This window comes from Myripristis murdjan, chromosome 3 (assembly GCF_902150065.1).
Source record: "Myripristis murdjan chromosome 3, fMyrMur1.1, whole genome shotgun sequence".
Taxonomy (NCBI): domain Eukaryota; kingdom Metazoa; phylum Chordata; class Actinopteri; order Holocentriformes; family Holocentridae; genus Myripristis; species Myripristis murdjan.
In genome coordinates, this window is record NC_043982.1 from 43,902,745 (window position 1) to 44,046,923 (window position 144,179).

The following is a 144,179-nucleotide window of genomic DNA, read 5'->3' on the forward strand; positions in this document are numbered from 1 at the left end:
CAGGATTGTAAAGACACACACACACTGGGAGAACAAGTAGTCTAAAAGTAAATTCATGTTATTTGATTACAAAGGCAAATGAATCTGATAAACACAATTAGTCTGTCACAGATCACAGTCTGAATGTGACTATGTATTGAGCCTCAACTCCATATAAACTCTTTTCACCCTCATTTCACCAAACTGGAAACAAAACCAAACCAGCGCCAAATCATCACAGAGCCGCTGTGCTGACCTTTCATTACTGACTTTGGATATCTGAACATTATCCAGACTATTAAGGCTGCATTTGTTCTTTTGATCAAAACCTTTACAGCATAAAACAATGAGCTGCAAATACATAACCTGATGAGCGCCGCATTTTATATCTGTCATACACCTGCGTTCTAGCTGCACTTTGACTTATGTTGTTTCATTTATGACTGTCTTGTACACTGGCTGACCCCTGGTGTTTGAAAAAGCACGGCTAAAGTGCCCCTCAAGTGCCAAAAATGAGAGGATGTGCCCCACGGTCTGCCGTTCACATGGGAAAAAAAAATCTAATGACCTCTAGGGTGAAATAAATAAGTAATAATACTAATAAATAATAATAAATGAGGCGCTCCTCTAATGGAGTGGTGCCCCTCCAGTGGATAAAATGTGCTGCAGCGCTGTGAAGGCCCTGCATGTGTTGGACTGTGGGAAGTTTCTTCAAGGAATAATCCCTCATTAATCGTAATCGAGGTAAAATGTTCAATTAATAGTGATTCCAATTTTTGCCATAATTGCCCAGTGAACTACTTGGAGATAATTGCAGATAAAGACAATTGCAGATGCTGATTATCAGCTGATCCGGGTTGTAAATACAGATCGCTGTAGCTTTGGTGTGTTTTTATGTTTACGTTGCAGAGCTGCCAACTCTCACGCAATGGCCGTGAGACTCACGCATTTGATTGGCTTCACACGCTCTCACGCCACACCTCCGATTTCTCACGCTGAAGTGCTCATCAAGAGCCTTTTTTCCCTTTTGACTAAAAACGGTTCTGTTTATCTGTGATCTATCTGTTGAGCCTGAGATCCATCTGAGATCTATCTGTTGAGCTCCAGCACGGTACGGGCGTTCATGCACGAGCACATGCACGGTCACGCACGCAGCGCGAACGTGGATACAACGTAAATCATGCCAACTTTCCTCCTGCATCTGCAAAATCGCTTAATGTGCGCAGCGCGATTACCGGCGAATGGCCGCGTTGCGCAATCAATAATCAACCATGTTGTCTGTGTCGCTGTCCATGGTGCTGCTGCAACCGTATAAACAAAAGTCGGTTTATAATGTAGCCTACAGCAGTCTGTGTGCGCGGCGCACCTGTTAGGTTAATTATTATTATCAGTTGATTATTGATTGTGCAATGTCGCGATTGCCGTCGTATCCACATTCCGTGCATGTGCTCGTGCATGAGCGCCCGTACCGTACTGGAGCACCCCCCCCCAACCGTGCCAGAGTAATTTTAAGTTGATTTAATTAAACAGTCAAACGTTACTTTGGTGGTCCGTGGATTAATTTTTATCATGTGGCTTGAAGTTTTTGTAGCCCATATAAATGCTGGGGAAATCTGTTGTTCAAATGAAATTAACCTGATCCATCGGGGCGTTTCATGTAAATATCCTACATTAAGATATTAATGGTATCACCCGTGTGCAACGTATTGTCTCTTTATAATAATCTTATGCAGGGGCGCCCCATATGGGGGAAAAGTTAGGACAATTCCAACATGAATGGAGAGTCTGCCCCCCCCCCCCCGCGCCATCTCACTCCAAGGTTTTTTGAAAAGTTGGCAGCTCTGCGTTGGTATTAGTTGGTATTAGTTGGTATTAAGTATTAGCAGCTGTTAGCAACAGTTAGCATTAGTGGACATTGCTGGCCGTTTGTATTGGTGCTAACTGAAATAGAATTTAGTGTTGTGCCATTCTAAAGCATTAGCAGCTGTTAGCAACAGTTAGCATTAGTGGACATTGCTGGCCGTTTGTATTGGTGCTAACTGAAATAGAATTTAGTGTTGTGCCATTCTAAAGCATTAGCAGCTGTTAGCAACAGTTAACATTGGTGGCCATTGCTGGCCGTTTGTATTGACGCTAACTGAAATGGAATTTAGTGCTGTTTTTAACCGGCTTTATGCCGGTGCTGTGGATCAGCTGATTATCAGCTGATCCGGGTTGTAAATATAGATCAGTGTAGCTTTGGTACGTTTTTATGTTTCATATGGTGAAAGATAAAGATAATTGATGATAAGAATATAAGATTTATGAAGTTTGTGTGGGTTTAAAAAAAATGTTTTTAACTGAAAATATGAATGACGAATGTAATAGTATAGTGTATACACACATATATATATATATATATTATTTTTTTTTCTGTCTTGTTTATTGAAATACTAATAATATAAATAATATTAATCGAAAGATAATAAGATAATTTAGAGAATTTAGAAACAGTGTTTAGGGTTATTTATTCATCTTTTATATTTATTTATTTTGGGTTAAATGTGGTTTTGTTGTTATATGTCAGTTTGATAGAAAGAAATCAGAGAAAGAAGAAGCTGAGAAAAATAAATTTCATTATTTTTTTACTTTTAACATAACAGTGATCTCTTGTTTATTTTTTTTTTCTTCTACTCGCACCCATTTGTCCCGAGCGAACTTAATCTTCTGCTTAACTGGTCCACACTTAGATTTTAATTTTATAAACTTTACTTTAATAACTGGTTCTGTTATAGCAACCAGTTGTTACATTTGCCTTAGTTAAGATTATCACAGGGAGTCTGGTGCATGCTCATTAAAAAGTGCCTTATGCATGTAAAGGCAGCTACTTGAACTCAATGCACTTTAACTTAAGCACTTTATAAATTATTTTCATGTGTTTTTATCTACCTTTCTGTGAATGCTGCCTGTTGCAATGTGTGCTGTTTGTGTTTGTTGTTTGTGTTTTTTGTCTTGTTTTTAAACTACTGTCTTGCACTTTTAAATTGCCTCTCTGGGACAACTAAAGTGATTTGAAATTGAAATTGAATTGCCTAGTTTTTATATTTGGTTTTTATAACTGGAAGTATCCTTTAGTTTGAAGAACAATATATCTTGTTTGCATGATGTTGCAGTGGGTTAATTCCATTCAAAGCGAGAGGGCTGCTGGTAGTGCTGTGTTCTTTTGTAATGCAGCTATAACAACATTATGTACAGTACAGTATACAGTAATTATTGTAGTGACTTTCAATTAAACAATCTACCTAAATAAACCAAAGTCCAGTTTATGTCTTTGGATTCACGATCCATTTATTTACCATGATGAATGCTCATCATGGTCAACATAGGTATCACACAATTGTCCGTATTCAGTCCAAACAATAAAGCTTCCATTCATGAACTTAAACATCTGAGCAAACAAAAAACTTCTACGCTGCCCACAGAGACAGTCAAAAAACTGTTTGCCTGCTGTCTCACACACCTGACTGTCATCATCACCAGCTGAACTATATGCACTTCCTTAAGTTAATTATCCCCCCGTGTGTTCAATGTTAGAACTGCATGTATACACATATAGTCAGTGTTTCAGATGGATAAAGTAATATAAGACAAACATGAAACTACATTATGGCTCCAACAATTATATTCAGTTATTATAATACGAATATTGTTGTTTGTCCCTGATGAATGATGCATCGTAAACACTGTTTCTAAATTCTCTAAATTATCACCACAACCACCACCACCATATCCATAACTAAATATAACTAGCTAGCTCAGCATCAATTATTTGTAACATAGCACTTAAGTCTGAACATGGCTAGTGGGAACTAACGTTACAAAGTTCGTTGACGGTAGTATTACCTGGCATGAGCATAGCCATGCATACTAGGGCTAAATGTTACAAAATTAACAATTTTTATTTAAAACATTCTTACCTGCAAGTGATGCTTTTTTTTTTTTTTTTAGATGCTTTCTAACAAAGCAGCAGTTGCCAAGCATAGACAGAAGATAAATGCAGACCCAGTAGCTCACACAAAGATGCTAAAAAAAGAGACGAGAAAGGTATTTAGAATTTCAGTATCAAGATCTGCATTATAATGTGTATTACTGAAAGTGTGTTCATATCAGTAACTATATCAAATCTGCAGTTCAGCTATAAGAGAAGAAACTAGCGGCCTTGGGTGCAAATCCTGACCACCCACCAATCAGCTCCATGTCATATGCTGAAGCTTCAAAAAAGAAAGAGCAATGGTGGGAGAACCAAAGGAAGCACAGGGCAGCAGGAAAACGAGTGAGAGCGGTCCTGGATTTGACGCCAGAGTCCTTTAAGGAGCTTCCTGGTGAAGAGCCCATCGCATCTGGCTCCACCATCAGAGCCTGTGTCATCACCTCAATGTTCACTTGCAGATGAGCCGCTGGCCTGCTCCACCCCAGAACAAGAAAGGAAAAAGCAAAGGAGCAATGATTGGCTCAAGAACAAGAATGTGGCACTGAGCAAAGAGCTTTTCCAACTAAAAAAAAAAACAACTGGCTCAAGCACAACAAATAAATGAATGCCTAAGGAAGGAGTTGCAAAGGGAAAAGAAAAAGGGCCAACCAAAAAAGAAAAAGGAGAAGAAAAAGGGTTTGAAGAGAAGGCCCTCACATCGAGAACAGGTCTCTGCTTTTCTTAGCCGAGACGAGAACAGCAGACAACTCCCAGGTAAAAAAAAGATACCATTGCTAAAAACAAAGTGAAACTTCAAAGGCGTGTTCTGACAAAGACACATAAGGAACTTCACGGTTTGTACAACTCAGAGGTGACCAAGGAGGACTCCATATCCTACAGACAGTTTTTACGTCTCAGACCATTTCACATCACTGAGACTAAAGCATCTGATCGAAATACATGCACTTGCATTTATCATGAAAACACAGGCCTCCTGGGGCCGGATTCTCCAAAGGTTCTTAAGATTAAATTTCTCCTTAAGTTCCACTTTTTTTCTTAAGTTTGGGTTTAAGAAGAATCTTAAGATATTTTCGAATTCACAAACAAAATATCTTAAGAATCCAAACAAAAGATCGTAAGAATGTTCTCAACTTTATTCTTAAGATTTTTCTTAAGAATAAATGGGATTCCTGAAAGAAATGATCTTACTCTTTTTCTTGAATAGTATCATAACTTTAAGACAGGTAAAGGTCGTCTTAAGTAACCACATGCTGTGTGAAGGTAAGCTATTTTTCATGTTTTCAACATCTTTGATTAATTTAGAGCCAAATTTGGTTATATAACATAGATTAATGTAGTAGGCTAATACCTTAATAATTTTACATTGTATATGTTAACATAGTGATAATCCTTATCTAAACTGTAATTCAGCCTAATATCTAAACCAGTATTTAGACACACATTGTTTCTGAGTCCATATGAGGACATTTTGCTTAGCCACCAGTCACCACTCATGTGTCAATTATATTTAGATTCCATTAACTAATAGGTTAGTAATATCGTCGCTGTCCAATACAAAGTATGTATCTCAATTTTTGAGAAAACACTTTTATAACATCAAATCAAAGTTGAGACTATAATGGATATTGTTTTGTATTTTAGATGGAACTGCTGTGGGTTGCAGCTAGAGGCTGTTTGTTTACATAAAGGTAGATAGTTGAGAAGTTCGTAAGTGGAAAAAATTAAGAAGTTCTTAAGATAATGTGCAGTTCTTAAGAAAATAATGGGGAATAGCACTTGAGAACATTCTTATGAACTTCTCATTTTTTCCTCTTACGAAACGTCTTAAGATTATTAGTAAGAACTTTTTGGAGAATCTGGCCCCTGGTTGAAAGACTCAAGCAAAGAGGATTACTCAAAACAGCGAGCATATCACAACTCTTAGCAACAATTGTTTGTGATCCACACCAAAAAAAGTGCATGTACCATCTGTGTCCAAAGTGTTGCTACTATGAGATCGAAATTGAGTTGCCTGAAGAACCAGAGGAGATTGTGTGGGAACAGTTTGTGAAGGTGAGCAAGACCCAGAAAATGGTAAGCAGGTGGCAAAATCTGAGATCAACATGATTGTGTGTGACAGCTCACATCGTGTCTCTCTTCAGTAGCAGTCAGGTTTTTTCCAGCTTGCTCTGCCCTCAGTCTGTAATCACTGATAGTCAGTAGAGTTTCTGCTAAACTTGACTGGTAGCAGACGCGCTGCTTTTGAGCAGAGTTAGGGTTAGGGGTTAGGGGTTGGGGCTGAATGTGACTTGTGTCACGTCTCTCAATGCCAACACAACGCTTTCTTTCTTTCTTTCTTTCTTTCTTTCTTTTTTTTTTCTTTTCTTTTCTTTTTTTTACCATCTGCTCACTCTTACCGGCCGGTTTTTGATATAAAGTCAGTTGGAAAACTTTGCTCATACCGGACGCGGTGCAGAGTCACAGTCTTAACACAGACACACACACACCACTTACATACACACATTAGCTGAACACACAAAGGACTTTATTATTTGTATTTTATTTTGGCTGCATGCACTGAAAGTCTGACACTTTCTCACTGTTGTTCATAAAAAATAAATATAGTAGTAGTAAAAATATTACAAATTATGCTATATATATATATATATGTATAGCATAATTTGTAATATTTTTTATATATATATATATATACACATACAGTACAGGCCAAAAGTTTGGACACACCTTCTCATTCAATGCGTTTTCTTTATTTTCATGACTAACCCTAACCCTAACCCTAACCCTAGTACAGCAGCTTCGGATGCACCATGTACCTGTCACCAAGTCAAAGATCAGCTCTGGCAGCAGTTCTTCTGAGGAGGACGAGGTGGAGGAGAAGACAAGCAGCAGCAAGAAGAGTGTGGGTACATGAAATTCTTACGGCAAGGCAGCAGCAGGGGGAGTTTAATCTCGTTCAGGAGCTTCAGTTCCACGACGACCGCTTCCAGGTGTATTTCAGGCTGAGCAGGGAGCAGTTTGACACTGCTAATATAAGGAGAGTTGGTCCAAGCCTGGAGAGAGTGACCACCAATTTCAGGCAGTCCATCTCTCCCTCGGAGCGTCTGGCCAATTAGCTGAACTAATGTTTAATGAATTGTTACATGAATGAAGGCTGTACTTTGTCATTTAATCTTATTTCACCTGTTACCTGTTGTGTGTGTGACTTCACATGGGATTTTGTAATAAATATATGACTATACTGCATTGTCTTTGCAAGAGTAGTGCATATCCCATGATGTCATCTAGATTTCTAAATACATACACTTCCTGTCCGTTTAGAAAATAATTTGCTTCAGTTTACAACAGTATTGGTGTTTAATTGCAGAAAAAAAGAAAAAAAAAATCGGCTATTGTGGAAAGGAAAAACATCATATCACTGACAATTTTTAAACACACCTGGTACTCCTAAACGGTGGGATATTTCTCTCCATGCCTGGGCTTTTTTGACAATATCACGGTATGCCTGCAGTCTATTGTCCCACAGCTCTGGACGCAGAGAGACAGCCACGATGATGCTCTTCTCCATTTTTCTTGTGCCTTTCTGCCAAAATCTGCCATTTTTTTTCCGATTCCACTATTCTCTCCTATTGGGCGCGCCGAGGTGATGTCACAGGGCGCAGCGCCCAAGTTGAAATTTTTCAACTTGCCCTCCTCGGCGCAGAGCAGAGCGCCGTGGCGCCCAGCGACCACATACACAATGAATGGCTACGCTGCCGAGGTCGGCGCTGAGCGCCCGCTATGTGAAAGCCCCTTTAGAGTGCAGTTAGGTTGCTAGGCAACGTTCACAGAAATGCCGGTCACAGAGCAGATTTTGTGCTTGGCGAAGCACCTACTCTGGGCCAATTTGTGCCAAAATGGTAACTCCTATCAGAAAACCGAGCAGACCCTGAGTGCCACAAGGGGTTCCTGAAGCACCATGTGTTTTTTTGTGCTCCTGGGGTCTAAAATGTGGACAGGAGAGCGATGTAAAATACAGTGAAAAACAGAAACGGCTCTGTTCTTCTGAAAAATAACATTGAAGCCTATTGGGGAAAACCAAGGGGCATGTTGTCTTTAGAGGCTCGCCATTCAAATTCTGGTGACAGTTATTTTGTCCATCATTGTGTCCTGTATGATAAACTTGGCTGGATTTCCCTGTCTGTCAGAAGGAATAGGCATTGGCTTGTTTTCATTTTTAAAGCCCTCATTGGAAGGCTTCCTCATTATTTGAGCTCTCTATAGCTGGGTTTCAGTCACGTGGTTATGATGATGCGCGAAGGCGGCGCGATTTCAGATGGAGGGCAGGAAGTAAAAATGGAGAGAACATCTATGGAGGAAACCGTTGCAGAGAGTCTGTATTGTACGGATTTAGATCCAGTTTCAAGACAAAGATACAATCAATTAATTAACAAATATGTTGGACGTGACCCGAATCTCATGAAGATGAGTGAGTTTTCGACAGAACTTAAAGATTTGCCGACAATCAAGGCTGTTGATATCACAAACTATCTGGTCCTTCAGACATCATACTACACCAGACAGCAGATGAAAGCCTATAAAAGTCTGGAGGCATATAACTTTTTTTGTCAGCGGGTGGGTCCACAACCTCGGTACCAAACGGCTCCACGATGATTATTGTTTGGTCTTTGCCAGGGTGAGTGTTTGTTCTTATATTGTTTTATGTGTTAAGATGCTAGCAGCTAGCAGTAGCGGCTATAATGCCAATGAACATGCAACACATTTTAACGGCGACGTTAGCCTGACCGTCGTTTTAGTTTTTTGGTAACCGAGGTTGAGCGTCGGAGCCCAGTCTACCGACTCAACGTCACCCAAAGCGCTAGGGCAGCCTAAAAAGACCCAATGAAGTCCATATTAGACTACCGGTAACTTATTAATCATTACTAAGTAAATGAGCATTTAACGACAACATAGTGCCATATAAACACAGCCACAAAAAACGAGTTAGCTGGCTAACATACCTCTGATGAAGTGGTCGCTGCAGACACGGGCATTAGCAGACTCTGCTCCTCCCGACCGCAGACGTAGATTTAAAATCCACTTTTTACGGCATTGTTCTGTGAGCTTTTTACATTTTTCACCTTTGTGAACGACAGTCTTTGGTACTCTATAAAACCCCTTTTCCTTTTCTCGGTTAGAACGTTTGGAGCAGCCGTAAACTACACAAAACATGGGCATTTTTTCAGACAGCAGATCCTCAGTAATTAAGCTACTTCAGTTCCTGCCCTCCATCTGAATTTCGCGCTCTCACGATGCAGCAATGTGACGTCATGTGAAAGCAACCTATTGAGGTGGTCCAGTAGGACTTACTCCACACACTCTTCCAATTTTTTGTTGTTCCAAGTACCGCGCCCACTTGGAAAAACTGCTTTTAGCTGCTGTGCAGCTCACAGCTGGAACACGTTGCAATGTGACTTGAAGCTTGAATCACTTGTACACCTCAACCAGTTCAAATCTTTGATTGCTGATTATTTTACTCATGATTGTAACTGCTTTTAATTTTGTTCCTGTTTTATTCTGTTTTATTCCGTTTTTTCTGTTTTAATCCCTGTTTTATTTTGTTTTAATCCCTGTTTTATTCTGTTTTTGTTACTGTATTGTAATTCCATATTGTTTTTATGGTTGTTGTACATTCGGCATCATTGTAAATGAGGGCTTGCTCTCAATGATTCTCCGAATCCAAATAAAGGTTGAATGAATGAATGAATGAATTTGCGCAGTTTTTTGGGATCCCAACTGAGACGCACGTTTTCATAATAATAATGTCATAGGTTTTTTTGAAACTGGGGGAGGAGTTAGTAGCAAACTGAAATTTGACAGAAGAGCAGTGTGAAGTGCACTTCTGTTGCTAGGCAACGTAACAGAAATGCCGGTCACAGAGCAGATTTTGTGCTTGGCGAAGCACTTACTCTGGGCCAATTTGTGCCAAAATGGTAACTCCTATCAGAAAACCGAGCAGACCCTGAGTGCCACAAGGGGTTCCTGAAGCACTGTGTGTATTTTTGTGCTCCTGGGGTCTAAAATGTGGACAGGAGAGCGATGTAAAAAACACTGAAAAAAAGAAACGGCTCTGTTCTTCTCCTGAAAAATAACATTGAAGCCTATTGGGGAAAACCAAGGGACATGTTGTCTTAGTAGGCTCACCATTCAAATTCTGTTGGTCTCACAGTAAAAGTAGATGCATCGTGTGAGAGAGGACATGAATCTCTACCACTTTGGGAAAAATGGCATGCATACCTCAAACTATGTGCCTATGATGGTGATTTACGTTTTATTTTTTTGGATAATCCTCACCCCGGCTCCCCACTTTGTCAGTTAGAGCCCACGCTAGCTGCTCAACGACTTCCACATACACACACATTGAAAACTGAAAAAAAGGCAGGAAAATGTGTCAAACTTTAAACTGTTAACGCTAAGGTGTTTGAAAATACCCCTAACACCAAAAATAGTCCTGGTCAGTGTCACCTTTTTAAAGTTTGATTCACATTTCTGCGTGACCTTATGACCGAGATATGTGGCTTCAAAGTCCCCATTCATTTCCTATGGGAAAATTAAATCGCAATTTATGTTGCCATGGTAACTGCAATCACAACCAAAAATTGCAGGCTAGGAGATCTGACCAAGTCGCACATTTCGAAGCATGAGGAGCAAATATAAGGATAAGATAAGAGGAACTTTATTTATTCCAAACGGAAATTCAATTACGTCAGTGAACTCATCTATTTATCAAAGAGTTATACAGTCTGATGGAGCTACATTTACACAATTTCACTCACATGTGCAGTCAATTTCACTTACAATTTCAACTGATTAATAATCAGAGTACAATTACGTTTTCGGAGATGTTAATTAACTATTTGGATTGTAATTGTGATGGTTCCAGCGGAGCAGCGAGTGTGTATATGTGCACTACTTACGCATTCAGGCGGTCCGCAATACTTTGCCACGCTTTCTCTCGTTGTTTATAGCAGTGGCCGTGTTGCCCTTCTTGTTGATTTGATCCTTCACCTCCTTGTATGCCTCCATGAGGATTTCTGCCTCCGACGGGGAAAAGTACGCCGCTCTGGTTGCCATGGTGAATCGGTGAATCTGTGATCAATGGCGGGGTCTATATGAGGAAGCTGCATGCGCGCACTGATACAAGATTGGTTTCAGCTGGCTTGATGAATCCGTGTCTGCTCATCCTGGCTTGGTCTTTGTGCAACCAGTTAAGTCTGGACGCTCTTGTTTTGGAGTCGTTGAACTCAGCTCAGTCATTTATCCTGGATGTCTGAATCCTACTTTTGTGCAATGGGCCCCTGGTCTAGAGGATACTGAACACTTTGTTGGACTTGATAATGTCATATTTCTTAAAGGGAGTAGGGCATAATATTTCCTGAGAGTGTAAGGTGTTTCGTTTTAATTCAAGCTGTTAATGTGTTTAAACATTTTATCAGCACTACAGAAACACTATGTAACTGCTACAGTATGGTTGTCTGACATTGACTGCTGTCAGTTATTGGTTCGATAAATGGTTTACAGTCTGTGTTTTTGTTTATAATTGCCGATGTTGCCCTTAGTGTGAATGTTTTTGAACTACTTTACTAATTGAATGATTTGCTTCATGGTTTTATCAAAGCAACATTATGTAACAATTTTGCCTTAAAATAATGGCTTCAGAATCGTTGTAATGATACACCAACATGTAAAATGGAGAACAGTGACTTTGAAGAAGACTTTAGTCAAAAGGATTCCAATCAATTCATTTATTAAATACAAACACATTACACTGAATGAAAAATGTTCTACTCTGCACATTACAGCCTTATTCATTTAAGACAGGGTTGTCAAACTGGTGCCATGGAGGGCCAAGAGGCTGCAGGTTTTCATTCCAACCGAAACCTCCACCAGGTGATTTCACTGATTGGTTCCTCCTTTCTGATACAAGGTGAGGTAATCAGTGAAATCACCTGGTGATCTATTGATATCTATTGTTCGTGACCCCCTAACTCTTCCTACTAAACATGGTCAACGGAACATGAGAGGAACTGCAGTCAAAATTCAAATATGAATGATTCAAATTCAGTTACTAGTGGCACATTTTTCAGCCCATACTTCAAACAAAGAAAAAGCAAAAACTCTGACCTGATGCTGAAAATATTCTTGTGTGCTGCTAACATGTCCATATTTCAATTGAGGTGATGTATTGATTGGCAAAGCTCACTCTTCCCCCAAAGTCTCTTGGGTAGTCAGCCGACGATGGTGGCGCTCCATTCGTCCACCCGCTGTCTCTTGAATTCCGTAGCCACACCTTCATCTCATCCTCAACTTCAGACTCCTGAGGACTTGGCTGGAGGGAGCATTTTCTTACAGCCTCTGAAACATAAAAGTAAAGGGGCCTATATAAAATACTGTGTGTAGTGAGCAGTATCTATATGCTATTTCTAATACCAGTGTTGTCAAACAGTCATTTATTTTTGGCGGGCCGCCACAATATCAACACTGTCCTCCACATATTAATTTTCTATTTCCAGAGTTGCGCACCATGTTCAATCACTTAGACAGCGTAGCAGTGAATAATATCATGTTAAATATGCCGACAGAGTGCATGTATTCCTTCTTTGTGTGTGTGTGTGTGCGTGTGTGTGTGTGTGTGTGTGCTTGAGTGAGAGAGAGATATACCTTAATCTCTCTACTCTGTGTCACGAACCAGGAAGTCAAGATCAACTCCTCTTCTGTCTATACTTCTTGGTTTTCTGTCTCTGTTCTGGAAGAGAGAGTAGGGTGGGAACAAAGAGGGAGAGAAACAGAGGGATGGAGTGAGAGAGAAGGAGAGTAGAGAAAGAAGGCCAAGACGTGGGTAATTTTCCTTGTGAAAGACAATAAAAGCACGTTACAGTATCTGTTTATTCTAGAATTCACACTGTTTGTTTGAAGATAACATTTGACATTATGAGCATATTTGGGTTTATTTAGTTTATTATTAAGGATCCCCATTAGCTGGTACCGTAGTATCCAACTAGTCTTCCTGGGGTCCACAAAGAACAACAACAAAAAATACAAAAAAGTCAATCACATCATCAACAATACATTTACAAATACAATTCTAATATACCTGGTATTAAAACAATTAAAACAAACATGTTTCATGTGTCATTTGTTGTCATTTGTTGTCATTTGTTGTACAGGGCTCCAGACTGCGACCAAATGGTCACTTTTTGCAGCGACCCTTGAGACAGCGCAAGCATATTTGGCAACCACTTGCACGTGTGCAACTTGTAAATTTGCCGACATTTTTTTTATGTCTAAAAATGTCCAGGAACTAGCGGTTATGAAGGGAAGGAGTTTTAGGGAGGTGTCGTTCGGACCTGATCACATCTGGATCAGCTGTCAGTCAGTTCAATAGCTGTTTGTGTCTGAGCACATCAGTGCTGTAATATTAGGCTCACAGCCATATGAGTTTCTCTCTCTGTACTGTTACCTGATCAACAAACATCTGCACTGAATAAAAACCTGCATGCAGTATTTAAACTGTGCACTGTGTCAGGCAGAGGCACACAAATAAGTTTTACTGAAAAGAAACGTTAATATTTTTGATTATTAGTATTGTCTGTTTTCACTGATGTCCTGATTTTAAAGTCACGGTTTAATAACCCAGAATTTTATAAAAGTGTCTTTTGTTCATCACACTGAGGCTAAATGCTTCAGGAAAAATTTTCTTTTATCACTTTTATCAGCGCTCAATGGTCAGCCTGAGAAGTGTTTTTTTCCCCCTAGCAAACAGACTCATCTACTCTCTCTGACTTAAGTCCATAAAAATAATCCAAATCCATAACAGTTCACATGGGAAGTAGCTACTGATGAAAAGAAAACTATTTCTGATTAATGCAGTCATTTAAAAACTGACTGGTAGTTCTGGAATAAAAACAGCTGCTTGGTAATATTATCTCTGCTAATACTGACCACCATGCTGCCCATTACAAGTCACTTACACGCATCAGACACCGGCCTCCAAGTACCACTTCATTGTGTACGCTGTGTACGTTAAGCCCTGACTGCTAATAGTCTATTTTAACGTACAGTAGCCGTGAATGAATGAATGAATGAATGTTTATTTCGGTCATTTTCAAGCGGCAGAAATCAAATATACCTATGAATAAACAAATACTTATGCACAAGTATTTAAACAATAAATAGTATTTCATTTCATTTCAGTGGAAAACCAAACCAAATATATAATATATACAAATAGACACTGACCGAAAAGGAATAGGCTGAAGCCTTAGCTTATTTTGCCTATCCTTCTTACATTACTAAGATTTTGCCAGCTCACTTAAATAATGAAATTAAGTAAATGAAAGACACAAAAACAGAAACATGCATAAATATGCAAAGGGCCCCTAGGCAGTCCATAAGTACTCTTGTGTTCATAATTATGTTTTATATTTACTAATAATATTATTTTTAAATAGCTTTTTAAAGCTATTAAGCGTATTACATAGTTTCATTTCTATTTCTAAATTATTCCATAGATTGACACCTTTTACCGATATACATCTTTGTTTTACATTTGTTCTTGCCTTTGTTTTTTTGAACATGCAACTCCCTCTCAGTTGGTATTTGTTCATTCTGATCTGGAACATCTTCTGGATACTTTCTGGAAGCATGTTGTTATTCACTTTATACATGATTTGTGCTGTTTTAAAATCAACCAAATCAATGAAGTTTAGGGCCTGTGAATTTATGAATAATATGTTAGTATGTTCCCAATAAGCAACTCTGTTTATTATTCTTATTGCTCTTTTTTGTAATATAAAAATTGGATTTGTGACTGTTTTGCAAGTGTGTCCCCAGACCTCCACGCTGTAAGTAATGTATGGTTCTATGAGCGAGCGATACAATAGATGTAATGAATTTCTGGGGAGTATGTATTTTGTTTTGTTCAATATTGCAATAGATTTTGATATTTTATGCTTAATATAGTTTATATGTGGTTTCCAGTTTAGTCTGTGGTCTATAATAACGCCTAAAAATTTATTTTCAAAGACTCTCTCTATTTCAGTATTATTTATCATTATGTGTGTTTGATTTTGAATTTTTCGGTATCCAAATATTATGTATTTGGTTTTATTTAAATTTAATGACAGTTTATTTATATCAAACCATCGTTTCAAGGTTGCTAGTTCTTTCTCCACTGTATCCAGAAGGTGCCCCAGATCTAATCCAGAGTACAGTAAATTCGTGTCATCAGCAAACAAAACAAAATGTAACAGCCTGGACACATTACATTTTATTGGCGGTTGGCAAACATTGAATAGTAGCATTACCGCCACCTACTGGTTTGGAGTGTGGATCAGTATGACTACCTCCCCATACAGTTAAATAAAAATAAATAAATAAAATAAAGTAAATAAAGTTATATCCTCCTAATTAAATCACTTCTTCTCAAAAACTCAAACATAAACTCATAACTCTTATTCCCTGACTGTTGTTGTAATATTGTCCTGATGTCAAATGGCATTTTATTGTCTTTAAGCTGTTTAATCCATTTTTGCCTGTTTACTTCATACCCCTGACAATGTATCATTACATGTTCTATGGTTTCTTGTTGCCCACATTTCCCACATTCCCCTGTATTGTGTTTTCCCATTTTTGCTAATGTATTATTAAGTGCAGTATGTCCAAACCTAAGTCTTGATATTATTGTTTCCTCTCTTCGGTTCCGTCTTGTAGCTCTCATTCCTCCCACTTCCCTTTGTATTGTGTAAAACCAACGCCCTGTCCTGTCTTCCTCCCATTGCTTTTGCCATCTACTCCTCAAGACCCTCAGCCTTCCTCACGCACACACTCATATGCCAAACATAGAAGTGAATGAACACCTCTGTTACCGTGACAACAAGAAAACCTGAGCAAGTAAACTTGATGGCAGAACATTTGAATTGGATTTTATTTTATAATGTATTATATTATACCCAGGACAGATCAACCCCAAACCAACAGGATCTCAGTTTGGGAGAGACACAAGTTTATTTGAAGAGCTAGGAGGAAGATTTGTGAAGGTTTTATTGGTTAAAATTCAAATTTGCAGCCACTACAGCAGGATGACATCACTGTTTAAGATGCTCTGTGTTACAGGATGTAGAGGTCGTGTGAGGTCGTTCCATGGGGACTTTAAGGGTGACAATCCCTTCTGGAGCAAATGTTTGAGTCGGTCTCCACCCCGTCATATTTGGGATGACTTGGATAGCCATGATTTTAGTGGGTTAGGATTTGGGTTTCCAGCTTGTTTAGAGTGGCTGGCAGTGAGGTAGTCGGGATTTCCTGTCCTTATTGCGTGTTTATGTTCAGCACGCCTGTGTCTGAGTCTGCGCTCGCTGCCAACACCAGAGAAACAACAACACATTCTAGACTGTGTGCCATGTCCTGCCTCTACTGCAGTTTGCAAAACTTCTAACTTGGTAGATGAAGACATCCAGGAAAGGATTTCTTTGTGCAATCCACCACATTTTAACTTTTTTCAGCAGAACAGTGTGCCTTGGATGTTTTTTTTTCTACATTTGGCAGTCGTATTCTACACATGATGTTTATTTAAAAAAATATATTTTCCATTCAGAATCACTGATTTGGTCCTTTAAGGCTGGTTCTGTGCATCTCAGCTGTGTTGAACTTCCACAGGTCAGCCTGATCACCGATCACATTCACGTCGACCTGTGGCGTTCAACATGTGACCCAAACTCAGTCAGCGAGCGAACTGATGTGTGGGCTCCATCACCCAAGAGATGAAACAGTGAACCTCTTCAGCCCTGACGGTCCCATCGGTGCGTTTGTTGTTACAAATGCATGTTTCTTGGTTCAAACCCACAGAACTTTATTTTGAAAATCTAGGGGAGATCCCGAGGCTTCCAAAGATCCCAAACATGCCCTGCTGACTTCCAGGGAAATGTGTCTAAAATGATGCACCGGACATGAAGGTCTTTTCTATCTGATGTGATTCTGCAGCCATAAAACAGCAGCGTCTTGGCTTTGAATATTTCCCTCAGGATCAGAGTGATGGAGCTTCACCAGAGACACAACATGGATTTGACACTGGTGTACATGTGGACTTTTTTTCTAAGGTTTGCAGATTTAATGTGATGAATTGTGTCACACTGCTTACAGAGGGAAAAAGGAAGGCCAGCTGCTGAAACTTCAAAATGTCTTTCACCTCAGATTGTGCATTCCAAGCCAGTGGTCGATTTTAATAACTAGTAACGAGAACGAAATTATAATAATATGCTTTTATTTGTATAGCAGCTTTAAAAACAAAGTTTACAGAGTGCTTTGACAGACACAGCAAAGCAGAGTAATCAGAAAGCAAAATAACATAGAAAGCCAAACGAGAGCAATACAGCCAAAATTTAAGGTTAAAACAGGAAGGCAGTAGAAAAAATATATCTGTACACTCTGTATGTACATTATACACAAACACACACACACTCACACACACATATTATATAAATATATATAACAAAATAAAATTAAAAAATAGCATAAAAAGATGCCATCACATAAATGAAAGTCTAAAAAAAATGGTATTAAGTTTTTTAATTGGCTCAATTTTTTTTTTTTTTTTTTTTTTTTTTTTTTTTTTTTGTAAATCTCACCACATGTCTCCTTGCAGGTGTCTTGTTTTTCTCCCACCTTTGAGCTTCCTTTATGACGTCATCGGAAAAGGAGGCGCATGGAGGTTTTTGGCTTTTGGCTCCACACTGACGGAAGTTGCGTCAAGCTAGTGGAAATAAGACCGGAAACCAAGCGGTCTTGCCTTCAGTGTAAGAGTGTAAATGTCACTAATCTCACTTAACTCTAACTCTGTGGACCAACTCCTGTTGGTCCCCAGTAAAACGAAACAAACAAACAAAAAACAAAGTACACAGTAAAACAAAACAAACAAACAAACAAACAAACTCCTATTCCTATTGCTGCTGCCTGATACAAATGCTAAATTTCTTTTTATATGCTCATATTTAGACATAATGCACATACTTTATTTTAAACAAATTCTGAGGCACATATTTTTAATATTTCTTGTATATTTTTCTGTTTCTCAGTAGAATTTAATTCTTCTCTTGACAATTTGGACAACTGCTTTTCTGATTATTCCCCTCGGGAGTAATCAGTATTTCTGACTCCCATTCTGAGTATGTTTTTGGAGTCAGCACGGTCAGATAATACATACTGAATGTACAAATGACCTTTCAGTAAGTGCCTGAAGGTTGAACTGTTGTACAGCATATCGTGAAAATAAAATCACAATATAAAATATGACCATTTATTTGCATATTTACTTTTCTATAACAAGCAGTGCTCCCAGTAGACCACACACTCTCCAGGACTGCACTGACTGCACTAGAATGCACATTCTCAGCACCTGTATATACTGTTTATTGTGTAAATTGTGCTTCGTATCTTGCTATCCACTTTGCTGCTGTGATGCGTGAAATTTCCCCACCGTGGGACTAATAAAGGAATATCTTATCTTATCTTATATTATCTTATGTTTATTACTTGAATATTGTTCTCACTGCTGACCTTCTCTTGCTTACAATGTAGTTTGAGGGTAAGGTTTTGAGTATTATTTATTTATTTATTTATTTTAATATATGAAGAGTTCATTTGCAAAAACAGATAAAAGCCATCCTTAAAATGAATACACCTGTTTCACTGATACTGCTTGGAGTACACACACACATATATACACACACACCCAAAACATGATTTAGGATAATACACATTATGCCAGGCTATAATAGAAATAAATATAAAGTAAATTGTAATAAAATTCAAAAAAGTTTGAAAAGGTTTAATAAATTCAAATGGAGATATCTGTTTTTGCAAATGAACTCTTCATATATTACCCAGTTTCCTCTCGGGAATCAATTTCTGATTCTGTGGAAGATGTTGTAACACATGCTCGGCAATCGGGGATTTTATTTTGAAGGTTATAATCGAAAGTCAAAGACACCACAAACAGCTTGATTCTCGTACGGACGGAGAGGTTTCATCCACAAAAACACTCAGGTAACGCACTATTTCAGCAACATTTTTACTCACTTGTCATCGTGTAGTTTTAATTTCGTATGGACTCCCGGCGCTACTGAAGCCGCCGCTGTCCGTTGAGTTTAAAAAGCTCCGCGTGGGATTTGACGAAGTAAAGTTCACCGCTCGTGTTAGCAAGCAGCGACTAGCCAGCCGTTAGCTAGACGCTACGGTTAGCATGGCTAACAGCGGCAGTTAGCTAAGGCTAGCAGTTAGGTGTTACGTTACAACGCGTTGAATAGTTAACTATCTAAGTGAGGCAACACCAAACAAATCTAAGTAGGCCCACTTATTGTAAAATGCAGATGAAATAGTTGAAATACGATCTAAAGCCAATGAGTAGGTGTTGGGTTGAAGTTAAATCAGCAGTAATGTCACGCCGATACGGAGCGAACCTGCCAGTCTCCCGTTTAAATCCCGAAACTTCAATGTCTCCGAGATAATCTCAAAAAATACAACTGGCACAACATCACGGAATGTATTTCAGGAATTAACATGGGCACACCTTCAATTCGGCGTAATCTGTTTCACTCCAAATAACACACATTTCGCTCCTTCACCCCTTTCCTCCAGTTCGTGCCCCTGGTACTTCCTCCTAAGTAACTCCAGTTAAATGTTGACATTTCATGGCTAGGAAAATAACCGGCTACGTGGATGTGACTTATGCCGAGTTTACCAATACACTTACACCTTTTATGAATACAATCGGGCGTGTTTTTTTTTTACCGACAAGCTTGGTAATGACTGTAAAAATTAAATGATTTTGTGCATGGCGCGTCTGCGGGGCTAGCGACGCATCAACAGATGTTTTCCTCGCTAGTTAGCTTAGCTTAGCACAGGTCACACATTCTGTTCCAAGACTGAAAAGCACCAGAATAGCGCTGTGCTATTATCACTATACACTAAAAAAAAAATCAGAATACAACATATATAGCTTCATATATAATCACAGAAGTGTTGGCGGTTGATTGATAACGTTACAGAAGTTTCGTTAGCTCGCCTGTCATTAATTAACTTTGGCTGTGTTGTCTGTCTAACCTCGTCTAACCCTGTTTAGCGGCATCTCGCTCTGGTGTGGTTTAATGTAAAGTGGCTTTTTTCCGTGTACCTGGACGAGCTTTACTGTTGAAATGCTAACTACCTAGCAGGAGCTAAGTCTAGTTAACGAGGCTGGGTGAAGTAGAAGTTCACCTCGGTGTTGGCAGGCCTAACACGAATGACAAGGTAAGGGAGTCAGAATCGCCTCTAGTAAATTTATGTGTTGTGGGTTCTTGATGTGGTTGCAGTTTATTTCTGGTTCTCTTAGAATACGTTTACAGCTAAAATAAACACTTGGAGGTCGCACATCTCCTAACATGTCCCAAAGCTGGACCCTGCGTGTCTCGCCGTGCTGACATGTTGGCTCCCATGTGGCCTGGTGTGTCTGCTGTTGTTGTGAACACGTGGTGGTCTTTTCCCATGTTTGGCCCTGAACTGCTGCAGTCCACATCCCATCCTGGACAAGGCATTCAATAAAAGAGGAGGATAACCTTTGACCTTCAGTCTGGGGTCATCATAAACACCCAGTATGTGATCTCTACCAAAAAGTAGTCTCTGTAAATGTCTTCTCCCCCTCACCACCACCACCACCAATCAGACTGTTCTCATTTAACATTGTGTCATAAGCAGACACCTTTTCCAGAGTACCTTGCAAGTGCATACATTGTACATTCAAACCCTTGAGCTGACTGTACAGAAGAAACCAAGTGGAAAGTTGACAGCTTGGTGTCAAGGATGATTAAAAAAACAAAACTCACAGTATGATATCAATTTGCAACACACATGAAATCAGCACCCAAGTTTTGTGACAGTATCAAACCGGGAGATAAACACATAGGCCCAGTCCTGCTGGGTGGTGTGAAAAAGACTGAACTGATTCCTTGTCAGAGGTTCAGGTGAAAGAGTGATGTCGGCTGCATGCTAACGTGTCAGCATGTCATGGTGCTGCTATATTGTTGATATATGATGGAACACTTTTTTTGGTGTACAAATTAATATTGTTATTATTGTGAATGGTATGATAGCGCACAGCCCAAGGAGGGATGACTGTTGATGCTTTCATAAGATATTTGCACGAGGGACCCAAACGTGTAGCATTTTTTCTAATGGAATACACACTCCAGACCCCCAATGAGTACTTGTTCACTCGTTTTGTAGGCGTTTTTTTTTTTTTTTTAACGTCTCTACAGACCATAGTATTAGCACAGCAGCATGACTGTTCGTTTAGCAGAACGGCAGACCTGGCTTCTGTTTCCTGAGCACTAACAGACGACATCGTACCTTGATTCTATTCAGATGTGGTTTTAAAAAAAAAAAAAAAAAAAAAATTACTGCTGAATGTCACAGGCAGTGTGCGCTCCTTGCCAGGGGCAGTGAAGCCGTGCACAGCAGCGTTTGGCAGCAACAAGTCCCAGATAGCTCATAATGCTGCTGTTCTGGGTTTTTTCAACATTATTTCTGGTTTCCCAGAGGTTGCAGTCACCTCTTTAATCTTTATACCCCGACATATAAATACGCTGTGAAGCCGTGGAGAGTACATACCTATGCCCACAGTTATATGCAGCAACCTGTTCACTGTGTTTCTGTTTGAAGCAAGTTTGACTTTGTTTTTAATTACAGTGCTGCCTTTAGATGTTCACATTTTGATTTGCAAAGTTGTTTTTATACCTTATTATAACTTACATTAAAAAGTTGTAAATGCAGCTTGATATTTGTGGATGGGCATAATGTCACAGCATCTAAACATTGGTGTCCCGGAAACAGACATTCAGTTGTGCAGTTGTTGAGGGACTGTCTCATGTATATTTGACAGCCGCTCTGTTTTTACTTTATGTTGCATGTCCAGCTCGGGATCAGCACTGATGGAGGAGACTGGGGTTTGTGAGATCGACGTGGCGACCAGAAGAATAGTAGGAGGCAGCGATTCACCGCCTGACCTGGACAGCCCTTGTCAGGTAAACAATATCGATGTCTGGCTGATGTTTTTCAGTTTATCACACCATTTATTTAATTGGCTAAGTGTCCTGTTTTTTAATTCCTGATTGGCTTGCACAGAGACTCTAGACGCTGAAACTGTTCACTGGAAGGCAACTACTAAATTCACTGTTTTTATGCACGCATGACCAGCTGGAATAGAGGTCAGAGAAGTAGGCTTGTAGCTGGAGGTTGTTGGTTTTAATTCCCAGACTGGCAGCAAAAATGTGACTGGGGAAAGTGAATGAGTAACACTCTGTCCTCCCTCAACAATAACCACTGCCAAGGTGCCTTTGAGAAAGGCGGTGAACTCACCTGCTGTGGTGGAGCATGTTGATGGCCAGCAGCAGACTACTGTTTTTTTTTAAATCTTCATTTTGTCACTGAATTGATTTAAAGTAGATATATAGTTTAAATAGTAAAGATCCCATGTAAGTAAAGATATTGATATGATATGAGAGTAGATGACCTAATGGAATCTGTTAGCACCATGCATGTCATGCTAGGTTGTTGGCAAGGCGGCTAAATAACACTTCAAAGTTCAGCTAGACATGTTAATATTTTATAATTTTCTTCATTTTATTATATGCATATCTAACCCTTCGTCATACAAGTCTGGAAAACATAATGTTGAAATTATGAGGTGTGATAGGAAGATACACTATATTACCAAAAGTATTCGCTCACCTGCCTTTACTCATACTATGAACTGAAGTGCCATCCCATTCCTAACCCATAGAGTTCAATATGATGTCGGTCCACCTTTTGCAGCTATTACAGCTTCAACTCTTCTGGGAAGACTGTCCACAAGGTTGAGGAGAGTGTTTATAGGAATTTTTGACCATTCTTCCAAAAGCGCATTGGTGAGGTCACACACTGATGTTGGTCGAGAAGGCCTGGCTCTCAGTCTCCGCTCTAATTCATCCCAAAGGTGTTCTATCGGGTTCAGGTCAGGACTCTGTGCAGGCCAGTCAAGTTCATCCACACCAGACTCTGTCATCCATGTCTTTATGGACCTTGCTTTGTGCACTGGTGCACAGTCGTGTTGGAAGAGGAAGGGGCCCGCTCCAAACTGTTCCCACAAGGTTGGGAGCATGGAATTGTCCAAAATGTTTTGGTATCCTGAAGCATTCAAAGTTCCTTTCACTGGAACTAAGGGGCCAAGCCCAGCTCCTGAAAAACAAGCCCACACCATAATTCCTCCTCCACCAAATTTCACAGTCGGCACAATGCAGTCTGAAATGTACCGTTCTCCTGGCAACCTCCAAACCCAGACTCGTCCATCAGATTGCCAGATGGAAAAGCGTGATTCATCACTCCAGAGAACGCGTCTCCACTGCTCTAGAGGCCAGTGGCGGCGTGCTTTACACCATTGCATCCGACGCTTTGCATTGCACTTGGTGATGTGTGGCTTGGCTGCAGCTGCTCGGCCATGGAAACCCATTCCATGAAGCTCTCTGCGTACTGTACTTGGGCTAATCTGAAGGTCACATGAAGTTTGTAGCTCTGTAGCAATTGACTGTGCAGAAAGTCGGCGACCTCTTTGCACTATGCGCTTCAGCATCCGCTGACCCCTCTCCGTCACTTTACGTGGCCTACCACTTCGTGGCTGAGTTGCTGTTGTTCCCAAACGCTTCCATTTTGTTATAATAGAGCTGACAGTTGACTGTGGAATATTTAGGAGCGAGGAAATTTCACGACTGGATTTGTTGCACAGGTGGCATCCTATGACAGTTCCACGCTGGAATTCACTGAGCTCCTGAGAGCGGCCCATTCTTTCACAAATGTCTTGTTTCACAGTCTGCATGCCTGAGTGCTTGATTTTATACACCTGTGGCCAGGCCAAGTGATTAGGACACCTGATTCTGATCATTTGAATGGGTGAGCGAATACTTTTGGTAATATAGTGTAGTTTGGTTTGCAAACTAATGTTGGTTGTTTTCTGGCTTACCAGATGCTAAAGTTAGCAGCTAAAGTAATTGTGGCTAAATCAGGTAAAGGTTCATTTGTACCTCTGTGTCAAAATGCTGCTGTAGTTATGCCATAGGTTTCTGTGCGTAGCCCACATGTGCTGCCACTGTAACTAATGTGCACCTCCATAAATGCAGAGCTGTGTTTCCACTACATGGTACCGGCTTGGCTCGGCTCAGCTTGACCCTGCTCGCTTTTGATTCAAGGTACTTTTCTGAATTTCATTTTCAACTTCAGGTAGTACCCCCTCAGTGTAGCCGTGATGTTATCTTCAGCGAGACACACATAGGATCAGCGTAGGATATTGAACATCTGCACATCCTCAGCTGACCATGGCATGTTTTGCGGGTTGCCATGTAATAGAATAGTCAGTGAATTAAAGACATTGCGGCAGCTACGACTTAGCAGTTTAAAAATTGTGAGTTTGTGCAGGATGTTCCATGTTGCATAATGATGCAGTGATGATTTTGGTGATGATTCTCTCTGACCAATCAGAGGTCTGCAGTGTTTTCACGTCACTTTTTAGTGTAGGCTCAAGATGCTTGGAACCTCGACAGAGATGATACCCCAAAAAAGTACCAGGAGCCAGACACTGTCCACAACTTTTGCCTGATTGATAACCAAAAAAAGCGAGTAGAGTCGGGTTGAGCTGGACCATGTGGAGGACAAGTGGCTTAACTGCACATCGCGTGACACAAGATTGCACGATCTATGTTTAGTCTGTTAGAGCGCTTTGTTCTGCTTCCATGTTTTGTGAGTTGATTTCCACTGAGAATGGAAGCAACATGACAAGAGGGACTGAATCAGGTCCAGGAACCTGATTTAGAAATCCTTCTGTAACACAAAACATTCTTTGTGTAGGTTTTTACATTTGAAAAGGTCCATAAGCCACCAACATGCTCCTGCATCTTATTTAAAAATAAAATAAAATAAATAAGCTTGTCGTATTGCTGGTCTTACTGGAATCACAACCTGTCTGGTTTTGACGTGCAGACGTGGTTACTCATTCACTTTGCTTAGACAAAGAGTAGAGGGATACTGAGTATCTTGTGAAATAAAGTGCACTGGAAAGCAGGTTTTTCTGGAAAAGAGTATGCTGCTCAGTCAACTTGGCTTGAATTTTAAAACACAGTAATAACAGAAGTTCCTTTTTTACACTGGTGCCTTTCACTTAACATCCAGTCTTTAAAAACGAGAGTGGCCTTATAAGTCAGGTTAGGTCTTTTTATGGAAAAGGGTAACTGATGTATAATGAAATTTGCAATGACATTGTTTGTGGTTCACACTGGTGGTGTGTTTTTTGGATATCTGGATTGTATTGTTTAGTTGTTGTTTTTTTTTAGGTTGAAGGTTTTGTTGGGTTTTTTATGTTGAGTGTCTTTTGCTTATTTATGTGTTTTTTGTCTTTTGAACATCTTGGGACCATGTTGGAAACAAGTGTTTTCACTTTTTCTTGTTATCCCTTGGATTTTAGTGTCTGATAGTCCATAAATAAAATCTATCCGTCTATGTTTGACAAAGGCGTCTGTCGAGGGAATAATGTTGCCTCACAAAACTGCATGGCTGAACATGAGGACAGCCGGCCTAAATTCTTCAGCACAGGCAGGTTATCACTTGTCATCAGTTTGCCCCAGGAAAACATTTGATATTTGGTGTGTGTGTGTGTGTGTGTGTGTGTGTTGTCAGGAGGATGTGGGCGAGTTCGGTCTGGGGTTGTGCTGCTCTGAGGAGGTGCGGGGGGAGACCCCGGGCAGGGAGGACAGTCCCAGTGACCTGGGAGAGGCAGAGCTGGACCCTGGAGGAGACAGCAAGTCCGGAGACGACAAGGCCTTCGGTAGGATGCCGACATGGGGGGAAAGAGTTAACTCACCTTGTTGACCATGTCTCTTAATTTACCTACAGAGATGCAGTTTCTCCTCTGGGAAAACTCATCCTCTTCTTTCCACTCATCCAGTATTTTTGTTTTATTTTAGCAATCAGTGAGGAAAAGAAACGCTTGCACACTTTACTCCAAGAAAAGTAATTAATTGATGACAACGTTTTGATTTGACTTGGATCTTTATCAGATCAGGATGTTTTGACGTTTTGACCTGACAAAGATCTGAAAACTGTATCAGCGAAGAAACAAACCACTGGTCTTCACTGATACAGTTTTCTGAAGCCTTGCACCTTCATGATGTGCATATAAGTACTCTGCTTCTGCTTGTCTACTTTAGCAGCCAGCCATATTAATCTAGTTTTTTTTTCTCTTCATTAGAAAACAATCCAACATCAGCCTAAGGTCTTCGTGTAGGTGTGTGTGTCTAATATTATTAAAGTCAGATGTACTGGTCTAAAACACTCACCATAGACTGTGGCTAATACATTTTGGTGAAAACTATCAATGCAAAACAAAAAGAGCCACATAAGCCACAATAATTTCTCTCTGATTCTTTTTATTTATTTTTTTTATTTAAGTACTTTAATTTTGCATGCATACAAGCTACAATACCAAACAAACACTCACTCTGACATATAACAGAGAGCAATGCATGTCACTTCATAATAGGCCATTCAGTCCTTTCATAGATTCCAACACAATCCATTTTTCCAAGTATGTCAGGACAATGTTGGCTCACAGATTTAACACAGGTATTATTTTTCCCATGTTTTGAATATCCTTCATGTTTTTGATCCATCCAGTCTCTGTTGGAGGTTTTTCCTGTAACCATTTTCGTGCTTACTGCTTTCTTGCTGGCGTGATGTGACGTATTTTTAACACCTACTTGTCTTAAATTGGTAAAGGATCTGTAATATTAGCAAGATAAACTGTAAGGAATGAGCAATCAATGTCATCACCACAGATGTTCTGTATCACTTTAGTTACCTCCTGCCAGTGGGTCTGAATTGCTTTGGAACCCCAGAAAATATGAAAATGATCAGCCAGCTGTCCATCATCTTTCCTCCAACATTTTCCTCTGATTCTGGGGTGGAAGGAAGCGCTGCGTTCACTCCAGTTTTGGCTTTGAGACAGTTGCTTTTTTTAGCGTGCTTGATTTCCTCTGAATGGTTAATCTGTTTCCTCAATTTTCTGTTGATGAAGTTTGAGTTTCTGCAGATTGTGGCCTTTTTAGTTAAGTTATATTGCTCATGGTTTAATGTTTATTCCAAAGTGTTGTCGCTGCTTTCTGTAAAGAAAGGAATATATCCTGTGCCCTACCCAACACTTTGTGTTAAGAACAGCATATGTAAAAACTTTTGTGAACTGGTAATTAAGCTGAATCACTTTTATATATCACCTGTTGTCAATAAAGAGCCGTGAAATAGACATTTATTTCCATGAAAAATTCCAAATGATTACTAAATGATTTTTTTTCCTGGCAGAAATGTCTGGCGTTGTAGTGCAGTCACCGATCACAGCTCTTCCCTGCCATTGTCTTTAAGCATCCCTATATGTATACACTCTGTTATGTTTGTTTGAGTCAGTGGATATACGAGGTAACTGGTTTTGTTCTGGTTGTGTTCCAGGGAAAGAGGTTCTCCTGCTGATGCAGGCCCTGAACTCCTTAGCCACACCTGAGGAGAAACTGGCTGCTTTGTGCAAGAAGTATGCAGACCTGGTAAGTCTGGGACTGTCGGTCACTTTGTTTCTGTTGAGCAGGCAGGCTGGGATTCTTGGCCCAGAGACGGACACTCGAACTGATGACCTGCACCGCTATGACACAAAGAATTAAGACTCAAGAATTAATTTGGATAGTGATCCAAATGAGTGTTGACTCTCAGAGTTCATAGGCTGCTGTGTGAATAAGAGAGCATGTTAGGTTTTGTGCTTGGACATGAACCAAAGTGATCTATACTCTCTCTGAGCCTGACCTCAGGTCTGCGGGTAGAGCCATAAAAGATCATTTAATGGACAGATGTGTCTGTCTGCTGCATTAAACCTCTCCTTTCCCCACAATTAGAGATGTTTACATTGGGAATTAGAAGGTTCTGTCATTAATTCTTTATCAGGCAGTATAGTATAACATTACTGAAAACACAAAGCAATGATGTGAACATTTTAAGATTAACAATGTAAAAGTACAATCTAGAAGGATTTCCCCTTTGACATGAGATCTCAGGGTTTCTTTTTCTTTTTTTTTTCCTTCTTCATCTTTTTATTTCACAATGATTCCGCAACAAAAAAATGTCTGCTCTGATACAACATCAGTAACAGTAATTTGTACAATTTCTTTTTTTTTTTTACCCACATTATTTCCTACCCTCTCCATTACTCCCTAGGGATACCAAACAGAAGAGGAAAATAAGTAAATACATAAATAACAAATACAAAATCAAACAAACACATTGAGGGAGAACAAAAATAATAATAATAATAATAATAATTAAAAAAAATATATACATATGTACATATACACACACATACAGATACATATGTATACATATATACATACACATATACATATATACACATATATACATATACATACACACATATGCATACATATAAAATAAAATAAAATAAAAATAACTAAATAAATAAGCAAAAAATGGCAGCAACAGTAATATCCATAAACTCTCTCCAAAAAAAAAAAATATACATACACCCATACACATACATACATATATACATACATACATACACATACATATCCATACGTACATACATACACACAGCACATGCTTATTTTCTCCTACAGTTCATACACGTAGTGTGTATTTTATGTTAAGGTCAATTCATCTGGGTAAGGTGCAAGCTCTAAATTAGAGATAATCATTGGTCCCCCTTGGAAAAGTTCTCCAATTTTGAAAATAATGGAGACCAAAATTCTTGAAAAATATGACCACAGTTGTATTTTTCCAAAGTTAATTTTTCCAGTGGTAAAAACACTGACATTTGATCCAAAAAGAACTTAAAAGTTGGAAGGGAATCATCTTTCCAAAGCAAAAGTATACATTCTCAGGGTCTCAGGGTTTCTAATGGTTTATGGGCTTTTTTATTGTTATGCTTTCATTCAACCAAGAATTGTATCTGTGGGCAGGTAGTTGGTAGCCTTAATGCAATCTTTAAATTTTACATGTGTTTCCAGTTGGAGGAAAGCCGCTGCATGCAGAAGCGTCTGAAAGCGCTGCAGAAGAAGCAGTCCCAGATCGTCAAGGAGAAGATCCACCTGCAGGGCGAGCACAGCAAGGCCATCCTGGCTCGCAGCAAGCTGGAGAGTCTCTGCAGGGAGCTGCAGAGACACAACAAGACACTGAAGGTACGCTTTAACCGGAGGGAGGGGGGTGTCACAACTGATGGTACATACACACTAAAGCCAGGGATATTTGCTTGTTGGACACATTTGGCTCACTAAAGTCTGAAGTCGGGTCAAACTGTGAAACCAGGCGGTGCAGATCAGATCTGAGACCTGAGTCAAGATTCATCAGCAGCATAGTGTGTACAATATTTGAATGTACTGATTAGGAGGTGAACAAGTGACTGCACCCCGCCTCGCCGTGCATCAGTCCAGTAAGCAGCGATCTCCTCGTGGTGTTACCTGTTGCCAAGCAGGAGAACAGAGAAACTTACTGTGATGATGGATGAAGCACCCATCAACTGGACCGTTATGGTTTCTGGAGTGTTTTCACATTTGGTCTCAAGTCTTAATCTTTAAGAAAGTCGAGTCTCTTTTAAAAGTCAAAGAAGACGAGTGAAGTCATTCTTGAGGTCACGCGGTTTACAAGTCCAGCCCACGGTTTCCGCTCTCAGATTTCACATTGACATTTCGCAGTGGGTGTTGAAGTGGAGTGCATGAGTACAAAACTGAGCAAGATGAATAACAAATGAATCAGCACAAAGTGTGAATGTCACGTCTTGGTGTTTTGAATATTCCGTTCCCACCTGTTTTTATCATTTCATCGGGTCATTCAACTGCACTCGACCTGTCATTCCAGTATTTCAGTTTGTGCTTGCTGCTGTGTGGCGGTGTGGAACGACAGACAAACTGACCAGTAAATATTAGTGATGGTGGAGCAGCAGTGGTCATTTTTCCTTCTCTTCTGCCCAAGTAACTTAGCTTTTGTTCCTGTGGTGCAGTTCTCGGTGTAGTTTTTCCTGCCTGGGGCCTCATATAAATTAAACTGTTTCCTTGTCTCCTGTCCCTCCCAAACGTGTTGCTCCCCTCTCCCTCTGTCTGATGGCAGGATGAGAACGCCCAGCGGTCCAGAGAGTACGAGGAGCAGCGGAAGGAGGCCATGCTGCATTTCCAGATGACCCTGAGCGACATCGAGGTGCAGATGGAGCAGCACAGCTCCCACAACACCAAACTGAGGCAGGAGAACATGGAGCTGGCAGAGAAGCTCAAGAAGCTCATCGAACAGTATGAGCTCCGAGAGGAGGTAACATCGTGAACACTCCCCATTTTCCTTGTCATTTTAACCGTGACCTTTTATGGCCTCCTATCCGAGGACAACTGTTTTGTAGGCCATGGGCCAACATATAATCATTAAATTAATAAAATTAAAAATAAACCTAAAAAAGAACCTTACAAATGTACAAAGGACCCCCCGATTATGCCCTTGATTCTTTTTATTCACTAAAATGTTGTAAATTTCCAACAGAAATAGCATTTTTCTTAGTGGGACATGATTTGTCCAAATTCCCAAGAATCAGTGGTGTGTGATTATGCTAGGCTTCTTGTGAAAAGTTCTGTCTTTTATTTAACCGGGGGAGACAGAAGACTGTGCTGACTGTTCCCTCGGGGCTTTGCTTTCAAAGCAGGAGAAGTTTCAGTTTGGCTGTTTTTCAGCGCTACTTTACGGATGTAAATGCTCCATATCGTTCAGTTGGAGCCTGATGTTTAGCATTAAGTTTCTGAGTATTAACACGCTCAGCAAAAGTGTTGTACTGGCAGGAGAGCCTAACTTCAAAAACATCTCCTTTTAGTATTTACCCAAGTCATGCCAAGAAAACTGATTTCACACCATAAGAGCTGCCAAAATCCTTCACCGTGAGAACCAGTTCACACCTTGCGGCTCATCCTGGTGTGTACAATGCCTGTACTTGCCCAGTGGTGTGTGTTTTTGTTCCTGGAGGTAACAGGGCAAACTTTCATAACATGACATCACATCCAGATATTTCCAGCGGCTACAGTGGAGTTTTATAACAGAAAATGTTTCAGTGATTTATGTCTGCCTGCCTGTGAGCAAACTGACTCAGAACATTGTAAACTGATTTACATGAAACTTTGTGGGATGGTAGGTCCTGAGTCAAGGAACAGTTGTTTACATTTTCGTGCCAGTCGACAAAAAGAGACAAAGACAAACAAAAATGTGATTGACCGCGTTGCAATTTGCCCCATTCATTGTCACGTTCAGTGAACTGATGTCATGTAGGGGATTGGACGTGGAAGTGCCTCAGACTCCGGTGTTAAAACTCATGACGTACAGATCACACGCATTACAAGACTTCAGATGTGTTCTGCCTCTCCACTGAGCTCATGTTCCAGTTCTGCCATGTTTTCTGTTGCCTTGTTCCTCACGTCGTCGTCCCGTGTTCCTCTGCAGCACATCGACAAAGTGTTCAAGCACAAGGAGCTGCAGCAGCAGCTCATGGACGCCAAGCTGCAGAGAATTGCCGAGATGATGAGAGAAGTGGAGGAGAAACAGCAGAGAGAGAGAGACTTTGTGAGTCGATGTTTTGTGCTTTTTCTGTACGTCTCAACTGGTTATGATGATGATGAAACCTGCCTTCCACTCATTTTACTGCTCTGAATTTTACTCCATCAAAGTAAGACTTCCTTCCACCTTGTGAGTGGAACAAAGTCCTGAGTGACTGATTTGGACTCAGAGGAAAAGCAAATGCATCTGGATCAGATTCCAGTGATGCAGCTAGCAGTTTAATGTCAGGTGTAAATGTAAATTAGATGTAATCCTGATACAAATCAGATGTTAATAAAAAAATGGAAAGAACTCCTGCATGTACTTAGCATCTAGACAGTTACTGAATAGGAATTATTTATTGTCAAGTAGGTATTAACAAACACCATTGAGATTTTTGATTCAGAATTATTCTTCCTTAAATAAACTTATTTTATGGTTCTTGAACATAATGTGACTAGTCATTATCAACCCAAGAAAAAAGAGACAGTAAACAGTTTTTTATCTGACCAGTACAGCTGATGTTGTGTAAATGAGTGAGTGCACGTCACTGTGAACGTCTGCTCTCTCAGAAGAAAAATCCCCAACAGCTGAGCAGAGGTGGACGTGCGGTCTTTTTGAAAAATGTCATGTCAGTTTGAGCCTCAGCTGCTGTGCCTGTTTCCCAGTTCAGGAAATGTTGTGGATCGTTGTGTTGAAGTGTGTTTGGCCGTCTGTGTTGTTGTGTTTCAGCTGCTGAAAGACGCCACCGAGTCCAGACACAAGTGTGAACTGATGAAGGAACAGGAAACACACCTCAAGCAACAGGTATCTCCCTCGGACAGACACACACACACACACACACACACACACACACACACACACACACACACACAAAGTTTCCTTGGCTGTTAGAGAAATGGTTTACAAAAGAAGACTTAAGTTCTCCTCCAGTCGTTTATTAAGCCTATAAAAATGATCTGTTCATCAGTTTTACATATTTTGGAGTTATTTCTGTGAAAAACATCTCTTTGTGCCTTAAATGCAACTCCAAATCTTGCCCTCGTTAAAAATGGGCTTCTAACCATAAAATAAAATATTTTTTTCAATGAATCTCTCAGTTCCAGCAGTTGGTCTGTTTTTTTTTTTTTTTTTTTTTTGTTATTTTTTAAGAAAACACGAGCAGCCGTCCAGTGGCGGAGCTGCTGTTAATGATATGCAAAGCAGCGCCCCATCAGCTGACGGCTGATTGGCTCTGGGATTTATGATGTAGCAAATTTCACTGGCCTGGGGTTCGTCTGAATCTCAGATTTTCGGGGCGTGCACACACACCTCCACCTTCAGCAGAGGGTGTGAACACACCTCTGTAGTGATGAACTTTGCACAGACAAGTTACACAAACAGAAGAAAAACACATTTTTAGTGGAGGAGGACTTTAATATATATTGAGAAAAGAGATTGGAGCCAAACTTTGATTTTTTTTTTTTTTTTAATCTCAAAGTTTGAATTGGAACAACAAAAATGCCATCTAAAGGTTGCTCCGTGTTTTCTGTCTGACTTGATGTCGGTGCCCCTCAGCTCTCTCTCTACATGGACAAGTTCGAGGAGTTCCAGAGCACTCTGGCCAAGAGCAACGAGGTCTTCACCACCTTCAGACAGGAGATGGAGAAGGTGAGAGAGAAAACACTCGTCCGGCTGTCGCTGAACAGCTCGCTGTCGTCTCGTCGTATCTGGTTCTCTGCTGACTCTGTGGTTTTCCTGCAGATGACCAAGAAGATCAAGAAGCTGGAGAAGGAGACGACCCAGTGGAGGACCAAGTGGGAGAGCAACAACCAGGCTCTGCTGCAGATGGCCGAGGAGGTGACACCAGCCTGTTTCTTACTGCTATTAGGTCGCTCTGCTCTAGATTAGCACCGCAGTTTACAGATTATCCACTCGATCTGCTAGCACGAGTTTATTTTGTGGTGACAACACAGTACAGGTGAGATTTATCTGGCTGAAAATCCCACTCTTCTGTCTGTAAATTGTCTGCCTTCTCATGGCAGAACCCACAGATTCACCCCGTGTGCCCAAACTAAACTCTGGTGGCACTGTTTACTCTGTTTGTAATTGAGCCATGGGGAAGGTCTTTTCTCGCGTTTTCCTTGTTATGCTGCATTGACACCATGTTGCATGTTTGTTTTTATGTTTTCTTTAAAAAAAAAAAAAAAAATGTTAAAATTAATTAATTATTATTTATCTGTATTTAGAAAACTCTGCGTGACGGCCACTTCAAGGCCCTGCAGGGGAAGCTGGAGCTGCTGGAGCGGCTGTGCAGAGCGCTGCAGAAAGAGAGGAACGACCTCAACAACCGGCTCAGCCTCCTCCAGGAGCGAGGAGAGGAGGAGGAGGGCACGGCGCCCCCTGGAGCCCAGCAGCATGAGCGCTCGGAGGGGGAGGCAGAGGGCGAGGAGGAGGAAGACGACGAACAGGACGAAGAGGAGGAGCAAGAAGGTTCGGTGCAGGAGATAGAGGGGGAGAGCATCCACCAGGCCACCAGGCCGCCCGAACTGGAGCCGGAGCCGGAGCCCACGGCTGCTACTGACAAAACCACTACTGCTACGCCAAGCGAGCCTCCAGCAGCCACAGCAGCCACCGCACCGCAGGACTGAAGGGGGCGGAGCCACTGAGCCCCGCCGTGGCCTCTGGGTAGGGAAGAAGGGTCTGACAGCATCGGCCCACAGACCCTCAGCCTAGTTCTTCAACTAGACAGAAAAACCATCTTCAGTGGAGATAGTGATTTCCCCCCTTTTTCTTTGAAGAAGTCTAGGACTTGTTTATCCAGGTCCCGTCATCGGAGGCCAGACCAATATCTTTTTTGTGTGATAGTTTAAGAAGAGTAAAATGATTGTATCAATGATTCTATTCTAGTACTTCGCCCACGTTTACATTCGTTGTAATAATTGGCTTTGTGGCGAGCACTTCGTACTCCCTGTTTTCTACCATAACTGTATTTTCATAGGAGATTTCCATGCAGTCAAACTGAAACATTTTTGAGTCTGACTCAGCTCGGCCTTTAATTTCCCTCTTTACATGTCTCTCTCTCTCTCTCTCTCTCTCTCTGTCTCTCTGCAGCTTCTTATGTCTTACTGGAGAGTATAGTTTATGATTAAGATGAATAGTGGCTCTGTCAGATGCATATTGTTGGAGATCGCCTCTTTATTAATGTAGCTTTGTAATAATAATTTGAAATCTGAAAAGCTGTCGGAAGAAAACAGGACTTGTGTAGGAATTATAAAGGAATTGCAGTTTTCTGTATCTCGGAGCAGAACTGGTTATTTTATATCTGAACTGGCTGCAGGTTGTTTCTTCATTTCCTCTCAGATGCATCGTCTTCTTCTTCAGCTTTTAATTTTCTCGCGACCAAAACCACAGCATACTCTGTACACGATGACAACCCGACCCCCCAAAACCATGTGTGTGTCAGCCAGCGCTCTAACTGGCTGTACAGTTTTCAAAGATTCATCTTTTCCCATTTGAGCGTCAGTGGTTGTGCTGTAAATCTGTGTTTGTGTGTTTCCTCCAGTCCAGTTTAAACACTGAAGTCTTAAAAAGGGCTAAAGCTGCACCTTCAGGCTGCTGGGTCCAGGTTCCTCTGCAGACCTGGATGCTCTGCACGTCTCGGCCAGTCTTCTTTTTTTGTTCAGAGGTTGGGCAGATGATTGATTTTGTAGAAGAGGGAAGTCATTTTTTAAAAAAGGAACCGTTCTAAAGCAGTGAATCGGAGTCGGAGGCTCCGGTGGAGACGAGGTTGATGGTGCATCGCCGGCGCCATCAGAGGCTCGTTGTGTTGAGTTTCCTGTGAAGGTCACACGGCCATCCTTCACTTCTGTTTGACTCGCCTCCCATTTTTAGCCGGTTAGCGTCCCTCCTGCTCAGAAGTTCCTTAAACTTGTCTCGGGAAGCCAAATTGTATGATTTAGAGAAACGCACCATGGCTAAAATGTGAACACTGAAGTCAGAGTAACGGGACACATGAAACCAGGTCTGAGGTATCGCTCGCCTCGCTCGTTGTCCAAGGAAGCAAATAAGACAAGATTTAGATTTCTTTCCTGTCCCTTTTTTTCTAATTGGATTTAAGTTTGTGCTTTAGTTTGTTTTTTCGCCGTCATTTTGAAATTTGATTTGCACACGATCAGCTCAACGGTGTAAAGAGCAAGGAAAAAGTTAGAGAACGTCAAGACCGGGCCTTCACCTCGTAAGATGTCTAGAAAAAACGAAACAAAAAAACTTTCAGTTGCCAGATATTGGGGCCTTGTCATCTTTGATACTTTTCTTGGACGAAAACTGAATGTGATTTGCTTTTCCGTTGCTTTTGAATAAAAAGATGTAGTCATTCCAGTGGTGATGCCTTTTCCTAGGAGCTGCACGCCGTGCGGACGAGAGCATGGGTCAGTATGGAGTCCTGACCCGGCCATCACCACCACCAAAGCACCTTTATTGATCTGGTCCTCCCCCAGTGGGATGATTCCAAATGTGGAACCCCAAATAGAAACATCACACACACACACACACACACCACTGTTTTCTTTAGTGGTGAAAAGAACAAAATCCCCCGAGATAGTTTGGCAAATTAACACAGACACGACCAAAAGAGACAAAAGTCTCCATTTCGTGACTCCATTTCCCAGCAGCGACTCCACGCCATGTCGGTAAATAACAGGGTTTCTGACTCTCAGACGCAGGGACTGCTATGCAAAACGCCCACCATGGCCTGACCGAGTGCTCCGCCAGCTCGGCTGTTTGAATCCCGTGGAGCCGCCCCGTCTCTCTTTTACTACAATTTTTTTTTATTTTATGTTTTTTGGATTTCATGTTAGGGCCGCTGTAGGGGGGAAAATATGGAGCTCACAAACTTATGAGAAAAAAAAACTCATTCTGAGATTATGATTGTTTTCCTCTGAATCGGCCCAAGTCACGGCAACGTCTCTTCAGAGTCCAGATGCTGAGGAGGAGATTGGGATTCTGGACTCAAACCAGCAGGATTTCCTTCTGACTGGATCCCACAGGAGGAGAAACTAGTTTTACCATTTTTTTCTCGTCGAATTGGGATGTAATGATTTTTTTTTTTTTTTTTTGGAAATTTACAAGTTTAATCTCAGAAATCCCAAGTTTTTCCTCAGAATATTAACCTCCTCCCCCGGCTCCATACCTTGTTTTCCCTCCTAACAACGGCCCTGACACGCCGTCGTCCTCGCCTGCTGCCCCTTTCAGTTTGTCTCGTCAAAAACTGAACTCAGATCAGTTTTTGAGTTCGGCGGCTGGGCTCCACCTGGCTCTCCTTGAAGTTGTCATCCATCCATGCATATCACAGGAGAGCAGGGAGTGTGTGTGTGTAGCTGCTGGTGTGTGTTCACTGGAACGTGTCGGTTCTCTCGGGTTCTCGGGAGCCGTTCCTCCTCGGTGTTCTGTGAAGTCGTTAACGATACCGGCTGACCTGGGATTTTCTGTTTTACGAGCATCAGAGAACGTCCCAGTGCTGCTCATCTAGGGGGCGGGACTGAGCCCACCAGCGGAGGACCCTGTTGCCAGGTGACGAGCTGAACAGCCAATCACCGCCTCCACTCCTTCCTGGGTCCTTAGTTTGGTTTGTTTCACTGTTTAATGGATAAAAGGGGAAAAAAAGACAGCAGGAGGCTGCGTGCAGTCTGCTGGGGTCGAAGGTGAAGGGACAGTCGCCCTCTGATGCTCAGATCTGTGTGTGTGTGTGTTTTGTTTTGTTTTTGATGGTTAAAGATTTGGAAGAAGGTAAACTGATGTTAAATCAGTACGTTGGACTGTCAGATTGGGTTCTCATTCTGGGAAGAGTACAAGACGGTGGTTTGATCTCCTGAAATGTCGATTCTTGATGTGTCTCTTGGTCTTTTTCCCTGTAAATGTCATTTCTTTTCTTTTTCCTGAGACATTTGTCCCCCCCCCCACTGCAAGCACATCCTCAGCACCAGTTTTGTTTCGTTTGTAAAAAACCTGCACAGGGTCAAGAGCAGACAGCCGAGGACAAACGTAGGAGATTAGAATCCCCCCGAGGCTTTGAGAGTTTTTGGCGTCTGTTTCCTCTTTGGTTGGCGTTGCCCCTGACTGACTCTCAGGTAATGTCAGAATCTACCTCTGCAGGTGAGACTAACTGTGAAGGAGGAGGCACGAGTCACCACGGCTTCAGAAAGCTTTATTTTTATTAAAAAAAAAAAAAAAGAAACAATGAGCCCACAGCGCCCCCCCTCTCTTTGATTGTACAATGTTCTTATAGTCCTGTCTTGCTTTTCAATAAACATTTTGTAGAATTTGCAGTAGTTGTGGATTTATTTCATCACACTGCACGTTACTGTGTGGTTTTGTTGTGTTTATGTGCAGCTAAAGTGGGAAAATGCATAACCGATAACGGCAAAATGAAAAATCTACAATCCAACATCTGATGAAATCGATCGGGTCTTGGCTGATCAGGTTTGGAAAAAACAACAAGCAAACACCTTCTTTTTCAAAAGTTATAAAAGTTTTATTGCAATTCACACCAGCTCATGGGGTTTTGCAGGAAAAACTATTCCATGAGATCTTCACATGGCGTCTGTCACAACAGAAAACGAGAAAAATATACAGACATGCATTTACCTCAAGTGCACGAGCTGAGTCTGAGCCGAAATGAGCTTTTTCTGAAGCTGTATCACTTATTTTATTTTTTTTGTACCTGAATGTGCCTTGAAGGTGTCACCGGGAGGAGCAAAAACAAAGGGGAGGGGGGGGGGGATGTTTACGCTAAAGGACACTCGGGATGTGTCGGGGATAAATATGAAGATAATACAGTATGAGGACAAAATGACCATGAAAGCCAAGAGTGCTTCAACACTAGAAGACGGGAGGAAAAAAAAAAATCACCAGACATTTCTGCAGAATCTGTCCTTTGATCTTTTAACCCTCGACAGTTTTGGTTTCCCCAAAAGCATTTCAGTGCTCAGATAACGTTTTTGCATATTTCAATCTTAAGGGCAGGCTCACTTTTTTGGCTGTCCAATCACCTAAATCAGTGTGAAATTTACAACGGGGCATTAAGGCAACAGTAGGGGGGAGAAAAACTTTGAGGCGGGGAATAGGTTGTAATATTGAGAGAAAAGTTAAAATTTACAAGATTAAATTATTACATTATGTGGGGAAAAAACTCAGATATTGTCTGTGATTAAAGTGGTAAATTTATGGGAGAAAAACAGAACTAATTGTTCTTTCAGTCAGAAGGAAATCCTGCTGGTTTGAGCCCAGAACCCCAATCTCCTCCTCAGCATGTGGACTCTGAAGAGACGTTGCTGTGACAATCTGCTGATTCTGGGCTCAAATCAGCAGGATCTCCTTGTTCCCGAATCCCATGTCAAAGTAGAATTTGAGTTTTTTTTCTCTGAATATCACGCCCCCTCCCCTGACTCTGTCATTTCCCCCTCTACAATGGCCCTGACACGCCGTGGTACAAATTTACTGTTGAATATTTTAGTTTTCCAATAAGTTGTGGTTTATTTGTGCACATGGACTTCGTGCTCTCTAACCCCGGGGGCGTAACCACATGAAAGCAGGGCTGAAAAGGCCGACCCTGTCCGTTGTAAACCAATGGGAGAAATATTCTAAGTGCTCAAGTGCTTTTGGGTACCTGGGCCGCGGGGCGGGGCGGGGCGGGGCGGGGCGGGGCGGGGCGGGGCGGGGCGGGGTGTGTGTGAGCAGAACGGGGCTGAGTCGTCCTCGAGCGGCCCGGCTCGTCCACAGAGCGGACCGGCGGGTGTTTGATGGCGAGCGGATGAACAGAACGGGAGGAGGGCTGGACTGGGAGACGCCCGGGGAGGAGGTCGAGCCTGGACCGGGACTCTGCGGGGGGGGGGGAGGGGGCGGCGTTACGATCCCTGGGCCTCCAGCTCTGACGCGGGCGTGTCCGGCTCCTCGTCGTTGTAGATATTCTCCGCCTGGAGACACAGGACAGATTCATCCTTTAATCACTAATCCTCAATCCTGTCAAATCACTTTTTTTTTTTTTTTAACCTTGTTTTTGCTTTCTGTTCCTCGTGCTCGTGGTGAACCTGGGAGAAATTTAAATGTGCTGCTTTTTTTTTTTTTTTTTTTTAAAGAATCCCCTTTTTCCAACTTCCCCAGACTGAGACAAGATGTTGGACACCATTTTCTCCTCTGTACGTCCAGTGGTTCAATTCCTAGCAATTCCTATCATTTTGTGTTAGCTTAGCATAAAGACTTGAAGTCTATGGGAGTCGTTAGCCTGGCTCCGTCAAAGTGAAATAATAAACCTTCCAGCAGCTCTGGAGCTGTCTGATTTACACAGCGTATCATGTGGATTTGAAAAAAAAAAAAAAAAACAATTGAGTGGTTTTAGGAGAAGTTAACCTGCTGGATCTTCCTCTCCTCTTCAGCGCTGTGAGGATGACTGTGATAGACGGAGGGATAAACTTGTTCAGAGGTTAAAGCTCCACCATCTGACTTCTGAAACAAATCTTTTTTCATTTAGCGTAAGCAACGCCAAAAACTTTCAAGAATAACCTGAAACTTTATTCTCACCACAGTTCATTTGGAATTTTCAATCAATAAGAGCTATTTTAGAATGATAAAATATTTAGCATAATCCCGTGCTGAGTGGGGATCATCTGAGCGGGATTATCTCCGCCTCCTGCTGCCCGGCCCATAAATATCTAATCAATCAATCAACGGCCTCTCTCTCTTTTGGGGGAAGAATCAGAAAATTACTTGATGATCACAAAGGTGGAAGGAGGACATGGAGGTGCAGGAGTGACCCTTTGACTTCCATGAATGTAACACACACACACACACACAGCAGCTGCACTCACCATCTGCCAGACCTGCATGATGTTGTCCTCAGACACAGAGCAGATTACCCAGGGTTCATTGGGGTTCCAGGAGAAGTCGGAGATCTTGGCTGTGTGTCCGCCGTGGATGAACTGAGGACAGAGCAGACACACGACTCCTCGTGACGCGTCCACAGCTCGGCTTATTTTCATGATTTCTTTAAATAATTTGGTGACTGTGGTTCGGTTCGTGTGCTGAACTCACCAGCAGCTCCGGCGGTCCGTCCTCGGCGTCCTCGGCCGACTGCTCCTCCCCGATTTTACTGGAAAGACAAACCCAGCAGCACGTCAGTTTGAAATGCAGCGAGTCTGATGTTCGTGGTTTTAGATCGGGACCGAGCTCCGGCTGTTTGAAGGGACTTAAACGAGAGTTAATTTCACAGATATTTCTGAAATACAGACGTGTCAGTCCATGAAGATTCATAGTGTCTAAACTTTATATAGATCATCGAGTTTTATCTATATCAGACACGGAGCAGGTTTATTCTTACACTGCAAAAAGTCAAATCTTACCAAGATTATTTGCCTTATTTCAAGTCAAAATATCCCATTACACTTAAAATAAGACATGATCACCTCAGAAAGTACTTGTTTTTAGACAATTTTCACCTGTTTCAAGTGAAAATTCACTTCAAACAAGTTAAAATTCGCTTGAAACAAGAAACAAATTCTGCCAATGGAACAAGCAAATTTTTACTTGTTTCAAGTAAATTTTCACTTGAAACAAGTGAAAATTGTCTAAAAACAAGTTACTTTTGAGGTGATCATGTCTTATTTTAAGTGTAATGAGATATTTTGACTAGAAATAAGACATTTTTGACTTGAAATAAGACAAATACTCCTGGTAAGATTTTGACTTTTTGCAGTGTACCTTACATGTTTCGGCGGAAGCATACCGCCGAAACATGTAAGGTAAGAATAAACCTGCTCCGTGTCTGATATAGATGAAACTCTATGATCTATACAGACGTGTCGTCAAATGTCTGCATTCTTCCTGCAGAAAGTTGGCTACTCATGAAGTTTGCCTGTAGAGGAGACAGATAATTTTCTATTGAGTCATGTCGACCTAACCACTGAACATGTCCTCAGATGGTCGTCTACAGGACACAACATTATCAGCTGGTGGTTGGTGGCGGGCTATCTGACATGGAAAGGTCTGGACAGCCTTGTTTCAGGCTACTGCTCATGTTGAATATTATTCTTTATATTGTTTATGTCTGTTAAGCGACGCTCATCGTCTCTCTATCGCTGCCACGTTTCAACCGCTAATCAGTTTTCCGGATTTTTTTTGTCTTGGTGTCCCGGTCAGTGAACAAACGTCCTCGCTCGACGACCACGGCAGCAGGTTTTAAACATCCCCCCTGCAGCGCTCCGATGTACAGCGGTCCCTCGTTTATCGCGGGAGTTACGTTCTAAAAATAACCCGCAATAGGCGAAATCCGCGAAGTAGTCAGCTTTATTTTTTACAATCATTATAGATGTTTTAAGGCTGTAAAACCCCTCACTACACACTTTATACACTCTTCTCAGACAGGCATTAACATTTTCACACTTTTCTTTCTTGTTTAAACTCTCAAAGTTCAAACCTTCGCAGAAAAAAAAAGTAAAAAAAAAAAAAAAAAAAGAAAAAGAAAAAAAAAGCATGCAAAATTGCACTAAAAAAATCCGCGAAACTACAAGGCCGCGAAAGGTGAACCGCGTTATAGCGAGGGACAGTTGTACCACTAGGGGTACGCGGACCCTCACTTGAGAACCACCTGCTCTGGAGCTCCGCTAAACATTTACAAAGTGAATCTGTTTCACTAAAACTCCTGAGTGAGCGAGAGTCGGCGTGCCGTTCGAGGCGGAGCGGGTCTCACCTGAGGTCCCAGACGTTGAGGCGTCTGTCGGTGCCGCTGGAGGCCAGGATGGTCTCGTTGTGAGGAGACCACTGGACCTGAGGAGGAGGACGACAGTGGAAATGCTGGAGGTCAATAAAAACCTCTGCTCCGACAGACAGAAACCGCTGAACAGAGGAACAAACAGAACCCACAGAGTTCTGCTACAGCGGGACGTTCTCCATTAAAACCCAAAGGAAACAGAACGCAACCCAGCAACTGGAGATTTGTTAGATTTATTTCAGTTTCCTGTTGACTGGATGTGTGTTTGTTGTCTTATTAATTAACTGCACTGATCAGGAGTGGCGCTCCTGATGTCGTTGTACAATGACACTAAAGGTTTTCTATTCTCACTTGTCAGCTTCTCCACAACAAAATACAACACAGCAGAAAGTCTTTCAGCTCATCTCAATGTTACACTTTATTTATTTTTTTTTCAACTCAAAATTTAATATAGAAAATAGGACCAACCCAAAACCAAACAGCTGAAACAAGCCAATGACCACTAACAACGAGCTTGTGTGAATGTAAAAATAAAAACATACATGCAAAAGTGATTTAAAAACCACCTTTGTTTGATCTTCCCTGTTAAATCCGTCAATTTGTTTGGTATAAGCTGCTACTTTGTTCTAAACAAGACCTAAACCAATCCAAACCGTCCTCGTAACCATTTCAGAATAAGATTACATTAATATATTGGACTATATATAAGCATTGTGTTTGCTCACCTATCATCTGTGTTCACTGCAAGATCTTACCTGGAAAATTTCGTCTTTGTGGGACTCGAAGGAGTGTAGCTTCAGTTTGAGGTTCCTGAGATCCCACAATGCAACAGTCTGAGAGAAACAAAGAGACGGACAGGCTTACTATTCGTCTATTCAGTGACTCATTCTTAAAATAATAATAAAATAAACACCATTCTGTACTACAGTTCCCAGAAAGTTCAGTCTATCTGGGCCTCGTTTATCTGATCTATTGAAAGGAAAAGTCTGATTCAGTAGGGCTGGGACTACTTATTGTTACATATCAATAAATCAATAATGTGCATGATTGATAAGTTAAACATTATCCTGTGGATAAATGTGGACTGTGATCGGAGTCCAAACCAGGATAAGCTGCTGTACCGGTCACAATTAAGAATATCTATTTACTGTCTGCAATATCAATTTTACCGTTTTATTCTTTTATTTTGCCATCTTAAGCTTCTATTTTCTTTTTACCCACTGTTTACAGATTTTATTTTTCATGCTACACCTTTTTTTATTACTATTTTAAGTTTTTATCTATTTCTTATTGGACTTAATTCTGCCTGGTGTTTCCTCGGTTCTAATTGTTCAGATGTAATGCAGCGTTTCCTCAGTTCCTATTTACTTGCATGACTGATTACAGGATTGTTTTTTAATGTTCTGTGTTACTTTGTGTTGAATTGTTATGGATGAAAAGTGCCACACAAATGAAGTGTAATTTGATTTGATGATAGAATCACAGAGTTTCCCTAAGAAAGCTGTTAACTTCTATAATGTAATATTATGTTACATACTAATCTGAACCTGTAACACACACAGCACCTGCACTGCAAAGCTGCTTGCTCTTAACATCAGATCTCATACTAATCAATTATTTTTGATTAACAATCTTATTTCTGTGCATAATCCTGATTTCCTGCCATGCCAAGCCAATAAAGGGCACACAAGTATAATAACTGTGGTGTAAAATAATCTGATTATAATCTGATTAATGTGTCAGGTCATCACTGGACAGTAGAAAGTAAAAGTAAAAGAAATTAATAAAGTAAAGTAAAACCAGTTTGCCCATTAAAATCGCTGCGAGCGATTAAGAATTCACTTGTAGCAGAAAAAGTTAATTTGTAAGTTCATTTGATGGATGATTTGGCGCCTCCCTGTGGCAGAAATATAAACTGAAGCTGAACACAGTTGGTCTTCTGACAACTTGGCAGGAATGTAAATACAGGAACATGGATATGGATTTTTAATCCGGCACACCGTCCCAGCCCTGCAGGTCAGCGAGCGGAGTGACGGCCTGTTCAATCTGTCCAGCTCAGGTGTTTTCGGTCTCGTGTACCTTGTCAGCGGAGCCGGTGGCCAGGATGAACTCGCTGTAGGGGTTGAAGCTGAGGCAGTTGACCTCGGCGGTGTGAGCGTCCACCGAGTGGCTGGGCTTGGACGTGTTGTTGGAGCGAGTGTCCCATCTGGTGGAAGACAGACGGCAGGGAGTCAGAGCCAAGAGACATGATGGACGGAGGATAAGACATGAAACGGACGGAGCGATGTTCAGTTTACCTTAGAGCTGATTAGTCGCCAACCATTTAATAAATCAGCAGCTATTTTGATGATTGACTGATCATTTTGAGTCATTTTTAAGAGGAAAATTTCAACATTCTCTGATTCCAGCTTCTCAAATGCAAATGTGCTCTGGTTTCTTTAGTCCTCTATCACAGGAAATTAAATATCTTTGGGTTGTGGACAAAACGAGACATTTGGAAATGTCACCTTGAGCCGCAGGACATTGTGATCAACACATTTCCCCGTTTTCTCACATTTTGTGGACCAAACAACTAATCGAGTAGTCGAGAAAATAACGGACAGATTACACCATAATGAAAATATCCATTAGCTGCTTCCCTCGTTGACGTTATCGTTTCTAGAACAGTTTTCCTACACGGAGAAGTGCTTGGCCACATAACTGGATGATGTTCTGTAAAATCTCATCTCCGGTTTGCAGCAGGGAGTGGACTCTCCAGCACAAGCACATGTAACCAGGCCAAATCAAGTGTTTTCCTGCTCTTGATAATGTCAAGGAGACATCAGCAGTAAAATATTTAAAAAATGTGAAAAGGCAGCACATCCCAAATTTTCATGTCGAGGAGGACAAGTTTTTTTTTTTTTTTTGACAAAACATTCTGATGAAGGCTCTATGCCAAAATGCTTTTTTTTCTAACATGATGTGAGCCAAACAAATAAACAGGTGAAATGTGAGTATTTTGTCCTCCTTGACTTGAAAATTTGGCATGTGCTATGTTTTCACATTTTTCGAACATGCCCAGTGGATTCTGGGTTTAGCTCTCCACTGAGATTCACACTGTTGGAGCACAACTTTCTCTTCCAACATCAGCAGGAAAATATTGGGCCATTAAGCTCCTCCTTTACACCGATGTCGACTGATACCAGGTCTGCTGATATAAGTAAACAATAAAAGGCCTTTCAATTTCTAAAAGACACCCGAGGGGGAAACAAAGCCTGTTCAGGTCCACTTTCCCACGTCTCTGACGTGCAGGCCGGTAGTTTGAATCCGCCACTCACATCATGAGTTTCTGGTCATCGGCCACCGAGCCAAACAGGGACTCGTGCAGCAAATGCCAAGAGACGTCCTCCACCACCGCTGTGTGGCCGGTGAAGATGGTCTTGGCGTCCACGATCTTCCCCTCCTTCGGCCCGGCACCGATGTCCCACAGGCAGATGGTCTGGAGGGGAAGGAGAGGAGGGAGCACACAGTTGGTTTTGGGTTTTTTTTTTTCTCCCTTCAGCTGGATGCACACAGCTCCACTTTGAGGCTGATTGTAAAGCTGTCTGTCATTCCAAGAGAAAGACCACGCTAACCTGGGGCCGTCAGCAGAGATCAACCTCCACTCTGAGCCGGTTAGAGATAAACAGCTGCCCTCACCGATCTCTACCATAACCACCATGTCATACACATTCGACATTCACAAGCTGAACCTGGGTAATGGCTCCTACAGACTGTGAGGTTTCAGCAGTCTGGTTAAGTTCACTGCATTTTGCATAATAACTGGGATGCACAATTTTTCCATGCATCCAAATGTTGAGGATATTTTAAGCTGCTGTTAGAAATGTTGCACCAAACTACCGTATTTTCACCAATTAATCGCCCGGGCGTTTAATACGCCAAATCAACTTGGACCCCGGGCGTTTAAAAGAACCAGGCGGCTATTCGCTGCAGGCCTTTATTTATTTTTGCACAGACCTGCACCAGGCCATTATTGTGATGACAGTTACTGTCCAACATATTTACAGTCGGTCGAATTAAGATTACGGTGCACCCTTTTTTTCTAACGTTAGCCAAAAAGTGCCGCACAGTTATTGTGTGGCTAACGGTTTACTTCTGCAAAAATAAGGTGAACAGCCTTATTTTGGGTTACCTCAATATAATGCAAATAATCGCCCTGGCGGTTATTCAGGTGGGCGTTTAATACGCAAAATGGGTGCAGACCCCAGGCGTTTAAAAGAACCAGGCGGCAATTTGCGGCCGGGCGATTAATTGGGGAAATACAGTATACAAAACAGGTTCGTTTTCATTAGCTGAGCTGAAAAAAAAAAAAAAAAAAGATAAGAAAGTTGTTTTCTGGCTGTATGACATCATTTAAAATGAGACCGATGCTCACAGATCAAAGTATTATGTAAGTTACTATTTAGCTGACTTGAGTTGGGTGGATTTTTTGCTGACAAAGTCTAACAAGGAAAGAGAATTGTCATTGGTCTCTGTGCCAATACTTAATTGCAATAAATGGCTCTTGCTTTTCCTAAGGAACACGTGTCCTATTATAAAGCCAATATGGTGATTATGGCATAAAATGAGCCAAAAATGATGAGTGTAAGAGAAAGGAGAAAACACAGGCGAGTTATGATGGAGTGTGTTTTCATCAGATTTGGGGTGTGTGAGCAGCAGGTTCTCTGTCGGCCCGGCCGTCAAGCACACGCGCGGTCCTGTGACACAAACACATAAATAAAATGTGTCATCGCGTCCAGCCTTTTCACAGCCTGTTCCCCCGATCCTGATCTGTCTTTCTGCTGCTTTCTCGGTAAACAAAGCCCCCGCAAAAAAAAATCCCTGGTGAGGTTTGAGTCACGGGCGCTCACGTGGTCGTCGGAGGCGCTGAGCAGGTTGCCGCTGAGGTTTGGGTTCCAGGAGAGGCCGTAACCTTCCTTCTGGTGGCCGCGGAGCCTCAGGTCGGGGCTACACTCTCCACTGGGATCTGCAAAACAAACAGAACACACTGAACGCACCGCCTTAATGTGTGACTCACTGGGGTGTGTGTATTATTTTGAGTGTATTCTGGGGACGACGTGACAAACACGGATGGAATTGCAGAGTTCGTGTTCTGTGACATAAATGCAAATAAGTGTAAATATATGATGCTGGGAAAATTGCTTCAAGGATATTTAATTTCATCTGGAATAAACTCGGCCTATGCACTGACTCTTAAACCTGTTTCAGCACCTCACGTGTGCCTCATTACTTTACTTGCAGATTTTTTTAAAGCACAATTAGACAGAAAACAAACGAAGAAAGCAGGTTCACTGCAAAAACTCAAAATCTGACCAAGATTATTTGTCTTATTTCAAGTAAAAAAATGTCTTATTACAAGTCAAAATATCTCATTACACTTAAAATAAGACATGATCACCTCAGAAGTAACTTGTTTTTAGACAACTGTCTCTCCATTCAAGTGAAAATTTGCTTGTTTCATTGGCAAAATTTGTTTCTTGTTTCTAGCTAATTTTCACTTATTTCAAGTGAATTTTCACTTTTTCCACTGGCAAATTTTGTCAATGAAACAAGCAAAAAGTGAAAATTCACTTGAAACAAGTGAAAACTGTCTAAAAACAAGTTACTTCTGAGGTGATCATGTCTTATTTTAAGTGTAATGAGATATTTTGACTAGTAATAAGACATTTTTGACTTGAAATAAGACAAATAATCTTGGTAAGATTTTGGGTCCCGGTCTTCACTGTGGTGTGTGTGTGTGTGTGTGTGTCGGTGGTCTGACCTGGCTTGGAGGGGTGCTTGGTGTAGTCGAACACCAGCACGTCGGAGGTGGGCGTCTTGGTGGCGATGATGCAGGGGTTCTGGGGCATGTAGCGCGCTCGGTTCACCTCTCCTTCATGATTGATCTTGATCTCAATCTCTATTTTTCCACTGACTGAACCGAAACCGCCAAACTCTGAGGAGGAAATACAGTCACATCTTACTGCAGGTTACTGAGGCGGCCTGCCAGCCATGTTGGCAGGTAACCACTTATCGTTTTGGGAGGTTCCTCTTCGTCTGGTAAAGTAGCACCGTGGCTGGTAAGCCTGACGCAAACACTGAACAAGCTACTGTGACCATAATAAAGATATGTTTCATGCTCTACACTGAAATAAAGGAATAACAGGCTAAAGAAGATCTATATTTACTGACTGATATATGACTGATACTGGGGACTTTATTTATCAAACAAATAAATAAAACTCAACAGTGGAAACATCATTTGATGGAACACGAGGATGGCTTTCGGGCGGCTCACTGCTGGTCCTTCATCTCTTGCTCCGTGTCGGTCTAACAGCGGTTCAAATAAAACAAATAACCACCTGCAGTTCCAGTGAACCTTCAGCAGCCCTGACCTCAGCCGGGCTCCCGTCAACGTACCTGCTGGAAGACAAAATAAAGACAGTTTCAGCACCCGGGACGCAGAGGCATCACCTGATTCCCTCACCTTCACTACTTCAGAACTGGCCTCATCTATTATACATTTTACATCTGTAGGGAATACGGCTTCTGGGAGACAGGAGGTCCAACCAAACTGAGACAGGTGACGTTTAGTGAATACTCTGAGATGGGATTTAGCGAACCACAGCGGGTCTGTGACGAGTTAGAGCGAAGGCTGCTGAAGAAATACTGCTGCTGGCTGAATTTCAGCCTTTATTTGGATTTGGCCTCATAAAAAACCACTTCCAATAAAACTTAATTTGGATTGAGACTGTGATTTCGGTTTTGGATAGAGCTTGATACTCAGCTCGAGGACAAACTCTTGCACCTTGAAAATGAAGCCGAGGCAGACAACTTTTAAATTTAATATACAAAAGAAATGTTTGTGTCCACTCTTGTCTACTTGTTTAATTTGAGGCCATAGAAAATGAATGGGTAGAACCGGCTTGGACTTTTGGTTCATTGCGAATCATAGTATTTCCAGGTGGTTCACGTTGCCATGGCAACAGCGATAGCGTGCACTGATGTCACCACGAAATATTACAGGCGACAGTGTGAAGGAGCCCACCAAAAAAAAAATAAATAAATAAAAGGCACGGTATAGTTGGCTCTCCAGATGTAAACAAACTCCTCTGCCGACGCCGTGACATCAGCTGAACATTTACAGCTGTTGCCATGGCAACGTGAACCACGCGGAAACACTCAGATTTGCCGTGAACCAGGAGGCCCACGCAGGTTCTTCCCGTTCAGTTTCTCTGTTTGAGGCAGGTAAGTTTACGGGGGAACTATCTGACAAGCTTGCAGGGCCGGTCCTCGGTGTCTTTACCTCCTTTCTCGCTGTCGTAGTGTGAGGCGTCAAACTGGGCGTCGTCGTTGGGCACCTGGACGCTGGCGATGACCAGGTGATTCTGCTCGTCTGACGTGTGGGTGCCCAACACCAGCCTGTGCACGGCGTAGTCCTTCCCCTCGGGCCTGAGGAGCGACACAACACAGAGGTGGGAGTCATCGTCGACTGCTCACGATCAGTGTGATTAAACAGCTTTGAGTAGCGGTGAAAAACCGAACCATAAAAAAACAACAAACCATTCAATGTACAGCACACCCTACAAAGTGCAGTGTCACACACATCCACTGTATGAGAGCACCAACACACACTGAGCTGATGAATTAATGAATATACTGAAAGTGTTTTATGTTTGTTTTAAATTAGTCTATGGAGATTTTTTGCCTTTGAAACAATATTAGTCCAGTCATTTTATGAAAAAACCTAGGACAAATTGCAAGAGAAGCAAACTCAACTGATTTTGTATCCTCAGTTTGTCCTGAGTGAGGGGAAAAAAGTCCCAGGAAATCCCATTGGTGGAAAGTTTTGAAAATCACCTATTTATGACCATATATTACCAAAAAACACTGTTTTTAACACACAGGGGAAAGGGGTTCCAAATTTTACTTTCAGATATCACTATAAAAATTCACAAGATGATTACACACACAAAGACAAGAAAAAAAGTCAATTACAAGTTCTTTGAATTATTCTGTTTACACATGCATATCACACATTATCTGATTTGATATGCGCTAATAAGGAATATAAGGAATAAATGTCAGAAGAGACATTTAAACAGTGAATAAAAAGGTTACTATATATATAGTAACCTTGTAATTCACTGTTATGTAGTAACCTTTTAATTCAAGATTACTATATATATAGTAACCTTTTAATCCACTGTTTAAATATCTGTTCTGGCATTTATTCCTTATATTCCTTATTAGCGCATATCAAATCAGATGATGTGTGATATGCATGTGTAAACAGAATAATTCAAAGAACTTGTAATTGGCTTTTTTCTTGTCTTTGTGTGTGTAATCATCTTGTGAATTTTTATAGTGATATCTGAAAGTAAAATGTTGATCCCTTTCCCCTGTGTGTTAAAAACAGTGTTTTTTGGTAATATGTGGTCATAAATAGGTGATTTTCAAAACTTTCCACCAATGGGATTTCTTGGGACTTTTTTCCCCTCACTCAGGACAAACTGAGGATACACAATCAGTTGAGTTTGCTTCTCTTGCAATTTGTCAAAGGTTGACCCCAATTTTGGCCTAAAATTACTGGACTATATTTGTTGATTTCAAATTTTAGCACAAAGAAGTTATTTTACAGATAACACTGGAAATGGTAGATTTTTCTCTCTGATGTACAAAACAACCTGAATGAAAACTGTGACCCAAAAACAAAACGAACCGTGGCTTTATTGAACTGTTACACCCCTGGATTTGACTGGCTTTTGATTTCACACAAGGCAAAGGGTCTGATGGTACTGTAAGTATTTGTATTTGTGTTGTGTCGCCTTTCAAACCGAGAGAATATTCTAAGATCGTCCACAAGAGGTGACGATGGTGACAGACCAATAACAAAGTTATGAGCTATTACAGAAAATTTTATGTGTTCTGGTCAAAAGATGAAGAATTTTTGTTTCAGTTTTAATGTGTTCTACCTATTTGGCAATACTGTTGATGCTAATGAAACAAAAAGAAGAAAACAAACAAAAACGATTCAAAGAGCACAAATCGCAATAAATTGTATTACTTGTTGGATCAGCACCAAAGTATCATGATAGTATCGTATTGGGAGATAAACATATAGTCTCATCCCTTCTTTATAAGGACTTGTAGACACCCTGGAAAAAACTAGTGCAGCTTGTTCTTCAGTATTGTGTGTTTCTGTGAAGGGTGACTGAGGGAAATTTAAAAAATAAAAAGTGGCACAGTGTGAACGTGGCCCAACACGGCCTCTCCAGCTCCAGAGCTGCTGCGTGAAAACGTCAGGATGGAGGATGCAGGTGTTTCTCTACCTGCTGACATCAGGAAGCCACTGGACAGTGAGGCTGGGCCACTCCAGCGCGTGGGTCATCACCAGGTCGTACAGGAAGGGCGTGTTTTTCTTCCAGATCTTGTACTCCTCGTTGATGACCCTCTCCTCCACGGCGTCATCGTACACTGCAAGCGGGACGAGACGGGACACCGTTTCAACAAAGTGCTACTGACGACACAGATGACGTGCGCTCTGAGCGGGAGAAATAAACCAAAGGACTGCTGGGCCAAGCCTCTGCGCGTGCACATCATTTGATTAATTTTCAAAAATGTCTGTTTCTGCAAGACGCTGAAGAGCATCACATAATGAAATGTTTGTCTCTGTCACTTGAGGCTGAGCATAACTGGCAAACAGAAGCTGTGAATGAACTTGCCTCCATCTGTTTTTTTGTTTTTTGTACAGCTCGGGGTGTCAGAATATCTGCTATGAGCCTTGAATCAGAGGACGGCAACGACAATGATATGGACCAAACCTAATCTCACAATACTTTTTCCAGAATACTTTGATGTTGATGTTGTGACACAATTGTAGGTTTAACTACCGGTGTCTGCACATAATTTTACACACTAGAGATTTTTAGCAAAGATAACAGAGCAAAGATAACAGAACAGCTTAAAAGATCTCATACGTTCAGAAATTTGTATCCCTGTACTGTCATTAGAGGTGAGGGGAAATTTTATTCACTTAAGTATTTTTTTGGTTCCGATTTTTATAATGGATTTTTTCATTATTTGTTCGATTTAAAGTGAAGGCAGGGCGGCGAAACATCGCTCTAAAGTTCGGCTAAATTTTGGCAAGGGAAAATCTGTCATGTCTGTTTCCAGTGGGGTCCCTTGACCTCTGACCTCCAGATGTGCGAATGAAAATGGGTTCTCTGGGCAGCCACGGCTCTCCCCTTTGCAGACACGCCCACCTTCTGCTAAACCCATGCAGTTTGGGCCCCAAAGCCTGCAGTCCACATGTGTTCTTGTGGCCTGTTGTAAAATGGTGTGTGTGTGCAGACTGAGGCCTAAACAGTCTTGGAGCTGCATCCGTTGGCTTTGACTGGAAAGCTGAGACTCTTGTGGATTCAATGAGCCACATTTGATTCCTGTGTGTCAATCATTGCACCATATTCCCATATTATGATATCGTGAATTCCAGGTGGTATCTAGTTTTATACAGTGATGGGAGTAACGGCGTTACAAAGTAACGAGTAATCAAGAAATTACTGTTTCCCCCGTTGTAACGCCGTTAGCGTTACTGACAATAAAATGCGCCGTTACTTGCCGTTACTTATTACGAATACTCATTATTATTATTTTACTATCCTGTTCGAAAAAATGTGCGTCTTGTGGAGAAAAAGCGGTGTGTCGATTTTCAAACCGGTCGCACATTGCAGTTTTTCGTAACTTATCAACATGCATGGAGAATGACTCAGCACAAATTAGACAAATCGTCTGTGTTCTCTGACCGCAGAGCGGGTAGTTTCGCCGCCTGTTGTACAGAAGACCACGGGTTCAATTCCCCATCCTGACCAACTGATATCACTACTTTAAAATATAATGTGTTACTTTTTCAAAGTAACGTGCCCAACACTGACGATGATAGATGAAATCTGACAGCGATGTCCACACTGCAACAGCAACGCAAAAATATGTGCACTAATAAGAGGATTTAAGAAAAAAAAAAAAAAAAGTAATCATAAAAATTACTTTCCCCAGTAATTGAATTACTCTTCTGCAGCAGTAATTGAGTAGTAATCAAAATTACTTTTTTACAGAAGTAATTAGTAATTGTAACTTATTAGTTTTGTGAGTAATTGGTCCCAACACTGGTCTTATATCACGACATTGATTGAATATCGATATATCGCCCGGGACTTTTTTTTTTTTACCGTCACAGATTTTCCCAGCCGCCCTGAAGCCGGCCTCTCTGTCTGGTCCACACGGGGAGCGCGTCACGCCAGAGTCCGTTCAAAAATCTATCAATTTACGGCTGCCTTGCTCACCGGTTCCTATTCAAGCCGAGCTGGTGAAACACGGTTTAATGACTCCTAACAAAGCATTAGCGTGTTCTCTTTTCTTCGGCGTGTATGGTTAACCAGGAAAGGCTTTATTTCAGTAAATATGAACAGTGGGAGGTGGTTAACATCGCCCGCTACCGCGTTAATGAACTCTGGTGGAGGCATGATGTGACGTGCGAACCGATTTTGTGGTTGAATTTGTTGTAATCGGTGCTGCTTGGTGCTTCTGTGTTTATGCCGATTTGACCTGAAGACTGGAAGTTTGATGAGATGCTCCTCTTTAGCGCTTACAGCGGAGCTAACAAGCTAACCGAAATCAATGAGCTCTCCAATGGGCTTCGGCTCGGTGAGTTAGCATGTCATGCTAACATGCTAACAACCATGACAGTGAACGGCGCACACACACAAAGCGGCAACCAGGGAAACGGCCTGCCGTGTGTCTGCGGTCTACTCACCCTCTTTATCGGCCATGTTCCCGACTCGGCGACGTGTTACAATGCCCGAGAGCAAAGCAACGGAAGCAAGAAGATGCTGTTGTGGTTAATACTGTGATTTGCCCGGTTGCTGTTTTGTTGTGTACCCGCTAAAGTCGGCTCCTTCCTTTTCAGCGCGGATTTCCTCGACACGCACTGCGCATGCGTCAGCGAACACACCAGCGGCCAGGCGGCGCTGCGCAGAGGCGTTCACAGGCGCGCCTTTTTCGATCGGAAATTAGGACACTGTCCCTGCGTTCCAATACCCATACTACCATACTATTTAGTAGGGAAAAAAAGAATTAGTATGTCCCAATACATACTAAACTACATACTTTGTAAGGGCAGCTGCAGTACATACTAAAAGTAAAAAGTATAAGTATGCCATTTGGAACGCAGGGTGTGATCCCGAGCAAAAAAACATCCCAGGAAACAGGAATCCTTAGGGCCCACTCACATTGGCAAGTTTGAGCCCGTATCGTGCTAAAGCCAAAATCCCCCCCTCCCCAGTCCCCGGTGGCCTGCACTCACGCGCCCAAGCACGATTGCCCCTGGTGTGCACATCATCACGTTGAAATACGACAACAGGCATGGCCCGACGTCATTATAAATCAATAGTTCAAATACATTCATCATGTCTTCCTTTTAACTAAAAAACGTTTTTGGTCCTTTTAATCAGACATGGGATGTTTATTTACCTTGACAGTTTCGGAGGTAACTTCCTCCTTCTTCAGAAAGGTCCAACTGACAGCCGGAGCGGCACCTGTCAGATCCGGCAGACCGGGTGACCGGGTGGCGGTGCCATCGCGGTGCCGGCCAGCACCAGGTCTGGCGGATCTCCGCACACAGACTGCTGTACTTTCATTATAAACCGACTTTTGTTTATACGCGGTTGCAGCAGCACAACAGACAGTGACACAGACAACATGGTTGATTATTGATTGCGCAACGCGGCCATTCGCCGGTAATCAAGCTGCTCACATTAAACAGTTTTGCAGAGGCAGGAGGAAAGTTGCATGATTTACATCCGCGCACTGCGTGCATGACCGTGCATGTGCTCATGTACGCGCCCGTACCGTGCAGAAGCACACCCCTTCCAACCGTGCCAGAGCGGGGGAAGTGTACTGTATTCAAGCACGATACGGAGCGATCACACTGGTCAAAGAATCCGGATTTTAAGGGCAATCGTGCTTGGGCGCGGATCAAACTTGCCAGTGTGAGTGGCCTCTTAAGGGCAATCGTGCTTGGGCGCGGATCAAACTTGCCAGTGTGAGTGGCCTCTTAATTTCAGTGTGTGGCTTCCGGCTGGTCTTCATCCCGTGTCTGTCTCCTGCTGCTTCTGTAAAGCCCTTTGAAGAATTTTTGAACTAATTCTAGCATGCTACAAAATTTGCCTAAAAAGTTATTAAATTAATATAGTTTTAAAGAGTCCCTTACTTAATTCTTGGGACAGTAAAACAAGTGAAACATGAAGGAAAGCAGTCATTTTCCTTGTCACCCAAGATGCAACGTTCAGGAGACATGGAGTGTGGAAACTCTGAATTTGATCGTTGAAGTGAGTCACACAACAGCCTCTAAGACTTAACATTTTTAACATTTAATTCACGTGTTCTGTGCGTTTCCTCGTCTTCATTCTCCTGCCACAACACAAAGCAGCTCTGCACCATTTGATTACTAGAATACAAGAGCGAAAACTTCTTAAGGTTCACAATCGATTTTGTTGTTGTATGTGAGATTATTTTTATAACTTCTAAATTCATAAGTAGGATCTTAAACATAGCAATAGCAAAAATCCCACTGTTGTTGCTTGTCATATTCACCATTTTGTTGGGTAACTCCTTTGCACTCTATCTACAATTACAGTAATTTTCAACAGCATTTGAAGGCAGCATAACTAAAGATGTGTTCTTGGCCTATTTTCACCTGATTTTCACCCTACAGATGAATTTCTGCTTGCATAATACACTTTTAAAATATTTCAGGGAGACATTTTATGCAGTAACTGTAGGCCACTGACAGTAAAAGACTGAAATGATGAAATTCAGGTATATTTTGTGTGGGCGTTTTTGGCTATTTCCAAGTGAGAAACACACCCATTTTTGTCTGGCGAGTGAAACAATCAACCACAATGACTGCATTCCAATGAGTTTATTTTGTAAAAGTCTTTTCCATAAACAGCAAAAACAGTTTACAGTAAACTACAAACTTTCAAAATGTAAAACATGTTCCAAATACAAGCATAACAAAGATCTGAAGTTAAGGAAACAATAATAATAATAATAATAATAATAAAAGCATGAGTTTACATATAGACAGTGTCTAAATCAACTATCATCAAAAAAATAAATAGGCCTATATTTCATGAAGACAGCTAAGCAAAATAAAGGCAACTGGCACGGAGTCTAAATCAGCAAGTTTGGCAATTTCAAAAGGCATCATCACAGCCACATCGTCTGTTTACAATATCGCAGGTGAAACCCATCTGCATGCCTCTCTGACCCTGTTTCCACCTGGCATCAACATCCGTCCTGAATGATCCAATCAGCAGCTGGCAGCTCTCAGCTCAGGTGTGAACAGCAGCAGTTTGTCCTCAGTGTGTCTCTCAGGACACATTCAGAGTCCTGGGACGCTTTCGTCCACATCGCATTAGAGGTGCAAACAGACAGGTGACCCAGGACGGACTGAGGCTCCGCCCACTCACCTGCAGTCCACTGTCCTCAGCTCTGGTCCAGCCCGATGCCCTGACACAGAGAGCCTCTCCTGTGTGACTCTGGCCAGCAGCTGGACTGTCAGCTGATGGATCAAATCAAAGTGAAGTGCAGCTCGACTGTAAAGCAGCTGCTTCATGAAGAAAAACACAAACTGTCTGCCTGCAGGGGGCGCTACAGGGGAGCAGGAGGAGCTCAGCTGCCCTTAATAAGACATGAGCTCCCCTAAAAACATGAGGCAAGACATTTTGGGGGGTCTCTAAGATACGTACTGACAACATGCAGGTGGTTTTTCTTCCATATTATATATTATATTATATTCTATATTTTGTTCCATATTTGGAGACAGCCGCCTTTCTTAGATTTCATGTCTCGGTGCAATTAAACACATCCTTTCTAACGCTTGACGTGATAGATTTACTACAGGAATATTACAGGAATAATACAGGCGACAGTGTGAATGTGAGCGTTGCCCGACCCTCTCAGACCCGCTGGGATAATTAAATAATCTGAGTGTGCACGTGATCGGGTCGAGCCTGTAACAGATGTGAAATACGTCTTCAGTAACTAACAGCTTCAGTCTCCTTTTGTTAAATACCTGCTGCCTGTTAAATGACATTTTTACTTCTTTGTGGGGTTTTTGCGTGGCGGAGGACTTCACTGTACGGCGTAACCACCTGTTTTACTGTGAATATGACAATAAACTTTCTCAGCTTAAAAAAAAAAAAAAAAAAAAAAAAAAAAAAAAAATCCTGCAAATGGAAATGATATGTGTTTATTTGCATATAGAGCAGGAAAGGGTGATCTGATCACAAACAGACAGGTGAAGACGGTATTTTAACGCCAGGTGTGAACGGACGGACTGACAGCTGTCCACGTGTGATCGAATCACCAAAGACGCATTTTAACATCAGGTGGAGACGGGGCCTTGGTGTCCCTTTACAGGTACCTGGACCAAAGTTCACTTTTAGGTTTGGTTGCTGAACCATGGCAACATAAAACAAACAAACAAGAAAAAAGAACAGAAGGTGCATTTTTCCACCACGTATCAACACGTATCTGATTCAAAACGGAGAGTCGATGGATTATCTTTGTAAAAGAACCGAGTTGGAGTACAACAGCTGAGCATGCCACTATAAAAAGCTTTGAAATATACAGTGACCTATTCCACAGATACACAGAAGAACAGATATATATATCACTTTTTTTTCCCATAAAAAGATGAGCTGTTACCTAGAGCAGTCCCGAGTAGAATAGTGGTCCTATATTCTACAACAAAAGTTAAAATATACAGATAGAGTTAATATTGAGTTACAATGTGTAACCCAGTTGTGCACAACACTTCATACATTTATCTATGTATTTCCATTCGTCTTTTTCTGATTACATAAAAGAGTAACATATAGTGTGACGGGTGGATAATGTTCGACAGTTACTGTATATTCCACAAGTCCCTCCCATTTTTATTCCTGGTAAAAAAACGGAAAAAAAAAAAAGAAAAATAGCAATTTCAAGCTACAACTAAAGTGATCAGAACACTGCAATACCCAACATATATATCATAGACTGTAAGAGAGTATATATACGGTATATGGAGGTCTTATCAAACATGTTTGTACACAGTGACGGTGAGCATGAACGATTCCACTCTGATAGGTAGCCAACGGCCTGGTATAAATATTCATACTGATTCATGGTTATTTTACACTCGGTTTGGTTGGTCAAGCGCTGGGAAGACACCCCTCCCTGCCCCACACACACACACACACACACACACACACACACACCCTGCCCCACACACACACACACCCACACACCCAGCCCCACCCCACCCCGGCCCCTCCCCGCTGTCTTACATTTTGTCTGGCCTAAACCCAAAGAGATGTGGCGACATGGCAGATCCACAGAAACCGATCGGGTGGATCCGGCGCGGGCCTTCAGGGTCACGGCAAGTATTTCCAGGGCGGCTCCCGTTACCATGGCGACAACGCCTCAACCTAAAACCGATGCTATCAAGAAAACGGGTTTGTATAGAACCAACTCTCGGTGGAATAACCTGACGTATTTTATTCCTCAGGTATACAAAGTTTTAAAAGCTAACTGAAGAGGCTGCTGTTGGATAGACACCAGCAAAATCTGTTTTTTTTTTTTAGTTTGGTTTTATGAAACATAAGCATTTACCAAGTATAGTTACAGATACAACTGTTAGTATAGATACAAATATGTATGAGAAACAGTGTGTGCTTATATCGGCATGCGGTTGTGCATAATGTATATTTTATGTGTAAATAGCGAGGACTGCCTGAAAATTTGCCATGGCTACTGAAATGGTGTTGGTTTTGTAACATCTATAATGTTTTAATTAGGGTCGGGGATGCATGTATGTAAAAATGTGTACACAGTATGTTCTTCATATGGACATCCAAATAAACAATAAACAGCTGTAAACATCCAACTGATGTTACTGCGTCTGCTGCTTGGAGAACTGACGCACGGCTTCAGTGTACGCTGAATATTTATAACATCAAAAACTAACCAGGAGATTTATAACTAGGGAGTAACTTTCTTATTAAGTTACTTACCTACTAAGTTTATGTTGAAACTAGGACCTCATAAATTCAAAATTCAAAAAACTATTTAATGACTTATTAGGCCGAAATATTGAAACAGAAGTTTGAATTTTAAGACATTTCAAGACTTTTTAAGGACCTGTGGACACTGCGAACATCATTCAGTAACTCTGTTTAGATCATTGAAAAAGACGTTTTTCAACAGCTGAACAACTTCGTGGCACTAAACAACTGTTTTGATGTCTTCCAATCAGGATTTCGATCAAACCACAGCACTGAGACCGCTCTTGTTAAAGTATTTAATGACATACACCTAAACACTGACAGTGGCAAAGTTACAGTGCTTGTATTACTAGATCTCAGTGCTGCATTTGACACGGTTGACCACAACATATTAATGGACAGACTGGAAAAGTGGTTGGGGCTTTCTGGCACAGTGCTAAACTGGTTTGAATCCTACTTAAAGGACAGAGAGTACTTTGTGTCCATAGGTAATTACACATCTGGGCGGACAAAAATGACATGTGGAGTTCCCCAAGGTTCCATTCTGGGGCCTCTTCTGTTTAACATCTACATGCTCTCGCTAGCTCAGATTATGGAAAACAACAAAATATGCTACCACAGTTATGCAGACGACACACAAATCTACATAACCATATCACCAGGGGACTATGGTCCAGTACAAGCACTGAGTAAGTGCATTGAACAAATCAACAATTGGATGTGCCAGAATTTCCTTCAGTTAAACAAAGACAAAACTGAAGTAATTGTTTTTGGAGCCAAGTAAGAACGATTAAAAGTTAGCGCTCAACTACAGTCAATAATGTTAAAAACCACAAACCAAGCCAGAAATCTTGGTGTAGTCATGGACTCAGACCTGAATTTCAACAGCCACATTAAGACAGTTACAAAGTCAGCCTACTATCACCTTAAGAATATATCAAGAATTAAAGGACTTATGTCTCAGCAGGATTTGGAAAAACTTGTCTATGCATTTATCTTCAGTAGACTTGACTACTGTAATGCTGTCTTCACAGGTCTCCCTAAAAAATCCATCAGACAGTTGCAGCTGATTCAGAATGCTGCTGCTCGAGTCCTCACTAAGACCAAGAAAGTGGATCATATCACTCCAGTTCTCAGATCTTTACACTGGCTTCCTGTGTGTCAAAGAATTGACTTCAAGATATTGCTGTTGGTTTATAAAGCACTAAATGGTTTAGGGCCAAAATACATCTCTGATCTACTGCTAAATTATGAACCATCCAGACCTCTTAGGTCGTCAGGGACAGGTCTGCTTTCTGTCCCCAGAGTCAAAACTAAACATGGAGAAGCAGCGTTTAGTTTTATGCTCCACATATCTGGAACAAACTCCCAGAAAACTGTAAATCTGCTGCGACTCTCAGTTCTTTTAAATCACAGCTGAAGACTTTTCTGTTTGCTGCTGCCTTCCATTAAACCACATTAAGGTTTAATATTTTACACTGCACTGTAACTTTTAACTTCCTGTTCTATCTTATTCTCTTTTTAGCTTCTTTTTATTAATTGTTTTTATGCATGTTTTCTTGTGTTGCTTTTATAGTTTTAATGCCTTTCTCCTTTTAGCTTCTTTTATTAATTGTTTTTATGTATGTTTTCTTATGTTGCTTTTTTTTATATTGTTTTAATGCCTTTATGCTCTATGTAAAGCACTTTGAATTGCCTTGTCGCTGAAATGTGCTATACAAATAAACTTGCCTTGCCTTGCCCTGCCTTGCCTTTACAGCAATGCAGCTAATTAGGATTAATCATAGAAACTAGATGGGATTAACTTAACTCACATCTAATTAGCTAATATTAACGTTACAAGCATGCCGATGATTTTAATTAATTTCTTGCATTAACTTAAAGTCCCCATGAAATAAAGTCACATGACCGCTATGTCCTGTAACACAGAGCATCTTAAATGTTGACATCATCCTGCACCGGTGGGTGTAAGTTCAAATTTTATCCAATAAAACCTTCACAAATCTTTAAACATCCTCTCTCATCCACCAGTCCCTTCATATAAAACAGTTTTTTTTCCTGTTGGTTTAGGGTCTGGCCCGTCCTGTTGGTTTGCTCTTGTGAATGATCCTCCCCCGCCCAAACTTCCTGTTTCAACAGGAAATACATCAAATCAAGACAGTAAGAGTCCGTTTCACAGGCTCTTTAACTTCACTGTTAAAGGGCGGTAACATCAGTGAACGCTACAGCTGTCGTCTTGGCAACAGGAACCACCCAGCATACCAAAGACCCACAGACGCCCACGCCGGTTCTTCCCGTTCAGTTTCCATGTGTTAAGTATCATAACGTATACAGAGCAGGGATGCACTGATACTGCTGTTTCACCGATATCCCACCGAGCTCACAAACTCACACTGAAGTCACGGCAGACGCCACGTCGCACGCTGACAGACCGCTAACTTTGACCGGAACAGAAAGCTTGCAGGAGCGAATAGCGTTTTGAGTTATAACCGGATGCACAAACTGACCATAATATATCTGCGGAAGAGTTTGATGCGGCGCGAGCGGTGCTGCCAGACATTACAGCTGCTTAAAAAAGCTCAAAATCGGCGTTCTCATGCCAAAAATGTACATAAACAACAAAGCGGTACTATTCGTATGACTACAGTGTTTTGCATGGTGATATACAGTATTAGCTCTTCAGTAGACACTTCTGCTTGAATTAGGTAGCTCTTCTTTTCTTTCTATTGTGAAAATGTGACTGAAGTAATCGTGATTTATTGGAGCTAAAGCTGCGCCAGAGGGCTGGACATGATGCAATTCCTGCTGGTCCCAGATAGAGGGCGATAAGAGACTGAGGTCACCTACTGCCCCTTTAAGTACAGTTGGACCTCGATTATCCGACCCTTGATTACACGGAATGAACCTTTTTCCCTTTTCCATTTCAAGCTGCAAACTGTTCACCAGCAGCTAAAATACAGCGGCCTCATGATCTAATTCTGTTCTTGTTACAGTACCTTTCTCCAGTAAATCACTCTATTATCCATTCGTTAGTTTGTGCCTGTGTGTGTGTGTGTGTGTGTGCGTGCGTGTGTGCATGCTGCAGCCACAATAAATGATTTCTTTGATGCTGCTGTTTGTCCCAAAGTGTTTGCAGAGAGCTGTAATTTGCATGTTTGTCATGTGGTTTAAAGGCCGGCTGCACCACAGAAGTGTTTAGAAACAAACACATTAACATGTTTCATGAAACATAATTTTTTTCCTAAATACCTTCATCCCTGAGGGGTTTGGATAATCGAGGTTCTACTGTATGTGCAGAAGTGTTAACAGAGTACATGTGTGCTTGTTCATTTGTGTGTAACACACTGATTAGTGGGTAATACAGCGTGCAGCAGAAGTCAGAAACGCTTAAAGCTACAATAATCGATTTCTGATCCCACATCGGTTCCTAAATGTGGCATTTGGTGTCTGTTTGGTGTCTGGTGTGCCCCGGCCACGCCGCTGTCATCACCTCGCTTGTTGTCCACGTCGGCCTGACTCTAAGCTCCGCCCCCTTCCTTCACCTTATAAAAGCTGTTCTCAAACACCCAAGAGTCCCTGCACAACAGCTTCACAGTGACGGCGTCCCGACCGCCGAGCAGCCGCTGCCTCGATCCTCGGCACGAGGAGCCTCTGGACGGACTGCTGAGGCACCGAGCGTCACGCCGTCGCTAAGATACCACATCTGACCCGTTTTGGCCTTTTCTCTGTACTTTTTTCTGTTTAAAGGAATACTCCAATGTTTTCGGCAAAATCCCCTTTTTTCGGCAAGATGTTGGAAACCATTTTCACCTCTGATATATCATGACAGAGGTGAAAATGGTGTCCAAAATGGTGTCTGTCTCAGTCACTGGGACATGACTTGAAGCCCTCCTGTCTCAGAGGGCAACTCTTTTTTCCATTTGGGACGCAGGCATCGTGTCGAAAGGGGCAGGTGCTGTGACACAATCAGCCCTCGGACGCTAAAATGATAAAGTAATAACCTGTGACAGAGGCTGGGCTCCCTCTTTGGCCTCCATACGACACTAACACCGGGCATCCAACAGGAGGCGCCTGAGGCGGCCTGCATCCGTACTTGCCAACCCTGAGACTCCAGATATAGAGACAATTATGAGTTGGGGGTTGACTTTTAAGCTTTTTGTGTGTTTTTACTTTTGTGAGTATTTTTTAAAGTCAGTAATTTGACTTTTCCTTCAGTCCATTTCTGCTTGAGTTTTGACCTTCACTACATTTCAAATCAGATCCATTACAGAGAACAGATGATCACTGACAGACTGTGGAGCCTTTCACAATAAAAGCTCAGTCAGCAAAGATGAGAAGAGGAAGCTGCTTCTACTTTGTTGGTGCTACTTTTTGTCATTTTCCAAATTTCACAATAAAAGCTGCACCATGAAAAACTGCAGCAAGGACCATTTAGACTCAACTGGCAAAATATGGAATAAGTGTGGACCATGAGAACCATGTAGACTCAATATCACATGATGTGTTTTTTCCACTTGTCAGTTGAGTCTGCAGGGTCCTCACTTCAGTTGAGTGTAATGTCCCTTTAAAAGCATGGAATGTGCAGCGTGTTCTCTCCTCCTTTTCTAACTGCATGGAAAAGATCCCAGCTAACACAGTTAAAACATGAGGAGTCTCGAGGGAAAATCAGGAGGGATGGCAAGTCTGACTTGGCCTCTTCATTTTGCTTGTTTGTGCCCTGACTCCTGGCGCCCCCTAGTGAACAGAAATTGATTATTGTAGCTTTGAATATTTTGCTCGGTGATTCTCTTGGTATCAACAACACGGCACACTTTGGCGTTAGCAGGTGGAAGTTTTAAAGATCATGTAGTTTCTCTTACTCCGATCTTTAAAGCGTTCAGGGTTAACTGGATAAAAGTGATTTATGGTTTCAATCGTTCCAACATGACAAAGACAGAAAATCAAGTGTTTTTTTTTTTTTTTTGTTTGGATTTCTGATGTGTTAAAGCTGCTCCTTGGTAATAAAATTTTGGCGCTGGAGAAAATTCTCTGATGCCCAGCTGTGACCCTGACATGGACCTGGTGTCCGACACCAGCGTCAGTATCGGTGCATCCCTCACACACAGACACGAGTCCCGCAGATGAATGGAGGTGGCAGTGGTGGCCAGTAGACGGTGCTGATGAGAAATCATGTTGTAGTTTTTCACCTTTCCGACATCACAGCTACAAAGAATGACTTCCCCTTACGTGTCCTCTGCACTTAATGTTCTTCTCTGAGCAGCTGATTCTGACAAAGGAAAAAAACAACAACAGAAAAATTGCGCATTAAAATTAATGAGACTCTCCAACAAGGCCTTGTTCAGACTGCAGGCGGGTCGTCTGCAGAAACCCGACTCAAACCTCCTCCAAATGTCATTTGGATCCAATTTGCAAAAATGGCATTTTTTTTTTTGTTTGGTTGGTTTTTTTCTGTCCAGACTTTCAAAAATCAATCTGCATATAATCAACAATAAATATAATCAACACACTTAATATTCAATTTAATGTAAATGTCAATGCCAGTATTTATGTCAACATCCACACTTTGTGTATATATATATACACTACTCACAAAAAGTTAGGGATATTCAGCTTTCGGGTGAAATTTCAGGATGAACCTAAAATGCATTCTAACCTTTACAGGTGAACTTAATGTGACCTTCTGTAAACTTTTGAATGCACATGTCCAACTGTTCAATGTTTCAGTACTTTTTGCACAAGTTGCTGTTCTCTAACAAGGAGCTTAACGGCAAAATTCACATCAGGTGTTTGATGCTCCAGCTCATCGAGGTCGTATCATTAGGGAACGGCTGCTGGAGACTGGGGTACCTCAGATGGAGTGGCCTGCACTTTCTCCAGACCTGAATCCCATAGAAAACCTATGGGATCAGCTGAGTCGCCGTGTAGAGGCTCGGAGCTCTGTACCCCAGAACCTCAATGTCCTGAGGGCCGCCCTTCAAGAAGAGTGGGATGCCATGCCTCAGCAGACAATAAGTCGACTTGTGAACAGCATGAGACGTCGCTGTCAAGCTGTAATTGATGCTCAAGGGCACATGACAAGTTATTGACACTGACATTTTTTGTTGTGGTATATCCACCACTGTTGTTGGCTTTTGTTTCAAGAAATTGTTTGAGATGAGGAAATCACCAGTGCATGCTTCTACTTAAATGCCCTACTTTCATGATATAATATCACTGTAGCGTGAACTTTTTACATTTTCCATAAATTTCACCCAAAAGCCAAATATCCCTAACTTTTTGTGAGTAGTGTATATATATATATATATATATATATATATATATATATATACTCATATACCATACCATTTTGCTCTACACTCGTACATTTGCAGTTTGTATATTTATAGTTCCTTTTACTTCTTATTTTTATTTTCTTGTGTGCTGTCTTGCTATCTTTTAATTGTACTGTGATGCTGCTGGATCCACAATTTCCCTGAGGGAACCTGCCCAAAGGGATCAATAAAGTTTTGTCTAATCTAATCTAATCTATAATCTGGATGTGACAAAAAAGTAGCGTTGTACTATATAGAATTTTTGCCAATATCCAATATGCTGATATTTTCCAATTCTTTTGGTCGATGCCGATACTGATATATGCACATATTTTTTTTGGTCTAACTGCAGGAAACATCAAGTCTCTCCTGTAATCAAATTAACATTTCATTATGTCTGCTCTTATTGTGAAGTCCCACTGGCACATAAATAAAACCCATTTAAAAAATGACATAAAACACAATGCTCTTCAAACTGTACATGTTCACTGGAACATCGAGCATTTAGGCAGAATTAAAATGTCATCTTATTGGCCTGTGATATCGGCAGAAATTTTCATTTCAGACCGATACGAATATTTCAAGTCTTTATCAGCTGATACCGATGACACACATCGAGCATTGGGCTGGCAGTCTGAACAAGGCCCAATACATCCTGTTCACATTTTAATCTGAAACCAGCAGCTGCTGTAAGTCACTATTTCAGTCGCCTTGTCCCGAATCTGGAAAGCACACTGCCGGTTTCCTGTGTGTAAATGCGGGCAGTGTTGCGTTGCATGCTTCAACAACACACAACCCTACGACAGAGACTGTGCTGAACCAGAAGCATCTGAACCGGAAGAGAAAGACAGGAGCTGCACACCAAATCCATCAAACAAACGTGAAGACGTGCGACTGGAGCCCAAAGCTGTCCGAACAACGAGTTAGACCACAGAAAGGCCGAAGCTGATTGGACAGTACGGCCGGGGGACAGTCGAGAAAACAGCAACTCTGTCGTCAATTTGATCAAACTTATTATAAAATATGTTTCTGAAAACATTTGAGGAGAGAATTCCACGATGCTGCTGCTGAATCTGGATTCATATCTGACACTTTGACTGGACTTCATGTTCATGTAGTTCAGTTCAACTTTATGAACATGAAGTGCGCCCAATCCTCATTTTTTAAAGAGGCAGACAAGCCTGTGTGCATCATCAGGCTCCGTGGGGACGAACCACACGTTGACTGATGTGTCGGGGATCGATGTTATTCCAGAGAAACGGGAGAAAGCGCCGCCCTCGTCTGTGTGTGTCAGATCATAAAAGGCTCAACAATGAATCCTTAACAGAGTAAAACCATGCTGTCGCTTTATTAATCCTTAATCCCTGTTATCGTAAATGATGGCTTGCTAAAAAGCATTTATGTGACTGAAAGTGACATATTTAACAAACTCTACCAACTTCTCGCCGAGGCAAACAAACTTACCACCACATCAGCATGCTGCAGTATCCATTCACGGGAACTAGATTTCATATTAGTCCAAACTTAAGCCTACTGACAATAAGGCTTAACTCACAGCTGCAAACCTGCCAGAGCTGCTGGTGGTTTAACTGCTTGTGCAATACTTTTTTTTTTTTTTTTTTTTGGGCAAATCTGCCAAAAACTATAGTATTTTGGTGAGCCAAATTTAAAAAAAACTCCCTGAAACCATTAAATTGTGGAAGGACTACAATATGAAACGTGGATTCTTGACCTCTGAATATCCTGCATGATGCAAAACTGACGTTAAGCACGTGAACAGTGATGTGAACAGTGATGTGAACAGTGATGTGAACAGTGATGTGAACAGTGATGTGAACAGTGATGTGAACAGTGATGTGAACAGTGATGTGAACAGTGAAAAAGCGGGAAACGTAGGCGCTTATGAAACCTTGTTGTCGGTGGTGTTTTGGATGATGTCGTTGTCGCCGTCTCCTCCCTCAGAGCCGCTCTTCTGGTCGTCATCCTTCCCGTCCTTCTCCAGATCCTCCTCTCCGGACGAGATCCTCGACAGCTTGGATGATTTCTGTCACACACACACACACACACGCACACAGGACAGGACATCAGGACACAGGAAAAGTTGGATTCACACAGATTCGCGCTGACATGACCTCGGTTTGTTGACCCAGATCCTCCACTCACGGCCTCTGTGTCTCTGCAGCGGCTGATAAAACCCGGGGAGTAACGTGATAAATCACAACGCGGCCGACATGCGCCTTGCGGGAGCCATTTGTTGCTCTTGTAATGGAACTACGAGACGTCGCGGTTTGAGTTTGAATGATGTAATCTCCACTCGTCCATCATCATACATAAAATAGTGCCTCTTATCTCTGTTACCGTCTTTATCTTTCAACATCCGTCTGTTTCCTCTCTACTGTGTCCTGCATCTTTTGTTTTCCTGTCTTGATTTTTATTTTGTATTGTATTATTTATTTTATTTTTATTTTGTATTGTATTGCTTGTATATAGGTTGTAGATTGTATATAGGAATGTTATATATATTTTCTATTTTATCTTTATTTTACTTTTATTTTTATTTTTATTTTTATTTTTATTTAATTTTATTTATTATTTATTATTTATTATTTTATTTTTATTTTTATTTTTATTTTTTTAACTATTTTATTCTATCTATTTTTACTTGCGCAGTGCCGGAGTTGTTGCAATTACATTTCACTGCTGCTGTACCTGTACATTCATGCATGTGACGAATAAATCTTGAACTTGAACTTGAACTCTTGTTTGGCCTTTCTGTTGTTATTTGGCTTTCTGAGTATTCTGCTTTGCTTTATCTGTCAAAGCACTTTAAACTCTGTTATTAAAGGTGCTATACAAATGAAGATCATATCATCATCCTCATCATCATCAATAGAAACAGACAGAGGTGTGTGACACAGGGACAAGAGAGCGAGGATACCCGACCCTCGGGATCAGACAGAAATTTAGAAATGATGTTCGGGTTCGCACAACTAGAATCTAATAGGCTGCATTAGTTTGAGAAGAAATTTGTGGGAGTAGGTGGTTGTGCAGTGAGCTAAAAAAGCTTTTGAACGTTATTTTTCACAAAAAGTATCTTTTATGATAAAAGAGAAAGTTATGTTAAATATTGTTTCATACATTTTTTAAAGATCAAATTACAATTACAATAATTATTTTAAATGGATTGTATGAGGATTCATAAGCAATTTCTTTTACAATTACTCATCAATTTTTATTCCTTTTAAAATGACCTTTTAGTGCATTTTTGACCAGTTGACATTACTCACAAGCTGCTGGATGCTTAAATGCTTCAACAACACCATTTTAAAATGTAGCTTCGGCAGTGGCCTGTGTGTGTGTGTGTGTGTGTGTGTCCTCGCAAGTGTGTCTGTCAGAGGTGGGAGGTGGCTGAACAAGCTAACCCTTAAATTACCCCTAAACATGGAGGGCAAATGTAATATTTTCTTAAGAGAGGAGATGCGACCTTACCTCTTTTGAACACACACACACACACACACACACACACACACACACACACACACACCCTCTCAGCACCTCAGCGATGTTACAGGACTCTCTCGGAGCTACTCCTCTCCGGCAACGACACATTCCTTCGGATGCACCACATGTGCTGTGCGTAATGGAGCCTAGTTGCTAGGCAACAGCGGTTGCTAAGCGAGGAGTGGGATGCGGGTGACTTTTTCAACCTGCTTCTATTTACAGCGGCGATGGCTTATGCTCTAATACAGTAACACAGTGTGTCAGTGCCCAGCTCGCAGCGCAGGCCGAGCTCTTCAGAGGAACAGCAAGGTCACACAGAGGAGGACCCGGCACCCAGGAACCAGGAACCAGGAACCAGCACCCACCATGTCATCCAGCACCCAGGAACCAGGAACCAGGAACCAGCACTCAACACCCAACACCCACCATGTCATCCAGCACCCAGGAACCAGCACCCAGGAACCAGGAACCAGCACTCAACACCCACCATGTCATCCAGCACCCAGGAACCAGGAACCTGCACCCAACACCCAGCACTCAACACCCAACACCCAACAAGTCACCTAGCAACCAGGACCCAGCACTAGGGGTGTAACAATACATCGATACATTGATTCAATGATTAATGATGTAAAAGCATCGATGCAAAGCGCAAACATCCATGTACAGTGGTCCCTCGTTTATCGCGTTCTAAAAATAACCCGCAATAGGCGAAATCCGCGAAGTAGTCAGCTTTATTTTTTACAATTATTCTAGATGTTTTAAGGCTGTAAAACCCCTCACTACACACTTTATACACTTTTCTCAGACAGGCATTGACATTTTCTCTCTTTTCTCTCTTGTTTAAACTCTCAAAGTTCAAACCTTCGTAGAAAAATAAGTCCAGTATTATAGAATGAACGCATTCTGTACTGTACAGGAGACACGGCACGGAGGAGATTGATTGACAATGGTCTACAGTCCCTTAGCCAATCAGGACGCAGAACACAATGCGCTGTGTAAAAAAAATAAATAAATAAATAATAATAAAAAAAAAGCATGCAAAATTGCACTAAAAAAAAATCCGCTAAACTGCGAGGCCGCGAAAGGTGAACCGCGTTATAGCGAGGGACAGCCGGCACGTCCATGTCACCATTTCCATTCGCGTCCTGCGGGTTCTTTTCAAACAACACTAGCCGAGGGCTGCAGCGCGCAAGGCATGCTATGGCTAGCAGCCAAGAAAAAGACAACGAGGACATCCACTCCCCTCTTGGGCATAAAGTTAAGAGATATGGAATTGTTTACACTTTATTTGTTCAAACCTGTTCTTAAACTGGAGTTTCTTTGGTTAAGAAAATGTATATCCCAAAGTGTAGTGGAAATCTATGATGCAGGAAGACTGTACTGCATTCATATTTTCAAACTGTTTTCTTTATGATTTATGTTCATAATTGAAAGGTAATTAATGGCACTTTAAGTTAACTGGAAAAGCCTTTGCATTTAGTATGTGGCACTTTATTCACTCTATTTTTTATTTTAGTTTTTATTTAAAAAAAAAAAGAGTAAACTGTTTTTCATTCAAATGTCTGATGTCTGGAAGAGCTCAGAAATAAAATTGTTAAAAAATATTTTAGTTGCTTTTTGTGTGTTGATATAAATGTAACTGATTTTATTAAATCGGCACATTATATCATCTCATATCGATCGCAGGCCCCTAAATCGAATCGCATCGAATCGAATCGTATCGTATCGTGGCAAACTTTGTGATATCGGATATTGCATCGTTCTCCAAAGAATCGATATCATATTGTATCGTGATGAAACTGGTGATTTACACCCCTACCCAACACCCAGCATGTCACCCAGGACCCAGCATGTCACCCAGCACCCAACACTCTATAGCCTGCACCTTGCACCCTTTATCCAGCACTCTGTACAACACTCAACATCCAGCATGTCACCCAGCACCCAGCACCCAGCATGACAACCAGCACCTAACAGCACCCAACATCCGGCATCCAGTACCCAACACCCAGCATGTCACCCAGCACCCAACACTCTATAGCCTGCACCTTGCACCCTTTATCCAGCACTCTGTACAACACCCAGCACACAGCACGTCACCCAGCACCCTGCACCCAGCATGTCACCCAGGACCCAGCACCCAGCATGACAACCAGCACCTAACAGCACCCAACATCCAGCATGTCACCCAGCACCCAGCACTCTATAGCCTGCACCTTGCACCCTTTATCCAGCACTCTGTACAACACCCAGCACACAGCACCCAACACACAGCACGTCACCCAGCACCCAGCATCCTGCACCCAACATCCTGCACCCAACACCCTGCACCCAGCATCCTGCACATGATCTCAGGCCACTTCTACTCACTTCCTCCTTAATGCTCCGATTACATTTAAACTGTTGTCACTGCAGCGTTATCACATCGACCAGCTGGAGTAAAGTACCTTGGATGTGGCCGTCTTTTTCCGTTTGGATCCGGTCTTGTCTCCCTTTAGCTTCTCCTTGTCGTCTTCCTCCTCTACAGAGTCTCCCTCCTCTCCCTCGCTGCTGCCGTCGGCCGCGTTTCCCCCCTCTTCTGTTTCTGACGAGCTCTGTTGCTGGATGGCCTGTGTGTGTGTGTGTGTGTGTGTGTGTGTGTGTGTGTGTGTGTGTGTGTGTGTGTGAAAGACATTTACAAGGGTGATGAGTCTGAGAAGCATGAATTATATGACTGTAGCTAGACTCTGCACATCCTCTAAGCCAGTGATTCTCAAAACTTTCCTTTTTTTCTGTTTTATCACATTACATACATTTACATTTACATTTACATTTTTAATGAACTTGTTATAGCGAAGGCTAATTATTTTAAGACTTATGACCGGTAGTTTTTTTAATTAACATTTTTAAAAAATCTCAAATGCAGCCTGCAGTACTCCAATGTACCACTAGGGGTACGCGTACCCCCATTTGAGAACCACTGATCTCAGCATTTACTCATTTACACGCTGAATCCTAGTTGGTGAACAGTGGACACACACACACACACACACACACACACACACACTACAAGAGCCAGTAGATCTAAATGCTCAAACTCAAAAAAAGGATGAAGTTGGAGCATAAAGTAACACCAGTGTGTGCAATTAGTGACATTTACATGTGTTTACCTTGGCTGTGGTATTTAAAAACAAAAACAAAAACAAAAAAAAAAAAAAAATCAGCTATAACTCATGCCCCGTCCCAGCAGCCGATACGTGAATCCTCCCAATTTATCAACGTGAGGCTGCAAGGCAAGAATAATTAATCCAAGTTTCTTACTCAGCCGCCTTCTGCTTTGAACGGCTCTTTTATTTGTGTCTTATAGTTTTGGCAAGGCAACAATGCGGCTTTGTGGAGCGCCGAGCCTGTCTGGCATCCCTGCGAGCCCCCTCATGTTTTCTCCCTCTGCCTTCTCCCTACAGCGCAGACATAATAGACTGCCGGCTGACCTGATAGCCTGTGAACTTGACTCCCGGGTTGTTCTCGATCTCCCACAGGCCCTCGTTGAAGCCTTTCCTCTTGTTGGACTTGCCAAACTTGTCTTTATACTCCTTGTAGGGCAGAAGATCCTTCGGGCCCAGGAATGCACTGAGGAGATTCGGAGAGGAAAAGACTTAGAGTGTTGAGACCAGGGTCAGACTGTCATACCGATATTTGTCACGACTGGCCTTTAATTCAGGATTAGATATCGGCCGGTCAGTGTCTGCCCGCGTCTGATGTGATGGAAGTTCTTGGCTGACCTCAGTTACACAGAAAATGTGTCAAACCTGAAACAAAGCCTGTTTGCTCGACAAATTTGATTAATTTAACGGTTTAACAACGCCCTTTTATGAATGAATTCTTCATTTAACTCTCCTGTCACCTTGAAATTTACTATTTGTTATCATTCATTCATTCATCTTCTAAACCGCTTATCCTCACAAGGGTCACGGGGGGTTGCTGGAGCCTATCCCAGCGCTCAATGGGCGGAAGGCATTTGTTATCAGTTGGGGTTGATTTCACCCCGGTAATTTAGACCTCCAGAAAATTATTATAATAAAAATTGTCAGTCAGTTATGTGTCTTCTGGTTTGTGTCTTGTTGTCTATCTAAATATCCCTTTAAATAAAACATAACCTGGCCTATTCACACCCTGTGATACACTGAAGTTCTTGTTTTTCTCTCTCAAATGTCACATTAACTATCAATGGTTCTGCTACAGGTGTGGTTTGGTCAGGTGAGGGCTCTAAAGCAGAGGGAAGTTTTTTATTATTTATTATAAATGTCAAATTATAGTCCCTCTGTGTCCAGAACAGCTAAAACAAATGTGTTAAACAGTTGATATTTTGTTTGGTCCAGCTAAAAAAACAGCCTGAGGTCAAACAGACCCCAGAGAAACATGGATGAGTTCCAAATGTGTCCAGGACATTGAAAACATATCATTGTGTTAATTCAATGTTTACCCACTTGTCTCCATTAAATTAGGAAAAGCCATTCAATATGAAGCAAAAAAAAATTATGGTCAAAAACGATGGGTCATTATCCACATTAGTTTGGGTTCAGCGGAGAGTTTTTGTGGCTGATCTGACTCCTGTTTCGAGGCTGATCAGAGTAAAAATTCCAGAGGGGAACTGAAAAGCTTTGTCCTTTTTCTTTGGCATGAAAAACGATCACATTTAAATATATTAACTACAGGCACAGAGTACCAGCTGTCAGCAGCTTCAGTGTGAAAACACTGGTTATCGATGTCAGCCCTCCGAAAAACTTTGACTGTCGTTCAGCGCCGGCTTATAATCATAACACCGGGCCATGTGGCACAAACTGAAGGGTTCCCAGTGCAACTGCAACTGCACCGCAACCCCATGACGCTTTAATTATACTGCAAGCACTACACTTTTATTATAATTATTATTATTATTTTAAAAAGAACACAAGTGTGCCTACGTTTCATGGGTCCCAAAGAAGAAGATGGGATACTTGTTGGCAGGCGGCTTGACAGCTCCTTCTGGAAGCTCATCAATCTGAGAGAGAGAGAGAGAGAGAGAGAGAGAGAGAGAGAGAGAGAGAGAGAGAGAGAGAGACAGACAGACAGACAGACAGACAGAGAGAGTGAGACAGGGAGAGAGACAGCAAGAGACAGAGACAGAGAGAGGGACAGAGAAAGAGAGGGAGAGGGAGACAGAGAGAGAGTGGGAAACAGAAAGAGGGAGACAGAGAGAGACAGACAGACAGAAAGAGAGGGAAACAGAGAGGGAGAGAGAGAGAGAATTAACTCACTGTAAATAACTATGTATTACTTCCACACTGTATATAACTATATACTGAATGACCTACTATAACTGAGAGTGAGAGAGAATATAGTTCCCATCTGTTTATACTGATATACATTTTTTAAAATAGCAAATCTACATTTTTCTATTTTTTCCCTTTTAGTTGTTTTTTTTCCGAGTGAGGGAGAGAGAGAGAGAGAGAGAGAGAGAGAGAGAGAGAGAGAGAGAGAGAGAGAGAGAGAGAGAGAGAGAGAGAGAGGAGGGATGTGTATGGTAACTTCTTTGAAAATGAAACGTGTCAGTCCTTCATTTAAAATTCCCCTTAACTCTGACATGACAGCCCACGTGCGCCATTGAATTTTGAATTTTGAGGCCATCTAATGTCTGACAGTGTGTCGGACAGCAGTCCCCCTCTGAGGCAAAGCCAGCCTCACAGATGAACCGCGTAACAGCCTAAAATCACACATTAGCTTCCTTACAAATGAACCTCGGGGGATTAGAGCTGGAAACGGGAGGAACAGCTGCTGCATCACCTAACCCTGCTCTGTTTATTCCTCATTAGAAAAAAAAAAAAAAAAAAAACATTTCCACATGACTATCCTCCATTACAAAAATAACTAAGGCCCTCCTCTGGTGCATGTTCTGGTCGTCAGTGGCCAGGGTTTGTGCACCAAATCGGGGTTTTGGAGCCGGCCCAAGCCGACGCAGCGCACCGGAGCATCCCTCCAGGTTTCCCCAGCGAAGCAGCGGCTGTATTGTGCAAGTCGACCCCGCCTCCCTGCGCTCCCAGCCCGGCTGCATCCCAGACTCACCCTCGCCGGCCAGTGCGGGTATCCCTTCATTTTAGCGAAAACCAAATCTCCTGCCTTGTAGTCCCGCGGCCGTGGTCGAGCCATGTCGTCGGAGAAAAACCGAGCTTTTACGCGTGTTTAGAGTCCTTGTTTTAGTTCTCCCCGGGGCCCTCAACGCCGGGCTAAATTATCAACCATCAATGTTTTTATATCAAGACTGCAGTTTACACGGAAATAAATAATTAAAAAAAAAAAACGCGGAAACCAGGGGCCTGTCAAAGGGCTACCCCGTTACGCACGAAAACGGGTGTAAACGCAGTGGAGAATGGCCGTAACGCGGGAGCAGGCCGGCGCAAAGCCCGCACAGATAACACAGATATGACTTCAGGCAAGGGATTTAAAAATAAAAGCCCTGATGACACACGCATTTAAGTGTCTTTTGCATTTTTTTTAAACATTGTTATTGTATTGTATTTAGTGTATTGGAATATAATAAAACCCATATAATAAAAACGCATCCATGTTTTATTAAAGCTCAAGATAGATAATGATTGACAGTGCCCGTTTTTAATAAAGACATTGAGACTGAGGAGCTGGTTATTATGAGTCACCACGCTGCCTGCTGTTGTTTTCCACCTGTTCATATTATTGATCAGCCTGTTGAAACAGCAGAGGAGTTTAAATAGTTAGGAGCCTTTCTGATGGCACTTTGAGTTTCACAGCCAGCACAGAAAACATCTTTAAAAAGTTATCCAGCACTCGTACCTAATCAGGAAACTGGATTTGTATGATATAAGCAAGAACATTTTAGAGACCATTTCAGGAGTCTTACTGAAAGTTTTTTCAACTTTTAACATGTGGACATGGTGTGGGCAGCTGGGGTCTGACTATAAAAACAGACTTTCCATAATTATGAACAAATAATAATAATAATAATAATAATAATAATAATCCATTTTATTTGTTATGGCGCCTTTCATGGCACTCAAGGTCGCCTTACAGTAAAAATAAATACAGAATACAGCAACGACAGAAAAAAACACAGCATAAAAACATCACAGACAACACAGCATAAGAAAACATCATAGAAAAATACTTAATTAGACATCGTGACACCCACCCCACAATATAAACAACAACTATTAATTCACACTTGCAGACCCATGTTTGATCACTACCACTGTTGGTCATGTCTTTTACATTATATTAAGAAAAAAAATATATATCAAATCAAATTACTGGGACAGAGCAGAGACAACTAGGGTGTATATGACATAAAATGCAGGTGAAACAAAAAAAACGGACAAATTGTGTCTGATCCTGTTCATCCTGTCTTTAAAGACCCCATCAAACTGCCCTCAGGAGGGCGCTACAGAGCCAATGCAGCAACCATACATTCATAACATCTCTTTCATACCAAATGCAATAACTCTGATAAACTGGTAAAGACCAGGTCTGTTACTATCATCTGGACTCTGCATGCTGTGTTTTCTATAATTTATAAATGTGTTGTGATTTACTGTGATGTGTTTTAACCAACATGTGAAGCCAAAGACAAATTTCGACACTTGTGGACAGTCAAGATGGAACAGACAGTATTTTGGAGCATTAAGTGGCTGCTGTTTACTTGTTATAAATATCAGGCACACACTTGAAGGTGAGGGCTGTTTACAGGAGTCCTTATGTGCAGATGTTCTCTGCAGGCGGGCTGAACAGGTCAAAAAATGAGTCACAGGAATGTAAATGGACTTTTTGGAGTGGAATGAAAAACATAAGGGCAAAAAAAAAAAAAAAGTGTATTCATCTGTAGTTACATGGAAATAGAGCAGCTGACTCAAGCCAAATATAGTTTACATTACATTACAAGCATGTAACAAGAGATGCAGTGGAAAACAAACACCAAGGTGAACTATACTGAATGACAGGCTTTTATTTTGAAGGGAAATAATCTGACATCCTGTTTTATTCTGGCAAAATCTGCTTAACTTGTCGGGACAGTCTCACCACAGAGCCCTTGTAAAAGAATTGCGTGAACAGGAGGAAAGAAATGTAACTGATGTCAATAATTTCATCCCGTGGCGCTTTTAAAAGCTCCGTGAATACAGAGACGTCAGTGAGGTGTGGGAGCCGCTGATGGTGAAATATATTCACACAAACATATTCAACTGTAATTTAACCCTCCAGGTAGCGTTCACTGCTTCATCCGGGCTAATGTTTACTCAGAGGCTTTTTTGAAATAATTAAAAAAAAAAAAAAAAAAAAAAAAAAAAAGCCTCTGCTAATCAAAGCACTGGTGTGTAACTAAAGAGGAGGGACATTTAAAAAAAAAAAAAAAAAAAAAAAAGCCTCTGCTAATCAAAGCACTGGTGTGTAACTAAAGAGGAGGGACATTAAAAAAAAAAAAAAAAAAAGTCTAAAATTCACAATTGACAGAGAGTGAAAATGTGCAAAAGGTGCAAAAATACCTGAACACAGAGGTGAGATCAAACCTACAGCATCAGAATAACTGCACCGTCATTTTCGGATGTATATTATCAGATAACTCATGTCAGATAGATAGATAGATAGATAGATAGATAGATAGATACACTTTATTGCCCCCAAATTGGTAAATTCTTTCTTTGTCTTCTGTCCCAGCAGCAGGTTGTCCAGACATTGCACAGGAAAAACAGTACACTACACAAAATATACCTCTCAAAAAGAGGAGAGAAATAAAAAAAAAAATAGAAAAATAAACACAAAAAATAGAAAATAAATAAATAAATAAATAAATAAAGTAGCTTCATACAAAGGCTATAAGAAAAAAGAAAAACATTTACATACCCTAAAAGTGGTACAAAACCCCAAAATATACTAAAAGATATATAAAATAGAAAACATATAGAAATTTAATAAACTAACCAACTAATTAATATATATATATAATATGTAGATATAATTAAATTTAAATTTTCATACAAATATTCAACAAATTTCATACATGTGTGTACACATATATATATAGATAGACAGACAGACAGAGAGACAGACAGACAGATAGCTAGATAGATAGGAAGCCCCATATTTACAGTTTGTTGCCACACACACACACACACACACACGAGCAGCTGCAGCCTGCAGTGTGTGACTGTAGTGTAACCCCTGGTTACTAGAGGCATTAAATGCAATAAACATTAAATAAATATTAAATTAATACTATATATATATATATATATATATATATATATATATATTTAGGCTATGGGTTAAATTAATAAGTAATAATTAATTTGAGAACTAAAAATATTAGAACAGTAACAAGACAACTGTCCCATATATATATATATATATATATATATACATACATACATACATACTGTAGGAGCCATGTATGGTGAACTGTAATTTTGTGGTTTAAATTTGGGTTATTTTGGTTATTATATTTTGTTATTTTTTGTTGGTTAATATCACAGCAACTGGGTCACAGGGATATGGGTGGTAACCTCCTAGTTAATATAATCACCTGGGCACTGGCACGGCGGGAGATCTAACAAAGAAAGAGGGTGAGTGACGGGAGAGGCCGTATTTTTTGTTGACCGCTGTTTTTGCTTTTGATCGCTGTGATTGTTTTTTTTACACTTTGAGCACGTTACAATAAGTTGTTCTAATTCTTTAATAAAACTCGTTAAACGTATTTTTTGATCTCAGCGAATATTTTGTTTGTACAGCGTGTCGGACAATCAGCAAACACCCTAAGCTCAGCCTCTCAGCGACTTCTTTGTTTATTATAATAGTCGCTACATTTTTGTCAACAAAAAAAAAAAAAAAAAAAAAAACAACACCGGACAGCGCAGGGGATTCAAGGATCAAATGGGAGAACGGATCATCGGAGATAAATGACGGAGGAAGGCACCGGCTCTCAATTATTACAACATCGGGAGAAGCACTCAAAAGCCAGGTATGCTTACCGGTGTATATGCGCATTAAGCTGTGTAATAATGGAAGGAATGCGGCTTGCATATTCTCTGCTCTGAGTCCATTGGGGACAATTGTTTGATTGAACCGATTGGGAGAGTGGTCATCCCGATTGCTGGCATTGATTGTGTGGATCCGGTGCTGTAAATTCTCCTTGCTGTCAGATGAGGAATCTAAGCTTTGTCTCTTTGAAGTTGCCGCTGCGCTGCTGATGTGTATGTGACGTTTTCTGGAGGAATTTCCTTTCGGTCTGTGGAAGTGTTTGGATGCACAAATGTATTGAAAAGGAACTGGAAAAAGGAAATAAAAGAGGAAAATGAGTCAAATAAATGCTGTTGTTTCAAGTGCTGAAATGGAGAGTGGAAAAAGGCAATCAAAGCTCACTGCAAAGGCTATGGAGAATAAAATTGAAAAGCTTCAACGGGAAAGGAAAATGAGTGTGAATAAAGTTAAAGGGCTCATACCACAAATGAAATCATTCATGAGAAACAAGGAAAATGTCTCACAGGTACAATCTTTTTTGGAGAGTTTAACTGAATATTGTGAAAATGCCACCATGTCACATAACATGTTGATTCCTTTACTCCCTGAGGAAGAACAGAAAAGACACAATGAATGGTTTTCTAGCATTATGGGCTACAGCAATACATTTAAAAGGGATGTTGAACAATGGTTGAATGAACCAGAGGAATTAATCCACGTCTTTCATGCTCAAGCTGATTCTGGTGAAATGAATGAACAAATATCCTCTCCAACAGCTGATGAACCTCAGCTATCAGCTGCTTCCATAATCAATACAGATGACATGCAAGACAATGTAAAACCAAGCGACAGTGTGTCAAATGTGGGAAGCGGAGGTTCCAAATCACAAAATTCTGCTGCAGGAAGAAAGTCTGTTGCTTCCAGTGTTTCTTCTGCACGTCTCAGAGCAGAGGCTGACTTGGCAGCTTTAAAGATGAGGCAAAAATTATTAAAAGACAAACATGAACTGGAAGAAGAGGAGGAACGGCTACGTAAAAGGAAGGAGCAGCTTAAACTGGATGAGGAAATTGCAGCAAACATGGCTAAACTGAATGTGCTCAAGTCTCGGAGCATCCTAAGTGGGAAAACCTCTGTAACTAAGCGCTCAGATGGAATGAACTCCTATTTGGAAAAGGGACAAGGGAAAGCACAGACCCTCAGTGCTAAAGCAAAGACATTTGTACCCCAAATGTCACAACAGGAAATCAAATATATTCATCAAGAGGCAGGAACAAGACCTAAGGAGAAAAATCCATCTCAGTTAATTTATCCTGAACTTATGTCACTTAGCACCTATGAACCCAAGCTGCATGCAGTGAATCACAGTTCTCAAGAAAGAACACAAATGCAAGATGGAAATGCCTTCGAGGTAAATATTGTTCCAAATGAAGATCAAAACAATATGTTTGGCATTATGAGGAAACAAAATGAGATCACAGCACTGTTGGTACAGCAGCAATGCCTTTCTTCGTTACCTAAGAGGGAGATACCAGTGTTTGATGGTGATCCATTAAAATATCATACATTTGTGAAAGCTTTCGAAAACAGTGTGGAGAGGAACACAGCGAATCACAGTGATAGACTGTATTTTTTGGAACAGCACACAAAAGGTCATCCCAAAGAACTGATAAGAAGCTGCCAGCACATGGAGTCTGAGAGAGGATATGCTAAAGCAAAAGCTTTGTTAAAGGAGCAGTTCGGAAATGAGCAGAAGATTGCATCCGCATACATGGAAAGAGCTCTTTCATGGCCATCAATCAAAAATGAGGATGTAAAAGCTCTGCAAGATTACAGCCTTTTTCTCAGAGGTTGCTGTAACATCATGGAAGAGGTTTCCAGAGGAATTCTCCATGCTGGGAAAAGGCAAAAGTGTCAAGGGTCATAGTCACATCCACAAACTCTGCCCACTAATGGAGGATGGTGTTCTGAGAGTTGGTGGTCGGCTCAGTAGGTCATCTATGCCAGTAGAAGCTAAACATCCCATAATACTGGCAAAAGACTTGCATATCTCAACCCTTATTCTGAGACATGTCCATCAAGAGGTGGGACATAGCGGGAGAAACCACATGTTGTCCAAGCTGCGTGAAAGATACTGGATCACGGGAGCTAGTGCAGCCATAAGGAGTGTTCTGTCAAAATGTGTGACCTGTCGACGATTGAATGCTCAGCCAGTGTCTCAGCAGATGGCAGACTTACCTTCCGAAAGGATTGTTCCAGATGAACCTCCATTTACTCGGGTTGGAGTGGACTATTTTGGACCTTTTGAGGTGAGGAGCAGAAGGAGTGTTGTGAAGAGGTATGGGGTAATTTTCACCTGCATGGCCATAAGAGCAATCCACATTGAAGTGGCACCTTCACTTGATACTGACGCCTTCATAAATGCTCTCAGACGCTTTATAGCGAGACGTGGCCAAGTACGTGAATTGCGCTCTGATAATGGGACAAATTTTGTAGGAGCAGAACGTGAATTGAAGGCATCCGTTGAGCAGTGGAATCAGGCACAGATTAATGACGTCCTCCTTCAGAAAGGGATAAAATGGACTTTTAACCCCCCAGCTGGTTCCCATCATGGAGGTTCTTGGGAAAGGTTAATTAGATCAATCCGCAAAATCCTCAATTCCACCTTGAATGTACAGAGTTTGGATGAAGAAGGCCTTCACACAGTACTCTGTGAAGTGGAAGCCATTATCAATGGCCGACCGATTACAAAAGCTTCCATGGATCCTCACGACCTGGAAGCATTGACACCTAATCACCTGCTGCTGTTGAAGGCTTCACCATCTTTGCCACCAGGAGTCTTCCAGGAGGCTGACATGTATGCTCGCAGGCGATGGAAGCAGGTTCAGTACATGTCAGACCTGTTCTGGAAGAGATGGGTTAAAGAGTACTTGCCTCAATTGCAGGAGAGACAGAGATGGTCAGGAGTGAAGCGCAATCTTGTTCCTGGAGATCTGGTGCTTATAGCGGACAACACAGCACCTCGTAACTCCTGGGTCATAGGACGAGTCCTGCAAACTTTTCCGGACAGAAGAGGCTTTGTGCGTCAGGTGCGCATCAAAACAAAGAGTAGCTGCCTGGATCGGCCTATAACCAAGGTCTGTTTGCTACAGGAAGCTGATGCTGGATGTGGAGCGGCTGGTGTGGATTGATGCCTTGACCTCTGCTTTGACCTTTGACTTAAACTTTGACACTTTGACTGACAGTGACTGTGAAGATCACAGATCACTACAGGGCTATGTGCTGGTAACCTCTGGCCCTACTGACTTATGACTTTTCACAGGATCGGGAGGAAGGAAGAAGACAAGAAATGTAAAGTGATTATGTGGATTGATTATTTTTATTTCATGACTCCTATTGTGCATAATGTGGGTAATTATTGGGTGATAGCACAATAATTAGGGGCTGGTGTGTAGGAGCCATGTATGGTGAACTGTAATTTTGTGGTTTAAATTTGGGTTATTTTGGTTATTATATTTTGTTATTTTTTTGTTGGTTAATATCACAGCAACTGGGTCACAGGGATATGGGTGGTAACCTCCTAGTTAATATAATCACCTGGGCACTGGCACGGCGGGAGATCTAACAAAGAAAGAGGGTGAGTGACGGGAGAGGCCGTATTTTTTGTTGACCGCTGTTTTTGCTTTTGATCGCTGTGATTGTTTTTTTTACACTTTGAGCACGTTACAATAAGTTGTTCTAATTCTTTAATAAAACTCGTTAAACGTATTTTTTGATCTCAGCGAATATTTTGTTTGTACAGCGTGTCGGACAATCAGCAAACACCCTAAGCTCAGCCTCTCAGCGACTTCTTTGTTTATTATAATAGTCGCTACACATACATACATACACACATATATATCTATATCTACATATATCAATAACTATATCTATATCTATATCTATATATATATATATATATATATATATACACTACTCACAAAAAGTTAGGGATATTTGGCTTTCGGGTGAAATTTCAGGATGAACCTAAAATGCATTATAACCTTTACAGGTGAACTTAATGTGACCTTCTGTAAACTTTTGAATGCACATGTCCAACTGTTCAATGTTTCAGTACTTTTTGCACAAGTTGCTGTTTTCTAACAAGGAGTTTAACGGCAAAATTCACATCAGGTGTTTGATGCTCCAGCTCATCGAGGTCGTATCATTAGGGAATGGCTGCTGGAGACTGGGGTACCTCAAATGGAGTGGCCTGCACTTTCTCCAGACCTGAATCCCATAGAAAACCTATGGGATCAGCTGAGTCGCCGTGTAGAGGCTCGGAGCTCTGTACCCCAGAACCTCAATGTCCTGAGGGCCGCCCTTCAAGAAGAGTGGGATGCCATGCCTCAGCAGACAATAAGTCGACTTGTGAACAGCATGAGACGTCGTTGTCAAGCTGTAATACACCATTCCGACGCTGGCAGCACGCATAGTTACTGTTGCTATGTCTCACAAGCCACTGCCCTACCTCAGTGCAATCACCTGGTCTCACTTCGGCAGTTGCAACTTCAAGATGTCAGATGATTTATCTTTAATCCCCGATAATATAGGGCTACATTATCTAACGACTGACATAACAATGTTCTCCAAGAAGGTTTTAACTAAAGGGCTAAATTATTTTACCTAGCTAACTTAGGCTAGCGACAACAAACAGCTAACGTTATAACGTTATAGCCAGGGGTTAAAGTGGGCCGGAGCCCTCCGGAGCTGAGCTCCGCCACCTTAGTCAAATAAATAAATAACTCAATTCAAACTGGCAGTAGCGCCGCGGACTACAGATCATTTTCGCATGCGCAGTCTGCATGGCTCTCTCAAAAGCGCCAAGATGCGGCGGGAGGGGCAGGAGTAATGGAAGTTTAGGGCTCCCCACTTTAGCGCTCCACTTTAACCACTGGTTATAGCTGGAGCTAACGTTGCACTGTTGGACATGTCATTACGTTAGTATATCCCACTGTAGTACTCAAGGCTACGTTACTTCTAAACAAATTCATCTGCTTACCTCTGAAGTGTGAACATGCTCGCAGACTGAACACACATTAACGTTCGTTACGTCCGGAGCTAAGACCTCCTTGGTTGAACTGAATCCTCACCTGAAACAGCCTCTGGTTTGGGACCGGATAGTTGGGCGGTCTTAGAGCGCCTTCTAGTGTCAAGGACTAGTAACGTTACTAATGTATTGTAAATGCACTGAGAATAATTTTCTTCACCGCAAGACTTCAGTCTAGTAGCCTAGTGATACACTGTCGCTAAAGCAGTTTGTTTGTGAGACATTAGTTGGACGTGGAATTATGAGGGGCGTGGTCTTGTGAAATCGGCCAATCCTATTGGCTATATTTCTCCGGGTCGGAATCGTGAATTGATGCTCAAGGGCACATGACAAGTTATTGACACTGACATTTTTTGTTGTGGTATATCCACCACTGTTGTTGGCTTTTGTTTCAAGAAATTGTTTGAGATGAGGAAATCACCAGTGCATGCTTCTACTTAAATGCCCTACTTTCATGATATAATATCTCTGTAGCGTGAACTTTTTACATTTTCCGTAAATTTCACCAGAAAGCCAAATATCCCTAACTTTTTGTGAGTAGTGTATCTATCTATCTATCTATCTATCTATCTATCTATCTATATATATACACACACACACACACACATATATATATATATATATATATATATATATATATATATATATATATATATATATATATATATATACATATAAAAAACTTGGTGAGTGGAAACAAATAAATAACTTAACTGTCAAAAGCCATTAGCCGTAGCAGCTGCTCCTAGCAACAGTTAGCATTGTTTTTAGCTGGCTTTATGCAGGTGCCGTGGATCAGCTGATTATCAGCTGATCCGGGTTGTATATTGTGATGACCCCTGCAAGTCAGGTTGGGTTTGGTGACCCCTGCTGGTCAGGTTGTTGGGTTGGGGGTTTGGCTTGGCTCATCTTTTGCCTCCTAGGTGGGTCATCATCAGCTCAACTGGGAACACCTGAGGGCCCTGGTGTTCCCAGGAGTTAAAAGCCTGGCTGTTGCCAATCTCACTCTCCACTCATGCTAGCTCTCACCCTGGCTCTCACTCTTGCTCTCATCCTCACTCCTTCTCCCTTTGTGCTCTCTCCACAGGCGCTGGGTTACTGGTGATGCTGCTTTAATTTATGTTCTTTTACACCTTACAACACGCACCCACATTATTCACTCATGCACACTTACATTACTGACTCCACTGACATCCACACCCCATATTTAGGTATTGTGAGTTATTTACTTTTACTTAATAAATAATTTGTTTGTTTAACAATCTTTCTTGGTGTGTCTCCCATCTTTGTTGTGGCCTCAGAGCCGAGTCATACCAATATAGATCGGTGTTCTCTGGTGTATTTTTATGTTTACATTTGGGCCGTTTTAAAATATTAGCAGCTGTTAGCAACAGTTAGCATTGGTGGCCATTGCTGGCCGTTTGTATTGGTGTTAACTGAAATAGAATTTAGAATTATTTTTAGCTGGTTTGTGTGGGTTTAAAAAAAAAAAAAATGTTTTAACTGACAATATGAATGACGACTGTAATAGTATAGTGTATATATGTATATATTTTTTCTTCTTCTGTCTTGTTTATTTAAATACTAATAATATTAATCGTATGATAATAAGATAATTTAGAGAATTTAGCATATTAGTGATTATTTGTACCGGCTGTGTACTGTCAAGGCCAGGAGTGAGCGAGCGAGTGAGCGAGAAACTGAGCGAACGAGTGAGCGAGCAAGCAGCAAGCTTGTGTGTGTGTGGGCCTGATCATCATCGTCCTCATCAACCTCTTCATCGTTTATTTTATTTTTTGCTTTGTTTTGTTTTGTCATTTACATGCTATATTGATACTGTTGTTGTCCTTATTATTTGGTTAATTATTTTACTTATTTATGTACTGATTAGATAGTGAGACAGACCACCTGCAGGTAAGAGACAAAATAGACTTTAAATATAGTAAATAGGAATAAATAGTTTAATAATAACATAAATAGTAGTAATAAAATAGTTTAATCAAATATAAATAGATTAAACATTTAATATTAGACCTAAATTGATATTCAGTAAATTAGATACTTATGTGACAGGTGGAAAGAGGGAAAAAGGGGTTATTTATTCATCTTTTATATTTATTTATTTTGGTTAGGTTAGGTGGTTTTGTTGTTGTTGTATGTCAGTTTGATAGGAAGAAATCAGAAAAAAGAAAAATAAGTTGAGAAAAATAAATTGCATTAATTATTTGCTTTTAAAATAACAGTGTTTATTTTTTATTTTTTTACTCGCACCCATTTCTCCCGAGCGAACTAAGTCTTCTGATAAATTGGTCCACATTTAGATTAAAATTTTATTTACTTTATTTTAATAACTGGTTCTATCATAGCAACCGGTTGTTACAGTAGGAAGATACTTCATGCACAATGAATATTAGAATGACTTTTGGTTTTTCCATGTGGTTGACACTTGTCAGAGTAGCAGCCCATAGGTTTATAAAGCCAGACAGCAGCTCAGATCAAATCCAGGAGGTGTGCAGAAGGTCCAAAGGGAGCTGGACTTTATTTGCCTGGCAGATGCTGCGGTTTGTATAATAATAATTGTAATAATAATAATAATAATAATAAAAGTCATTATAGCCAATCTTCAGGAACAGTTTTCTTCTTTTGTTAGATCTATATGGAACCACTCTGCTGCCTCATAACCATCTGAAGACTCTGTCAGGCTGCTCCTCGTCTGCAGTCCTGCTGGAGATCTTCATGGACAGGACTTCAAGGTGCAGTCGGGATGTTGAGGGGGTCCTGTTTGGTGACCACAGGATGGCGTCCCTGCTCTTTGCGGATGATGTGGTTCTGCTGGCTTCATCAGGCTGTGACCTCCCGTCATGCACTGGGGCCGTTTGCAGCCGAAGCCATCAGGATGAGGACCAGCACCTCTAAGTCTGAGGCCGTGGTTCTCTGCTGGAAAAAGGGGTTTTGTCCTCTCCGAGTGGAGAGTGAGGTACTGCCTCAAGTGGAGGAGTTCAAGTATCTCGAGGTCATGAGGTCACGAGTTCACAAGTTCACGGGTGAGGGGAGAGTGGAGCGGGAGATCGACAGCCAGATCAGGCGGCGACAGCAGTTACTGGACTCTCGTGGTGAAGAAGGAGTTTAAGCCAGAAGGTGAAGCTCTCGATTTACCAGTCGATCTTTGTTACAACCTTCACCTTTGGTCACGAGCTCTGGGTGGTGACCGAAAGAATGAGATCAGATACAAGTGACGGACATGAGCTTCCTTTTTAGGAAGGCTGGAGGACATCCATGAGGAGCTCAGAGTAGAGCTGCTGCTCCTCCACATTGAAAGGAGCCAGTTGAGGTGGTTTGGACAGCCAGTCAGGACGCCTCCTGGCTGCTCCTGGTGGAGGCAGTCCAGGTACGACCGCCTGGGAGGAGACCCCGGGCTGACCCAGGACAGAATGGCCTGGGAACACATTAAGATCCACCAGGGGGAGCTGGTGGATGTGGCCCTGGAAAAGATTGTCTGGGTTCCGGATAAACAGCTGAAAATGAATGAATGAATGAATGAATGAGTGCCGCAGATACATCATTAATGGATAAAAGTAGGCAGGCAAAAAACTATCAGTAGAGACAGCCAGCAGGCCAGGGTAGAGGCAGGGCCAAACACAGGCGCCATCTTACCCTGCATCCAATCCTCACCTCACCTACAGACATATGTGGTGATAGAGCTTTTGCTGTTGCCGAGCCTAAGTTATGGAATGCTCTCCCCACTGAAATTAGATTTGCAGACAGTGTAGAAAGTTTCAAAGGGAGATTGAAGACCCACCTTTTTAGAATTGCCTTTGAGTAAGCTTGTGGTTTTTAGCTTATATTTATCTATTTATTGAATTTTGACATGACCATTTTTCCCCCTTTGTACCTGATGCTCTGCTTTTGCTTTTTATTCCTGGTATGCACTGTAAAGCACTTTGTGATTTTATCTGTGAAAAGCGCTATATAAATAAATTACTTACATACTTACTTACTTAAGCAGTAACTGTATAGAAAACGTGATACTGAGCAAAGAGCTGAAAGAAAATACTCTTGTAACATTGCGGTTAGTAAGTCAACATGTGGGATTGCAGTGTGGCTGTCAAACTGGAGATGAGTAAAAATGATGTAAAAATGTCGTGTGGAGGAACAGCTCAGGAGGTAGAAGTCCATGCAAAAAAAAAAAAAAAGAAAAAAAAAAAAGAAAAAACAGTGGTTTTATTAACCAAAATCAAACAAAAAAATACCAGAAAAATGAACGAGGAGCAAACAAACTGAAAAAAAAAAAAAAAAACCTGAAAAAACTGCCTCCCTCAATGACAGTCAGGCTTTATATTCCTCTCCTGGCCCCTCACTAATTGGACTAATCCATTCCACAGGGAACAGGCAAGGGAGGGAAATCCTCACTGAAACCTGGTCCACACAATAATATAGGTAACATTTCAATAAACACCTTGACACCAACGGGGAAAAAAAACTTAAAATACACATAAACTCTGTCTGTCTAGTCTGGTTACATATTAAAACACCTGCACAGCTGAGATACTTAGTGAATATTTTACATAATATTAGAATAGCACTAATGCCACCAGAACTGACTCACCAAATTAAACAGGTACTGATATAATATGTATTGGTGTAATACGCTCTCAGAAAATAAAGCACATCACTGCACCTTTAGGGGTCCAGCAGCTCGTCACTGGGGCCTCTGAGGTGCAGCTTTTGTCTCCTTGACATCAGGAACTTATTTGAACCTTATAGAAAGCAGCCTGGTTCCTATATTATAACTACAATAATGACTGGGTAATTATATTACCTATTTTTCATATCCATAAACCTACAAAACTAATTTCAAGGCTACTCAGCCATAGACTGCAAGTTAAAATCTATACCTTAAAATAGTATTTTACTTAATTTGTTAATTTATTTAGGTATTTATTTATATATTTATTCATCCTTTAATTGTATTTGGCCTAACAAACAGTGTCTCCTGATATTGTACCTTAATATATACAGTATGTGCCTTTTACTGCCTGGGAACACATATGGACCTTTTTGGCATAATTACCTTGAAGTTCAATAATTAGCCCTATAGGAGGGTCATTTGTGTAGATTGTACCTTGGGGGACAGAAATGGACCCCCGCTGTACCCCTGTTTCTGACAGTGTGGAGTGTTTTTTACAGTAGAAACTTTGGTCTTCCCACTGAAATAATCACACCGACTGAAATCTCCTGGTTCACACTTCACCTGGAAACAACAGACCAGGTGCTTTGAAACTCAACACACTCCTCTGGATTATCATTTCTGTAGCCATCTTCTTTTTACCTGGATGTGTGTATAATTTTAGGATGCATGCAATAGCCTAAGCATCAAGGTTTTTTGTTACGCTGCAGTCTTGTCTTTCATTTCTTCTTTCCTTCATGGGGTTTCAACCTAATAAACAGAAAATACCAGGCATGAGTGCGTGACAGCAACACATTAATCTAATAAATTAATTGGTGACAAGCAGAGGAATTGTTTCCTATTGCCAATGCCACACAACTTGGAATAGAGTATATGATATTACAACAAAAATACAGAATGAATAACAATCATAAAAATAAAGAATAAAAATATGAATTCATCATAGGAATAAAAATATGAATTCATAAAATGCTTTGGTGTCTGAAGTTTTCTTTGGCATGTGAAACTGATGGGGATATTTTGCACTTTTAATAACAAAGAAAGTCATATCTTCCAGCAAAGATATGAAGTTTCCTGACAGGTCATTATTCCTAGATTTTCCTGTTTTCCCCAAATGATGAGGTTTTTTGAAGATGTCCTCTGTGTATTCTGTATCTTATCAGAAAGTTTTTTTTTATGCACTGGTATTCTCAACTTATCACAGAATGAATGAGTTGATATAAAACAAAGCAAGTCATAAAACTCAGCAGTAAGGCAGAATATTGACTATCACGTATATCTTATCGAGTTTTACACGATTCTTTGTTTTTCTTTGTTATTCTTTGGAGAGAAGAGAAATTTCCCACCCACTCTTTCCTTCAGCAGGGCCTCTGCAGGTGAGGACTGACGCTTGGCTGGGTCAGTCTTGGTGCTGATGATACCTCATGGTTAATATTATTTCCCAGCTGTGATGGAAAACAAACCTGAGAAAAACCTCCTTAAAGTCTGAGACTGACGAAAGAACACGAGCACAAAAAAAAAAAAAAAAAAATCTCTTCAGACTGTGACTGAGGTGTTGATTAACATTTATTATGACAAGTAATGTTAATTTCAACCCACTCGGCAATACAGCATGCAGTTTATTTGTGCCAATGAGTTTGAACAAAAATATTGAGGGTTCCTGTTCCATTCATTCACCATCCAACGCAGCCTCCATATTATGAAGCTGGCAAGTGAGGCGCTCCAACCACACTGGCAAGAAATCAGAAGGACCAAAAACTAAAACTAGGTGTGAAAAAAACATTTTAGTTAACTGAAATAAAAATAAAAAATAAAAATAAAAACTAGACTTTAGGGGGAAAATTATGTTGTATGCTTACAGAACTAAATAAACTAAAATCAGTGTGTGCGCAGTGTGTTCAGTGCTGCTGCTGGTCAGTGTGAGTGTGTGTTGGTGCTATTCTGACAAACAGCGGCCAGATTAGAATAAAACAAGTAACTCCCACTGACACTGACAGCAAGAACAACTCCACATATCGAAACAATAAAAACTAAACTGAAATGGCCAAACCCACCCTGGAGACTAAACTGAAACTAAACTGAATTGGAAATTAAAATCAAAAATCAAATAAAAATCAAAAGTAATGAAAAATACAAAACCGCTGAGGGGGTTTATCAGTCAAAGGACAGAATTTGGACCAAAAGGATCAGGATGCCAGTTTGATCCCTCCATTCATCTTGTGAACTGTCTCTCCCAGTGATCTCCAAGCTGTGGCTCCCCCTGGTGGCACACAGGAGCCTTGCTGAGAGGCCTAACAGCTCCGACTGCCCAAGTCCTCGACTGAAAGGCACAACGAGCAGGATCTATCACTGCATTTTGTGACACAACAGTCAAGTCGGCCCTTCCTCCCTCGCTAAGCTAACCACGGGCAGCCAGTATTTGTTTCATTCCACCACCATCCTAGGATAAAAGTGTCCCGCCAACACCTCCCCGTCCAGCAGCTCCCAGGCCAGCATGGCGTCGCTCTTCATCCTCCTCCTCTCCCTCAGTGGCAGGCAGGTGAAAGCTCAGCCCCAGATTCACTCTCACTGTGGAACAAGCTTTGTCCGCTCGCCGTTTCTCCTTGTCAGATTTCCTCTTTTCTGTGATTTTGCGTCTGTGATTTTCGTAGCCTCCTATTGGATATGGTGCTATCGATCTGGCGTGCTGCGCTGTGATTGGCTGGGAGCTACACACAAGAAACACACACACACACACACCAACACACACTGCTAGTGGCTCACAAGTCATGACGGAGAGGATTAGTTTTGTAGCCTACGAGTCTATACTTCTTTTTTTTTTTATTTTGCTAAAATCCTACTCATTCTGCTTTTAAAACTATTACAGACAACAGTTATTACATAAACACATCACATTACAATAGTGTAAAAATGAGTTGTCGCTCATTTAAATATTTTAACAAATGTTGCATGTGTTTAGCTCAACGTCGGGTGATGTGATTTCACATCCCAACACAAGCTGGACTAGTAGCAGCCTCCCTGGGTGGGACTTGGGGAATCTGGTTTGGTACATAGAGCTTCATGGTCTGAGAAGTTTGGGAAGCTCTGATCTGAGTCAATATCAATATAGGGTACCATTCGGTGTCCCAGGCAGAAATCACTCACTTTTCATGAAAAATTTGCAAAATAACAAAACTCTGAGGGTTTATTATAAATGGCCAAACATTTAAACACACATTGGTACAGAGATACATCTTTAAAAGGGTGTTTTTCATATTTAAAAAAAATGTTCTATGATTAGATGCATGTGATTTTGCCATGTCCCAAACTCCTCTCTACTAACTTCACTGAGTGAAATAAGTAGATAAATGATATACAATGTACAAACCTTTTACATGCTCTTGTTGCTCTCATCAAGTACTTGAATAAAATGAGTCAATTGGATCATTTATGGTCTAATTTCATAATAATAATAAACGTTTTGCATGTGTCCCTAGATTTGCTGTCCACCCTGTCATTAGGTGGTTACGGCCACTAAAAGAAACCACCTGCTGTAATCAGTGACATCACTACCACTGCTTTGTCTTTTACAAATGGAGTGAAGAATAGCTCCTGCAGAGAGAGTACATATCAGCATTTATATTTTGACATTTTCATCATTTTATGATTAAACTTGAATGTGTTCAATCTTAATGTGTCCACCCTGTCATTGCAAAAAATGAATCTATATAAATGTTTTTCAGAAATTCAAAATATATTTGTTAAAGTATACACAGTCACCTTCCTAACTGATACATGTTGCTAGCTAATGGCCCACCATGTGCTCATTAAATGCAAACTTCAGCCAGAAACGTCCACCCTGTCATTGTCCACCCCGTCATCAAGTCTAGTTTTATAACAGTTTTATAAGTTTTTCAGTGTTTTTTTGTGATAGGCCTACATTTAGGGACCAACATGTTTTTGTTTTGTTTATATTAATCTTGTTTTTTTCGTCTAGTTGAAGGTTTTATTTATTTATTTTTGCTGTTGTTGAGTGTCATTTCCAAATGTAGCCTACCTGTGCACAATTCAAAATACAGTAGGTGAAAAAAGTCATGTTTTGACAAAAAACATTTGTTGACAAAACCGTAATATTGTTTCCTTTAAATATATATGAGGCACTTCACTATTGTCCACCCTGTCATGCCAAGGTCCACCCCGTCATGTCATTGTCCACCACGTCGTGTTCATGTTTTACGTGAATAAATTATTATTTTCACAAGTTATCAAAACCTTTTGTGTGATTTTGCTCTGAAGAGATTAGGGCCAAACAGTATTATTTCAAAGTTTGACCAGATACCTTTATTTATAGAGTTTATTCAGAAAAGGAAGTACAACTTTCACAGATTTTACATATACAAACATATTTTTCCATAATTTCTGTATTTTTGAGAGATGTTTTCCAGAAACTAAAATATATTCCTGAACGAGGGACCAAATACCTTTCTGAAAATGTACATTTTGTAATCAATATATGATTAGAACATATTTACTCTATTTAGAAATTGTCCCATGACAGGGTGGACACATTTTGCAATTCGCTATGCTTGCAGTCAATTTATAAAAGGTGCAGGAGCTTGACCAACATACATTTCTAACAGCTTAAGGTCTACTTTATACAATGGATATGGAGTTCAGTGGAAAATCTCATCTTTTTTTGTGTGACATTGGGAAGTCTCAATGGCACTCTATACTGATATTGACTCATCTACTGATTCCTGGTTCCTCTGAAGACCTTCAGAAGGTTTCAGGTGACACTGAAGCTGAGCTGGGTCACTGGAAAGAACAGGCCAGTCTTTAGAGATCAGCTGACACATGAAGGGATAAAGGTTGAGTCCTCTGCCCTCCCAGGTTTCTAAATGTGTGGGATGTTTATCTGCTGTCCATCTTTGGAGCTGTTTTGGTTTGAGATCGTAGCCTGATGCATCATGGAGGATACAGGAGTAGACAGAAATACATCTGAAAAAGATCTTAGATGCCTATAATATTCAGTGTCGCGCGTCTTAAAGGTTGCCACAAGTAGTTTAAGCGTCTGTCACCTGTGCGTCTGCTCGGAGAATTTCAACTGCAACGGTAATCTGACTTTATCATGCATCACTGCATCCGATTTTACTTCAACATGCTACTTTACTTCCAAATAGAGGTATTAACATATAAAAAAAGGATAAAGTCTAAGCAGCAGGGTTAAAATAATAAATAAAGTGTGAAGTGTGTGAAGAACAGCCCCTAAATAAAGAGGGTCTTCAGGTGCTGATGGTTCTTTGTAGAACCTGAGAGCATTTTGAAGAACCATTTAAGAACCAGTATTTTGCTGAGAATAGCATTTCAAGAGATAACATAAAAGCCCTTAAAAACAGTTCTCAAATCACAGCGTGGAGATGCCTGTCGTCAGCTGTGGTGATATTTGGCATATAGATAGATTTTGGCATACAAAAATAATAATAATGAGAGTTTTCAAGGATGTGTATTTCTGTGTATTTCTACTGTGTTATGAGTTATTAGGTTTATGGGAAAAATCTGATCAGGCTTACAATCCACACAAACTTCATTGAGCCAATCAAAAAATACCTGTTTCCAGCTGCTGCTTCTCCATATTTTAATATCCCCATTTTCTGCAAAAACTTTGTATTCTTTCACTCACGAGGGGGCAGTTTCACTAAAAAAGAACAAAAAACTCATGCAGTAACAGTGGACTGCCAGGCCACAAGCCAAACCCAGTAATTAATAAAGGATCTGGCTTTATTTTATATATTACAGTGAGTCCAATAACATTAATTTATGTATGACAATGTAAGGTGTGACAGAGGAGGAGTGTATTTCATGCTGTCTTCCAGCAGATGGCAGCGAAACACAACTATTTCACATATGTTCCTATGGTTTTCACTGTGTAATAATGTTAATGAAGAGAAGCACTAAATTATAGTAATCTATAAATAATGGCAAGCCTTGCACGGGCTATGCAGACAGGAAAAACACAGACTTTTTTTTTTTTATGACAAAAGAGATGATTAAAATCCCACATGGGGTGGTGTGTATCCTGCACGGAGGCTCCGCTCAGACGGGGTTCGTGCTGCAGGGGGCAGCAGAGGCAAACGCAGACTCCCGCCGGCCTCGGACAGTCGCTCACATGTTTCTCATCTGTGTCCGACAGATGTTTCTCCTCATGTGGAGGAGCTGCTGATCCAGAGTCATGTCGAGCCACGCACATCAGGAAAACATGAGCCCTGAAAAAGTCATCGCCCTGTATCCGTTTATCCCTTTATAGACCTGCTTAGCTAAGTTCATACCTTTCAGCTGATAACACCTTGACAACAGGTGGCCAGATGAGGGGGAAAAAAAAAAACAACAACTGGGTGTTTCATGTAACGGCGTCGGCCTGCTTCACTGGAGTTTCTCTCCTGCTCACAACTTTGCATTTCTCCTCGTGCGCTGTGTGACTGCTGCTCACTGGTGCACAAAACACAGATAAATCCGACTTCTATGGCTGCCAGTGGCGCACTGTCAACTCCCATGATCCTAAACAGCCACAGTCATAACAATGCCTGCGACCAGCCACAGCACAGCACTTCACAGCCATAAAGCCCCCCCCCGCCCCCCGGCACGGTCAATTTATCATACATTTCGCAGTTTCACACTGTTCACAGCAAGACCTTCATGTGGCATTAGTGTTAGTCTGCGAAGAGGCCCTTTGACACCCGGCCTGATGCACCTTCCACGGCTCGCATTCATGCCCAACCTGAAGGGAAGAGGCGAGAGGACCCCGCCGCACAAAATGTGGGCAATTTGGTTTGCGGCTGACACCCGGCGCTCTGAATAAATGATCTAAACGCTCGCCAGAGATTGTTTTGCCACTGCCGCCCCTCAGCGATGACACGAGGGGGGGGCAGCACACCCCCTGTGGCCCCGTGATGGCCAGCCAGGATGAATATGGGGAAATGAGGCAGACAGCCAGTAAATAATAGTTGCCATTGTGCCCCTCAGCGAGCGGCGAGGCCGGGGCGGGCTGGGGGAGCTCCGCGTGATATGCCAGGGCCTGACATGGCACCCAGACCCAGAGCTGTCACCCCTGCGGAAACATCACCCTCGCCTCCACAATTTGTGCACTTAACACTTCACTTGGCACATGACAGGTGCTTATTTCCCCGCACTGGCTTTTTCCCCCTCGTAGTGATGCCTCGGAGCCCAGGGCACACACGGCATCTGGTATGGGTGTCTGTCCGCGATGTTGCTCGCCGCAGAGTGTGTGACTACACCAGTGATACTTTTCACATCCACTCACACTCTGTTTGCAGCCCACTGAACATGGCTCCAGCCTGTGTGTGTGTGTGTGTGTGTGAGGGACAGAGGGGTCTCATGTCCGCAGAGGCATTGAAAGTGTGTCTCATCTTGTTGACATCAACCCTCCTGCATCACGTTGACGCCTGTTGTCCTAATGGGAGTTTTTTTTTTTTTGTTTTTTTTTTCCCGCTTTGCAGCCATTACATAAGGCACTTCTACAAATGAAATAAATGCGGTGTGACAAAATATCCAAGAGAACACCATCAGCCCACGTTGTGTGACATTACGCCGCCATAGACAAAACCTTTCTCTAATTTTTCAGCCCCTGGTTCACAGGCATCAGCCGCTAAAAGACAAAAAAACATTTTAGTCTGTTTGAGGTGAACCTGCACCCATCAGCAGGTTGTGAATACCAGATACAGACTGATATATATATCATTTGGCCAGTATTATCAGCCGATACATCCTACACTGCAAAAACTCAAAATCTTACCAAGATTATTTGTCTTATTTCAAGTCAAAAATGTCTTATTCCTAGTCAAAATATCTCATTACACTTAAAATAAGACATGATCACCTCAGAAGTCACTTGTTTTTAGACAATTGTCTCTTGTTTCAAGTGAAAATTTGCTTGAAACAAGTGAAAATTTGCTTGTTTCATTGGCAAAATTTGTTTCTTGTTTCTAGCCAATTTTCACTTATTTCAAGTGAATTTTCACTTTTTCCACTGGCAAATTTTGCCAATGAAACAAGCAAATTTTCACTTGTTTCAAGTGAATTTTCAGTTGAAACAAGTGAAAATTGTCTAAAAACAAGTTACTTCTGAGGTGATCATGTCTTATTTTAAGTGTAATGAGATATTTTGACTAGAAATAAGACATTTTTGACTTGAAATAAGACAAATAATCTTGGTAAGATTTTGCGTTTTTGCAGTGTATCACAGATATCTATCAGTATCGGCGTATATGTGGCTTATCTCTCGATTCGATACTGTCACGATGCGCGGTTGCTGATTCGATATGTATTGTGTTTCTTAAGTAATGCGATTCAATATGATTTATTTTGATTTATTTTTATTTTTTTTTTTTAATAAATGATCCTCCAGTTTGCAGTTTTAAAGTTTGATGAGGCTGTGATTCTCCTAGAGATCACTAGAGGCCATTTTATTACAACAGGCTAAAAGAACACATGTGGACTGCAGGCTTTGTGGCCCAAACTGCATGGGATTAGCAGAAGGTGGGCGTGTCTGCAAAGGGGAGAGCCGTGGCTGCCCAGAGAACCCATTTTCATTCACACATCTGGAGGTCAGAGGTCAAGGACAGTTTTCCCCTCGCCAAAATTTAGCCTAACTTTGTGGCGATATTTAGCCGCCTTGCTGACTACCCAGCATGACATGAATGGTACCAACGGATTCCTTGGATTGTCTAGTTTCATATCCTTACTTTAGTTTAATTCAGTAATCAAAAACAATGATTAAAAAAAATCATTTAAAAAAAAAGAATCACAATACTTAAGTGAATTGATTTCTTTCCCCATTCATAATAGTTATCCATAATTGTTAAATTCCCAGTAAAGTTTATTTGATATCAGTGCACTGATGCCATCTTGGACGTTAAAGTTTATTGTAAACCTGCACAATATCAGTGTCTCCATTATATCTTTGTCACAAGGATTTGATTACCACATCTGAGGGATCATTGCAAAAATATGTGTGTTTATGCACGGATATCGGTTGATATATTGATATTTTTTGGGCCAAAAAATCCAGTATCAGTCGGGTGATTTTTTTACACACGTCCTTTGAAGTCACATTGTTACTAACTATGGGGTTTAAATCAACATTTATGATTTTATGACATCATAAAAAGACAGACTTGAGAGTAATGCATTACACAGCAGTTGGTATTTGGTGTGCTCACATTTATGGAGGCAGAGACAGGCCATTATCTGGCTTTGGTAAAGAAACATGGCCTGTTCCTCTCCGGGGTCTGAATTTTTTTTTTTCCTCCCTTCTCTGGAATAATACAAGTTCGAATTGATCCTCGGTGTGGAAAAGCTCTCGTGAAAATCCTGTTGTGGTTCAGAGTCTTATGGGCTCTCAAACCAAACGCGGCGTCTCTCCTGACACGCAAGATGTTGCCAAAATTTGGAAGATAAACTCAACATGGCAACGCAAAATAATCCAGTCCAGTGTCTCTCATGTGCAGCAACAGGACGAAACAATCAGACAAAGGTGATTTTTATTTCATTCTTTGTATTTTCAGCAATCGGGGTCTGTTTGGAGCCTGCGATTCCTAGCTGTTTGTCATGGGAGGCTTCTTTTTTTTTTTTTTTTTCCACACCTCTTCACATCTCACATTACAATATGCACGGCTCCTACTACGCTATTTAATAATAACAACACTTTTGATACTTTTGCGTGTGTGTGGGAGCCGGAGTGTGTGGGATCGCTGTGCATATCCGTTATTTATCTGTTGCCCTCAGTGAGGATATAACACTGATCCTACATTTATACCTACTGAACCTTCCACCCAAGTTGCTGCTGGCGGTGTGTTTTTTTCCTGCCTAGTTAACTGAAGCATAATAATCATGGGACTTAATCATAGAGCCAAGAATGGAAACAGCAGGTTCTCCATTCACCTCCCCAGCAGCAACCAAATTAAACACACGTGTTGAAATTGTAGAATTGTATTCCATACTTTATGTTTCCCCCGTAAAACAAAAAATTCATCTCCCGGCTATTGATCATGCTTCACAGATCTCCAGTTGAAGCTGAATTGCGGCTTATTTATGTATCGATCTGCGTATGTTTAAGACAGGAGAGAGAGAGAGAGAGAGAGAGAGAGAGAGAGAGAGAGAGAGGATCCCTGTGATCCCGGCCGGGAGGATCAATGTCACGACAGGTGAACTTCATAAAGGCTCCGGCTCGGATTAAGGGAAGTCGGCGGCCGGGTGGCCTGTCGTTTCTGCCATTCAGATGAAATCAGGGTTTTTGTCCGGTAAATAGCCGCGTTGCTGTTGCTTAAGTATCAGTGAATACGCCGCCCTTGAAGAGGCTGTAAGCTGTTTGGCCTTGAAAGTAGCTGGCCCACTCTCCCCAGTGTTATAAATAATTGAATGTCCTGTTGAGACTGTCTCTTACCTTGGCGCCCTAAATGACTTTCCTGGATATTGTAATCACACTTGTCATGCTCAAGTCCTTTACTTCTTGTAGTCAAAGTCACGGTTTCATCCTTCACTCTCAAATCCCACGGCTGCGGTTGACAATTCAAAAACAGAAATGGGACTACTCCTCTTTTTGTCCTTGTCAATCACCGGCAGCCTGACGCCTTTTCTGCAGGCCACAGTCAAGACTGCGGGGAGCGATTGTCAGGTGGCATTACTGTCCCACAAACGCTGCTAAAAGCCAACTTTTTTACATAACAAAAAAAAAAAAAAAACCCCGATGCATTATTTAACACAGAGATCAGGCGCAATTTCTGGAAAGATCTTGAGTTCTGAAAACGGAGCGGTTTTCAGCCGAGGCTCCTGGGCGATGGAGGGGCTGCTGTGAGGCGCTGTGACAGGAGCTACACACTGCTGCTGCTACTCACACACACACACACACACACACACTTGTACTTATATCCTTGTGAGATCCTTTTGTTAACTACATTCATTCTTTGAGTCAGACCTCACCACCGTGTCTAATCTTAAAGGTAAAATATGCCATTTTAATCTGTCGTTGGGCAGACATTACAGGCCGACCCTGCGCCGCACTAATAAACAGTACAACAGCACTCCCACTCGTATGATGTCGCCTAATTCACGTCCTCATTATAGTCACAGGACGGCTCGGAAGCTCCCACTTAGATTAAAAATAAAGTCATTCAAAAAATATATGTGCTTTGAAACTCACAAACGCCTGAAAACGTCTGCCGCACTGCCCCCTAGGGGTTGAAATTTTCAGGCATGTTGCGCTCCTGGCCAATCAGTAATACTCAGTAATAAACAAAATTGTAGTCGAGATCTAATTCAGTCAGAAAAATGTCCTTGTTTTTGTCATCGGCTCTGTCCATTGTGGTTTTGAAGGTGACGTGACCTCAAACACTGACTGGTCGTTTCATGCGCCTTGTTGCAAAAATTTTAAACAGTTTCAGTTTGACACAACTAAGTTTGATGTAAGTTTTCGGTTAACTGCGAGGGCTGATAGTAGGGATGGGATTCGAGAACCGGTTCTTGTTAAGAACCGGTTCTCCGTGGTCCGAATCCTCCGACTCGTTTGCCGAAGTGCTTAACGCTCCCGCTATCGAGTCCGCTATGACGTCATACGCACGCTGCGTTGCTATAGAGTGATGAAGTCCCGCCCCTTCCGGTGGACCCCCATGGGAGCGAAAAAAATGAATGGTGTTCAATGGACAGAAAATAATTATTTTCTGGTCCCCCCGTCGTTATGCCATGGATTACACAAATGTTGTTTATAGGCTTAAATAACAAATTTTCATGTCAAGAGTTTGACCGTTTATTGCTCCATTGTTCAGTTAAATGCTGTTGAGAAAACACAATTAGAAAGACTACATGCTGTGTCGCGTGTGTGACGTCACGTCATCGCCGTTTCCCTCCATCCAGATTCAAGTCAAGATGCTGGTGTTTTTTGTTCCCGATTGTCCGCGTCTCCGAGGGCCGACGGAGCGCCGGGCCGGGCAGGAGGGCGAGCGGACCCCGCCGACGGGCAGAAAAACTCAGAACCTCAAAAACTCAGCGCAGAGCAGAGATATCGCCATGTCTGTTGTTGGCTTCCAGTGCGGGTGGTGATGTATATCATTCACACCGAGAGCAGCGAAGAGTTGTAGTTCACAAATAATGTAAATATCACGAACAACATATGTGAAATCCATGGCACAATTCAAACGGGACCAGAAAATAATTTTTATCTACCCATTGGATCGCATTCATAATTTTTTGCTTTTGAGGACCCATGTACCGGAAGTGGGTGGGCGGGACTTCACCACTCTATTGAGACAGCACGGCGTCGAGGCAGAGGCGATAAAAAGTTTGGTTATACCTCACGCGGAAAGACAACAGTAGAGCCGCTTGCAAAACTATTTGGACAAAGGGAGGAAGGGAGGAAACATCTGTCCACACAGCAGGCAGCTGCTCTGCAGGAATGTCACGTTTTCGATACGCTGAGACGCTAACGCTAATGAATCTCAACCAAGCAGCAGCAGCGCAGCTGAAGCTAGCATTGTCTCGTATGTTAAACTGTTATTTTTCTGCATTCGAGTTCCTGACTTGGTTGTATTTGTCGCTGCTGGACTGGTTTTATTTTTAGCTGCTCAGCTCATAAACCCTTTTAAAAAGGAAGGAGCAGTCTCTAGTAACATGTTAAAGTGTTATTGGATTTTAATTTCTACATTAGAATTTTAGGGTTTTTTTAAATGTCAGTTTTGTTTTTGGGTCAAGGGGAGAAGAGATTTTCTTTTACGTATGCTTAAGGTTTGTTTAAGGTTATTTTAAATTTATTTATTTATACATACCGTATACGCTGTAGGATTGGGTATCGGTACTGACTACCTTAAGCTATCAACCAAAATAACCCAGTAGCAGGCAGCAGAGATCCACACGGAGCTAGACGGGAACGCCCACAAACGTCACATCCGGTTTTAGTCTGGGTGGAAAACAAAGCCTTAGCGACCATTGAGAACAACGAGCGGACAATAGTCAAGAGCTGCTGTGTGACGTTTTGCTCATCGAATATCGCAATAAAAAAAAAAACCCGAATTAAAGTTCATACGTTTGCCAAACATAAAAACAGAGCCTATTAGAAGGACAAAGTGGTTGCAAGCTATCCGCCTGATGCCGGCCGGCCGGTATCGCGGCCAGCCGGCCACCATATCTACCCACCCGGTCAGGTCGGTAGGAGTAGTAACATGGAAGGGGGCAAGCCAGTAATTTCGTCTAGGGCGGCAACATAGCCACTGAGTCTTAAGAAGAAAAAACTAAGAGGTGGTCATTGCAAACATCTGTATTGGTCAGCTCATGTGTCAAAACAACTAGCCGACCTGTAATTCACTCAAATGAGCTCCATAAACATGATTAATTCATTACTGGCTCTTGCTGTTTGATATTAAGGTAAGTTTAATTGAACACAGCTGTAGAAAATGTAATAGTGTCTCTTACCAGGCGACTCAATCAGGTAGTTGTAAATATCTCCGTACGCGACCGGACGCCATTGGGTTGGATCGTCTGTCCAGTCCTTAATAACATAGGGACAGCGATCAATTCCGATTTTGGCCAGCTTTGTCAGGTATCGTTCTTTGTCGGCTGGCAATAAAGAGTTAATGTAAGCCATTGATATTCATTTGAAAATCTATATTTTACTGGAAAATAGGATTCAAAAATCGCGCTAAATGAATAGGACTCAATGAGAGCAAAACCAGTGTTTTCCACCCAGGTGACTCCGTCCCCCAGCTATGACGCGCTGATGACACTACGCCGTGTGTATCTATCAGAACTTCTCCAGTCAAATGCTACTTGCATCTGATCCTTCTGTACCCAGATTGAGAAAAAATGAATATTTGTTTTGTACAGTTTTGTAGAGTTATTTAATAAATATTTCAATAATTTGAACACTCAAATGTCGTTGTGTAAAAGTCATTTGGATGGACAGGAATGGTGGCATTTTAACAAAACAATGATATAAAAGAAAGTTCATACAAATAAACAAATTTGTACTTTTTATTCCTTCCCCTTGCCCAGTGAGATTCGGTTAGAGAATTGTTTAAGAATCAAATCGATAAGCGGATTCGACTGTGGAGTTGGAATCACTAAAATCTTATCAAATCCCATCCCTAGCTGATACACGGAGCGGCTTTCGTATGAACCCAACAGGACCGCCCGTTGTTCTGGGGACCCATTCTCTCAAAACCCCAACAGTCCCAAGAATGTTCCTTTGGACTGAGGACCCAGTAGTCTGACTGCCTTTTATTTTGAAAACAGCTGTTATTGTGAAACTCCACTTGACTGTAAAATGTTCACTCTGTAAATTTGGTTGAGTTTAGGCCGGGGTGTCCTCAGGTTAGGGTTAGGGTAAACGGGTAGATGCCATTTCTCAGCAGGGATGCAGAACCGTGTGCTTTTGGAGCAATGGGCGCTTGTTTTCGGGATCGCGGCTGTTGGACTGATCGGCTTTCGGTCCAGTGGGACATTTTTCAGACTAGTGGGGTTTTGAATTAATGGACCATCGGACCTGGTACCCAGAGGCTGGGTTTCATTACGACCCAGGGCTTTTGTTGCATGTTGACCTTCTCTCTCTCCACCCTGACTTACCTGCCTCTCTCCACTGTGTCTTTCTAATAAAGCAGAAATGCCTCCTTTTTTGTGTAACATTGGCCTCACACATTATTAACATATAATACGCCACGTAAAATTTTGCTCATTATCACAGCACGGTGTTAAGACCTAGACCTTAAGAAAACATACTCAAGAAATCAGCCACACAAAGAAACTGACCTGTTGGATTCTTCACGGATGACATTTTGCTTCAGACGTCCTCTTTCTTTAGGTTTGTCTTTGAAAAACTGACATGGACGGTCATACAGGCGCTGGATTCTGTGGAAAATTCTCACAAATTCTATTTGTCATGTCAAAACACAGAGCAGGTGTGTCCGTCCATGCCGGTTTGAGGCAAGCGTTGAGTATTTGGTGGACATGAGAAGTCTAAACAGACGTGTTGTTTAACGTGGAAAAGACAGAGTTCAGTGCTCGATGCCCTGATGTGACGCGTGCGGTCCGAACATGGTGCCAGGATGTTTTGAACCGTATTCGTTTGTGCATTTGTAACCCAGCGACGCTGACAAGCCAGTCTCTCCTCAGCTTCTTTTGATCATGCACATATAACAGAGATTTGCGCATTTTTGCCTTCTCATGCGTACAGATATTTATCATAATGTTCCCATGTGAGTGGATTTTTTGGGGGCTAAAAACAAAGAACTAAAGCTGTGTTTTCATTAATCCTGTAATGCCAAATGAATTATATTCGATACATGAGTTTCTGAAACCTCTACTTCTACTACTAGAATTGTTTTCGTATATAAGCTTAAACAGGTCTTCTGCCCCCTGGTGGATTATCCATGCATTGCAGCACCACAGACATCCAAAATGGACACTGTCAGTGCTCGACCCACTTGTGGTTTTACATGGATGTTTTTAGCAATTTTGAAAAACGAAAGGTGATGGGATGTAGAAGCAATGCAGCTTCAATGGTGCAGATACAGAATATGTATGAAGTTGTTGTACAATATGGAAAAAAAAATGTTTTATGTTTGAGATTACTTGAGGAAAATTTTAAAGGAAACTCAGAGTTTAGGGGGCTTCAAATGTTGTGTTCTGTAATAAATCACAATAAATAAATTGCAACAAATTCCAGATGTTATCAAATACGATACATAACAAAACTCATATATGATAAGTGTTTTTTTTTTATTTCTTCTATTTAAAATTTGTCAGAGGGTTCAATAAAGACTCTAGTTTCAAGGAATTTTCATCAATTTGTTTGACAGTTCAGACTTTACAGGTTTAATATCCATATTTATGTAGATGTGGCTTAGGAACCCTCTGTCGGAAGCAAGGAGTGACCAAAATGACCTCTCTTCGAAAAATGGCCCCATTTGACGTCCCAAAATTCAGACTGCAGGCTCTCACAGGGACAGAAGTGAAACAACACACCCACATGCAGCAGGAAAAAAGAAGTGTGTGTGTGAGTGTGTGTGTGTGTCCCGGCATTAATAAAGCATGGCGGACAGAGGCGTGGAGGTGCAGCCTTCCAGCTCCACAGCGGGGCACAGCGGGGCTCCGAGAGGCCCGGGCCTGACAGGTAGGGAGGAGAGGCCAGCTGTGAGCTCCAGCCAGGTGGTCCCAGTCCCAAAACCCCTTCCTACACATCAGCCCACCGCTGGCCTGATTGGCATTAATTGGCAGCTGGAGCTCCCATCTCCCCTGCTGCCACACACACACACACACACACACACACACACACGCAGAAACAGGATGGAGGGGGGGTTTTTGAAGCCTAATGTTGATAGTCTGAGATTGAAGCTGATAGCCAATTTGCTGACATGAATCTGTGCTGACAGTCAGTGTCTTTAAATTTGACTCTGTTAATGCCCACAAATTGAGGAAATGTACAGGATTTAGAGCAGCGGTGTCAGACTAACATCAGGTCGCGGGGGGGATTTCGCTCAGATGAGACCTTCACGGGGGCCGGATTATTTTATTTTTTTTGCAAACATCAACATGACTCAAGTCGACACATGGATATTTTAGTCTACTTTCTGAATAATTATTTTAAATCAATCAATTTGTAGCCGACCAATCAGAGAGAAACTGCATGTTGGCTCATGAAAATAACACATAATGTAGAATTACATCAAGCAGAAGAGAGAAATGCAACAAACACACAGCAGACTGTTTGGCTATTTTCTTCCAGAATAAAATAAAATAACGTCTCCTTCTATCTCTCTTGAAAAATTCTACATTTCATGTCGGCCTTTTGCTTTTAACACAGCAGCTTTGATAAACTAACAGATCAGAACAGTTAGTCTGTTGGGTTTAACTTTACTTTCTGCACAGGTTTGTAGTGGTAGGTCTAATTAATGTATCATAATTTTGTCATTACTCATTAATTTATCAGTTTGTCAAAGTTTGTTCTTATTACACATATTTGATAAGAACTGGATGCAAATATTTCATTTTAAATTAAACTATGATTTAAATAAATCAGTGAACAGCCACTCTGTATAATCAGGTGCTGGTCGGTCGCAGGAACGTCTCAAACGTAACCACCGCACGCTGAAATGAGTTTCGCCTGTCGCTTCTTCAGTTTAGCTTAACAAAGTGAAGCGTGTGATAAACACACATCAGTCACATGACCAGCCATCACACGTGGGGCAGCAGCCACCCCATACAGGTTTCATGATTTAGGTTTGAGGTTTCTGTAATGATTTCTCTGGTAAAAATCAGAGTAAAAACATGCGCCGCAGCTGTGCTGAGAGAGGAAGCTCCACTACATCCGAGGTGGTGACACTGACGGGCTCCTCCAGTGTTGCCTGACCTTCCCTGCCATGTTTCCACATCGATGGAGATACGGTAAATCATAGCAAAATCCACTGGTTTCCATTCATTCCACTACGATATGAACATGAACTTTCAGAGCCTTCACACTTTCTTCACTCCAGTTTTCCATCAGCCCAATAAAGTCCTCCACATGAGTTTTCCTAAAAGCAGCAGCACTGTTGGCTTTTCAGGATTTTTTCACACTGAAACGCTCCCTCCTCCTCCTCCTCCACCAGGGAAAATAGTCCCTAAGCAGGGAAACGTTTTGCTTTCCACAGCCAATTATCAGCTGTGTGGTTTCTGGATGTTGAGGACTTTGTTCGCCGCAGAAGTAGAACATTATAAGGCAGGTTATGACCCTTAATATGACCCTTAATGACCCTTAAATAACAAAACTGGGAGTAACTAATTACATTACTGCAGTTGAGTAGCTTATTTGTGTACTTGTAGTTGTGTTAATGTGGAATAAGTGCAGAAAAAGTGATATTATGCTTTGGAAAAAAAGGAACTCAGTCACTTTTAATGCAAGGACATTTTAAATGAGACACTTTTTACTTTTACTGCAGTATGTTTTTACTGCACTACTTCTACTTCTACTGCAGTCACATACCAGCAGAGGAACAGTACTTCTACTTCTACTGCAGTCAGATACCAGCAGAGGAACAGTACTTCTACTTCTACTGCAGTCACATACCAGCAGAGGAACAGTACTTCTACTTCTACTGCAGCCACATACCAGCAGAGGAACAGTACTTCTACTTCTACTGCAGTCACATACCAGCAGAGGAACAGTACTTCTACTTCTACTGCAGCCACATACCAGCAGAGGAACAGTACTTCTACTTCTACTGCAGCCACATACCAGCAGAGGAACAGTACTTCTACTTCTACTGCAGTCACATACCAGCAGAGGAACAGTACTTCTACTTCTACTGCAGTCAGATACCAGCAGAGGAACAGTACTTCTACTGGAGGAGCAGTTTGTAAATTTATTCTCATCGTAGGTCGTGGTAAAAAATATGTTTTCGGTGGCTGAAAGCACCGTGTTCGTGAGGACAGAGGATGAAAACTGAGAAAAGTTTGGAATGTGTGAGCTAATTGGAAATGCAGGGTGAAGAGGTCGTATTTTACATCATCATGCTGAACACCGCAATCATACAACTGCTTTGTCATTTCCTTTTTTGGTGGAGAACGAGGCTTTTTAGCTGCTGGAGCTGCATAAACGTGTTGTGGTGCCAGTTGCCCCCTCGTAGCACCACCGTCTGTTTTGTTCCTACACAGAGCACGGGTCAGAAAATGAGCTTTAAAAGCCAGAAATCTCAGCACCTGATGAAGCAACAAGCACTGAGTCATTGGTATTGATCAGAAACACCATCAAACCCCCCGCAGATGCATTATGGCTATTTTGTGCTGTGGAGAAGTTCAAGTTTTACTTACTGACCCCTTTAAAGTGTTTTCTTTCTTCCTGTGTGGAAGAAAACCTCTGCAGCCTCACCAAGCTGCTGATATTAATACTGATATATGTTGGGTTGAAGCTGTGATAGGGGTGATGTTTGGTGCAGATATTCAATATTTTGATCCCCCTCACACCCCGCTGGGAACATCAGTTGGTTTTTCATTACAGATGCTTACATATGTTCCCAAAAAAACCAAACATGTCCTGCTGAATTCCAGGGAAATGTGTGTAAAATGATGCACAGGACATGTAGATCAACCTGAACCTGACAGGCGCTCTTTTTTTTTTGTGATTTTGCTTGTCTTCCATCACTCGGTTACATTTACCACCTGAAATAGCCTTCGTGGTGCCTTCAGTGTTGTCACGTAAACTCCAGCACTCTACAGGAAGTTGTCAAGAACAGACAGTAGGTCCACCAAACGACCCCAACCCAAACATAATTACAAAATTTTTGTCTGAATCCGGGTCGGGTATCCACGCCGTTCACCGCGCCTTAATCGGGTTTCTGAAATCGGGATGTGACGTTTACATGCACAAACACAAAAACAGGATTCTTTCAAAACCCGATCAGAACCGGGACCCTCAAGACCACGTGAAGGCAGTCGTTGCCTTTGCCACTAGGTGTCCACACTCTAGTATTTATATGAAAAGTGCTAATATAAGGTAATAAATAAGGTCATAAATAAGGTCTGATTGATCAATTGATTTGATGAAGCTGAAACTGAAAGCCATGCACTAGTACTGCTACATCATATTGACGCAAACATGCATAGAACTGCACAATTCTATAATACACAATACAAAATGTAATCAAAGTGCATCGTATCTGTCAAGTCACAGTTAGACATGATTTTGTCGATACGTAGTTTTTAAAAACAGCCCGATATCGGCCTGACGTATCGGTGTAACCCCGGCAGAAAGCCGAGAGCAGCTTCAACAGAGCGGGTCACGCTGCCATTGGCCTCCTGCTGATGCATGCATCAACTGGTGCATGGACAGGGATCAATATTAAGACCCACAGCCCAGGGTTTTGAAGCAGATGTACTTGCCTCTTAAATTTGCCATGGCTTTTAAGACAGATCCTCGCAGGCCTGGTCTAAAGATAAACATAACCCTCATGACTCCCGGTAATTGTCTGTTGAGCAGTTCAGACAAACCGGCTGAATGAACGGAGGCTCTCAATAGTGTCTCCCTGTCACTCTAGTGACAGTTACTTTGGAGGGACTGAAAAACATGTTTTTCTCTCTCTTTCTCAAGAAAACCTTTTTATCCTTATGTTTCTTTTTTGCCTTAACCTGGGTGAATCAATCTTTTCTTTCCTCTGGGCTAAATTGATGGCAGTGCAGGAGTTAATTGTTCAGGCATGTGTTTGGCTTCCTGATGGAGAGTGGATGTGGATCGGGGTGGGGTCAAGGTTCACAGTGACATGTTTTTTTCTGGGCGCTGGAGATGGAGGAGAGGCCATGGGAGAGTGCTGAAACACCACATGAATAGGAGTTCCACCAAGGCACTTAAAACTGTCTCAATACAGCAGCCAACAAAAGAGAAAAATCATTTTACACATCAGAGACGATAGCATATCCAATGAGAGATGTGGCTTCATACAAACTTCATAAAAGATGACACATTTTCAAAAAGCACTGAATGCACAAAAAGCGCTCCGTTTTTCTGGGCGAAAGGATTTGTGACATGGAGTAAAATAATCAAATATATAAAAGTTGGATGTCAAACGTGGATTCTTGCCAAACTTTATTAAATTATCAACTGTGATTTCAGACGGCTTCATACAGCGTGCTTTACCGCCGAGTCTTTTGAGTTTGGTAGGTTTTACTCTGAAAGGCCCATTCACTGATAACAGTTAAAGTCAAAGAATGCTTGGAAAAACGAGTGAAAAAAAAAAAAGAAAAAGAAAAAAGAAAGAAAGCAAACGTTATACTGCACACCATTTTATATGTTTCAAATAGTAAATGTGAAATAGCATTTTTAACCATCTCACTGTAGACACCCTGAAAATGCTGTATGTGGTGACAATAACATACAATGCTTTTTTAATTCTTTACATATTTCTGAATTATTATGAAGCTACATTAAGCTGATATTTTATTGCGTGTATATTTTACAGTGAAATGACCTCTTGCAATGTCAGTCATCACTGTGGCTTTTAATTCCACCATATACCGTTTACAGCCGGCCTGTTGTTTCCATGGTACTGCGCTGGTGTCTCCTGTTTGTTTTTCATTGTTTTACTGTTTGTTTGCTGTTTTTACTGTTATTTATTTAACCTTCCTTGGACGTCACAGTAACAGATGCATGTTGGTGGCTGAGGGTTGTGCTCTCCTGGCTCGAGGCGATGTGCTCACCGGGAGAATCAGCAGAGACTGTCCGTCTGCACGTGGACTTCAGTGTCCCGGTTCTGATCGGGTTTTTGGAGAATCCCGTTTTGTGTGTTTGTGCATGTAAACATCACATCCCGATTTCAGAAACCCGGATAAGCCCTCATCCGGGTTTTGAGAAACCAGTTTATGTGAGCTGGAGAACTCTGAAAAACGCCGTGATGCTGCGTGTGGATACCCAACCCGAGCCTGTGGGAACCCGCAAAATTTAGGAATTATGAATTTATTTCGGGTTTGGTCACGTTGGCATTATTTTGGTGAAACTCAAGTGTAAAATAAATAAAAATGATGAACCTTCTGTCTGCTCTGGGCAACTTCCTGTACAGTGCTTGAGTTTACGTGACGACACTGAAGGCAACACGCAGGCTGCTTCAGGCGGTAAATGCAACCTAGCGACGGAGGACGGAGGCGAAATCTCAGGCTCGGATCGGGTTTGGACAAAAACATGCGGCCCGAGCTGCACTTTACTGCGCAGGCGTGGCGACATCCTGACTCCGCTCAAACTGCACGACATCTTTAATATTTCCTGCCGGTTTCTTCTCCTGTTGCTGCCAATCAGGTGGATAAAGCAAATCCACAGTGCGATGTTGGTATTTAATAGTGCTAAGCCAAATTAGTTTCTTCAGGCCCAGGGTGTGTGGCCGAGTACCAGGAGACCCCCTGGGATGAGGAGAATTACCTCCTATTGTGAAATACTCTCCACCCTGCTGCTACACTGTTTATTCTGTAGTTTACACTGTTTATTTTGTTTTATCTATTTATTCTTTCTGGCTACTCATTATTATTTAGCTCTTGTTTTTTACGCACTAGTTATATAGATTATATTTTATTTATTTAAACTGCCCCACAGTTCCGTCTCTGTTGTAATCCGGAAGCCAAGCAACGACATTTCGTTGCAAAAAAAAAAACTCACTGCTGTGTTTTTTTGTGCAATGACAATAAAGAAAGTCTAAGTCTAAGTCTAAAATGAATCAAATTAATTAAGTCAAATTAATTTAACGTTAAAAGTTACCCAGGAATATCAGACTGAAGGTTTGTGTCGTGAACATCCCAGGCGCCTGCAGTCATCAGTAACCAGGATACCAGACTGAGCATGGATATGCACTGTATCATATCCCAGTATATGGATATACAGGGACAGGATAACCAGCTTTCTCTGTGTTCCATGTAAACACCACATGATCAGAGCCGGTATAAGCCTCATAACCGGTCCATGTAAACGCAGTCGTTGTTTAAACACGGGGGCTGGCAGGAGAGGTTGGACGTACTGAAAGAGCTTTCGAAGTGCAGACGGGGTGCAGGACAGGAGTAAAACAGCGTGAAAGGAAAAGGGAATATAAACCCTCTATGCCCTCCATCATTACGGGGAGCGTGAGCCAACCACCTGGATGCAGTTCTTCTTATCCACCACCATCACTGTGGAACCTCCACCTGTTATTTTATTTATTGTGATATTGAGTATTCATCTGTCTGTCTGTCTGTCTGTCTTTCTGTGGCTGCAGAAGAAGTCCATTCAAAGCGGTTCACCTTGTAGCTGACAGTCTGCAGCTTCACCACATTTTCAGATTGTGGCTCAGTGATAAAATAATCCAACCAGATCCTCATGAGAGCAAAATGTTGCCCTCATTTCCATCCCAAAATGCATCTTTTTTTTCACCTTCACTTTCATTTTTTGCACAAGTGATCTGTCATGAACCGGGAACGACCTCTATTTGTTTGAGTTTGAGCTCTCTACGCCCCCTAGTGGTCAGAAAATGCTTAACGCGCAATGCTTTAAGTGCAGATTTGATGGAGGAATGCACTGTGATTTAAATGGTTTAGCATGAAACTTAGGAAATAAAATAATTGTAAAATAGGAGAACAGTTTACATATAAAAAGCGAATGCAGGAAACTGATTGGGTGATATGAAGTACATATGATAAATATGAAATCTGCACATATTGACCTGTTTTTTCACCCTCAGACTCGCTCTCTCTCTCTCTCTCTCTCTCTCTCCCTCTCTGTGTGTGTGTGTGTGTGAGTGAGATGGCGTCAGGCCGGGCCCAGAATGGACACTGGGTGAACGGGCAGGATGAAAGGAGCCCCCCTGCTGCTGTGGCAGTGCAGCTATGTGGTTACCGCGGGGGGATGCACAGCCCTCATCAGCGGACCCCCGGCTAGCTGCAGGACAGCCGCATCAGCGAGCACCGGCCCGGCAACTCGTGGCATTACTTCAGCCAGCTTAAGCCATCTTAAGACACCAAATTGCACTGTAGTCAGACAATGATCCGGGGGTATTTTGTCTCAAGCGGCTGTTGTTTCGTTCCTCTGACTCGGTCCGCCATCAGTGTGGGGTGAGCGGAGTCAGGAAATCGCCGGGGTATTTAACAAGGCTTGTGTAATTGATTGTGGCAGATCCTGCCAGCGAACAGCAGGTCCACAGCCCCTTTCACTGAGCCCAGCAGAGGGCCCGCATTGATGTGGATAAGGGAATTATCTCTACTCTGGTGACTCGGACTGGAGGACACTGGAAATTCAATTAAACCAATCTATGTTCTCAATATACAAAGCCCGTGTTCTGACTGCACGGCTGACTTTTGACATGTAAGGCAGCCCGGCTGGGTCAAAGCCGGACGAGAGGTGCCGCGTCAATCCGAAAAAGGAAGGAGGGAGGTCAACGGTCCTTCGGCGGAACTTGTTTCCCGTAAGGAGGGCCGCAAAGTTCGGGTTGTTTGACTTTTATTTTGGAGTCGGGAGCCAGCGCCGCACTTCATTAGAGAATATTACCTTTTTCTGACTGAATGTGCGATTGAAGTAGTGACCTGCCGTGAGGCCCCGCGCACTGACTCACTGTGTAGGCAGATATTGTGGTTTGTCCAGGTACATGGTTGCACAATAATGCCATTTATTATCACGCTTGGGAATAGGAGCGTGATTTGTAAAAGTATCGACGATGCAGCGCCGCGGTGCTGAGACCAAAGTTAGCCACGAGACAATAAGGCGGAGCGCTTTGTGCAGCGACGGAGAACAGAGATCACCGCGGCTTCACTTCACAGAGTAGTCAAGAGGAGGGAAAACGAAAGGAAATAAAGGCGTGCAGTCAAAAATAAAATATCGATCAAAACATACCTCTCCAATTACAACTTACTTTGGATTTGGGCCGGATTGGATTTTATGCGAAAGAATGAGATGAATTTCTTTCGGCGCGCTGCAATATGCACCACTTAAGGCATTGAGAGAAAAGCTGCAATGTGAAGGTCAGTTTTCACTTTTGAAAGACGGGATGAATTAGTTTCACCTGAAAGGACATTTTTGATCCGCGCGCCTTTGTCTTCTTCCAGACCTCTTCTGCTTTTCCTTTCACACTTTTCACAAGATGAACGCACTTTCTCTTTTTTTGATGACCTCGCCAATATTTTGTATGCAGTTTTTAACACTATTGAACCATTCACAGAAGCGTACAAGACATTTTTTTTTTTTTTATATCTGTTGTCTGTTTTATGCACCCACACATACACACACTGCCACCACACACACACACACACGTACAAGCTCAAGCATAGTTTATTGTCATTTTACTGTACATCTCTGTAAGGCAGAATGAACGTTTCCCTGGGATCAAAGTGGGAAAAAAAACTGAGACGACTTACTTTCTCAATCCAAACGCTTTATTGGCACGATGTTCGGACAGCACACAAGAACAGTGCATTAAAACATTAAACAATACATGAAAACATTCCAACAAATAATAAGGCAAAACGTCCAAATTCAGAGCATAAAGTCCAACATCTGATTTTAAAATCTGAATTCTGAGATTCAAATCAGTTTTCTGAGACTGAAGCCTGAATTTTTGATGAATAACCCTTTTCTTAAAATTCTGACTTTAACCTCACAATTCGGAGAAAAAAAAGAATAAAAAAAATAGAGATTACGTCTCAGAATTCAGACTTTAAATCAAAACTAGGACTTTTTCGCTCAGAGTTATGAGATTAATCTTGGAACTCATTTTTTGTTTTGTTTTGTTTTTTTGTTTTAATAATGCTTTCCCATAGATTTTTAGCCCTGTCCAGTTACCATATGTAACCAAGGCTAGCTAAAGTTTATATATATATATATATATATATATATATATATATATATATATATATATATATATTTTTTTTTTTTTTTTTTTTTTTTTTTTTTTTTTTTTTTGGTCTGGAAAACCCTGACTGAGATGCTGTTTAGAAATTAAGGTTTTGTCTCCAGAGTCAGATAGTCAATATCAATATAGCCTGCATTCATTCTCTACAGCCTTTCCATAATCTTAGCCATAACCAAATTATGCCGAACTTTATCATAATTAATCACAGTTTGTGTGTAAGTGGCTGAAACACTGTGATTTGGTGGTGGCAGTACCACCAGCAACCCAAAACTAAAGGTAAGCAAAACAAGCCCTTAACCTCTAAAACTAGCTTGTGTGCAGACAAAAAGATAAAAAAACAAATTCAAATAAATCAATTTATGTCTTGCATAAGCCGCCATGTTGTTCTAAACTGGACCTAAATCAATCCAAACCCTAATCTGAACCATTTTAAAATGGGATTACAAAAATATATTAGAGCCGAACCACAACCTGGACTGGTCCTGACACAAAACGTAGACCCTAAATCATTCGTGAACTAGGCCCAGATCAACCCGAAACCTAACCTTAACTCAACCTAACCACGACCTGCTCCTAACCTTAACCAAACTCAGACTTTAGTAATTCTTAAACTGGACTGAGAGCGAGTTAAACCCCAGAATTTAACCATTTCGTAAAGGGAACAGGAACAGGACTTACAAAGCAGTGGATAGCAGTGTTGGTCTCACACGGGACGGTCCGCCGGCCTCAGACGACAGGAGTTTTGGGCCGATTTAACCCCGATTGACCTCTCGAGACGATCACAGAGGAGATCTGGTGTGGGACCTCGGCCAGTCCTGATGTTCGCTCGGTCCCGATGTTTGGAAAGGCTTGTCAACATGTGGCATGAACACAGCTGTCCTATAAAGCAGTGATGGGCGGCTCAGCGGCTCGGCCTGCACACACTGATCATGCACAGCTACGCGGCTGTGTCTGCTCTGTAAATACACACCGCCTCGGTATGCACAGCCTCTCTCTTAATGGGGAGAGTTATTGTTTTTGCTGCGGGGGTTTAAATAAACTCAGTTGAGAATTTTTTTTCACCCATCCACCGTTAATCAGAATGTTATTTTTTAATGAGCTGAACCGTCTGATCTGCGTATCACTACCTTTAAGACAAATAAGTGCACACACACACACACACACACACACACACACACACACAGAGAGACAGAGAGAGCAAGTGAGGTGGTGTGTTACTCCCTCTGGCGTGATCATCTTTATAATATCTTGTAGCGTGTGATGCTCTTTTATTTTCAAATCTTGTAACATGTTTGTGATTAGAGAGAAGAACGTCTGTGAAGATTGTCCAGATGTGATGTGATGTGACGTAACCCGATTTCAAAAATCAGTTGGGGTTTTAAAATTTGTTGCAACAGGTAAAGACTAAAAGGGGAATGGCTGTGTATTGTTCCTAACACCAAACCAATTAGCCAAAATCTGCTTTTCTCCTCTGTGAGGGTGACCAAAATGTCCTCACAGAGCATTGGTTTCTCTCTCAGTTATAGCTAAACAAGCCCCCACCACCTACACATGCACACACACACACACACACACACACACACACACAGTGGCTGCTAAGTCATTTAGGTGAGAAAGTATCACGTAGCATGTGTGAGCGATGCTGTCACCCTGCAGGTGTCTGCCAGCGGTGCATCTGATGACATTTAATTGACGTATCGAGTGCACGTCTCCACAGCTGCAGGCCGATAACCCAATAACATCTGACCGGTGGGCCCCTCCGCCCGTATGTGTTGTGTTACACTCGGTCTGATACTAATTGCATATTAATTCTAATGTTTCATCTTTCAGATCGAATAATTTCACAGCCACCGACTGTACACGCCCACTGCCGGAAAATGTCTAATTGACAGCTAACGGTAAAGGAATATCCGGGAATTAACTGTATGGAGATTGGAGTTTACAAGCGGAGCCGCTCTGGAGCCAGGGATAATCTGATTGGTCCAGTTGAACTGGAATGGGCGGAGCCAAAGAGTCAGCCAACCGGAGAGCTTGGATGGCAAAAAGGGAACTCAGATAGTAAATGGACTGCATTTCTATAGAGCTTATCTGATCTACTACTGACCACACACACACACACACGCACACACACACACACACACACACACACAGTCAGGTTGTTGACACTGCATTGACATTGCACAGTCGATATTTCATTGACTTCCATTCATTTCCTGGAGACTTATCCTAACCTTAACCCTAATCTCTACCTGCCTAACCCTAACCCTAACCTTAACCTTAACCTTAACCTTAACCTAACCCTAAAGTTAACTTACCTTTAAATCAACTCTTCACCCTAAAATTAATGATTTCCACTAAGGGGACTTGCTTTTTGTCCCCATAAGGCAGACGAGTCCCCACAACGTGACTGTGTAAACAGATTTACGTCCCCACAACATTAATAATACTTGGTACACACACACACACACACACACATACACACACACACTGACAGAAGCTACAATGCAAGGTGCCAAGCTGCCCATCAGGAGCAGTTAGTGGTTCAGTGTCTTGCTCAAGGACACTTCAGCACGCCAAACCAGGAACCCTGCAATTACTTACTGCATGTGCTTTGCACTTTTTTGTGCTCCATGTTGCTTTCTGTTGCTTTCTGTGATTATGTCTGCGTACAGGTGCTGTGTCGTACAACCAATTTCATTACTACTGACAATAAAGTTGTATCGTATCGTATCGTTATCGTATCGTATCGTATCGTTATCGTATCGTATCGTATCGTACTTCATGATCGCTCTATCCCCAGATTATAAAGCAAAAATACACTGTTGGTATGTGAACTGAATGCTTGCAATGTGAATGTAGGTTTGTCTTTGTCTTTTCCTACGGTGGCCCAGAGAGCTCAGCGCAGCACCACTGAAGAAAACACACGCAAACAGATAAAACACAACGCAGAAACATGCAGCATTTAGAAAACAGGCTGCAGATGCACCAAAAGACAACAGAAGTCATCTGGTTCCTGCAAACAGCGACTCCCAACATAATAAGTAATGTTCATAGGACAACGTGCGGTCAGCTGAAACAGGGCCAAAACCACCATTTCAACACTGGGGTGGACAGATACTGATTTTGCTATTGAATTGCTAATATATTCCAGCAATATTGGGGGGGGGGGGGGCATTTTTGGAGTGCCTGAACATTGGAGGGGACTTGTCCCCCCCACTGTATATGGACGTTTGGTCCCTGAGCTGAAAACACTGGCAGGTGCTGTAAGTCTGAGCGGAGACAGACCAGGACAGACGTGGACGAGCAACTGAGACAATAGTCGAGGTGGGAAAGCTGCCGCCGCTGCACGGGATGACCGTTTCGTGACAGCCGTGTGTAAACAGCACGCGAGGAGGAGAGGTGAGGAGCGGAGAGTGAAAAAACAGATGCTGCATGTGGGAGATGGGCCTGATTAGGAGACGGCACCGGGCCCAGGTTCACCGCTACGGCCCGAAAATCAGTCCAGCATGGGCCATCCTACCCCGCTCTGCTCTGCTCTAACATATAGCTATATCTGATCAACCTCAGCGGTATCACACACACACACTCACACACACACACACATGCTCAGCGCTAACCACCATCCCCCCTCATGTTTGTGTGTAATGGATTTTTATCAGGGCAATAGTATCAGGGCTGATTTTGACGAGTCCCTAGGCTGCTCTACAATTCCTTTTGAAATCCCTTTCTTTAGTAGTCTTGTTCAAGTAGCCCGAGGCCATGGCCCTCCGAGATCACAATGTTATTAATACAAACATGTCAAACCGCATGCTGAAATTCAAAACAGAGGTGCCAAAATGTCAAGGTGTCAAAGTCCTGAAATATAAATTATGCTTTAATATTCCTAAGCACTACACAAAATATGCTTCAGTGCATAAAAAAGCTGGATGTGCACAAGTGTTTAATATTTCAGCATAATGTCACCAATTGCAACAGCGGAGGGGATCCGCTGACGGCCGTGACCCTGGCTGTGAAGTAAAATTTCGAGAACCCTACTGGATTAATGACTGGACTTAGTATGCCACTCCCCGACACACACACACACACACACACCCACCCCGTTCAAGCACGTAATTCCCCCATAGAGAACTCAAGGACATCTGCCGAGAGAACAAAACTGTGGCTAATTACCATCTAATATCTGGCTTTTCTTTACCTCTGCTGGTGTAAACGCTAAATGCCTTTTGGAAATTTGGGCGATTTCATATAAAATGACAGATAAACCTATTTAAAAAAAAAAAAAAAAAAAAGCTGGAGCTCTCACTGGAAGAGCATTGTGAATTCTCTTGCAGTGATGAATGGTGTGTTTCGCCGGTGTGACTGCTTGTCAGAGGTTTCAGACACGACACCGTCCTGCAGTTTATTTCCTCCTCTCATTTGAACACAGCCAGTCCTATAAGCCGAAGCCGCTGTTGTCCCATTCAGCGTTTAACAAGGCCACTAATGAGCCTTGCTTTGTTAATTACCTTCTCCTTTTCCCCCTGACATCTGTCCATCATCCACATGAGCACCTAATTGCTTTAATGACCTCTGAGGAAGGCGAGAGAGAGAGAGAGAGAGAGAGAGAACGTTGTTATCGGGTCAATATTTACAGCTCTGCTTCTCTGACATCTGCCGCACCAGTTAAAAAAACCAGCGAGCGCCACCTCTCTCCCAGTTAAAACGCTCCAAAAACCAGGTGCCTGTCACCTCGGATGACCATTAACGTCTGACGGGAAAGGCATCGCGCATCTGTGACACGGGAGGGTGGGAGCCATCCGGAAAGGCAAAGTTACCTGATGTGTTTTGTCACCTCTTCCGGTTGCCTGAGCAGGCATTTGCGTCGGCGCGTTCGCTCCGGGGCCCGGGAGCGTCGGACCGCATCTGCCGTGGCTGCTCTCCGCCTGCCAGCTTCACTTCATGACATCTGAAACTAGCCAGAGCAGCGGCGGTTTACACATGAAATGCTCAGGCCACTCAGCCCGGTGAGAGCAAACTGTCAGTCAGCCGGCGCAGGACCTTGAAGCGCTGACCTGCTTGCTGAACTGAGCTCTCTTCCACAGCTCTCCTGCACTGGGAGTGGGAGTAGAGTATGATATATACGTGTCTTTTATCCCTCCTGCCTCTACGTTTGGGAATGTGCAGGGTTTTTTTTTTTTTTATCCTACCTCGCAGAGTTTTCTGGGAAAAAGCGAGAAACAATGAGGCGGTGCAGGAAGAGTTCACGCCGCTTGTTGAGCCTTGACTTGGCTTGTTTGTGATGATGCGGGAAAAAGAGGGCTCTCTGTTAATTTATTAAATTAAACCCAGTGGCAGATCACAGTAAGGTATGGCTATTAAAAAGTCCCTTTAACACGGCTGGCTTGGAACAACACCCATTCTTACAGAATAATTTATATCACCATAATGCTTCTACACTATATAGAACAATTTCAGCACTAAAGAAACATTTTCTGATACTATGGAGAAGCCTTTTTTTTTTTTTTTTTTTTTTTTTTTTTTTAAGTATAATGCAGGTTGCTGCCCATAAAAGAAAAAATATCAGTGCTTGGTTATTTGGTCAGTTAATCCAAGGTTTTCTTAATCAATTGGCTTTTCAAGCATCCTGGTCCTTGAATGATTCACTTCTAAATGATGTTGTTTCCTAGAAAAACACTGGCATCACGAAAAAAAATGATAATTTGACAGATGCCATTTTTTTTTCACAACTGCATCGCATGTGGAGGATGACAGTAATGTGAGAAATGCGATGTAATTGGACATATTTGTCGGTTCCTGTTTTTTTCTTTAGCCACAGAGAGCAATAATGTAATTTTGTCCAATAATAAAAACACTAATAATGTCATGACTGGGAGCATCACAGTGTGAGTGTCTCCGGTCTAACAGACAGGGGCCCTTCCTGACTCTGGCCTGAACTCGCAGAGTGTGTATCGAGACAGAGATATCAATCAGAAAAGAATTGCATGGTTCACTGCTGATTAATTTTTTGAACGTTGCAGCATCTTGAATGAGGGACTTTGATAAACTAAAGAAAGCGGCTACAGAGATGCTGCCTCTCTATTGTTCTGGTCTGTCGGTCTGGTGTGTGTGTGTGTGTATATATGTATGTGTGTGTGTGTGTGTGTGTGTGTGTGTGTGTAGGTGGGTATCCACCTTGGTCTGCCAGGAGGTCCCGGTGGTGAAACAGAGCCAGACGCAGCAGATCACCCCAAACCACTGAACCTCACATTCCTCCTGAGTCTTGACATACTTATCTCGAACACATACCTCTCTGTCAGGGGTCAACGGCTGGCGGAGAGAGGGAGAGAGGGAGAGAGAGAGAGAGAGAGAGAGACATAGATGGAGAAAGAACAGAAAGAGAGAGAGTGGGTGGGTCACGGTGGGCTTCACGTGGCATCCCTTGGTACCCCTGCGCCCCTCACTTTACCTGGAGGGGGTGGAGGAGAGCTGGGAGAACGAGCTGGGAGACCTCCAGCAGAAGAAGGGGGCTGCTGCTGTTTTAGTGATGCTCCCTATCCGGCGCCCCCCCCTCTCCTCCTCATGATACGGGTGGGGGCAGGGGATGGGGATGGGGATGGGTGGGTAGTTGGACAGGGGCTGATCTGGCCTGCTGCATGCATACGGGGGGGGGGGGAGATGGCAGGGTCTATAATCCAGTTAGAGGGAAAAGGAGAGGGGGGGGTGGGAGTTTAGCCCCCAGCCCAACAGCAGGCCGGCTCACAGGTCATTGAACCCCCCCCCACCCCCCCACCCCCCTCCTTCTCCTCCACCTCCTCCTCCTCCTGTTGGGGAAGATTACCGAGAGAGAATATCTGAGGTCACCAGATAAACAACAGCCTGGGAGAGATGCAGTGCGAGCTCACACGTCCGTCGGCTTCTCCTCTCTGTTACATTATTTTTACATCGTCTCCGGTCAAAAAAGGCGGACGGGAAGCGTTTGATCCTGCAGAGTTAAGTCCATTGCACGGACACCGGGAGCCGGACTAAGCTCTTCGGAGACATACCTACAGGGTGCCGCACTGTTGATAGCACGGATGTGGCGGCATTTGGAAATAGAGGAGTGGAGGTGGTGGTGGTGGTGGTGTGGGGGGGGATGCAAACAGACGCACATGCTAGCAGGGCTCGGTCCTCCGATCTTGTTTAAGGCTTACAAAATTGTTGTGAAATTGTGAGGAGATTTCTAAATTATCCCCAAATGCACTGATGCACTTCAAAAAGTGACATCAAAATACTTTGATTCAACACATATATCTTTCAAAGTCGGGTAATATTTGATATGAGTGCCTTTAGCATTCATGTAAACAACACAGATGTGACCAAAGCGGCGTGATGCCGGTCTTTGATCCCGGCGTCTCCGCTTTGATCTGGCTCACAGAGTAAAACATGTATTTTCCAAGGGGGGAATGCAGGCAGGCACCGCGATGAAATGGCCCTGGCAGCGTTCGCCAAACATCGGCTTAGGCGGCGGATGCAAACCTGCAACACACAACCCGACAAATTAACTAAACATACTTACCAGTCCCGCATGTTTAGGGCGGCGTGCCCCCGTGAGCCTCGGAAAATTGTGAGCCGCTGCCGTTCTAATAAAGCATTGCAGAAAAGCCCTATGCCGCGTTTGGAGATTAATGTATAAGGGTTGACGCAGGCTATGCTGATGGCCTATTTGTACAAGCGCAGAACGGAAAGAGCTCACAGAAAACGAGAGCCACTGAGCTAATACGTCTGACCTCCAGGACACCTCCGCTGACGGCCGGTGGATTTCCACCACCAGGACGGTCGCAAATAATTTGCGCTAATTGGCTTTGAAGGCAATTACTGCGGAGGGAAGAGACAGAGGAGGAATGCTGAGGAGAAAGTGGTGCAGGATGAAATGCATATTGATGGTTAGCATCAAAAGCAGGCCTCTTTGAAGTGCGGCTGTGGTGTCAGTGTGTGATGGGAGAGCTGATAGAGAAGCCGGACAGGAGAGAGAGCTGCTCTTCAAGCGCATGGCCGGCTGGCTGGGAGAGGTCAACCACTCCACTGTGTGTGTGTGTGTGTGTGTGTGTATGCATGCAAAAAAGAAAGATTTGCACTTAACTAAATGCTTAAATCAGGGCAGGTCAAAACATCCGTATCATCTCTAAAGTATAAATTTGTTGCAGCGAGGAAGTCAGAAGTCACCGATGTGTTTTGCGGTTTGTCGCTGCAAACGAAGGTTACTAAACTCTCCCCGGCTCATCTGTCCAATTTCGAGGCAGCGGTGTCACAGTCTTCCTCATGCAGAGCGATATTTGCACTACACCATAAATAATGCACCGTTTTTTTCCCCCCATTTTAAAGCCTTAGCAAACAGCAGAGGTTGAGCGATTGTGGCCTCACGCAGGCTCAATGTTACCTCTCTGATTTACACCCCCCATGTTTGGGCCTTTTAATTATTTAGCGTTAGTTATAGGAACACCGATTCCTGAAGAGTTGGACTTGCAGATGGGAACGAGAGAAGCTCCTCTCACCTTGCATAACACATCGCGGCACAACAGATTTTTCTTTTCTTTCCTTTTCTTTCCTTTTCTTTTTTTCCCACTTGTCTCCAAACATTACCCGTCTAAACAAACCGTCTGTTGGCTCGGCGGTCACGTGCGATCTTCCTTTGTAACAACATATCCAATTAAAATTTGAAAATGATTGCTGAATTATTTTGAAACAGTCGTAACAGCGGTGACGCAAAATCGCCGCACTGCATTTCCAGACTGTGTCTTTAACAAAACCATTGCATCTGACACCGTGAGCATTTACCACTGTCTTTTAAAACTGCACTGTGTAATTTTATCATCGTTATCTTTAAATTACATTAATTCTGAGGCATTAATTCCCAGAGGTGGGACAAATACTTTGTTACTGTTCTTAAATAGATTTTTCCGATGGCTCTACTTTGGTATTTTTCTGTCAACTTTATATTTAAACACAAATATACGTACTGTCTACTCCTTACATTTTCCAGGCAGGCTTATTAGTTTAGTTTTAATGCATGCAAGAGGATTTATCGATTATTTTTATTTTGCACCACACACCTTAACAACATCAAAGCCGATTTCAGCCTAAATGAAGTCGATCCGTTGGTGTATCCAGCTGTGCACATCAGCCACGACGTCAGGGAGCGACATGCAGAGAAGTGAGACACTTTTTACTTTTAGACTTTGAGTACACTTCAGAGCCTGGACTTTTTACTTTTACTCGAGTAAAGAAGTTGAAAAAGTACCTCTACTTTTATCAGAGTTTTTTTTTAAGGGTGAGTACTTCAGTTGAGTAAATAATGCGTGCGCTTTTGCCATCTCTGTTAATTCCCCTAAACAAATGACAGGGAAATCTGCTGCGTTGCTTTACGGCACAAAACAGGAGGAGGGCGCTGTTCTTCCTGAGCAAACAGAGTGAAAAATATTGGAGTTTCTGGCAATGGCACACTGCAAAAACTCAAAATCTTACCAAGATTATTTGTCTTATTTCAAGTCAAAAATGTCTTATTTCTAGTCAAAATATCTCATTACACTTAAAATAAGACATGATCACCTCAGAAGTAACTTGTTTTTAGACAGTTGTCTCTTGTTTCAAGTGAAAATTTGCTTGAAACAAGTGAAAATTTGCTTGTTTCATTGGCAAAATTTGTTTCTTGTTTCTAGCTAATTTTCCCTTATTTCAAGTGAATTTTCACTTTTTCCACTGGCAGATTTTGCCAATGAAACAAGCAAATTTTCACTTGTTTCAAGTGAATTTTCTCTTGAAACAAGTTAAAATTGTCTAAAAACAAGTTACTTCTGAGGCGATCATGTCTTATTTTAAGTGTAATGAGATATTTTGACTAGAAATAAGACATTTTTGACTTGAAATAAGACAAATAATCTTGGTAAGATTTTGCGTTTTTGCAGTGCAGATGTTGGAAAGAATGAAAGCTGATAAATAACCAAATTGTCCGGTCACTCCAGCGGCTCTGTGTAATGCTAATGCTAAACCACAGCGGCCTGGGTTCGAGTCCGGTGTCTGCCCTGTTTGTCCTGACTCTCCCCTCTGAGACTGTCTAACAGAGCAGAAATACCCCTAAATGATATTAAAATAATTGTAAAATAACCCTCTTCAATTAAGAGAAAGACAAAGCCTCAAGGACCATCCCAATGATTTTGAATGTTTGGTCCATTTACTACAATTTCCCCACATTTTACACCACAACAAACCATTCTGAACAAAAGATTTCACCACACAGAGTCAAAATGTGAGTTTGTGGTTGAAGCAGCCGCCTTCTAATGTTCTGCTTCTCAACATTCAGAAACCACACAGCTGATGATTGGCTGTGGAAAGCAAAACGTTTCATGGACTATTTTCCCTGGCGGAGGAGGAGGAGGGAGCGTTTCGGTGTGAAAAAGTCCTGAAAAGCCAACAGTGCTGCTGCTTTTAGGAAAACTCATGTGGAGGACTTTATTGGGCTGATGGAAAACTGGAGTGAAGAAAGTGTGAAGGCTCTGAAAGTTCATGTTCATATCGTAGTGGAATGAATGGAAACCAGCGGCTGGAGGAAAGAGAGGAGGAGTGATGTGGCAGCTCTGAAACCCCACTGCTCGCTGTGAGAGGGGAGCAGCGTAAAGGTGAAGTTTGTAGTACATTTTGTAGATTTCACGCTAAACATGCGGAGTCACTGTCTACAGTAATTACTCCCAAATATCACATTTAATCTGACAGTATGTCCATGTTTTAAAGTGCATTCAGCCTTTAAAGGGGCAGCAAAAGGGGACTGTCAAAATAACATGGAATCAGCATGCAGAGTGGCGTAGAGCTTCTCTATACAAATTATAAAAACCCACACTGCAAAAACGCAAAATCTTACCAAGATTATTTGTCTTATTTCAAGTCAAAAATGTCTTATTCCTAGTCAAAATATCTCATTACACTTAAAATAAGACATGATCACCTCAGAAGTAACTTGTTTTTAGACAATTTTCACTCGTTTCAAGTGAAAATTCACTTGAAATAAGTGAAAATTAGCTTGAAACAAGAAACAAATTTTGCCAATGAAACAAGCAAATTTTCACTTGAAACAAGAGACAATTGTCTAAAAACAAGTTACTTCTGAGGTGATCATGTCTTATTTTAAGTGTAATGAGATATTTTGAGTAGGAATAAGACATTTTTGACTTGGAATAAGACAAATAATCTTGGTAAGATTTTGCGTTTTTGCAGTGTGGAGTCTACACGGTTCTCATCTCAACATAGTCGACCTTTTAAAGGGCCTGTACGTCATGAAAAACTCATTGTGTCCGTCGTGCTCGCAGTGATCGAGCTCTTCCTCTCATTTAGCACTGTCACTTAAAGTGCTGTTGGTCCTCCGTCCTCCCCCTGCAGCTCCGCCGCTCCTGCGTTCGCTTTATTGAGTCGAGCTGATGAGCAGCACCAGTGGCCACGGGCCCTCGGTGTCTGTCACTCTGACTCAGTGGCTAAGCTCTGCTGTAGCCTGTAATTTCTCTCCCCTCTCTCGCCCCTGGAGGGCAACAATAGGCCCATAAACCCAATGAGAAAGGGGGAGTGCAGCGAGAGAGAGAGAGTGTGTGTGCAAGGCAAAGAAAGAGAGAGATAAAGTGTGTGTGAGAGAGTGCTGGTCGAGTCCTCATGGAGCAGTGAATTTGCCTTACCTCTGGGCAGTATGGGGGTCTCAGCTTGACAGCCGACACTGTAATTCCCCACCCTGACCCCTGATAGGCAGGGTCAGCACAATATCACCATCACACCGGCCCGGCATGGGAGAGGTGGGGTTTGTTCCCGGCTTCCCCTCGCAGACACAATGTGAATCCAATTACCCGCTTTGTCTTTGGCCGGAGCGCAATCCAAGATGCATGGCGGGGAAACCCTGGGTGAGGAAAAATAACACTCCTGTCATTGCGATTTCACAGCCAAGCCAAATCTGTTTTCTGTCTAGACCCCCTCAAAAAAAAAAAAAAAGAGAGAAAGGTGCGGAGTAGATTTGATTTTGATCGTCTGTTTGGGTGAACATTTTCTTACCACTTTGCACTCCTCTGAATTTTTTTTTTCTTCTCTCTCTCTCTCTCTGATACAATATGATAACATTTGCAGTCACATCAAAAATAACGGAGTCACTGAGAAAAGTGCAGGGGCAAATATTAAATGTACAATCTATTCAGTGCACTAAACTGCCCGCCACTCAAGATGATTGCACCCGGCGAAAAAAAAAAAAAAAAAAGCAACTTCAGGTCCATTTATCGACTTATTTTCGTCTCGCTGCTAAACATGCTCTTGCAGCCGCGTCTTTGACAAGTGCCCCGAACACATTGTGCCTCACAGCAAAGTAAATATCACAGGCTCATGTTTCTGCAGCCGCTCCTTTCCGACCCTCCTTATTGATTTCCCCCCCTTTTGAAAAATACATTTGAAAAGGGCCCTAAGCTATCTGACACCACTGAGGCCTGACACACACTGGCTGGTCTCAGGGCCCCGTGGGTATTTCGTGGGACCCCAAGCAGCTTTGGCAAGAGGAGAGGTCAGGGGTCGTCCTGTTAGGCCATGTCCTGCAGGTCCCCCTCCCCTGACACTGACGTCCGAATAAATCTCCACCCCCCCGGCCCCGAACGCTGCAACATGAAAGAGGGCACAGCCAGAGCAGACAACCGCTGCCTCTCTGTTTGTAATTCACTCCTCCATCTCGTCTTCCTTCCTTCCTCCAGCGCTAGTCGTTATCACACACACACACACACACACACACAGCTTCCATTTACTCCTCTGATTCTCGGCTATCTTTCCTTCCTGAGCCGGGAGATGCTGGCCTTGGATGGCCACTCTGCTCTGACAGGAGAAATAAAAGGACAATGAAGCTCTGTGGCTTCCTGCGTCCCTCTATCTAATCGCAGCACCTACGGGACCTCAAGGTTTTCCATTTTGCTCGATTTCTTATTTCTAAAATCCCACTGCTCACTTTGGGGGAAGATCAGCAGGAGCGTCAGGTTTATACATTTTGTAGATTTGATGCTAAACATGCAGAATCACTGATACGGTCGCCTGTAATCCACTGTTTTTAAACTTTCTGAATTAAGATTTCACACTTAACACCTGCAGTATGTACTGCTATGAATATTTTATAACGGAATATAACATAAATCTAATGTGAAGCATGAATGTAAATAAAGTGGCGGTGCTTAGATCGAAGCTTTTATACTTCTGTGTTGATGTTAATAACTGCTGGTGAAATCCATAATGTCTCATGTAGGGTGTCCAGAGGATGCTGCCAGCAAATAGTCCGACCCAACTCTCGATCTGACCCGAGAAAAAACACAAGAAACAAGACGAGGCACGCCTCGTTGAGCTGGACCGCCTCTACGATGTGTGCAGCTGAAAATGCGGCACATTTTCCTCTCTGCAGTTCTGTGTTCCTGGTGTGTGTTTGTGTGAACGTGCAGCAGCAGCACATTAGTTGAGATGGAGCACGGGGCAGAGGCGACGCTTCCTGCCAGGTGCTGTGATCTCCTGTTACTGTAACTGAGGAGCTTTTTAGTGCACTTGTAGTTTTTTGAGTATTTTTCTAAAGTCAGTAATTTGACTTTTCCTTCAGTCCATTTCTGCTTGAGTTTTGTCCTTCACTTCATTTTAAATCAGATCCATTACAGAGAACAGACTGTGGAGCCTTTCACAATAAAAGCTCAGTCAGCAAAGATGATAAAGAGGAATCTGAGAGTTAATTGACCTGGCAATGAGAACCATGTAGACTCAACATCATATTGCATGCTTATTCCGCATGTGTCAGTTGAGTCTACAGGGTCCTCACTTCAGTTTTAGTGTAATGCCCCTTTAAAAGCATGCAGTGTGCAGCGTGTTCTCTCCTCCTTTTCTAACTGCATGGAAAAGATCCCAGCTAACACAGTTACAGTTTGGAAAAAGGAGCTCAGTCACTTTTACTGCCAGGACATTTGACATGAGACACTTTGGACTTTTACTGCAGGACATTTTTACTGCACTACTTCTACTTCTACTGCAGTCACATACCAGCAGAGGAACAGTACTTCTACTTCTACTGCAGTCACATACCAGCAGAGGAACAGTACTTCTACTTCTACTGCAGTCACATACCAGCAGAGGAACAGTACTTCTACTTCTACTGCAGTCACATACCAGCAGAGGAACAGTACTTCTACTTCTACTGCAGTCAGATACCAGCAGAGGAACAGTACTTCTACTTCTACTGCAGTCACATACCAGCAGAGGAACAGTACTTCTACTTCTACTGCAGTCAAATACCAGCAGAGGAACAGTACTTCTACTACTACTGCAGTAAAACACCAGTAGAGGAACAGTACTTCTACTTCTACTGCAGTCAGATACCAACAGAGGAACAGTACTTCTACTTCTACTGCAGTCACATACCAGCAGAGGAACAGTACTTCTACTTCTACTGCAGTCAGATACCAGCAGAGGAACAGTACTTCTACTTCTACTGCAGTAAAACACCAGTAGAGGAACAGTACTTCTACTTCTACTGCAGTAAAACACCAGTAGAGGAACAGTACTTCTACTTCTACTGCAGTCAGATACCAACAGAGGAACAGTACTTCTACTTCTACTGCAGTCACATACCAGCAGAGGAACAGTACTTCTACTTCTACTGCAGTCAGATACCAGCAGAGGAACAGTACTTCTACTTCTACTGCAGTCACATACCAGCAGAGGAACAGTACTTCTACTTCTACTGCAGTCAGATACCAGCAGAGGAACAGTACTTCTACTTCTACTGCAGTAAAACACCAGTAGAGGAACAGTACTTCTACTACTACTGCAGTAAAACACCAGTAGAGGAACAGTACTTCTACTTCTACTGCAGTCAGATACCAGCAGAGGAACAGTACTTCTACTTCTACTGCAGTAAAACACCAGTAGAGGAACAGTACTTCTACTACTACTGCAGTAAAACACCAGTAGAGGAACAGTACTTCTACTTCTACTGCAGTCAGATACCAACAGAGGAACAGTACTTCTACTTCTACTGCAGTCAGATACCAGCAGAGGAACAGTACTTCTACTTCTACTGCAGTCAGATACCAGCAGAGGAACAGTACTTCTACTTCTACTGCAGTAAAACACCAGCAGAGGAACAGTACTTCTACTGGAGAATTTCCAAAGTTCTGAACATGATATGAATTTGTGCAAATCCTCTGTGTTTATTTATTTTAAGAAAATCCCAAAGACGCCTCGTGGGTTTGAACCCGCGTCCTCCCGGTCACAAGCCGCCCTCTGTGACTGTCAGGCCTCCTGGTGCCTTAGCGGAGGTGTTATTTTACCTGCGGTCCGCTCCATTTGAATTTTCGGCCGCAGCGCAGGGACGCTCGGCCCTCGCGTCCCGAGGAGGAGCCGTCGGTGCCGCTTCGTGGCGTCTGGCTGCCTGTGAGATGGGAAGTGGAGCGAGCAGAGGTGTGTTGTGTGAAGGCACAGCATCGACTGGGCTTGCTACAGGTGGTAGATTGATGTATCTGACTGACCCGACTCTCTGTCCAAAGTCATTAAGATGTTTTGTGCATGACTGTGTCAGGTTTTGCATCTATCGACGTCCCTGGCCAGAGGAGCGCCAGGATCAGACGAGGCCATTTATCCACATGAGCACACGCACTACAGCTCGCATATACCTGTGTGCAAATAATAGTTTCCACTATTATACAACTAATAAGCCAAACCGCACACAACTTTCTTTTAGCACGCTGCTTCTGCCCGTGAAAACCGAGCGACGCCCACTCGCGCCCCACCAAAAAGCAGGACGACCTTCTCAGGTTGTTTTATTTGCTGAATTATCAGAGGAGGCCTCGCATTTTAAAACTATCCAGTGTTTCACAAGAAAACAGAAGAAGAAAAAAAAAAAACACAGTAAATTCTGCATACGGAAAATGTTTTCTCATTTCTGTCCCCTGTGTCTTAATCATCTTGCATCTCACAAAAATTATCGGGTGACCCCCGGGTTGAGAACCGCTGATTTATGGAATATGTAATTAGAGCTACAGTCGAACTGATCCGCAGCGGCTGATCTACCAAACGCTGTTGTGAATAATATTTTGAAAAATTGCATTGTGTTATAATAATTACATGTAATTGTTAGAATTTCATCCCTGATCAACATCTGACCTGTGCAGCCGGCTGGACGGGCCGCCTGGGAGCGCCCGTGCGTGCACGCGCTCTGCAGACGCTGAGGTTTGTTGTTGTGGTCGTTTGATTTCTCCGAGCCGCCTGCGGTCCCCGGGGCTCCGGTTCAGGAGGGTTAAAGATGAAGCCGAGCCTGCGAGGAGAGAAAAGCAGCATTCACCAGCTCTGCATATATATCTTTTTTTTTTTTTTAAAGATCTGTGATCACAACTTAAAGCTACAAGAGGCAAGATTTTGACGTGGAAACATCCTCCTGTCTCCGGCCCGGAGCAGAGAGCGCCCCCGTCAGGCCGACCCTGGGCCTGTTTCTGGGCCTGTCGGGGTGTCTCCAGGTGGTTCACGTTTCCATGGCAACGGCTGTAGCGTTCACTGATGTCAAGTTACAGGTAACATCAAATTAATTAAAGTCATCAACGTGCTGCTAAAGCTGTTAAAACTGATTCATAGCCGATCTCTAAAGTTAATATTAGCTAATTAGATGTGAGCTCACTTAATCCCATTCAATTTCTCCTGTTAATCCTAATTAGCTGTGTTGTTGTAAAGTTACTGAATAATGTTCGCAACCTAGACTCGACTCCTCTCAAAACCTGCGTTTAAATTTTTTTTTATTATTATTTAAATTCAAAAAATTATTAATTTTAAGTTATTGGAAGCTAATTCATAGCCCATCTCAGGCTGACATTAATATTAACTAATTAGATGTGAGCTAAATTAATCCTTAGCAGTTTTGTTGTTAAGCGGTTTTAGTTTTTAAATTCAGATCAGATCAATTAAAGTACTTGACTTATCCCTCACGGGGCAAATTAAGGCAAAAAAACAAAAAACAAAACAAAACAAAACAAAAAAACATTGACAACATCCATCATTCATATGCATTCAAGGGAAAACACTCCTAAATAATAATGAAATAAATAATTATCTATCATATCTGAAACACCGTATGGAGCATGTTAGAGGCAGCAGGTACAAGCTCAGGTGAATAACTCATCCTTCCTGTCACATGGACTGTATTTACAGGTTAACAGTTTAAAGGGTGATGCCAAACTTTCTGCTCTTTGTTTTCCAGGAGCGGCGTGCAGAGGGCTCATGAAAAATGTGTAGCATCATTAATGATCACATGTCTTCTTGAGAATCTGTGTCATGGGTTTGTGTTGCTTGTGTTTTGTTTGGTTCTGTTTCTTGTGTTTCTGTCATGATTGGTCTTGTATCTGTTTCCTGAGTTTCTTTTGCCTAGTTCCTTTCAGTGATTTCAGCTGTGTCTTGTTTGCTCCTCCCTGTGCCACACCTGTCCTGTGTCTGTTAATCATCCTTGATTGTTCTGATCCCTCCCAGTGTTTTACCTCAGCCTATCCTCTGTGTTCTCCTGTCTTGTGCTCCAGCCCCTTCCCCAGGTGTGTCTTGTTTTATCATTAGTTCTTGTGTATTTAAGTCCTGTCTTGAGTTCTGTTCCTTGTTGGTTCATTGTGCTGTATTGTCCTGTTCTGTTCTGTGCTGTATTGCATTCTGTTTCCTGCTCCCTGCCTTAGTTCCTTGTGTTCTTTGTAGTGATTAAATCTTGTTTTTTTTCATTGAGCATTTTTTGCCTGCGGCTCCTGCTTTTGGGTCCTCCACCTTCCTCCCCCGTGACAGAATGAACCGACCAATACAGGACCCAGCGGAGCAATATTCTTTCTTGGAACAAACTGGCCGCACTGAGAGCCTTGCGGAGCCGGTGGCCCATGCCCTGACTGGACAAGGCACTTTTCTGGATTTCCATAAGCAGAAACTCAGAGAACTCAAAGACTGCAACCGGACGCTGGTGGCTACGATCACTCAGATCTCACAGCAGGTCGCGGAGATCACCTCCTCTGTCAGGACGATGGTTGCATCCCGGGCTCCGGCTGCTCCTGCAAGTGCACTTCTCGGGTGTATCGGCAATTTGCAGGCTAGCCGCAACCCCGACACCAGCCCCAGCTTCCTGGCAGTCCCAGCTACCAGCCCCATCAGCCCGGCAGTCCCAGCTACCAGCCCCAGCAGCCTGGCAAGTCCTGCCACCAGTCCCAGCAGTCTGGTGAGCCCAGCCACCACTCTCAGCAGCCCAGTAAGTCCAGCCACCAGCCTCAGCAGCCTAGCAAGCCCAGCAACCAACTCCAGCAGTCTAGCAAGCCCAGTTCCCCGAGTTCGACTGGCTGACCCGGTCCCAGTCCCTGTCCCAGTTCCCCGAGTTCGACTGGCTGACCCGGTCCCAGTCCCTGTCCCAGTTCCCCGTGTTCGACTGGCTGACCCGGTCCCAGTCCCTGTCCCAGTTCCCCGTGTTCGACTGGCTGCTCCTGTCCCAATTCCCCGAGCCGGACCGGCTGCCCCGGCACCAGTCCCTGTTCCCGTACCAGTTCCCCGTGCCCGACTGGCTGTCCCGGTCCCTGCCCTAGTTCCCAGAGTCCGACTGGTTGCCCCGGCCCCAGTCCCTGTCCAAGTTCCCCGAGTGGACGTTGCCGCTGCCCGGCGGCCCCGAGTGGACGTTGCCGCTGCTGCCGCTGCCCGGCGGCCCCGAGTGGATGTTGCCGCTGCTGCCGCTGCCCGGCGGTCCCGAGTCCACACTGACACTGCCGCTGCCCGGCGGTCCCGAGTCCACGCTGCCGCTGCCCGGCGGTCCCGAGTCCACGCTGCCGCTGCCCGGCGGTCCCGAGTCCACGCTGCCGCTGCCCGGCGGTCCCGAGTCCACGCTGCCGCTGCCCGGCGGTCCCGAGTCCACGCTGCAGGACTTCATGGTTGGCCTGCAGTCTGGTGCTGCCCGCACTGCCGCCATCCAGGGAGGTTCCGCCTTGGCCGCCAGCGCTCTGGCCGGCTGCCGGAGCACCGCCCCGTGCTTGGTTCCCGGCACCCTGGCCGTCCGCCCGAGCACCGCCCCGTGCTTGGTTCTTCGCGCCCTGGCCGTCCGCCCGAGCACCGCCCCGTCCTTGGTTCTTCGCGCCCTGGCCGTCCGCCCGAGCATCGCCCCGTCCTTGGTTCTTCGCGCCCTGGCCGTCCGCCCGAGCATCGCCCTGCCCGTGGTCATCTGCCCTCTGGCCTTCCACCAGAGTCCAGCTCTGAGCCCTGTTTTGGCCTCCTCCTCCCCCCGTCTTATGACGGCCATCCATCCCCATGCCCCTGATACTGTTTTTGGGACGTCAGGAGCCGTCCCTTGAGGGGGGGTTCTGTCATGGGTTTGTGTTGCTTGTGTTTTGTTTGGTTCTGTTTCTTGTGTTTCTGTCATGATTGGTCTTGTATCTGTTTCCTGAGTTTCTTTTGCCTAGTTCCTTTCAGTGATTTCAGCTGTGTCTTGTTTGCTCCTCCCTGTGCCACACCTGTCCTGCGTCTGTCAATTATCCCTGATTGTTCTGATCCCTCCCAGTGTTTAACCTCAGCCTATCCTCTGTGTTCTCCTGTCTTGTGCTCCAGCCCCTTCCCCAGGTGTGTCTTGTTTGATCATTAGTTCTTGTGTATTTAAGTCCTGTCTTGAGTTCTGTTCCTTGTTGGTTCATTGTGCTGTATTGTCCTGTTCTGTTCTGTGCTGTATTGCATTCTGTTTCCTGCTCCCTGCCTTAGTTCCTTGTGTTCTTTGTAGTGATTAAATCTCATTGAGCATTTTTGCCTTCGGCTCCTGCTTTTGGGTCCTCCACCTTCCTCCCCCGTGACAATCTGTTTGGAACTGAACTGGGATCCTGGTGTTTCATCTCATTTCTTTACACTGCAAAAACGCAAAATCTTACCAAGATTATTTGTCTTATTTCAAGTCAAAAATGTCTTATTACTAGTCAAAATATTTCATCACACTTAAAATAAGACATGATCACCTCAGAAGTAAATTGTTTTTAGACAATTTTCACTTGTTTCAAGTGAAAATTCACTTGAAACAAGTGAAAATTTGCTTGTTTCATTGGCAAAATTTGCCAGTGGAAAAAGTGAAAATTCACTTGAAATAAGTGAAAATTAGCTAGAAACAAGAAACAAATTTTGCCAATGAAACAAGCAAATTTTCACTTGAAACAAGAGACAATTGTCTAAAAACAAGTTACTTCTGAGGTGATCATGTCTTATTTTAAGTGTAATGAGATATTTTGACTAGGAATAAGACATTTTTGACTTGAAATAAGACAAATAATCTTGGTAAGATTTTGAGTTTTTGCAGTGTAATAACACCTCACACCTCGGTTCCCGTCCTTTTGACTTGGAGATGTCAGAAAACAAAATGAAAAAAAAGAAAGAAAAGGTGAAATACTTTGACTCGATGACATATATTAGGTTTTCAGTGTTGCACTATCAACTCCAGAAGAGTTAAAGGAATACTCCACTGTTTTGGGCCGAACACCCAGCCTGAGACCAGATGTTGGACACCATTTCCACCTCTGTACGTCCACCGGTTCAGTCCCGTTTCCTGTTAGCTTAGCATAAAGACTTGAAGTCTATGGGAGTCGTTAGCCTGGCTCCATCAAAGTGGAAAAATAAACCTCACAGCAGCTCTGAAGCTGTTTTTATTTGCACAGCGGATCATGTGGATTTGAAATACAGTTGTCCCTCGCTATAACGCGGTTCACCTTTCGCGGCCTCGCAGTTTCGCGGATTTTTTTGTAGTGCAATTTTGCATGCTTTTTTTTTTTTTTTACTGGACTTATTTTTCTACAAAGGTTTGAACTTTGAGAGTTTAAACAAGAGAGAAAAGTGAGAAAAAGTTAATGCCTGTCTGAGAAAAGTGTGTAGTGAGGGATTTTCCAGCCTTAAAACATCTGTAATAATTGTACAAAATAAAGCTGACTACTTCGCAGATTTCGCCTATTGCGGGTTATTTTTAGAACGTAACTCCCGCGATAAACGAGGGACCACTGTAGATGTCCTGGGATTTTTTTTTTTAAAGACAAATATTATGGTTTGAGGAGAAGTTAGATGGTGGAACTGAAGCTGCTCTGCCTTCACCGTGATAGATCAAAGGGTAAATATGTTCAGAGGTTACAGTTTCACCATCTACCTTCTGCTCAAATCACAACATTTTTTCTTTTAAACAAACACTGGCTTTGTTGTTTGTTAGTGTTTTAAATTTCTATCATTATTCTAAGTAAGTCTGTGTGTGATGTGGCTGTAATTCTGTGTTATTTAATATACAAAAATGAAAAATTAATTAACTAATTAATTGATTCTTATAGCAGATGAGTTGAAGCAGTTTGAGGCAAAGCGAAGTGATATGACCGCCAGCGTCAGTCAGTGCTGGTTATGTGATGTCGGGAGCCTGGACCGGGACGGCGGCGGCGGCGGTCCCGGTGGCTCCAGGGCGGCGAGAAGATCAGAACCAAAACGCCGTCGGCCGGCGGAGGGGAGGTCAAACGGCTGAGGTGAACTGCAGGAGGGAAAAACGGGGACAAATGTAGACTTTCTTCAATCAGAGGGGAGGTAGAGAAAACACACGGGCTCCCCCTCACACCCCCTCCAACACACACACACACACACACTGCTAACCACCGCCTCACACACCGCTCGGCCATATGTGTTGCTCTTAGCCGCTGCACAAACACACGCCGCAGCGCCTGTCCCTGTCTGAGCCCATAAGTCACATTTTAGTCCTGACCCGAGGGTGCCGAGAGTGATGGCTTCAGGAAAGGGGGACTTCCTCTGAGGTTAAGGGGAGAGGTGGAGGTGGAGGTGGAGGTGGAGGAGGGCGGGGTGCGGGCTGGTGGGACAGGAAGCGCAGTGTGTGGTAGGGCTGTGAAGATGGACCGCTCAACACTCCTCTGTCTGAGCGCCATGTGGTCGAGCCGGGACTCCGAGGGAAACCCCGGGGGACGGCGCTCGCCGACTCGCAGGAGAGAAGGCTAATTTATGCCCCGGTATGCCAAAAAGCTGCCGCCGCGCTTGCTCTCCGAGGACTCATCGCCTCCTCGCCGTATGGCCGTCACATGTGTGTCGGTCAGAGTTCGGAGAGGAGAGCGTGAGCCGGAGCCGGTGGCAAGGGGGCAGATTACAGATGTTGCAGTCAGCTGCACCGCACACCTTTCAGCCAGCACCGCTTCGTCATAAAACAAACACAAACTCATTTCGGTCAACAAGCAATGTGAAGGTTACGCTCTTACATTGTGAAAGGGTAACGTGACAGTAGCGTGAATGTGACGCTGCATTTTCACGTGTTTGTCACGTTAAAGGAATACTCTGTTTCTGTTAATGCTTGCCCAAAATATCTTTTCCCAGCTTCCCCAGACTGAGACCAGATGTTGGACACCATTTTCACCTCTGTACACCCAGTGGTTCAGTTCCCATGGGTAGCATTTTGTGTTAGCTTAGCATAAAGACTTGAAGGCTATGGGAGTCGTTAGCCTGACTCTGTCAAAGTGAAAAAATAAACCTCACACCAGCCCTGAAAGTGTCTTAAAGTGTTTTAAATCCGCATATAGGGAAAAAAAAAAAAAAAAAAAAAAAAAAAGTAGAGTGGTTTCAGGAGAAGTGGTGTATCATCCTCTTACACTCTAAAAACTGCTGGGTTGTTTCAGTAACCCAAATGCTGGGTTCAGGCAGCTGGAGCATAGGTTGGGTGACTTTGACTCTCCGACTCTGACTTTGACTTTTGACTTTGGTTGGTGACTCAACTTTTGGGTTAAAAATGGTGACCCAACGCAATGGGTTGGAGATGCTTGCAGCCAGCCAGCCTTTTTTGAGCAGAGGACGACACGACTTGACCAAGCAGCACGCAGCAGCATTGCTCCGGGTCCGGGATGTAACTGAAAACGGTAAGATAGTGAAACTACAACTAATTTATTTTACTGTCAAAGTGAGCTAAAAAAAAAAAAAAAAAAAAAAAAAATCTACCAAACAAACAAACATTTTGTCTGTCTATGCTGTGGATGCACAGCCCCCTAGGCTAGACTACTAGGTTTGATGGTTAAAGTGTTTATTATGTGAGCTAAACAAGCTACAAAGATTTCAGCTACCTCTGGCTCAATGGTTCAAGTTTTCATGATTTTAAAGTGGAAAAAATAATTAGTCCATGAACGTTACTGAAAACGTTTTTTTTTTTTTTTTTTTTTTAAATTTGCAATGTACAATTGTTTGCCAAAAGAAAGTTTGGTATGAGGATCGTTAATGTGAAATGAGGGTGGTGTAGTGGTTAGCACTGTGGCCTCACAGTGAGAAGGTCCTGGGTTCGATTCCCACCCAAGGTCCTTTCTGTGTGGAGTTTGCATGTTCTCCCCGTGTCTGCGTGGGTTTCCTCCCGCCGTCCAAAGACATGCAGGTTTGGTGAATTGGAGAAGCTAAGTTGGTCCTAGGTGTGAATGTGAAAACAAGTCATTTTAACCTAAATAATACCGATAACCCAGAATTTGGGTTGTATTTTTCAACCCACTTTTTGGTAAGTTTAACCAATCAATATAGTCATTTCTACCCATTTTTTGGGTAGAAAACATAACCCAACATGCTGGGTCAGACCAATAACCCAACTGTGCTGTGTTATAACAACCCAGTGCTGGGTCGGTCCCTTTTTGACCCAGCACTGGGTTACCAAAATAACCCGAATTGAGTTGTTTTTAACCCAGCAGTTTTTAGAGTGTACTTGAGCGGTGATCACTGTGATAGATAAATGTGTTCATCGGTTATATTTCCACCATCTAACTTTTCCTAAAATGGCTCTCATGTTCTTTAAAAAAAAAAAATCCAAGATGCGTTTTTCAAATCCACATGATCCAAAACAGCTTCAGAGCTGCTGTAAGGCTTATTTTCTCACGCTGACAGAGCCAGGCTAATGACTCCCATAGACTTCAAGTCTTTATGCTAAGCTAACACAAAATGCTACTCATAGGAACTGAACCACTGGGCGTACAGAGGTGGAAACATCTGTACGTCCATCTGAACAACATCTGGTCTCAGTCTGGGGAAGTCGGGAAGGAAAGAGAGTAATTTGCCCAAAACGTGGAAGTATTTCTTTAAACCGAGTCTGAAGCAGTTTGTTGAAAGTTGATATTTGGTGTTTTTCAACCCAGGCCGTATTAAAATGTTAACTCATCATAGCTCAGCCTCACTGGTAGCTTCAGTGGCGAGCAGCTTCTCGCTAACCCTCGACACAATCCCAGTATTACTGCTATTAACAGGTTTTGAAAATCACATTTCAACTATTTCTAGAGATTTGTGGTTTTCCATTGACCCCTGGGTTATGTATTCTAATGCAGTCTTACAAAACATGAAAGAATATTTTCAGCACCTGCACCACCAAAAAACTTAAAAAATGAATAGAGGCTTTGAATGAAACTGCATTGAGGGACTGATAATGACTGAATTACATTTTGTAGTATCTAGGTCTAGGTGTATTTTTTTTATTTTCTATGTTATCCTCTGGGATGAACATACTTTTTTTTTTTTTACCCAATAAAATCAATCAGTCAATCAAACCCAAAGGTCAAAGTTCACTTTTTGGCCAATATCTCTGGAACAAAGCATCATAGAGAGATGAACGTGTGTATGCTGAGTTTATGTGGTTTTCTTTTGCATTATGACTGTATTTTTTGTAATTTGCTCACTGGGTCGGCGCCTGTTGCCCGCCTGTCTGGTCGTGACGGGTCTCCTCTCTCGGCGGTCCTTCTCAAAGTTCCTTCCATTTTTTCTCAGTTACAGCAGTAACTTTTCTCAGTTTTTTTTTTTTTTTTTTTTTTTCTTGCTGCTACAAGGATTAAAGGCAGGGGGCGCCGTCCTGTTTGTTCTGAACCTGTGAGACTGCAGACAGCCAGCGATATTTGGCTTTAAATCAACTTGAACTTGAACCTCTTCTTTTAATTATTTTCTTGTGGCTATGCTAATGCAATTGCACACTGGATCGATGTTCCCAATATATGTATTGAAACATCAAATGTATGCAACATTTCGACATGAGGTCTTCTTCTACTTGAAGTTGAAATAAATATATTGGGAACAAATGATCAATGACAGACTGTGGAACCTTTCACAATAAAAGCTCGGTCAGCAAAGATGAGAAGAGGAACCTGCTTCTACTTTTTTTTGCTTCTAGTTTTTGTCATTTTCCAAATTTCACAATAAAAGCTGCACCATGAAAAACTGGAGTGAGGACCATTTAAACTCAGCTGGCAAAAAATGTGGGATAAGTGAGAACCATGTAGACTCAACCATCATATAACGTATCATATATGTACATAATATAAATCTAGTGTGAAGCATGACTATAAATAAAGTGTTAGTGCTTATATCAAAGCTTTTATACTTCTGTGTTGATGTTTTATGTGCAGACATCCTCTAATTTTCGACCAATCAGATTGCGGGACCCCATGCAGTCTTCATGTGAAGTTGAGATTCTTGGGCAGGTACGCGATGCCCAGCAGAGGCTCCTTTCAACCCCAAATACTTGTCAAACTGCAGCAGTTTACGTACAAAAATGTTGTTTTCATTGAGGTGTAAAATGCTGGCACGTAGGCTCTACCTGGTCCAAGCAATGCACTTCACACACACACACACACACACACAGTTTCACAAACTCACACCAGTCATGGGTTGCAAAACACACACAGGCTGGGAAGGATTTCACTTTGGGATTTATTTTTCCCAAGTTTAGGAAACAGGCCAAACCATCTCAGAGTGATCAAATACAGATACATTATTTGCTGCAGTCCACCTTACGCACCTAACGTGACGTTACCTAGATCTTTCTGTTACGAACATTACAGTCCAGGACGGCACAGCATCAGTCCATCCATGTATTTTCCATCTCCACCACATCCTGTTCAGGGCCTCAGGGGGGTCGGAGCCTGTCCCAGGATGCACTGGGCAGCACAGCAACAATAATGCCTTTGCACTTGTTGCTTCATGTCTTGAGCAGGTCTGTCAGCTAAAAGCAGATTTAACCCAGAGAATAACTGCTGGTGAAATCTCTAATGTCTCATGTAGGGTGTCCAGAGGATGCTGCCAGCAAATAGTCCGACCCAACACTCGATCTGACCCGAGAAAAAACACAAGAAACAAGACGAGGCACACCTCGTTTAGCTGGACCGCCTCTGCGATGTGTGCAGCTGAAAATGCTGCACATTTTCCTCTCTGCAGTTCTGTATTCCTGGTGTGTGTTTGTGTGAACGTGCAGCAGCACCACATTAGTTGAGATGGAGCACGGGGCAGAGGCGACGCTTCCTGCCAGGTGCTATGATCTCCTGTTACTGTAACTGAGGAGCTTTTAGTGAACTTGTAGTTTTTGAGTATTTTTCTAAAGTCAGTAATTTGACTTTCCCTTCAGTCCATTTCTGCTTGAGTTTTGTCCTTCACTTCATTTTAAATCAGATCCATTACAGAGAACAGACTGTGGAGCCTTTCACAATAAAAGCCCAGTCAGCAAAGATGAGAAGAGGAATCTGAGAGTTAATTGACCTGGCAATGAGAACCGTGTAGACTCACATTTTGTCAGTTGAGTCTACAGGGTCCTCACTTCAGTTTTAGTGTAATGCCCCTTTAAAAGCATGTAGTGTGCAGCGTGTTCTCTCCTCCTTTTCTAACTGCATGGAAAAGATCCCAGCTAACACAGTTACTGTTTGGAAAAAGGAGCTCAGTCACTTTTACTGCCAGGACATTTGAAATGAGACACTTTGGACTTTTACTGCAGGACATTTTTACTGCACTACTTCTACTTCTACTGCAGTCACATACCAGCAGAGGAACAGTACTTCTACTTCTACTGCAGTCACATACCAGCAGAGGAACAGTACTTCTACTTCTACTGCAGTCAGATACCAGCAGAGGAACAGTACTTCTACTTCTACTGCAGTCACATACCAGCAGAGGAACAGTACTTCTACTGGAGCAGCAGTTTGTAGTACTGTGTCCATCACTAGGTTTTATGTATCATTTATAATAATACTGTGTCTGTTTACATCGGCCCCTAAACCACGTTTGAAGCTATTTTTGTTTACAACATTACACCCTTAACATTTGTAGGTTTTTGGACGTCAACACTGTTCCAAACACAGTAACGCACGGCAGCGATTCAAAACGTGTCCAGAATAAATACAGAAATCAACACATCGACTCGCAGGACTCTGCTGTGTGAGTTTCCCGTTTTGGAAAAAGGGCATTTATGTGTTTCGTGCGAGGCTGAAAGCGAGCGCCCTGCCGGACGACGTCGAAGGCTAACGAGAAGCTGAAGGAAAACTGGTTTCAGTTTGTTGTCTGTCTCGGGCTCGAGGTGTGCTGGTGCCGGTGGAAATCAAGGTCACGGTCGCGGCTCACGGAGAAAAACTTTTGCTGAGAATTAAATTTTCACTCACAGCAGAAAACGCCTTCATACATGCACTGGGAGCTGGAATGAAATTTCAAAGTAAATGGCATCCATCCCTTCCCAAACCTGCAGACCGTTTTCTTTCCATCCTGCTCCTTCAGTGTCAAACTGCTGTCTCCTCCTGGTTGTCCTTTCATGGCGGGGGAGGCGCATTTCTCTCCATTTTTGTGCATGTTATTAACTGCGCTTTCAGACGTCGTGCAAAATTTTTCAGAGCCGATGTTTTTTCAGCTAGAGCGGGCCACCGTAAAAAAAAATACCCCAAAGATACTGCTGCAAGATAAATAACGAAGATGGATTCTTGACAATTATTCCGCTCACACCCTCTGAATGTCAAGTGACTCTCAAGTCTCCAACCAAGAGGTCTCCATCAAAGGCTAAAGCCTGATGGTTTTGACAGGCTCTCTGCCCAAGTCTAAACATCTTCCTCGTGCCTGGTCTGGTCTGGTCCTTTACCCAGACAGCCCCCGCCGCCCCCCCCGCCCCTGCGCCCTCCCCCCTTAAAACGCTTTTTTTTACTGTCTGTCTGCTAGTCCCTCTCTCTCTTTCTCTCTCCCTTTTGACAACACACAACATTCAGCAGGTTGCACCCTCTGATGTGTCGCATGGGAGCGGGAGGGCGGGGGGAGGAATCGGTGAGGATCAGGTGAGAGAAACCGTGGGGGGAGGGGTGGGGGGGGAGGAAGGGGTGACGGGGGGGTAACAAGTGAGTGTGAGTTGCAGGTAAGGGTGAGTAATGGCAGTAGAGAGGATGATAGGTAGGAGGTGAAGGGATAAAAGAGGAAGGGGGAGGTTGAAGGTTGGAGGGAGGGAGTGTGTGTGTGTGTGTGTGTGTGTGTGTGTGTGTGTGTGTGTCGGGGAGGGGAGGGAAGACGGGATAGAGAGGTTCAAGGAGGGCTTGTGCATGTGCTCGGTGTCATCTGACTTTCAGGCTGGCTTCCTGATCTCCTCTGATGTACAGTACATGACACGGCCCTGGAAACCCAGCCCCCTAATCAAGGCAACCGCGGCTGCAGTGCCCTGCGCCCCCCCCTCCACCCCCTCCTCACCCCCCCGGCCCCCCCGCCCCCGATGATACAGGGCCCACGGGAGGAGAGGCAGCGACCAGCAGCTGTGTTCGCCTGCTCCCCCCTCCTCCTCCTCCGCCGTCCCTCCTCTCCTCCAGTCAGGTGGAATGAGGGGATTGGAGAGAGGAGTGGAAGTGGAACAGAAGGGTATCCGAGTAAAGCCGGAGATATTTGCATGCCTCCAAACGCTCCAGAGCCTCCAATTAGTGTCGGAGGCCCCTGCCGGCTGCGGGCCCGAGCCGCGGCTGGGCCGGCGGTGGCATTCCTGGGCCGGGGTGAGGATTAACACACCCCTCCCCTCCCCTGGGCGGGGGGAGATGTGCCAGCGGCCTGCCCCGACCGTGACCCCGTACCCCCGCGGCCCGTAAGGTCACGTGCTGCCCCGCGACGTCCAGGTGAAAGCTGAGGTCTCTTTTAGCTTTTAGCTCTGAACCGGTTTCTGTGGTGAAGGCGACACGCAGGCAGGGACGTTCTATTTGCAGAATCAACACTGCAAAAACTCAAAATCTTACCAAGATTATTTATTTCAAGTCAAAAATGTCTTATTACTAGTCAAAATATCTCATTACACTTAAAATAAGACATGATCACCTCAGAAGTAACTTGTTTTTAGACAATTGTCTCTTGTTTCAAGTGAAACTTTGCTTGTTTCATTGGCAAAATTTGTTTCTTGTTTCTAGCTCATTTTCACTTATTTCAAGGGAATTTTCACTTTTTCCACTGGCAAATTTTGCCAATGAAACAAGCAAATTTTCACTTGAAACAAGTGAATTTTCACTTGAAAGAAGGGAAAATTGTCTAAAAACAAGTTACTTCTGAGGTGATCATGTCTTATTTTAAGTGTAATGAGACATTTTGACTAGAAATAAGACATTTTTGACTTGAAATAAGACAAATAATCTTGGTAAGATTTTGCGTTTTTGCAGTGAAACCCTGCCTTACCCCCTTTTTTGTACTGATACACATTTTTTCTGATGTTTAAATCAAAGTATGCAGCATGACAAGCAGTCACAGATTTATGTAATTTATATGAGGATTTGGTCTTGGAAGGGGGAAAAAAACAACATTTTTTTGGACAATGTAGCTGATTTTGTTTGAACTTTTGTTTGATTTTGTTTTGAAAGTCGCAGGTTGGGGTTCACTCGTCAGGTCCAGAGCAGTTTATCTGCCAGCATGAATCTTAGTGACGACAGTCATGTCGCCTAGAGGATAAAATCTGTCG

General features: G+C 42.4%; 4 protein-coding genes across 5 annotated transcripts; 2 read left to right on the forward strand and 2 right to left on the reverse strand.

Annotated features, from left to right (window-relative positions):
• The first annotated feature begins 18,905 nt into the window (after positions 1 to 18,905).
• Positions 18,906 to 35,356, forward strand: txlng (taxilin gamma). Of its 2 annotated transcripts, none has more exons than XM_030077425.1 (11): positions 18,906 to 19,024; positions 21,927 to 22,035; positions 25,712 to 25,859; positions 27,533 to 27,624; positions 29,095 to 29,265; positions 30,191 to 30,385; positions 31,553 to 31,672; positions 32,378 to 32,452; positions 33,203 to 33,295; positions 33,389 to 33,484; positions 33,874 to 35,356. In XM_030077425.1, exons 2-11 carry the CDS (start codon positions 21,943 to 21,945, stop codon positions 34,273 to 34,275), a joined length of 1,485 nt encoding a protein of 494 aa, XP_029933285.1. In that variant the 5' UTR covers positions 18,906 to 19,024; positions 21,927 to 21,942; the 3' UTR covers positions 34,276 to 35,356. The 2 variants fall into 2 exon arrangements, with proteins under 2 accessions (XP_029933285.1, XP_029933278.1); XM_030077418.1 differs by lacking the exon at positions 18,906 to 19,024 and adding an exon at positions 20,157 to 20,266.
• A 3,574-nt stretch (positions 35,357 to 38,930) lies between these two features.
• On the reverse strand, positions 38,931 to 54,394 carry rbbp7 (RB binding protein 7, chromatin remodeling factor). Its single transcript, XM_030077438.1, has 12 exons — positions 54,217 to 54,394; positions 51,737 to 51,881; positions 49,711 to 49,856; positions 48,187 to 48,363; positions 47,276 to 47,391; positions 45,704 to 45,864; positions 44,466 to 44,592; positions 43,142 to 43,219; positions 42,366 to 42,442; positions 40,712 to 40,769; positions 40,489 to 40,599; positions 38,931 to 39,597 (listed from the first exon to the last, which is right to left on the reverse strand). Exons 1-12 carry the CDS (start codon positions 54,230 to 54,232, stop codon positions 39,529 to 39,531), a joined length of 1,281 nt encoding a protein of 426 aa, XP_029933298.1. The 5' UTR covers positions 54,233 to 54,394; the 3' UTR covers positions 38,931 to 39,528.
• A 9,715-nt stretch (positions 54,395 to 64,109) lies between these two features.
• On the reverse strand, positions 64,110 to 75,690 carry hdgfl3 (HDGF like 3). The gene is made up of 6 exons (XM_030046624.1): positions 75,412 to 75,690; positions 74,274 to 74,350; positions 72,801 to 72,939; positions 71,778 to 71,939; positions 67,736 to 67,870; positions 64,110 to 64,781 (listed from the first exon to the last, which is right to left on the reverse strand). The coding sequence occupies exons 1-6, from the start codon at positions 75,493 to 75,495 to the stop codon at positions 64,755 to 64,757; spliced, it is 624 nt and encodes a 207-aa protein (XP_029902484.1). The 5' UTR covers positions 75,496 to 75,690; the 3' UTR covers positions 64,110 to 64,754.
• A 56,416-nt stretch (positions 75,691 to 132,106) lies between these two features.
• LOC115357251 (vegetative cell wall protein gp1-like) lies at positions 132,107 to 133,038 on the forward strand. The gene is made up of 2 exons (XM_030048670.1): positions 132,107 to 132,788; positions 132,904 to 133,038. The coding sequence occupies exons 1-2, from the start codon at positions 132,261 to 132,263 to the stop codon at positions 133,036 to 133,038; spliced, it is 663 nt and encodes a 220-aa protein (XP_029904530.1). The 5' UTR covers positions 132,107 to 132,260.
• The last annotated feature ends 11,141 nt before the right edge of the window (positions 133,039 to 144,179 follow it).

What these genes read in the sequence shown, in the direction of transcription:
- txlng (XM_030077418.1), top strand. An exon ending in AGTATGAGCTCCGAGAGGAG is followed by an intron (nt 30,386 to 31,552) that starts GTAACATCGTGA and finishes GTTCCTCTGCAG; the next exon opens with CACATCGACAAAGTGTTCAA. An exon ending in TCAGACAGGAGATGGAGAAG is followed by an intron (nt 33,296 to 33,388) that starts GTGAGAGAGAAA and finishes GTTTTCCTGCAG; the next exon opens with ATGACCAAGAAGATCAAGAA.
- hdgfl3 (XM_030046624.1), bottom strand. Translation starts at nt 75,495, where the DNA reads ATGGCTCGACCACGGCCGCGGGACTACAAGGCAGGAGATTTGGTTTTC. An exon ending in ACCCGCACTGGCCGGCGAGG is followed by an intron (nt 74,351 to 75,411) that starts GTGAGTCTGGGA and finishes TCTCTCTCTCAG; the next exon opens with ATTGATGAGCTTCCAGAAGG. An exon ending in TCAAGTTCACAGGCTATCAG is followed by an intron (nt 71,940 to 72,800) that starts GTCAGCCGGCAG and finishes ACACACACACAG; the next exon opens with GCCATCCAGCAACAGAGCTC.
- LOC115357251 (XM_030048670.1), top strand. Translation starts at nt 132,261, where the DNA reads ATGAACCGACCAATACAGGACCCAGCGGAGCAATATTCTTTCTTGGAA. An exon ending in TAGCAAGCCCAGTTCCCCGA is followed by an intron (nt 132,789 to 132,903) that starts GTTCGACTGGCT and finishes ACCCGGTCCCAG; the next exon opens with TCCCTGTCCCAGTTCCCCGT.
- rbbp7 (XM_030077438.1), bottom strand. An exon ending in CTCAACGTCTGGGACCTCAG is followed by an intron (nt 40,770 to 42,365) that starts GTGAGACCCGCT and finishes TTGTCTTTCCAG; the next exon opens with TAAAATCGGGGAGGAGCAGT. An exon ending in TCATGCAGGTCTGGCAGATG is followed by an intron (nt 39,598 to 40,488) that starts GTGAGTGCAGCT and finishes CTGTGTCTCCAG; the next exon opens with GCGGAGAATATCTACAACGA.